The sequence below is a fragment of the Microcebus murinus genome, chromosome 1 (genome assembly GCF_040939455.1).
Source record: "Microcebus murinus isolate Inina chromosome 1, M.murinus_Inina_mat1.0, whole genome shotgun sequence".
Classification (NCBI taxonomy): Eukaryota; Metazoa; Chordata; class Mammalia; order Primates; family Cheirogaleidae; genus Microcebus; species Microcebus murinus.
Window position 1 is genome coordinate 149773130 of NC_134104.1, and position 117699 is coordinate 149890828.

At 47.9% G+C, this 117699-nt stretch overlaps 3 protein-coding genes and 1 long non-coding RNA gene across 6 annotated transcripts; 2 read left to right on the plus strand and 2 right to left on the minus strand.

Moving 5' to 3' along the window:
- The first annotated feature begins 9018 nt into the window (after nt 1–9018).
- On the plus strand, nt 9019–10005 carry XCR1 (X-C motif chemokine receptor 1). The gene has a single exon (XM_012770411.3). It carries the CDS (start codon nt 9025–9027, stop codon nt 10003–10005), a length of 981 nt encoding a protein of 326 aa, XP_012625865.2. The 5' UTR covers nt 9019–9024.
- Nucleotides 10006–26263: 16258 nt separating this feature from the next.
- On the plus strand, nt 26264–107322 carry FYCO1 (FYVE and coiled-coil domain autophagy adaptor 1). 3 transcript variants are annotated; one of them, XR_012921314.1, is made up of 19 exons: nt 26264–26367; nt 42290–42456; nt 45503–45609; nt 47059–47184; nt 51524–51630; nt 53504–53647; nt 57409–57499; nt 58455–60875; nt 61914–62006; nt 62586–62704; nt 64541–64708; nt 67435–67584; nt 68380–68591; nt 71041–71182; nt 89713–89808; nt 94944–95154; nt 101449–101558; nt 103373–103725; nt 105187–107322. XR_012921314.1 is itself a non-coding variant. In XM_012770309.3 (18 exons), exons 2-18 carry the CDS (start codon nt 42402–42404, stop codon nt 103446–103448), a joined length of 4428 nt encoding a protein of 1475 aa, XP_012625763.2. In that variant the 5' UTR covers nt 26264–26367; nt 42290–42401; the 3' UTR covers nt 103449–107322. The 3 variants fall into 3 exon arrangements, 2 of the variants coding, with proteins under 2 accessions (XP_012625763.2, XP_012625764.2); XM_012770309.3 differs by having other exon boundaries at nt 103373–107322; XM_012770310.3 differs by lacking the exon at nt 26264–26367 and adding an exon at nt 41336–41758 and having other exon boundaries at nt 103373–107322.
- On the minus strand, nt 78044–83860 carry CXCR6 (C-X-C motif chemokine receptor 6). Its single transcript, XM_012770315.3, has 2 exons — nt 83731–83860; nt 78044–79925 (listed from the first exon to the last, which is right to left on the minus strand). The coding sequence occupies exon 2, from the start codon at nt 79901–79903 to the stop codon at nt 78875–78877; it is 1029 nt and encodes a 342-aa protein (XP_012625769.1). The 5' UTR covers nt 79904–79925; nt 83731–83860; the 3' UTR covers nt 78044–78874.
- Nucleotides 90209–93013, minus strand: LOC142873274 (uncharacterized). Its single transcript, XR_012921323.1, has 2 exons — nt 92930–93013; nt 90209–90384 (listed from the first exon to the last, which is right to left on the minus strand). It is a non-coding gene; the product is annotated as an uncharacterized LOC142873274 (long non-coding RNA).
- Nucleotides 107323–117699: the final 10377 nt, after the last annotated feature.

A 117699-nucleotide genomic window follows, 5' to 3' on the forward strand; every position in this document is an offset into this window, starting at 1 on the left:
TTTCTTTTCCTTATGCTGAAGAAAGTGGAGGGGTTTATTTGGCTACACGTCTTTATGTAAGGCCTTGTTATTATTTGTGGTTGTATAATTTAGGGTTGTGTTTCTCAACGTACATTACACTGTGGGCCAGAAAGCTAAAAATTCACTCCCTTAGAGTTGAGGTGGGCTGCTGAGATGGGGAGGGGGTGAGACAAGGAGGAACCACAGGCAAAGGGGCCAAACCACTGGAATGTAAATTTATTTTAGTAGTAAATATCCCTTTATTTCTAATAAAGGGATGCCCAACATCCCTTTTATTTCTAATTTGCTAAGAATTTAATATCATGAAAGGGTGTTGAGTTTTGTCAAATGCTTTTCTGCATTTATCACAAAAAATCATACAGTTCTCGTCTTTATTCTATTTATATAGTGACTTAAGTTGATTGATATTCAAATATTAAAACTACCTCACATTTCTGGGATAAACTCTATCTGGTCATGTTGTGTTATCCTTTTAAAATATATTGCTGGATTTGATTTGCTAACATTTTGTTAAGGATTTTTGTGTCCACACTCATGAGGAATATTGGTCTGTAGTTTTTTCATATTGTAATTTTTTGGGTCTAATTTTGGCATCAGTGTTATGCTGGCCTCATAAAACAAGTTGTGAAGTATTCCATCCTCTATTTCAGATAGTTTGTGTAATATGGATGTTATTTCTTCCCCAAATGTTTGAAAAATTCACTAGAAAAAAATCATCTAGTTCTGAAGATTTCTTTGTGGCAAGTTTTTTTTTTTATAGTTAATTATATTTCTGTAATAAATGTAGGGCCATTGAGATTTGCCATATCATCTCATGTTAGTTTTTATACATTGAATTTTTAAGGAAATTTGTTCATTTGAGTTGTTGGATTTGTTAACAGAAGCGATCGTATGCCAGGCATGGTGGCTTATGCCTGTAATCCCAGCACTTTGGGAGGCTGAAGCAGGAGGCAGGAGCATTGCTTGGGGCCGGAAGTACAGTACTAGATTGAACAAAAGAGTGGGATCCCGTCTCAACAAAATATTAAAAAAAACAAAACAAAACAAAACAAAAAAAAAACACTACCCAAGCACAGTGTCACGGACCTATAATCCCAGCAATTAGGCAGGCTGTGTTGGAAGGATCGCTTGAGTTCAGGAGTTTGAGCTTGCAATGAGCTATGATGTCACTGCACTCCAGCCTGGGCAACAGAGCAAGACACTTTCTCAAAAAGAAAAAAAAATTCATAAATATTTATTTGTTATTCTTTAAAAGTCTTTAAGATCTGAGCAAATCTTTAAGATCCTTCTCTCATACTCTTTATTGACAATTTATATTCTCTCTGGTTCTTGATCAATCTAGTTATGGTTTTATCAGTTTACCAAAATTTTGTCAGACAACCTATTTTGGTTTTGTTCATTTTTTCCCTTTTTTATTTTTTATTTTCTTTATTTATGCTTTTATTTTTTATTATTACATTCTTCTTCTTCTTCCTTTTTTTCTTTTTTTTAGAGACAGAGTCTCCCTCTGTTGCCCAGGCTGGAGTGCAGTGGTATCATCATAGCTCACTGTACCCTCAAACTCCTGGGCTCAAGTGATCCTACTGCCTCAGCCTCCCAAAATGCTAGGATTACAAGTGTGAGCCACTATGTCTGGCCCAGTCTTCTTTTTCAAGCTTAAGTCATTGATTTTAGGACTGTGGTTTTAAACTTCTATTCTTTTAAAATATAATCATTTAAAGCTATAGATTTCTGTGTAAGTACTGCTTTAGTTGCATCTCATGAATTTTGATATGCAGTATTTTCATTATTATTCAGTTCAAAATATTTTATAATTTGCCTTTTGATTTCTTCTTTGACTTATAGATTCTTTTATATCCAAATTTTGGAGCTTTTCTAGATATCTTATTGCTATTAATTTCTAATTTCTTTTGGGTCTTTTATATAACTTGTCTTTTTCTGCTGAGATTGACTATCTTTCCATTCATTATGAATATATCTTCTTTTGTTCCTTTGATCACAGTTATAATAGTTGCATTTTAATCCTTATTTGCAAACACCAAAACATGGCTCATCTCAGAGTCAGTTTAGTTTTTTTGTTTTATTTCATTTTTGGGTGTTTTTTTTTTTTCCTATTCTTAGTAGAGATGGGGGTCTCTGTCTTGCTCAGGCTGGTCTCGAACTCTTGAGCTCAAGCAATCCTCCTGCCTCGGCCTCCCAGAGTGCTAGGATTACAGGCATGAGCCACTCACTGTGCCCAAACTCAGATTCAGTTTCTTTATTGTCTTATTGAGTATGTGCCATGTTTTCCTATTTCTTCTCAAGCCGAGTAATTTTAGATTGTATCCTGAACATTGTGAATGTTATGCTGTGGAGACTCTGGATTCTGTTTCATTCTTCTAAAAAGTGTTGATTCTTTATTTGTAGTTTGTTTGTCTCAGCAGGCATTTAACTTGACAGGTTCAAACTCTAAGCTCTGTCCTCCCTGAAGTGGGCGGTAGTTCATATCTCAAGTTAGTTCTTTTAGCTTTCACTGGTACATTTCTGGTTCAGAGGTCAGCCAAACATTTGGGCAGAATTTGTACACAGAATTTGGGACTCTTTCTCTCTAACCCTTTCCTTTCTATAATTCTAATTGCCCCTGCCCACTTTCCAGTGGCTGTAGTTGCCCCCAAACTAGGCCATCTTGTTCTTCAAGGCAGAAAAAGAGTTCTAAGTTTGTTACTAGAGTTTTAGCTTTCCCTTATCCATAGGTCCTGCCCTTAGGACAAAGTCATAAAAATGGGGATCTCATCCAATGCCATTCAACTGTTCTCTACTTTCAAATGCCTAACCCCTTCAGCATCCATCTGCTTTTAGTAGCTCATCAGTGCCCTCAGGAACTTGTGGGTATTTGTTTATTTTGGGTTCATAAATATATATAATATAAACTACATTTGGATTTATAGTTTTTATCTATGGAAGTACCGGTCACATAGGAGCTTACTCAGCCATTACCAGAAGTAGAACCCAGTTATGTTATCTTCGACACAATAAGTAATCCAGTACCTGGTAACTTGGCAGACATGTACTGAAAAGTCATCTTAGCAAGCCAATCAAGTTGCATTATTCAGGACCAAAGATCAAGAAAAGACTGGCTAATGCAGGGAGAGGTGAAAGTCAACTGGATTGGCCAGTGGTTCCCTGTTATCCCAGATCAGCCGGAGGACTTCTACTCCAGAGAGCTGAGAGAACAAACGTGAACTCCACTGAGAATAGAGGTGTGTGATGATTCAGCCTTTGCAGTATAGACAACACAAATCATCATCCAAGGAAGCCAACTCATCTCTCTGTTCTGTATTTGTAAAAGGTGTTAAAACAGTGAGAGTCTGTAAAACTACTTGTCTTGTAGTAAATTAAAATAAAGGAGGGCAGAGAGAGAAGGTATCTTCTTTCCCAGGAGAATCCATTTAATTTTGAGAAATTTCCAACCATGAAGCTGGAGTGTTGATGTTAAGAAGGTGGTCAGCCTATACTGTTCAATGGGTCAGGGAAGACAAGAGTTACTTAGTAGACTTGGGGGTCACCCTGTATGATATGAAGGGTGCTTTGAAGGCCTCTGTCTCAAAATATCTCCACTTTCAACCTGTCACACTATAGGAAATCTAGAAGGTTCATTCTATACTATACACTTTTTGTAGATAAAGAATTTATTACTCACATTTATACTCTAGAATCTAGCATCTATTAGAGTGCCTGGCATATGTCAGGGATCAGTAAGGACTGTTGCCTTGAGTCAGATATGCCCATTTTTAAAATGTAAATATCCAATATGTCAAAAAAAATTAAAATACCATGGACATAATTGAGAGGCTAAAAAGCACAATGGGTTGATGGTACTAAGTGAAGTGTTCTTAAAAATCCATAAGAAAAAATGTTATTTTTCCAAGTACAAAAATGGGCAAAATCCATAATTCCTTTAAAACTAAGAAACATATTCTATCCAAACAAGCTTGAATTTACATTCTTTTCAGCAGCCCATGGATCCTACTCCAAAATTGATCACATCCTAGGCCACAAATCAGATCTCAAAAAATTCAAGAAAATAGAAATTATACCTTGTATCTTCTCTGACCATAACGGTATAAAATTATAGTTCAATTCCTATAGAAACACTCCACCCCTCACAAAATCATGGAAATTAAACAATCTATTATTGAAAAATTATTGGGTAAAGGAATAAATTCAGAGGGAAATCAAGAATTTCTTCGAACAAAATGATAACGGTGATACCTCTTACCAAAACCTGTGGGATACAGCAAAAGCTTACCTGAGAGAAAAACTAATAGCAATTAATGCTCACATCCAAAAAACAGAAAGCTTAGCTACTGACAACCTAATGAATAAGCTCAAGGAATTGGAAAAAGAAGAGCAAACAATTTCCAATCCTAATAGAAGAAAAGAAACAACAAAGATCAAAGCAGAACTGAATGAAATGGAGAACAAGAGAACTATACTAAAAATCAACAAAACCAGAAGCTGTTTTTTTGAAAAGATAAACAAAATCAATGGCCCTCTTGCTAGATTGACAAGGACCCAAAGGGAAAGGACTCTAATAAACTCAATAAGAAATGAAAAAGGAGAGATCACAACAGATACCAAAGAAATACAAAACATTATGTTTGACTATTATAAAAAACTATATGCCCAAAAACTACAGAACGAAGACGAAATGGACAAATTCTTGGATCCATACAACCTCCCTAAGATCACGCAGGAGGCAACAGAATTCCTAAACAGACCAATCTCAAACTCAGAAATTGAAGCAGTAATTAAAAACCTCCCCAAACGGAAAAGTCCTGGGCCAGATGGCTACACTTCAGAGTTCTACCAAGCATACAAAGATGAACTCATACCTATACTACAGAAACTATTCCACACCATTGAGAAGGATGGTATCCTTCCTAACTCATTCTACGAAGCCAATATCTCCTTGATACCAAAGCCAGGAAAGGACACAACAAAAAAAGAAAATTACAGAGCAATATCCCTCATGAATACAGATGCAAAAATCCTAAATAAAATTTTAGCAAATAGAATTCAGCAGCACATCAAAAAAATAATTCACCATGACCAGGTGGGCTTTATTCCAGAGATGCAAGGGTGGTTCAACATACGCAAGTCTATAAATGCAATTCACTTCATAAATAAAATCAAGAACAAAGACCATATTATTCTGTCAATGGATGCATAAAAAGTATTTGACAAAGTCCAACACACCTTTATGATAAAAACTCTTAACAAAATAGGCATAGATGGCTCATACCTTAAACTTATTAAATCCATCTATGACAAACCCATTGCTAATATCATTCTAAATGGGGAAAAATTGAAATCTTTTCCCCTTTGATCCGGAACCAGACAAGGATGCCCACTATCTCCTCTCCTATTCAACATAGTACTTGAAGTCCCAGCGATAGCAATCAGGCAGGAGAGAGGTATTAAGGGCATTCAAGTGGGGACAGATGAAATTAAACTTTCACTCTTCGCCAATGATATGATATTATACCTAGAAAACCCCATGGACTCTTCCAAGAGACTCCTAGCCTTGATAACTGAATTTTGTAAAGTTTCAGGTTATAAAATCAATATACACAAATCAGAAGCATTCATATATGCCAAGAACCATCAGGCAGAAACTCAAATCAAAAACGCAATACCCTTTACTATAGCCCCAAAGAAAATTAAATATCTAGGAGCATACTTAATGAAAGATACAAAAGATTTATACAAAGAGAACTAGGAAATACTAAAAAAAGAAATTGCAGAAGATTTAAACAGATGGAAAAATCTACCTTGTTCATGGATTGGTAGAATCAATGTAGTTAAAATGTCAATATTACCTAAAGTGATCTACAGAATCAATGCAATCCCCATCAAAATACCATCAGCATTCTTTACATATCTAGAAAAAATAATTCTTCACTTTGTATGGAACCAGAGAAAACCTCGTATAGCCAAAGCAATCTTAAATAAAAAGAACAAACTGGGAGGAATCAGTCTTCCTGACTTCAAGCTGTACTATAAAGCAATAATAGTTAAATCAGCCTGGTACTGGTACAAGAACAGAAGCATAGATATCTGGAATAGATGTGAGATACCAGAGATGAAACCATCAGTATACGGTAATCTAATCTTTGACAAAGCTGACAAAAATATACATTGGGGAAAAGAATCTCTCTTCAATAAATGGTGCTGGGAAAACTGGTTAGCTACATGCAGAAGAGCAAATCAGGATCCCTACCTCTCACCTCTCACAAAAATTCACTCAAGATGGATAACAGACTTAAACTTAAGGCATGAAACCTTAAGAATCCTAGAAGAAGATGTTGGGAAAACCCTATCAGACATTGGCCTAGGCAAAGAATTTTTGAGGAAGACCCCCAAGGCAATCACTGCAGCATCAAAAATAAACAAATGGGATCTGATCAAATTAAAAAGTTTCTACACAGCCAAGGAAACCATCAGTAGAGCAAATAGACAACCCACAGAGTGGGAGAAAATATTTGCTCTCTACACCTCTGATAAAGGTCTAATAACAAGAATCTATCTAGAACTTAAAAGAATTAACAAGAAAAAATCAAACAATCCCATCAAGAAATGGGTGACAGAAATGAAAAGAAACTTCTCCAAAGAAGACAGAATAATGGCATGCAAACATATAAAAAAATGCTCAACTTATCTAATTATTAGAGAAATGCAAATCAAAACCACAATGAGATACCACCTAACCCCAGTGAGAATGGCCTATATCAAGAAACCCCAAAACAACAAATGCTGGCGAGGATGCAGAGAGACAGGAACACGCTTACACTGCTGGTGGGACTGCAAATTAGTGCAGTGGAAAAGAATTTGGAGATACCTCAAACAGCTAGAAACAGAAATACCACTGGACCCTGCAATAGCATTGTTGGGCATCTACCCAAAAGAGCATAAGACATTCTATTATAAAGACATCTGCACCCAAATGTTTATAGCAGCACAATTCACTATTGCATGGTCATGGAAACAACCCAAGTCCCTGTCAATTCATGAGTAGATAATTAAAATGTGGTGTATGCTCACAATGGAATATTACTCAATCCTAAGAAATGACTGTGAGCTAGCACCTCTTATACTATCCTGGATTAAGCTTAAGCCCATTATCCAAAGTGAGGCGACACAAGATATGGAAAATGGGCCCCGCATCTTCTCGCCATCAAATTGGTACTGACTGATTAAAACTATGGTTTTCAAATGGTGGCAGTGCTCACCAGGGATTCGGGGAGGGGGGGACCCAATCTTAGGGATGTGGCGAGCATTTTGGAGGGGAAGGGCATAACTCTAACCCTTCTTAGGGAGAGGCAAAGATATACAATGTAACCAAAAAGTCAAAAACAAACAAACAAACAAAAAAGAAAAAAAAAACTTTTTATTGGGTGGTAGGCAGGCGGGAGGGGGGAGGAGGAAAAGGGCGTATGCTTCCATAACATGTGTGGTGCACACCACCAGGGGATTGGACACATGGGGGGAGCAGGGGCAGTATTGGTAACCCTAACAATATCTGTACCTCCATAATATGATGAAATAAAAGGAAAAAAAAACAACTAAGAAACATAAGTAGACAGTAAACATATAAAAGCATGATTCTCTTTAGGAATCAAAGACTACAAAGTAAGACCACCATACATAATATTTTCAACTATCTTCATTTCAGTCTCTAGAGACACAAATTGACTTGACTGCCTAAAATAAAATAAATCCTAAGACCTCCTTATTATTCCCCGTATTCAAACCTAGACAGTGAGAAACTCAGGCTATTTCTCCAGTTGTCTCCTCAAACTAAAAGGCAAGAGAGCCTGGGTTCCACTCTAGACTCTCTGTGGCTTACTCGCTTTGTAATATTGAGAAGGTCATTTCAACAGACTGAGCCTCAGTCTCCTCTCCTGTAAAATGGAGGTGGTCATGCCTTACGGGGCGCTGCAGGATTAAATGAACAGGATGGTATAATGTATTCACACAGTGCCTGGCACACTGCAGGTGTTGGGACCTCTCTTGCCTAGCTCAGGCTACTGCTTCACCCAAGTCTCCCACCCTCCTTCTCTTAGGGCACAGCAGCTGCATTCACCTCTCTCAGGGAAAAGTCCAACTCTTCCAGTCCCTTTTGCTCCCTTTTCTCTCCTCAGCCTCAGCTTTTCTAACATCTCACCAACAGAGACAGTGCAATTTTCTTAGCTACTTCCCTCCTCCCCTTCTGTTGGACACTTAGGTTGTCGCCACTTGCCTGCAGCTATAAGACGTGCTGTAAACCAAACACCCAAATGGTGAAGCTCTCTGCTCTGAGAGTTACTCCTCTGTGTTCATGAGGCTTTGGTCCCCCGGAGTATCAGGGTTCATACTAGTCTTTAGATAATTTTGCTCTCTTTTCAGGGCTGTTCCTGGAGACTGCAAGTTCCCTGATGCAATCCTGCCATCAGGATTTCTGCACTTTGTGGGAACGGAGGGAAGGATAGTAAATGCTTGATAGATATTTGCCAAATACATGAAGGAATGACTCTGGGATCATTAGCACCATTTTGTAAATGAGGAACTAAGGTTATTGGCTTGCCCAAGACCACAGTACCTGGGCTCAAATTCGATCTCAAGTCTTTGAATCCATTCCCGTGGCTCTTTCCACTACAGTTACTGGGAGACTGGTTCGGCTTAGTGCTACTCAAGTGCCAGTCTGCAAAGGGAAAGGTTTGTGACAGAGTGTAAATCAATTCACTGCTGTCTTCATTAAGAAAGTCTTGATATGGGAAAAGAAATGTTAGCCACCCCAAACAATATGCGTTTTGACTTTATGTTCTGGCACAAGTTCCTAATCTCATTACAAACATAGACCATAGTTGTTTTTTTTTTTTAAATATAACATGGGTCCTAATGATCTCTGGCCCAGCTACAGGGCTCGACACTCCACGTCTCTGTCATTTCAGATGCTCTGGCGGGCCCTGCCGCCAGGTCGGGATGGAGTACTCAGGCATCTCGGAGTCCACCACCTCGATTGACTATGATCCTCGGAGCTTTCTGTGTGACAACACAGCCTTCGTCTTTGCCACCATCACCACCACCGTCCTGTACTGCCTGGTGTTCGTCCTCAGCCTGGTGGGCAACAGCCTGGTCCTGTGGGTCCTGGTGAAGTACGAGAGCCTGGAGTCCCTCACCAACGTCTTCATCCTCAACCTGTGCCTGTCGGACCTGGTGTTCTCCTGCTTGTTGCCGGTGTGGATCTCGGGGTACCACTGGGGCTGGGTGCTGGGGGACTTCCTCTGCAAGCTCCTCAGTATGATCTTCTGCGTCAGCCTCTACAGCAGCATCTTCTTCCTGACCGTCATGACCGTCCACCGCTACCTGTCGGTGGTGAGCCCCCTGTCCGCGCTGCGCGTGCACACGCTCCGCCGCCGCGTGCTGGCGACCGCGGCCGTGTGGTCGGCCAGCGTCCTGTTCTCCGTCCCCGACGCCATCTCCCACCGGGTGCACCCCTGGGGCTGCGATTATTCCGGCCCCGTGTGGTTCCTGGCCTCGGTCTACCAGCACAACGCCTTCTTCCTGCTGTCCGGGGCCGTCATCCTGTTCTGCTACGCCAGGATTCTCGGGACCCTGTTCCGCTCGCGCTGCAGGCGGCGCCACCGCACGGTCCGGCTCATCTTCGCCGTGGTGGCGGCCTACTTCCTGAGCTGGGCGCCCTACAACGCCGTCCTGTTCCTGAGGACGCTGCCGCACTTCGGGCTCCTGCAGACCTGCGAGGCCAGCCGGCAGCTGGAGTACGCGGTGCACGTGTGCCGCAACCTCGCCTTCTCGCACTGCTGCTTCAACCCGGTGCTCTACGTCTTCGTCGGGGTCAAGTTCCGCACGCACCTCAAAAGTCTCCTCCGGCAGTTCTGGGGCGCGGGGGGCCGCGGGCCGCCCCCGCTGTTCCCCCACTCCCCTGGCGCCTCCTTCTACTGACAGCCGTGGGGGGGGGACTGGGGGTGCGCAGGGGGACTCGCCCGCGGGGAGCAAGGAGCAACGGAGCAGGAAAGAGCCTTGCAGGGGGGACGCTACGCAACGGTGGGGACGCCACCTTCTGCTGCAGGCGTGGGGCGACAGAAATGCAGCACGCCAGCGCGCCCGCGGGAAAGTGGCTTTCCACCTGGGAGTTTTTGTTTGTTTTTTTAAGGTTGCATAAAAATACTTTTATGCCAAAGTTTGTACTTTGGAATAAAGAATTACTAAAAGGTGCACGGATTTACTTTATACGTAAATGTTTTGTGAGCACCAGTGTTGCTTAATGTCAGCATGTGTTTTAAGTTTTCATCCTTTTAATCAGCTGATTCAAATGGGTTGCTATCATGGCAGGTAGGATCCATAATTCGGTGTGACCCGAATCAATATAATCAGGAGAGATATTTTCTACAGATAGGCAACAAATCCACATTTTTCTGCTTGGTTGAAAGTTCCATTATCCTGCCTGAAACTAATGTCCAGAGTTCTGTGTGTTAATTCAGCAAATAATCACTGAGCACCTATTCTGTGCCGGGCACGACAAAGATACAGCAGCAATGAACAAGATACCCCTCCGCCCCAATCCTAGCCCCCAGAGAGGGTGTATTCTGTGTGAGCCTCATGGGCCACTTCCCTATCCTAGCAGCCACCACCCGGGAATTTTATATTGCCGTCCAGACAAACATTTCTTGGACTCTGAGTTCATCCTTTATTCATTTAGACATGGATTTAACAGTGCTTGGTTCAGAAGGTCCTAAAACATGAGAAGATTCTGGAAAAGGAGCATCCTTTGAGACTTCAGAAGGTCCTGAAGCTCAGTGTGTGTGATAATTGTTGGCAATGCAGGTTGCTGGCAAGACGGTATCTCCCTTCCCTGACTGTTGGGTTGTCCCAGCTGATTTGTTCCCTTTGAAGGGGGCAGGCTCTTTATTCCCCAGGGACTGCTAGATGAGACTGTCTGCAGGACAAGAGTAACCACACCCTCAAATAAGCACAGTCATGATGAAATCTGAATTCTAAAAACCCACAACTGGAATGGAGGTATGTTCTATCTCCTGTTCTAGTTCCTGGCCCATGGACTAGCCCTTAAATATTTAGCCTGTATTGATAAAGACTTTCTTCCTTAAAAACAACAACAAAAAAAAATATTTTATTGATAGAGTGAGTGTATTAAGTGCTATCTTTTGCACTACGTGTTTATTCCAAGGATACAAAGATAAAGGAGACACTGTTGCTATATGCCCCAGGTGCCAACAGTCCAGCCCTGAAGCCTACATACTTTGTTGAGCACTCACCTTGGCAAAGTCATCCAGGTTGAAGACTCTACCAACATCTCATCCTTTCCAGGTGGGTAGTGAAATGACTTCAGATTTCTCACTTTCCACCTAAAATGTCCTCCTCCGACTTGCTTGGTGGTGCCAGCTTTGCCCCAGTCACCCACACTCCAAACCTTGAGTCTTCTTGGAGCCCTGTGTTTTCTTTCCAACTCCCACAGCCAGGTCCTCCTGACTCTGCCTCCCCGGTGGCTCTCAGAGATGTTCTTGCCATTGCACGCCCATGGCGTCATCCCTGAAACAAGGTCTCACTTCCTCAGCATCTCCCTACGGGTCCTCTCTTTCCCCACCAGGCCAGCCTCTGCCCTGATTCCAGGGTGCTTTAAAACCCTCGTTACTGACAAATAAATTCCGAACACCTTAGCAAGGCCTTCTACAACCTGATGCCAACCCACTCTTCCATTGTTATTCCACTCTAACCTTCCTCCCCCAAGCAGCTTGGGATCCTACTCCAAAAGACCACTGGCCTTCTTCCAGATGCCCTTCTCCCCAGTGTCCTGCCCCTGGGCCTTTGTCATGCTGTCACCTGGGCCTAGAACACTCATCCTTCTCCTCCCCTGCCTAGAGCCCCAGCTGAAAGTCCTCTAGCAAGCCTTTCCCAATCTGCAAATCAGAAGGGCACTCTCCAGGTCACTGTGGCACTTGCCCCCTCTAAAATAGTATGTGTCACATTATGTGGCAAATACTCCCCATTGTGTTGTAGTTACACACATGCATGTCTTATCTCCCTGCTCCATCAGACTGCAAACCGATTGAGGGCAGGAACCCAGTCTTTTTTTTTTTTGAGACAAAATCCCACTCTGTTGCCCCAGCTAGAGTGCCGTGGCATCAGTCTAGCTCACAGCAACCTCAAACTCCTGGGCTCAAGTGATCCTCCTGCCTCAGCCTCTCGAGTAGCTGGGACTATTGGTGAGCACCACACCTGGCTAATTTTTTTTTTCTATATTTAGTTACCCAGCTAATTTTTTCTGTTTTTAGTAGAGATGTGGTCTCACTCTTGTTCAGGCTGGTCTTAAACTCCTGACCTCAAGCGATCCTCCCACCTTAGCCCCCAAGTGCTAGGATTACAGGCATGAGCCACTGCTTCTGGACCCAGGAATCTGATCTCGAGCCCCAGTGTTCTATCACTGTGGGCTGAGTGGGAGCGAAGAATGACAACTGTCATTAGCCTTCAGATTTATGCTTCTTGGGGAGCCATGCACACTTTACCCTCATTGCCCCAGGTTGCTCCTCTATGAATATTATTAACCTTTCTTTCCTAGTCTCCACTCCCAGAGCACATTGCTTATCCCCTTCTGTGGCAATAGCTATGCTTGCCTTTGCCTTCTAGTTAAGCATAGAGTCATCCCTGACTCTCAAACTATCTGGTAGCTTGACACCCAAGGGCATAGATAAAAGCCACTCTGTAAACTTTGCCATGCCACAAAGACCTGTGCCCAATCTGTGAACCTGATTGGGTTCTGGAGTGGGATCTGGAAAATCTCCCTATGTGACTCTGGCATGCACCCCTGTTTGAAATATTTGGCTGCAACTTTTTGAATATAGGGAGTTTAGAGTCTTGCATAGTCCCTTGAGCAGGACTTTGCACACAGAAGGCACTCAATGCTCATTGAATAAAGTAACTACCAATCCAGCCCTTAGCTAGAGCCTAGAGAGCTTGTCAGGCATTTTCCCCCTCAGTTCCAGCTGCAACATCCATGATCTATTTGTCACTGGGTGGCCAGCTCTGAAGGAATTCAGCCTTTCTTGGGAAGAGCCAGGGCCTTGTTTTAGTAATGAGGCCAGCAGCACCTGCGGGAGAGGGCTGGATAGTGCACCAATGCTTGGACAGGGCTCCCATGGACCTGCTAACCAGTAAGTGGGGCCATCACTCACCACGGATGGAAGGAAGAGATAGGAAGGAAGGAAGAGATAATGACATAGTTTGTGGGGTCAGAGCTGAGCCTGTGAGCCTCAAGTCAGGCTAATCTTTCAGCACCTTTTCAAACTAATTCTTAAAATTTTGTTCTGCTTTTATTCAGAGGGCAGACTGACCCAGGGAGCAAAAGAGTAGAGGACTCCCACTCACACACCCACGTGGCCAAACCAAAGCACCGTGGGCTTTGAACCCACCCTGCTTAGAAGGCAGGTTGGGGGCTGGTGCTCACGCCACCCTCTCCCCATCCCATCCCATTCCTACCCATCCCAGATGCCTACCTGGGCATTGCTCTCAGCACATGCAGCCATCTGCCTGGGAGCATTTCCTTAAATAAATTGTGTACGTCTCTACGTTTCTAGCAATCTTTTGGCATCCCTAATAGTCTGGTTCCCAGGGCAATTTTTAATCAGGCTCCAGCCTAGCAACTCAGAAGCCCAAGGAAGAGGCACACAGAAAAAGAGGTGTGAATGGGAAGAGGGAGGGGTCCCCAGTCAGAGAGGGAACGGCAGGTGAGACGGCTGCCAAGGAGCAGTCGGAGTGCTGCACACCAGGGACCACAGTGTCCATTCCTGACCCCAACCTTCCGCATTTTCCCGCCCTCCACCCACCAAAACCACTGCCTGACCTCAGCCGGACTCTTACAGGACTGCCCTTCCTCCCAGTCCAACAGCGTTGTCCTAGACACAGGGCTGCAGACCCTCTTGCCACTGCTGGAACATAAAAAATCCAGAGTGGTTCTTCTTCACATCACTTATACTTCACATCACACCCCCCCACAGAACCAGAAAGAGGGACCCAGCTGATCTCTGAAGCAGAGCGTGTCTCAAGCTCAGGGCAGCCCAGACCTCAAATGGCCTCCACTTGAGTGGAAGTTCCTCTAGGGCAAAAACCCGGGTTCTAGAACCTCCCTCAGTGCCTGGCAGCATTTATGATTGGTTCAGTGAGGGAACAGGAGACCATATTTTGGCTTTTTTCTACTTCCATTTCCTCTTACCGCACTTGCTTACGTTACATCGCCCGATGGGCTTCTCATGAGCCTCTTCTCTAGGGCCCTCCAGCCCAATCATCACCTGATTGTTTTTGGAATTAAGCTTCGTTGAGCTCTTGACAGCTTTCATTTGTGAAACCTGCCTGTGATGAGCAAAAGAGGCCCACAGATACGAAAAGCTTGGTAGAGAGATCCCCAAAATAAACTGTCTGGGGAGGCTCATGGCATTCGAGCTCTGGATCTAACCCCCAAATCCAAGCTCTTTGTCACTGTGACCTTGGGCCTCTGGAAGGCTGTCTCCTCATCTGTGAAACTGTCGCAAAGCCAATAACAGCCTGACCCATGCTATGGGGTGTGCATGAGGTCACATGTGTACTTGCTTTGTGAGCCATTTGGTCCCAGATAAATATGAATAACTATGCCATCATTTCATAAAAAACAGAAAGCCTCACTGTATTATGTGCATGGACATACCTCCGGCTGGCCGTCTCAGTCGGTTCAGGCTGCTATAACCACAGACCAGGTGGCAACACAGCCACAGCACTGGTTCTGGATCCTCACTTCCACCCAAGGGCATTATGGCCCTTCAGAGTTCTCTATTGATGGAGGACCTGGGTTAGGACCTGGGAACTGGAGAATAAAGTGTGGAACAAGGCCTGCGTGGGTCGGCGTGGTGGGGAAACGGGCCCATTTCAGGCCTAGGTGAAATTGTCCAGAAGAACAAGTCTGTCTTGAGTGCTCAGTTTTCTGTCCCCATCTCTCCCCAGGTTTGATTCCCAAGTCTTCTGTTTCCAAGTCCAAGGCTTTTTTTTTCTGTATCATAAACCACCTGGCTCTGAATAAAGACTTTTCAGAAATACAGTCCTATCATCAGAAGGAGCGGTGTCACTTCCTGCTGGGAATTTCAGGCATCCTGAAAACTTGGTGGTCATGTACTCGCTTGCTTTTTTCTCAATTCCTTTATTCTACTCAGGATTTAATTTTTTAAATACCCCATATTTTACAAAGCGCGGCAGTAGAATAAAAAACTGGAGTTTCTTTTCATACAAACTTATTTATTTGGATTTTTTTATATTTCCAATTATTGATACATTCAAAGAGTAATTTTATTATTTTTTTTATTTTTTTTTTACTTTAAGTCAATCAAAGAAATCAAAGAGTAATTTTAATCTCTATAATTTTTGCTAACCATGTCGAGTCACACTCGACATCTGAGTGCAAAGGGTTAAAACCCTTCTGGTGGTTCTAATGTAGAGCTAAGTTTGGGATTCTCTGATCCAGTATCTTTATTCATTCAACCTTTCACTGAATAAATATTTACTGAGCACCTACTATGTGCCCTGCACACATTATGCCACATTCTCACCACTTTGCAAAGTAAGCATTGTCTCTATCCAGATGAGAAGAGAGGGGCTTGGGGAGATAGATAACTTGCTCATGTTAGAGCCAGACTGAGGATTTTCAACTCAGGTTCATTTTGTCCCCAAACCTACTCTTTCCATCACAATCCTGCCAATTCCCCAAACAAGGGATGTGCCTATCAGGACTCTTAGCTATAAGCAACAGAAATTACCTCTAGTTGCTGTGGCAGAAGATAATATATAGAAGAGATATTGGGCATTATTGCATTGAAACTGTGTCAGAGATGTGTCAGGATATAGTGTCATGTCTGCTACTACATCAAAAATAATTCAGTAAAAAGAAAAAAAAAGAAAGAATTGTGTACAATTATACATAAGAAATTGGGGAGGGGAATAAAATACAGAGCAGTTTATAATCAAAGAAAAAGAAAAGATTTGGGGCAGGTCACAAAACTGATGAGAAAGCAGGAGGAACAGGGCAAAGGGAGAGGCCAGAGATGACAACAGTTCCAGAAAGCCTCCTCCAGCCCCACTGCCAAGAGCAGGTTCATGAGGCTCAAAGACTTTTAGCCAAAGCCACATGCCCACACTGTGGCCCCAAGGGAACTGGGAATGAGAGGTCGGGCTTCCTTAGCTCCTGTACAAGTGAGCTCTGCCCCCTACCAAGACTCTAGTGGTGAGGAATCTCCCCAAGCAAGGAAGGAGTCCAGCCACCAAATCAAAAATGGTCACCACATGTGTGAAAGAGGAGACTGAGGTTTTGCTGCTGCTAAGCCTTGTTGAGTATACGCCACCAAGATAGGAGGCCAGAGGGGTGACAGCACTGTGCCCACCCAAAAACATTTCAGAATAAGCCTTTGACAGGCAGTACAATCAGATCCCACCTCAAACTGCTGCCATCAGCAGTACTGCTCCCTGCCCAGGCCAACAGAACTATCCAATGACACAGTAACGTACTTGGAAAGCGGCAGGCTCAATTTGCTACAGTAGTATTGAGAATTTCCTTCCTACCAGCCATTTACTGAAAGTTTATCTCTTAGTAGCAAAGATAAGAGTTTTTCTAGAGAGTCATTTTCAGTTTCTTCCTGTGTCTCAGATGGAGTTGATATCCTTTATTCTGAGTGGCAAGAGCCAGTTTGGAAATAAGAGAACTCTTTTTTTCTACTCAAAAAAAAGAGAGAGAGAGACCTTTTTACACAAACAGTCTCAGGAAAGGAAACACTTACGTTTGCCTTGAGAAGTTAGAGGCTTCGACAGGGGAAAGATCACTGAATTAGGAGTCTGAAGACCAAGAGTCTATTCCCAGGTCTGCCACTAGCTGGCAGAGGGCACTTCTGGAAATAGTGATGATGATGAGGAGGAGGAGGATGGTGGTGGTGGTGATGGTGATGACAATGGTGGTGGAGGTGATAGTGGTGATGATAGTGACATGGTAGTGATGATGGCGGTGGTGGTGGTGATGATGATGGTGATGCTGATGGTGACAATATGATGACATAACCAGCAATTATTCAGCACTAACTTTATAGAAGTCACCATGGTAGAGTGTTTGGCTTATCTTAGCTCATTTAATGCTCACGAAATCATTTGAAATTGCTGTTATTGCCCCCTTTGTATCAATGAGGAAGGTGAAGCATGGAGGGGTTAAGCAAATCACCCAAAGTCACCCAGTCAGGGTCAACCCCAAGCCTCTGACCAGACCACGCCTCCTTCCATAGCCTACTAACATTTCTAGGCCTTAGTTTCTTCATCTACACTACAAGGATTAGATCAGAGGGATTTTACCAGGGATGCATGACAGGATCACCTGGACAAGGTACTTAAACATATAGATGCTTGGGCCCCATCCAGGCCTACTGAACCAGGGTAAGGGTTCAGCATATATATTTTTAAGTAGGTGTGGATGGGGCCTGGGCATCTATATGCGTAAGTGCCTTCCCAGGTGATTCTGATGCCCCCAGGTGAGAACCAATGAGCCAGCATGCCAATGTGATCTCTTCTAGCTCCTCTGGTTTTACATCTGCACATGCCAGTGTGTATCCTGGAACACTAATCCCTTAACATGGCTCGTGACCAAAGTTCCTGGGGTAGATCAGGTGGAGAAATGCTATCTGCCTTGTCTCCACTGTGGAGACTCCCACAGCTGCCCTGGCCTGAGGCTACTTCACAAGGTCACACCATGATGTGCTGACCAGAGAGTGGTGATGCCAGGGCTACCTGCTGCTGCCCTTGACTCAGCCTCTCACAGAGATACTGTCAGTGTGAGCCCAGGACCGTGGCTGCTGAGTGCTTCCACTCAGCCTTCCCTGTGAAATCGTCACTGCTGACCCTCTGCCAGGCCAAGGCAATGGGTCTTCTCCAGATTGCACCTGCAACTCCAGGTTATGCTGCGTGTCTCATCCCATTGCCTCTGCCATCAGTCTGGCTCAGAGGGACCAGGATAAGAATAAAGGAAGACGGACTCATTGCCACTCTCTCCCAAGCACAAACCTGCCTTCCTCTTCATTCTCACATTTTACTGAAGCACTTGGGGTTAGCTAAAGGGAAGAGGCATACAGAGAAGGCACCTGGTCGTAGCTAAGCTCAGAGCTCTAAGGCCCAGACTCCTTGCCAGAGACCCGTATAAGGCACCCCCCCTGCCCCACTCCAGCCTGCCTACCCATCGCAGGGCCCGGCCCACCGCTCCCACCTCAGCAAGCTGTCTAAACCTTAGACTGTAGGCCTGGGGGAAGAGAACGTTTCTCCATCTAAGGCCTGCCTCCACCATGGCCTCATTTCTCATCCCAGTGCACTTGGCAGTGGAAGTTCTCATTCCATTAAAGGTCTGTCTGTCAACACACACACACACACACACACACACACACACACATACACACAGCTCTTCTTCTGAAAACCCTTTCTCCACTTGGCTTCCGGGAAACCACCCTCCCTTGGGTTTCCCCCTACTTCAGTTTCCTTTGCTGGTTCGCCTACATCTCCCTGATCTCTTGATATCATTGTGCTCAGGCCTCAGTCCTTGGGTCTCCTCGCCTCTCTCTCTTTGCTCACTCCCTTAGAAATTGCATTCAGTTTTATGACTCTAAACCATTAATTTCCAAAATGTGGTCTAAAGGCCCCTGGGGGTCCCCAAGACCCTTTCGAGGGGTGTCTGAGGTCCAAGGTCCTCCCTTTTGCAAACACGAGTCTCTGTGAGGCTGGTTTTCCTTCATACACTTCAACAAAAGCAACATATTACAGCAGATTCAATGCAGAAGAAATGAAAACCCAGTTTTCTTCTTTAAGGAAGACATTACAAAGATTCCCAAGATGTAAACCAATGCTACTCTTCCCACTAAATTTGTTATTAGTGTTATTTTTATACAAATTAATAAAAAAATTGAAATGTATTTCAGTCTTAATTTGTAATGTATTTATTTATTTAAATATAGATATAACTCATACAAACAAAAGGTCATTGGGATCCTCAAAAACTTTTAAGAATATAAAAGGGATCTGAGATTTTTATGGAATCCTAAGGGACCCTAAAAAGTCAAAACAATCTTGAAAGAAAAGAACAGAATTGGAGCCCTCACACTCCTAATTTTAAAACATACTACAAAGCAATAGGAATTAAGACAATGTGGTACTGGCTAAAGATAAATATATAGACTAATGGAACAGAATAAAGATCCCAGAAATAAATCTCTTCATATATTGCCAAGTGATTTTCAACAAGGATGCCAAGACTACACAATGGGGGAAAGGTAGTTGCTTCAAAAAACAGTATTGGGAAAACTGTATATCCATATGCAAAAGAATAAAGTTGGACCCTTACCTTATCCCATACATAAAAATTAACTCAAAATGGATTAAAGGACTAAACATAAGACCTAAAACTATTAAACTCTTAGTAGAAGACATAGGGGAAAATCTTCAGGACATTGGATTTTACAATGATTTCTTGGATATGACACCAAATGCATAAGCAACAAAATAAAAAGTAGGTAAATGGAACTATACCAAACTCAAAATCTTATGCATGTCAAAAGAAACAATTAACAGAATGAAAAGGCAACCTACAGAATGGGAGAGAACAATTGCAAATTATATATCTGATAACTAGTTAATATTCAAAATATACAAGGAACTTATATATACAACTCAACAACTAAGAAGCAAATAACACAATTTAAAAATGGGCAAAGCACTTGAATAGATACTTCTTTAAAGAAGATAAACAAATGGCCGATAAGCACATGAAAAGATGCTCAAAGGCACTTTCATTAGGGAAATGCAAATCAAAACCACAATGAGATTAGTAAGGCAACTATTGTTTTTAGAAAAAGAAAATAACAAGTGTTGGCAAGGACATGGAAAAGTTGGAATCCTGTGGACTGCAGGTGGAAATGTAAACTGGTACAGCCAATACAGAAAATTATAGTATAGAATTTTCTCAAAAACTTAAAAATAGAATTACCATATGATCCAGCAATTCCACTTCTGCATATATAATCAAAAGAATTAAAAGCAGGATTTCAAAGAGTTGCTTGCACTTGTTCATCTTAGTATCATTCACAGTCCAGAGGTGAAAGCAACCTAGATGTCCATCAACAGATGAATGGGTAAAGAAAATATGGTATATATGTACAATGGAATATTATGCAGCCTTAAAAAGGAAGGAAATCCCGTCACATGCTACAATATGGATGAACCTCAAGATCATTATCCTAAGTAAAATAATCCACAGTCACAAGAGGTCAAATACTATATGATTCCACTCATATGAAGTATATAAAGTAGTCAAAATCTTAGAAACAGAAAAGTGGCTCCCAAGAGCTAGAGGGGAAAGGAAATTAGTGTCTAGTGAGTATAGAGTTTCAGTGTTGCAAGATGAAAAAGTTCTAGAGATCTGCTGCACAACAATATGAATATACTCAACACTACTGAACTGTACACTTAAAAATGGTTAAGGCAATAAATTTGATGTTGTTTTTTTTTTTTTTACCATAATTAAAAATAATTTTCAAAAGGGATCTGAGATCATACTGTGAGAGTCACTGCTTTAAACCAGCTATATATTGATAGCTCCCACATTCACATCTGCAGCGGCTCAAACCTCACCCTGAATGCCAGGCTCATGTAGCCCCTGCTTGCTGCACACCCCCACCTGGATGTCTAATTGGTATTCAATTTTAATTCTAATTTTTAATTATTTTTTAAAGATAGAGTCTCACTCTGTTGCCCAGGCTAGAGTGCTGTGGTTTCAGCCTAGCTCACAGCAACCTCAAACTCCTGGGCTCAAGCGATACTCCTGCCTCAGCCTCCCGAGTAGCTGGGACTACAGGCATGCTCCACCATGCCCAGCTAACAGCTATAGCTGTTTTCTATATATTTTCAGTTGGCCAATTAATTTCTTTCTATTTATAGTGGAGACGGGGCCTCGTTCTTGCTCAGGCTTGTTTTGAACTCCTGACCTTGAGCATTCCTCTCGCCTCGGCCTCCCAGAGTGCTAGGATTACAGGCAGGAGCCACCGCGTCCGGCCTAATTTGCATTCAAAACCTGACATATCTAAAACCCAACTCTTGATCTGCCTCCATATGTACAACCCACATCTGCTTCTCCTACAGTCTTCCACATTTCTCTTTTTGCTAACTCCATTCTTCCACTGGCTAAGGCCAAAGAGGCAGGAATCATTTTTGGTTCCTTTTTCTTAGAGTTCATGACCAACTCATGAGCAAACCCTCTCAGAAATGCCTTTGAATCCAACCAGTTCTCACCCTCATTTCTTCTATGACCACACTCGATCACCTACAGTCATAATTCGCTCCCTGCCTCTTCCCTTGCCCCTGTAGCCTATTCTCCTCCTGAGACACTGGCCTGTGGCTCTTCAATCTGGACTCAGAGCTGTTTTTTCTGCCTAAAATTCTTCTTCTATTTATCCACAAGGCTCACTCCACTTCCGCCTTACCCTGTGGCCTTCCTCATGGCATGACTGCCTCAGGGTAGTCAGACTTCTTACACGAAAGTCCAGAGCTCCAACTATATCACCTTTTATGACACAGCCTTGAGAGTCACACAGCGTCACTTCTGCCATTGTCCATTGGTGGAAGCAGTCACCGGCTACCCAGACCCAAGGCGAGGGGAATTAGATTCCACCTTTTGATGGGGGAATGGCAAGGTCACATTGCAGAAGAACACATGGGATGGGAAATATTACTGTGACGATCTTCGGAAGATACAACTTGACATAGTTCACTCTTTCCACCCCACTTCTGGTACAAGATTTCTATTTCAGGCACCATTTCTGCCTAACGAATTATCTTGAAACTTAGAAGCTTAAAACAATCATTTTATTTTGCTCATGAATTTTTTGTGTTGGAAAAACAGGAAAAGCTCAGCAGGGCAGTTCTCACCCAAGGTCACTCACACAGTTGCAGTCAGATGTCAGCTGAATCTGCCACCATCTGATGGCTTGACTGGACAGGACGTCCCCGATGGTGGAATCACATGGCTGGCAGCTGATGGTGGCACTGTCTGGGAGCTCCACTGGGCTGTAGATGTGTCCTCTCCAGTAGGGAGTTCTCAGAGAGTCAGACTTCTTACATGGCATCTGGCTCCCACGGAGAACAATCTCAAGAGAAGCAGGTGGAGACTGCACTGCCCATTCCAACCTAGCCTCAGAAGCTACACAGCATCACGTTTGCTGCATTCTATAGGTTACAAGCAGTTCATTAAGGTTGGTCAGGATCCTAGGGGAGAACACAGGACACTCTCCCCTGCAACCTCTGGATGAGAGTAGTGTCAAAGACTTTGTGGACATGTTTTAAAACTGTCATGCCTCCTTTAAGTTTGCTAAAATGTCTCCTTCTAAGTGAGACTTTCCCTTCCCACCTTCCCCCTTTGTCCATTGCCAAAGGCCAGGCATCTAGGCCAGGGGTCGACAAACTACATAATCTGGCATGCTGCTTGTTTTTGTAAACAAAGTTTTATCAGAACATGTCTATGTCTGCTCATTAATGTATTGTCTATGGCTGCATTTTCATCACAATGCAGAGTTAAGCAGTTGCAACTGAGACCATATGATCCGCAAAGTCTGAAATATTTACTATCTAGCCCTTTACAGAAAAAGTTTGTCAATCCCTGATCTAGAACAATGCCTGGAATAGTAAGTGCTTAATAACTATTTGTTGAATGAATGAATGAATAGCTGTGATTCAACCAAATACAACTTTCCCACTACCAAGCAGAACTCTGTTTTTTGTTTTTAAGTATAAAACAGAGTATGGGCATAAAAAGGTCCATTTCAGTGGTTTTTCCAAAATAAAGAAATATTTTTTTTCCCCAAAGGTGAATTGGAGTTCCCATCCCTTACAAGATATTTAATAGATTAATTGCTCACAGCTGCAAAATGTCAAATCAGCAGCTGCAGTTGTTTCCTGGACTTCTACTAGGGACCCATATTTAAACCCTAGGAGGTTCCCAAAAGTCCTGTGGTGTAAACCTTTTTTTTTTTTTTTATTTTTGTTCAATCCTGTTTTCAAAACTTATTTGGCCACAAAGCCCTTTGTTTTTCATGAAACACTCTATAACATCCCAAGGAACTACTTGTCTTATGGAAAGAGTGACCATATAATGTATTGACAAACTGAGACACCACTGAGAGTGAAAAGAGGTGCCATGAATATTCATGCTAAAATAACAGGGCTTTCCTGGATGATCCAGGAAGAATAGGCACTCTATTCTATGGGAAATACTATTTTATATAATTATAACTCAAAATGGAAAAAAAAAGTCTGAATTTGTATCATCAAGAACTTATCTTAAAATTTTGGCTGGGCACGGTGGCTCACACCTGTAATCCCAGCACTCTGGGAGGCCGAGGCCAGTGGATCGCTGGAGGTCAGGAGTTCGGAACCAGCCTGAGCAAGAGCGAGACCCCGTCTCTACTAAAAATGGAAATAAATTAGCTGGACAACTAAAAATATATACAAAAAATTAGCCGGGCATGGTGGCGCATGCCTGTAGTCCCAGCTACTCAAGGGGCTGAGGCAGGAGGATCGCTTGAGCCCAGGAGTTTGAGGTTGCTGTGAGCTAGGATGATGCCACGGCACTCTATAGCCTGGGCAACAGAGTGAGATTCTGTCTCAAAAGAAAAAAAAAAGAACTTATCTTAAAATTTCAAGTTTTCAGTTGGGGTGGTGGTGGGGCTTGAGGAGAAAAGTCAATAGTAGGATTATAGAGAAAAAATTCGGGAAAATACACGTTAGAATTCAAACCAAGTTCTGGAACACTGAGGTCCAGATCCTTCTGCGCTGTCCATGGACCATTCCTGAAAACCAGTGTTCTGTTGGGAATGATGGTTTAGCCAACTTAGAGCTATTGATTCTGCAAACAGCTGACTCTCTGTGAGTCTTAGACTCAAATTTTCCTGAAGAGAAGAGCGATTGACTAGTGACCATCAAGAAGAGGCTAACTCTTTCGAGCTGAGCTGCCAGCCCAGGCCACTGACGTTATCATCCACCTCTGGCCTGATCAATAGAGGCCAGGATGGCAGGTTGCCCAGCAGAGAACATGGCTGCCCCACATAAGGAGCTGCCAGCACAGTGGTTAAGGGCTTAAACTCTGATCAGACAGACCCGGGCTCAAAATCTGTCTCTACCACTACTATTAAATTTTGACCTTGGACAAATTACTTAACTTCTCTAAATCTGTTTGCTCATCTGCTTAATGGGGATAATTATGTATCCCCATTAAGCACTGATATAAGGAAAAAAACTAAACCATGTGTGGAACACATGTTGACATGGTGCCCAGCACTTACGAAGCCAAGCCCTTGAATGAGAACAACTATTCAGAGAGCCTCTTCCCTCATCAGGGCTGTGGGTAGGGTCAGCTTCCTATGAGGAATAGTCTCCTCTCCTGCTACTTGTTAAGGCTATAGGGAGAAAGAGGTGCAGGGTTTTCTGGTGATTTTGAACCTGATCTCTTTACCTAATGTGTATTCACATTAGAACGCAAGAATATGCTGGGTCTTCATGTTACTTGAAAGATTATAGTTTGAAATACTCTATCTATAAAGGAAATCCAAATTAAACCACCTGAAGAGTAGTTATTTTGTTATCCTCCAGTGTATTGGATGGATAGAAGACCCTTTAGGAGTCCCCATCTCTATGCTAGTCTCGACCACTCTCTTCCACTTACTGGGTGAACTTGGACAATTACTTAATCTCTCTGAGCTTTAGTTTCCTCATCTCTAAAGTAGGGATAATGAATAGTACCTACATTATAGAGTGGTTGTGGGTTTTATATTAATATACAATGTTGTATGGTTTTTTTTTGGCTAGGTCTTCAATAAATATTAGGGTTGTCTCCCTCTTCTATTCAAATTCCTTTTGGGTCTAAGTGTCAAACCAGGATATGGGACAGGATAACCAACATTAAAATCTCTCCCTTCCTAAATATTGCATAAATATGTTCAGACTGTAATTGGAGCAATGATTTTTCTTAGACCACTACATTGATGACTTTTCTTTTCCCTTTGTCATCTTAACCTCACTCTCCCCCTTTTCTTTCATAGTTTCCTTTCTCTTAACAAAAATGGAAATCACTTTTATTTATACACCTTCTCCCCAACCACAGCTCTAAACTGACTATTCCATCCATCCAACTCACTGTCTTATCTATATCTAATTTACAGAAGATGGGTAATGAGGTTTCATAGCCTAAAATTAACTAAGAAGTCTGTTTCCTTTCCTGTATTAGTCTACCCAGACAACTCCTCGCTTTCTCCATTTGTAATGTTGGCCAGTGGCTCCTGACTAAATGCTACTAGCTAAGTCCTGTGAGGCTTAAACAGAGGAACTAGGGCAAAGGATGCCAGCCAGAGATAAGGAGAGGAATCAGTCACAAGCTGAAGTTCCCCGTGCTTTCCTCTATTGTGCCCACAGTGGACACTGTTCATTGAACGCATTTTGTTCTATTGTGTCCCCTTCAGAGAGACTTGTAGTGCACCACTTATAAACAGAAGTTGGGCTGGGGATAGCGGGTAAGTTAGGGGTGGTAGTCCAGTAATTAACACATAATGCATGAGCACTGATTTTAAGTAAGTCCTTGAATCAAGAAGTGAAGGGGATCAAAGATGGGATATTAGGCCTAATGATATATGACTTTTTCTAAATTTAGCCCAGTATATAAAAAAATATTTCAGCACATAGTAAATATAAAAATATTAGTGACCTATTTTGCATTCTTTCTTCAGACTAAATCTTTGGAATCCAGGTGTATTTTACACTTAGAGCGCATGCACAACTCAACTCGAACTAACCTTATCATTGACAGTGCTGCTCTCAACATCTCAAACAGATCCTCCGGGTTGCAGGGTTAAATTAGGGCGAGCTTTGGCTGCGAAAGGGACGTGCGATGAGGGGGACAGGATTCGGGAGGGGTTAATCGCAGCTCCGCGGAGCATGCCGGGAGTCGTAGTCTGCGCTCACCTGTCCACGGGGTCCGATGGGAGTTGTAGGCCTGGGCCACGCGGAGCATGCCGGGAGTCGTAGTCTGCTCCCACCTTCCCGCGGGGGCCGATGGGAGTTGTAGGTCTGGGTCCCGCAGAGCATGCTGGGAGTCGTAGTCCGCGCCCGCCAGCAGCTGGGTGTGCGCGTCATGGCCGCCAGCAGCACGCTCCCGTACTTTTCCGCTTGGCCCCAGAAAGTTTCGATTCTGTCCGGCCGTGGACCCACAAGCGCGTAAGTGCCGCAGCAGACCGGCCAGACTCTGGGGGCAGCTGGGCTGCTCTCTATCCCGGAGACGAGGACTTCGCTCAGGGCGCGGCTTGTCCCCCGTTGCCCTTACCGTCCCCGCCCATCCTGGCTTTCCCGCAGACCCTGTCCGAACCCCCCACCTTGCCTAGCGGGCTTGGGAAGCACCTCGGCGGAAGCTGGCCCTGAAACCCTGGCTGCCTCTGTTGGTCGGCTGGAAAGACAGACCCCAACCACCAGTGCCAAGACCCCGCACTGCTGAAGGGCCGCAAAGGAGGCCACCGTGTAGGGTCTTAGAACAAGCCTGGATCCTTTAGCACAGGAGAGCACAGGACCCTGAGTTCCTGCTTGCCTTGTCCTTAGGAAGCCTGGTGTCTGGCTCAGCCGGCCGGGACAGCCCAATGGGTCACTGTGGGAGGCCAGGACTCTCCCCTCCTCCCAGGAGGGGACAGCTTGTTCTTTCAGGCCCATACTCGGGGCAGGGTTCTTTCACTACCCACCGACCCTTGTGCCCACGTGCAGAGTCTCCAGATAGCCCCTAGGTGATCTTGTCTGGAAACACCTGTTGGATGGCTTACGCATTGTCTCTGATGTGGCTGCACAGCACTGGTCTAAGTTCTTTCTGTTGAACCTAGGCTGGGAGCTGTACGGGGAAGGGCAGACTTTTATTTTTTTTATAAAACACCTGTGGTTGACACGTTACCCACATGGCTCACTGTTAATGCACATGTGTTTTCTGAAGCCGCGTTTCCATTGGCTGTCCCCTCCAGAAAAAAAACTAGCACTTGTTGAAACTGCCTGTGTTGGCCAGAGCCTCTCTGCCCCTCTACTTGTCTTACAACAGCAGTTTCCTTTCCTGACAGAGAAATGGGTCAGGGGCTTTTTGGGGGCAGAGGATCAGGGCTTAATCTGCTCACTACCCTCCTGGCGCTGCGGGCCTTGTGGTCTCCTGTAGCAAGCTTAATTCCCCTGCCATCTGCCTAATGCGGCTGGAGCTATCACGCTAAGCTTTTCTGCTTTCAGTGGCTCCCACCTTCTGAAGTGAGCTGGTGTTGACCCTCCCTCCCTTCTGTAGTTGTGCACCGTGGTTATTATAACCCTGGAAATCAGAGTTACTTGTCACAGTGATGGATCTCAGCCGCCTTTGATTAAAAGGATCTGAAAAGGCTCTTGCTTTAGGAAATAAGGTTCAAATAAGGTTAAAAGTATTTATCTTTGTGTATCACTTCATTTATTTGTTAAATTGTTTTTGCTATTTTATTAGGAAAATCCATATACTCAGTTCTTAATATTTCACTTCTATTATGTTTGCAGTTGCTTTAGAGTTTGGTAGCCATCTCAGGCAATGATCCTCTAGCTCTTTGGATGACCTTTGCCCCTTGGGGCTGGGTTTGGAGCACCAGCATGGATTCAGGAGCCAAGATTTTTAGCCTTTTCCTTTTTAGGGAGGATGGTCCCTACAGATGTTTGTGATGAGAGGAACCATCCATAACAGCAAATTCAGAATAGCTGGTGGCTTTGACCCATGCTGGTCACCAAGGCTGTGGGCTGCTGCCTTTAGTATAAAGAGTAGGTGCTTAAGAAATGGCAGTCCCCTTTACGTCCCCCCAACCCTCTTTCCTTTAGGGGAAAGATTTGGCTGATGGGTAACCTGTGTTTTCTGGAGATTTTAAACACAAGATTCGGTTGACTCAAGACCAGAATGTCTTTACACATGAGACAGAGGAAGTGTGTTGTCTAGCTGTTCTCTTATAGTGAAAACCACTGGTAGGAACGCAGAGTTAAGAGCCACATTCACCGCAAGCAGTTCCAGGCAGCAGGTAAGGGTTATTAACTGGCGCCTGTGACCACAGAGGCAACCTGTGAACAAAGATAAGTTGATTATGATCATGTCAACATCTGCTCACCTAGTGGCTGCTGTGTTCTTTCCTTGTTCAAAAGATAAATGGTGTTTTTATTTGTGATCTCAGTGCCAGTTTAAAAACAAATAACAAATCTTGATTGGTATAAGAGCCTCTTTTTGAACAATTAAATGAATCAGTTGGGTGGGGATTAGAATGTTTCTGGTGGTCTACCTGTGGAAACATGGTCTACCTTCTTGCTATATTTTGATAACGTCACTAAAAATAACTGAAGTATTTATTTGCACTATGCCCATAATAAGAGTCTCAGCCTCAGAGCAAATGGGCCCCATGGCTTTGAGTAAACAACAATGTCAGAAGCTTTGCTCACTTGGGCAAGGGGAGTTTTTCTCCTCTTCTCCCACATTGGAACCAGTCAGCCCGATGGTTTTAGTGACTGCCAGTGGTCCCTTCTGTTTGCACTGGTCTCTGTAGCATCTGAAAGGCGCCAGATCCTGTGTCTGGTTGGGCTAGATCCCATTTGCAGGGCTGAGAATGTGTGCACCAGTGTGGTTCAAGGACAGACTTAAGGAGAGTCTGTGGTTTGGTTATAGTAATGTGGCCCTGTGGCTGGTTCCGGGGCCCAAGGGCTGGTCTGGCCAATCACCTCGGGAGCCTGGGGTACAGCTCTTTTGGCCTGTGGCAGGAAACGGAGTTAGGGGAGCTCTGAGCATTGGGGGAGTTGAGGGGGGAACTTGGACCAAAAAGAACATTCCAAGGAAACCATTAGCATGCAGGGGGCTAGGCCAAGAGGAGAATCCCTGTATGAGGTCCAGGATGGGACTGGACAGTGGAACCAGAAGCAGTGGTTTAAAATGGAGCTGGAAAGAGTTTCCTGACGCTGAACCTGTAGCCCTACGTGCTTTTTCCAGGGCATCTGCAGACTTTGTCGGGAGCAAGAAGGGTGCACTTAGAAGCCTTAGCCAAAGTTCCCCATTGAGAATGTCTATGCTTCCCCTTTCCCACCTCCTCCAAGGGCAACAATCCTTAATCACTCCACATGAAGGAAGGTTACCTCCCTACAGTGTATCTGAAAAGAAGAAAAAAAAAAGAAGAACATGGTGGGAAGAGGTCAAATAATTTCCCCAGGACAGATAGATTGCCTGGAAATAGTTTGGTGAGCTAAATATACCTTGGTCTCACCTAACCATGGCATGATCTTCATTGCTTTATTTGTTGCATAATAAGTAATGAAAAGTTCACAAAATTAGTCTCATTCCAAAATCTGAATAGGGTCCAAATTGACAAAACTCAGCTACCACTGATCAAAGAGAAGAAAATATCTTGTCCATTGCCACAACTCCAGCTTCAGAGCCATACTGGGTCTTGCTTGCCCTTCCCATGTGCCAGCACAGCCCCGCCCCCACCCCCTGCACCCAGGTTCCCTGTGCGGCTCTTGTCACGCTCTTCCCCAAGGAGCATAGCAGAACACAGTCCCGGCTGCACCTCCCCTCCCTAGTTTGGTTGATGGTGCCAGATCCACACTTCCAGGAATGAAGAGAGAACGGCCTTGGGAGGTGTATTAGTTTGCTAGGGCTGCCATGACAAAATACCGCAGACCCAGTGGCCTAAGCAACAGAAATGTATTGCCTCATAGTTCTGGAGACTAGAAGTCCAAGATCAAGTCATTGGCAGGTTTGGCTTCTCCTGAGGGCTTTCTCCTTGGCTTGCAAACGGCCGCCTTCTTGCTGTGTGCTTACGTGGCCTTTCCTCTGAACCTACACATCCCTGCTGTCTCTTGTGTATGTCCAAAGTTCCTCTCACAAGTTCACCAGTCAGATTGGATTAGAGCCCACCCTCACGGCCTCATTTAATCTTAACTACCTCTTTAAAGGCCCTGTCTTCAAGTACAATCACAGTCTGAGGTATGGGGATCAGGACTTCACCCTGAGTTGGAGGGATGGCGTTAGCATAGCCCTTAGGTTAGTGTGGTCAGTGGTAGCGGTGGCATTGGTTATCATAGTCCAGCATGTGGTGAAGAAGGCTTGTGAGTAAGGCTTCCTCATGAACCGAACTGTGGTGCACACTTCCTCCTGTCCAAGCCCAAACCAGAAAGACAGGAGCAGTTGGCCAGAGGAAAGTGTGGGGAGCATGAGCGGACAGAGCACCGTCTTGGCAGAAGGAGCCATCCAAACCCCAGAAGCAGGGCCCCAGCCACTGCAGGGCAGGCCAGGGAGGCCAGAACACAGGTAGGAGGGAGGGTGGGAAGGAGGAGGGACAAGAAGATGGACCTGTCTCCGTGGAGGTCTGATAGCCCAACAATAAAGGCCCTCCCGAGCTGGGTTAAGAGATTTGTACACATGTGTGACAGTAATCACTTGAGCTCTCAGTACACCAGGGGTCTGTTTATAAAGAGAAGCTAGGTAAGGAAGGGTGAAGTAGACACCAGCCTTAATCCACCCCTGAATGATCCTTGAATTATATTATTCCATTCACTCTTGGAATAAAGTAGTTCATAATATTTTCATAATAATGATAATATAATGTCCACAATTACAACTTGACTTCTAAAATACATTATTTTAGTCAACATAATAATTTATGATAAACAAAGGAAAATTGAAAAATCAGAGAAATAGACTTTAAAAAAATTACCCATGTTTCTGCCATTTTAAAATTGTTACATTTTGGTACATTTTTATGTTTCAAGGTTTAGTTTTGTTTGTGGAGCAAGAATCTGTGTGTTTTGTTTTGTCTGATTCATTCATTCATTCAACAAGTAGTTTGTTAAGTGTTCTCCGTGTGCCAGAGCTATGCTAGGTGCTGGGGAAATAATGAACAGCAATGGAGTTTACAGACCGATGGGAAGAACAGAGATTAAACAAAAAATTACCATGGTGGTGCATGGCCCCCAAAGCCATCGAAGAATAACATGAGACTCTACAGTGGGGGCTTAAAATCATGAGCAAGCTACGGTTTGGTGCCTCCTGTGTTCATTTGTTTTCATCAAAGCACGTAGCAGGCCTCAGTGATCTTTCTTACTTGTTTGTAAGCTTACTGGGGTGTTTGCTGTCTATTTCTCCACTGAGCATGAGTTCCTTAAAGGCCAGGGCTCCACCCACCACCCTTTTTCACTGCTGTAGCCCCAGCTCCCGGATCAGGCCTGCCTTCTCATAGTGATGCCAAAAAATACCTCTTACCTGGCTGGCAGTTTGTTAGCACAAACAGGTTACGTGCTGCTTCCTCAAGGCCATGTTTTGTGACTGTGTCATATTCTATCAGGCAGTCAGTTCTTAATCCATAACTGGCTAGATTGTCCCCTTGACACCCTGGTTAGGAGAGTTCCCGGAGCATATGATTTGGGAGATTGGCAGTTTTTCCCCACCCAGGTGGGTTTTGTACTCCCTGGGGCAGGAGTAGAGAACCAGCTCAGTTCTCAGTTGTTTGTGCAGGTGTTCTAGAGACTGCCTAGAATTTCATGCCTGTCATCATCACCTCCTGGATGTTTTTTCTGGGCTTTCCAGTGGCAGGACCTTGTCCCCACAGCCCCGAGTACAGATGTGTGTCTCTTCCCTTGGAGCAACTGCCCACCTTCCTGAGGAAAAACAGTAACTGGCTTCCCCCAGATCCAGAAGCAACCTCTCAAATGCTCAGAGCCCTCTGGACCCTGCTCTCTGGCGTCCGTGGGCAGGAATACTGGCTGGTTTTGTATGTATTCTGGGGTAGTAACCAGGGACTCTGCTATTGGTGGTGGAAGGGAGGGGACCAAGAAAAGTTTCGAGAAGCAATAGCAAAATCCAAAGTCTTCATTCCTTTAAGAAAGAGAGAAGATTGCAAGCAGGAAGGAGTCTTTGGGAAAGATGACCCAGGCATGCAATTGGGGAACACTTTAATTATAGGTCCAAGGGGTGGGGTCACTTGATGAGCCTTTGCTCACATAAAGCCTGCCTCAGAGCTGGCCTCTGGCAAAGTCCTGAGCACTCTCCTAGCCACTCTCTTGAAGCTCTGGTGAGGGCACCAACTGCTTCAGCGCCTGAGCCAGCAGGACCTCCAGGCCTTCAAAGCTACAGGTACCAGCCCAGTACCCTTGCTATAGATGGTAACTAGGTAGATGCTCTTGGGTGTAGTGAACCAGGCCAAGGCGATGGACTCTTCTAGAAAGGCTTTTATAACCATCCTGGTCATTAACATTCTTTGTTGGTCAGGGCAGAATTTACACCTGGTGTGTTCCACCTTATTTGGACCTGGGGGAGGAATCCAACTGTGGGGTGCTCTCTCTGGATCAGTTCTTGGCTGTTGGGAGGAAAATTTTGAAGGCAAGGTTGACTTCCACACCCCCAACTTCCTCCTCTCCTTGTGATCCTTCTTATGTGGCTACTCAGCGCTGCTTTGCTCCTGCCTGAGCCAGTTTCTGGGCAACATTATGAATATTAGTCATTTGCACCATAGTGTAAATAAGTTTACATGAGTCAGCCAGTGTCTTTGCACTTAATTTGAGACTAAACTGCTGTCTCTATTGTTTAAGGCAGTTAGGGCATTTTGGGCAGGTATAGAAGAAACTTGGAGGTCACAGAAGGTCCTTTACCTCTAAAATGATATCTATGCCATGGCTGGGTATCAGATACTAATCCCAGGTGATAAATAAGAATTTTTTTAAAATGCATTTAGTCCCTTTTCCTCTTTTTCAGAAGATTGGTTGTTTTCAGACATTTTGGATAGTCTTAAACATACTTTTGAGTTGTTGACAAAAAAAAAAAAAATCGTGTGCTCCCAAGGATTTTATTAGGTCATTAAATATGAAATGTCCAATTTCTAATCAAAAGGGTAGTTTATATCTCAAACAAAAACCAGTACAATTAATCAAAGTATGAGCCTAAACTATCAACACAGCTTTGCCATCTAAACGGTAGCTTGTTTATGCCAGCAGCAAAGAAGCCTAGAGAATGAGTGGCAATGAAATTGCAAAAGGCATTTTCCACAGCTTGTTGAGAATTGAATTCATTTTTCCTTGCAAGAAGTGGTCCAAATCCTGGAAGAAATGATAGTCAGTTGGTGCAAGAAATAGTGAATATAGTGGATGCAGGGAGTTTCCCAGTCCAGCATCTGTAGTTTGAGCAGCATTGTTTGTGTGACATGTGTTTGTGCATTGTCTTGCAAGAGGATTAGCCTATCTCTGTTGACCGGTCTTGGCTGCTTAATTGCAAGTATCCTCATCCTTTTGTCCAATTGGTTGCAGCAGCCATCTATTATAATCGATTGACCAGGTTTCATGAAGCTGCAGTGGATAATACCAGCAACAGACCACCAAACAGACACCACTAGCTTTTTTCAATGAATATTCAGTTTTGGACTGTGTTTTGGCACTTCATATGTATCCAACCATTGTGCTGAACACTTGTGATTGTCAAAAAGAATCCATTTTTCATCACACATAGCAATATGGTGTAGAAATGGTTATTAGCCTTTATGTCGTGACAGCAAAGAAAAGCAAGCTTCCAGATAATTTCTCTTCTGATGCTTATTTAATTCACGTGGAACCCATCCATCCAGCTTCTTTACCTTGCCGATTTGCTTCAAATGGTCCAATGTTGTTGGAATAGTAACGTCAAGCCTTGCTGCTAATTCACACATAGGTTGAGATGGATTCGCTTCCACTACAGCTTTCAGCTCTTCATTATCCACCTCCGTCTCAGGTCGCACACACGGTTCATTTCAAGATTAAAATCACCAGAACAGAACTTCTCAAACCACTGACATATTGTGTGTTCATTAGCCACATCCTTCCCAAACACTTTGTTGATATTCTGAGCTGTCTGCGCTGCATTGGTTCCATGACAGAACTCATATTAGAATATAACACGAATCTTTGTCTTTATCCGTGGTTTCACAAAAATGGCTTTAAAAAATGTGAAAGATAATCACAAGCCACAGTGTGCTCTTGAAAGACTGAGGATGTACCTTCACAATAAACATGAAATAAGAAGTGTCAACGTGAAATGTGTAGGTTATCAACTGTCAAACTTAGTACTTAAGAAAATTGGACATTATGTACTTAATAACCTAATATAAAATGAATTTCTCTGATATTTGGAAGAGATTGCTAGAGATAGTGATGAAGGTTTTTATCCATCCTATAACAAGGGCCCTGGGTTAAAAGAGGTGATTGGCAGTTTGGGGGCCTTGCAAAGTGTGGGAGTCCTGCAGTGCTCGCTGTGCTGAAGCAGCCGTGGTAGTGTGTACAGAAGCTGCGTGTCTCCTGAGTTAGGAGGACAGTTTGCTAATGGGTTGTAGATGTCAGGATCAGGCTGGTGCATGCCAGAAGTCTCTGATCCCTCAACCAAAGGGCAAGCTTATCTAGAGACACAAGGAAGTTGACCGTGACGTGGAGAAAGATAGTGCCCCATTCTGTGCCTTTCGTTGGTTAGTAATGACCTCAAAATGAGGGCAAGATGCTAAGACTGTCCATGAAAATAGCAAAGAAACTCTGATTTCCTTCCTGAATTCCGGTGAGGTGACGACCCAGAGCCATGGTGGAGAAGCTCACCATGACCCACAGGCCTGACAGTCAGTTGCTTGGGGCTCTTTACCTTGGTGGTGACACAGGCTCCAGAAAATCAGCTTGTGTAATCAGTGGCTGGGGACAGCTCACCCATGACCTGGATACTTGACACCAGCTGAGCACACTCTGGGGTCAGAGAAGGCCTCCTGCCTCGGGCTGACACAAGGGCAAGGTCACCAAAGCACCAAGAAATCTTAAAGGAGCATGTGGCTGTGTTCAGGCTCATCATGCTAAGATACTGGTTCTGGTTCACAGACATTGTTTCCCTTGTGCCAGACTCCGAATAGGGCTGGTTTCCAGAAAATCCAGCTGGTTTCATAGTTCCTGCATTGTCCCGGCCACAGCCCGCATGAGTGACTCAGGATCTGTTGTTGCTATGGCTTCCTTCCCAAGCTCCACCCTCTCCCGCATGCTTGCGGCTCACCCTGGTCTTAAGTATGTACACGCCCAGTGGACTGCGTTTGAGCTGTCATGGGGTGTTAGTCCAGCCATCTTCTTCCACGATTATTTCTCCCAGAAACTGCAGCAGCCAAGTGAGGGGAATGCAGGTAGAGAAACAGCCTCTGCTTTTGCTGTGCCCTCCACCCTGGTGCCCTTTCCTCCTTGCTTCTCTTCAGTGACCTCCTGTTCGTTTTTCAGGCCTGACCATCACACAGTGCCAACCCCCCTCTCCCTTCCCCAAGCAGAGGTAAATTTTCCCTTCCTCAGATCCCATTGCATTTTTTAAGAAATTCATCACAATGCTGCTTTATTAAAAAAAGATATAATTTACAGTTGCGTGAATGGTGACAAATATGTTTGTCAAATATACATAGTCGTGTAACCACTACCATAATCAAGATGCTGAACAGAATTGCCCCCCAAAATTTCCCTGTGCCCCTTTGTGGTCAAACCCCCCTTCTTCCCCAGCCCCTGGCAGCCACTGTTGATTTCTCTCCCAATGTTTTATCTTTGCAAGAATGGCATATAAATGGGATAGCGAAGGATGCAGCCTTTTGAATGGCTTCTTTCACTCAGCGTAATGCATTTGAGGTTCATCCATGTTGTGCACATCCATGGTTCGTTCTTTCTCGTTGCTGAGTGCTCAGGGCTCTTTGTTCATGTCTCTGCATGGGTCTCTTCAGCTGTCTCTGAATATCTGATATTTTTCCTTCCGTCTCCTTGGTGGGTAGCCGAGCTCCTCCAGGGCTGGACCTTGTGTGCCTCATATCCCCAGCCTGTGTATAGAAGGCACTTGACAAAACATTGTGCTGGGGGAGCTGTGTAGATATCAGCCCCCAAAGGTATAATATAAGCTCCAGCTGTTATTAATATGCAGCAGTTTTGTTTCCCTGTGTAGTTGGATGCCTAGTGTGGTTACATGCTGAAGGGGGTAGCCATCCCATCAGCTGGGGTGAGTGGTGGAATTTGCAGTATGATTTTGCCCTTGTGTACATAGAAGGGCCTTTTGGTATAACATTCCATGTTCAGCTATCTGTGTTGTTAATCCATCCCAAATCGATGTGTGTTGACTCACCAATGTAAAGACGTGTCTTTTAGTTTTATCGACAGTTGGCAGGTGGGAAGTGTTCTGAGATACAGATAGCTGCCAATGATGAATGGTGGATTGATGTCACCCATGTGGGTAGAGTCACCATCCCCCAGAGACCTCCTCTAGTCACTCCAATTCTGTGATGTTAAGGGCAGCATATTCCATGGCACCTCACTCCCACTGGATAAAGGTAGATATCTGCAAACTCAGCAGTTGGACTGGCTGTTGACCACTGCCATTGTCGCAGCCCAATCTAAAAAGACATGGCCATTCGCCACGGATGGCAGGAACAATAGCCTGTGGGCACAGACACAGGTGTTTAGAAGGCATTCTCTAGGACAGATCTATTCCTTGTAACATTATTACTGATGTGTTTTCTCCCATAGACCCTATTAGGGAGGCTGCTGTAGGTTTCAAGGTTGGTTTACAACAACACACATGGCTTCCTTTCCCAGGAGCGGCCTAACAGCTAATTGATAAATTTCCGGCCTCGCCCATGTCATTCACACTATGATGGCTCCAGCGGATGCCGGTGTCTTCGCATGATGGTATCACAAGGCTTTCAGATCTCCGTCAAGGAGCACAGTTGGGGTCACTTCACCTTCAGCCACCTTCATGGCACCCTCTGGCACGACAAAGCCTATCTATTGGGGGGGCACCTTCCAGCTCAATTTTAGGGCCACATAGCCATCACCACTCATCAGGTCTATTGGTGTTTTCAGGAGCACAGTTTGGCCATCTGCTTTAGGGGTACAGCTCGGCACCTTAGATGTAACTCTGAGATTTTGTGGGGCCTGGTTTACAGGCCTTGCCAACCACTCACAAGGAGCAGTGTTGTGCTTGGGAGCAGGTGACCCACTCAACACCTGTATAGCCCTCCAGGAGATTCTTAGTCCAGGACCTTAAAAAGCTGTGCTAGGATGGTACACAGATGAGTTTTTTGGGTTTTTTTTTTGAGACAGAGTCTTGCTTTGTTGCCCAGGCTAGAGTGAGTGCCATGGCGTCAGCCTAGCTCACAGCAACCTCAAACTCCTGGGCTCAAGCAATCCTTCTGCCTCAGCCTCCCAAGTAGCTGGGACTACAGGCATGCACCACCATGTCCGGCTAATTTTTTGTATATATTTTTAGTTGGCCAATTAATTTCTTTCTGTTTATGGTAGAGACGGGGTCTCGCTCTTGCTCAGGCTGGTTTCGGACTCCTGACCTTGAGCAATCCGCCCACCTCAGCCTCCCAGAGTGCTAGGATTACAGGCCTGAGTAACCACAACCCACAGATGAGTTTTTAACAAACCATTTTTTTTTTTTAAATTAAACCTGCCCCTGTTGAATTATATGGCACATGAAATCTCCAATCTATGTTTTGTTCTATTGCCCATTGCTGAATGTCATGTCCTGTGAAATGGGAACCTTGGTCACTATCAATCCTTTAAAACCCTTTAGGAAAGGAGCAAAAATCAAAAACCAAAGGCAAGGTTACAAAATTAACTTATCTATAAGCATTGAGAATCTTGTTTTTAGTTGCAGACTTGTAGGAATTTTGTTATATAAAACTGTAACCATTTGAACCTAAGGATTTAGAGACTTTATCAGAATTTTTGTGTGTGTGGTCTCTTTTAAAGAATTAAGCATGTTTTAAACAAAAAGCTTGTAAATCATGTGTAGTTCTGATAATGACAGGAAAAGGAAGCTTACAGGCAGGTAAACATTGAAATTATTTAGTAACAAATTTACATTAATTTACATAGAAACAAAATTATTAAATGAGTCTTAATGTCTCTGAATATAGGCCTGGTCCTTTGTCTCATGTAAGTGGTTTATTTTGATGTCTTTTCCTGGGTCTGAAAATGAGGCTTGGGTTTGGTGTTAGATACCGCTGAGTCAAGGCCCCGTAACTTAACAGCACAAGGGTTAGTTAACAATATTCGATACAGTTTTGATTTGATTTGAGGATGTTTGTCCAAGATGTGAAAAGACTCAAAACACCTGTTCAAAACAGAAACACAGGTCACTGTAAAATAATAGAAATTCATTAAGAGCAAATCAATAATTTTAAGAAAACCTTGTTTTAACCTTGTTTTCCCTTTCAATTATAGTCAACTTGAATCATACAATTTTTTTTATAAATTGTTTTTCATGAAACTTATAACTTACACAGACCATCTATGTCTTACTTGTACTTTCTGTTTTGTCCTAAACTTCCCTTTCTTAAATAACCAGTCAGTTTATTTTAGGACAAAAACTTAACATACAAGACACTTTCTCATGCAAAATTATTCCCTTTTCTTTTTAACCTCCCTCATTTAAAACAAATACATCTTGGTATCCTTAACTTTCTTCACATCTCTCTTTTATTTACTAGTTTCTTTTTATCTTTTTTATATACAACATATGCATGTAAATGTATATGCATATATGCTAATACTTTTTATCTCTGAAATTTAGCCATGAGATAACAATATAAACTCATCAATTTGCAAAAGATGATTGGATCCAAATTGTTTTTGCCCAAATTAGAACTTGGTCACATGGCTAAACTTTAGTTGCCCTAATAGGTAATGTGATAAAAACTATAGACCAAAGTTTTAGCTCAGGTAGCTTCTATGTTTGAGTTTTTTGGGGTTTTTTTGAGACAGAGTCTCACTTCTGTTGCCTGGGTTAGAGTGCCGTGGCATCAGCCTAGTTCACAGCAACCTCAAACTCCTGGACTCAAGAGATCCTCCTGCCTCAGCCTCCCAAGTAGCTGGGACGACAGGCATATGACACCATGCTCAGCTAACTTTTTCTATTTATTTTCAGTTGGCCAATTAATTTCTTTCCATTTTTAGTAGAGACAGGGTCTCGCTCTTGCTCAGGCTGGTCTCGAGCTCATGAGCTCAAACGATCCTCCTGCCTCAGCCTCCCAGAGTGCTGGGATTATAGGCATGAGCCACTGCGCCTGGCCAGCAGTTTGAGTTTTTAAAAAAGCCTCTTTTACCCTTTTTTTCCCTTCAGTTTCAAATTAGTTTTCAATGTTCACATTATAGCTACAACTAGCTGCTCCAAAAAATATCTTGAATTAGTGATATCATAGACACTTTTTTCTCAACACCAATAACTTAGCAACTCCAGTTTCAAAGTAGGCAGAAAAGAAAATAGAGAACAGACTCTACATTTTAACTTTTTAGTGGCAGATTGATCATTTGAACTTTGAAGAGGTTGTAAAAAAAAAGTATTTTCTAAATCAGTTAATTTAGCAGTGTTGTATTCTCTGACTGTCATGGTTTCATTTACCAGATCCCCATTTAAGATATGTTGTTGTGCAGCATGTTGCATTTGCGGTTTAGCTTTTTCTTTGAACTAGATGTCTGACATGGGATATTTTCCTGGTTCTTCTATGACTTTTATGTTATTTCATTGTCTTCCTCCTCCCAAAGTTTCCACATCTTAGGTTCCTACCCTGCCTGGGCTAAAAATAGCTCACATTTGCCATGGGGATTCCTCCCTCCCACCAAGCCCCTGAAACGGACATGCCAGAAATTGACAAGATATTGACATATCTTTCTCTAGGTGTAATTCCTCCTTTAGCTTTTGTATCTCTTTATCCTGTTCCAGCTGTCTACCCTGGATAGCCTAATTGCCCAAAGCAACCCACTGTAGCTGTCACCAGTTTGCACATCTTTATCATTCTTAAGCACTTTCATTTCTTGCAGCAAGCATTCAATTCTGACCGGCATTTTCAGGGCATTCACTTACTTCCCCAGTGGCAAGCACTGATCAAGTAACCCAGCCAACTCCACTCCACATGGATTCCCCGGATGCCTATCCCAGGATTCTCTGCCCCCCAGAAACAGGGTTGGCCCCGCAGGCGCCCCTTCTTTACTCATTGTTTGAACACTCAGATCCTGCTGCTACGACAGTTGTTTTGTGAACGTCCCTGGATAGTATAGAAAAACTGCCTCCCAAACTGAGAGGTAACCGAGTTAGGTGAGTTTATTAGATGTTACTTGCTAGGATGCTTGCTCCGGGGTAGCACAAGAGTTTTTTCCACAGGAGCTTTCTAGATAGCAAAATCTGCAACAGCCCACCCTTTGGTGTTGCCTTAAATCCCTTCCCAATGAGTAATACAAAGTTTTTAACATTGTGTCTCTGTTCACAGTGAAACATATCACACAGGCGCAAGTGCCGTCATCATAGGCTGTCATGCAACCCATGTTATGTTAATGATATTACAATTGCCCACTAAGTGGGGATTTTAACATTGCAAGTAGCCAAGGGCACGCACTATAGGACAACCCGAGCAGCCCTAAAGCAGTCAGGGCCGGTTTGAACTGGCTGTTTCTGGAAGGCAAGAAAGTGCTGGGCACTTTTCTCAGACCGGGTAGTTATCCTGGTACCTGCTCAGTCTGCTTTGTAACAATTGTGCCCACTCAGGCTAGCACAGTGTTTCTGTTATGTGTTGGAGAACCTGCATTTTTTCTCTCAAGCCCTCTTGGGCCTTGTTTGCCCTGAGTCACAGCTGTGGTGGCTTATTAGTTAAAAATAGGCTGTAGGCATTTCCACCCTGTGACAGGCTCTTCTGCTCAGCTGAGGCTGGAATGTTTGTGTAAATATTTGGAGGAGCTTGTGCGTGGGCCCATTTCTGTCCCAGGATCTCTTTGCGTGGACTTCTGGGACGGTGAGTGGAAGACGGCATTTGGTCAGGGTGGCTGCGTGCTATCTGGGAAACGCTGGAGTTCACAGTGCTTCCTTGAGTGGTGGAAGTGGCTGGTCATTTGCTGTAGTGACAGTGGCTCAGGCTTAAAGCGTTAGCAGGACTTACTGGAAAAACCGCTGGGTTTGCAATCAGACTGACCAGGATTCAAATTGCAATTCCACGTACATGACTCCTCTGAGCGTCAGTTTCTCTCTGTAAACAGGTACAGTGGTGTCTGCTACCCTAGGCTGACTGAGAATTAAAAGTGATTGTGTATGTAAAGCATGTAACAGGGCCCCGCACACAGTGGGCTCTCATTTACTTATGGTGGCTGCTGCTACAGCCATCTCTAATCTGGCCATCTGCTTTGCCCAGCAACATTACAGCGTTGCATTGGACATCTCCGGGAAGAAGGAGAAATGCTGAAAGGACACAGGAATGTCCAAGTGCATGTCCAGACCTCTTTCCAGTGTGCTCACTTCTCTTAACCTTTGTTGGCCTTCAGCTACTACTGTATCCTTAAACCACTCCAACAGCTGCCTAAGTAGGGCTGGTAACTCAGGACTCACCAGCCCGGAGAGGACTGTAACCAAGCTTAAAATAGAGACTTGTCCCTTGGCTGGCATGAAGGCTGCGCAGGCCGCTGGACAGCCGACTCGGTGGTGTCTGCACTCCCAAGGCTGAGCTGGACTCTGGGCAGCTGGAGGCTGCAAACCTCCCTCCTGGGGGGACCCCGCCAGCCAAGCCAGGCTTTCCTTGGTCCGGAAGACCTGAGGGTAGGTGTCCTCAGCCTCTCACCCCCCAGCGCCACCTGGCCAGAGACTACTGACCATTCGTCGGAGAAGGAGAGCCTGGGGGAGATACGGGATGGGCTCAGGGAGACGCGGATCTGGTAGTAGCTGGCACCCAAGGCTTAGCGGAGCTGTCTGAATCTGGGCTAGACAAGTACTAGCTTTTGGTATACGTGGGTGGAGGGAGCACCGGGTGACGTTTTTAAGGAAGGAGAATGAGGCAGCCCTGCCCGAGAGGCGAATGGAAGGGGAGCTCAGAAAATGTACACCGCACTGTTCGGTTGATCTTGTTTCTTGTTAACTCCTAAACCAGGTCACTGTGTCTGAATATAAGTGTGTCAGAAGCAAACCAGAGAGTGCCCACAGGGCAAGGGCCCACACAGAAAGGTCGAGCCCTTCTGTTGAGGGAAGATACCCAGACAGGGTGACCTTTAGGCCCAGAGCAGAGTTTCTCCATTATTGTCTCTAAATGGTGTCTGTGCCTGCTTCCTCCATGCCTCCTCTTCCCCTGTGCAGGTGCCACCATGGGGTCTGACCACTGCTGACCAAACGGCCACGGAGGGCTGAAGTTCTAAGCCTCTCTCCGGACCCAGGCAGGAGGCACAGAGCCAGGAAAGGCGGACTCAGCATGGCTTCCACCAGCGCAGAGAGCCAGCTCCAGAGAATCATCCGAGATTTGCAAGGTATGTAGGTTGCTAGGCATACCGTGTTTGGTCCTAAGGGCTTCTGACTGTGCTTTTACTGTTGCCAGTGGAAATTCAGCCCTTTCCTCTTTCTTCACCCCGGGGGTAATTGTAGCCCTCAGGTCATATTGAAATATTTGGGGCTGACATATCCACGTTGTGTAATGCTGGGAGAGCTTGCCTGGCTCTTCTTTCAGAGCACTGTAAAGCCAGTTTGTAAACAAAATTATACACCCCTCTCCAAGACCGGGTCTGATTTCAGTCTGTGTGTGTGTATGTGTTTTCAAGCCATCACAAACCTCTGGGCTCCCATGAAGTTGGCTCCTATGGGGAGGAGCATTCTTCCCTCTGAGCAGGAAGGCCAGTTACCTGTCTGTCTTGTTTTGCTGCCCCACTGGGTCCTGGCTGGCAGATGGCCATACCCTGGGATACACTCCAGTTCTGGGCCTGCGGCCTCTCAGACTTCCCTAAGCAATGAGAGAGACTGGACTTGTAGCCCCTATCTCAGTGGAGAAGGGCAAGGCAGGGAAGATGCAGACAGCGCTGCGTAGACTCAGGAGAAACAGATTGTTTTCTTACTGGCTGCACATTGCAAGTTTTACCCTTTCAGATGATGTTCCAAGGGTCAGAAGTTTTCCATCCTCTACCAATCCCCAGGATTGGTCTCATAAGCCTGTTTGGAACTCCAGCACCCTGGATACAGCACAGGTGTGTCTGACCACTTCTCCGTGCCTGCAGAGTCCACAGCGGCACTTTCTTGACAGACTAAAGGCTCAGGTTCCTAAGTGCTCAGACACCAGATATTGGCCTCGTATGGCCACAACGCAGTCCTCATTCTGAGGGTCCAAAGTCAACAGGACAAAATCATTTTCTCAGGCTTTTTATTTTGTGTCTACAGTGGCTTGGGCCTCTGATAGCTAATAATTACATGGCATTCCATATGTAGTAGGCACTGCCCTGCGCATGTCTTATGGAGAGTAACTCATTGAGTCCTCACGTTTGGTCTTACGAACTATATGCTGTTGTTCCCGTTTCGCAGATGAGGAAACTGGCACAGACAGATTAAATAATTTACCAGAGGTCACGTAGCCAGTCAGTAGCAGAGCCTGGGTTTGCAGACCAACAGCCCGTGCTATTAACCACACTGATCTACTTCTAGATAAAACATCGAAAATGTTAGATGCTTTTGTAAAAAAAATCTACAGAGAGAGGCAGAGAAGGTAAAATGACAGCCCTGCACATCTGAGTTTGCCACTAGCCTTCAGAGGTTTCTCCGCAAAGTAGGCAATCTTTTCTGCATTTCAAAATCTGATTCTCAAGGATAACTTCAGGACCCAGTGGGAGGGAAGAGAATGAAAGAGAGTACCTCAGGTAGAGCTTCTGATCTAGACCATTGTCTACCCCAGGTATTGGCTGAGTCTGGTCATCCTGACATCCTGGGCAGGTCTCAATGTCCTATACATAGGCCAGAGAGCACTTTGCTGGGAGTTCTTAAAGGTGACATTTCTCAAGACCCTTCACTTTGATCTGTTGATAAATGTCTTAATAAGCATATAGATCCATGCATCTACCATGAGAGTGGTGTCCTTAACCGAGGCTCAGCCTAGCCCACTTGTCCTCTTGGTGACTACAGTTACAGGGACTTTGGAATCAGGCAGGCATGGGGTCAGCTTCTGCCTCTACCTTTTAACCCTGGAAAATGTTGGACAAGTCCCTTCACTTTTCCAGTGTATGATTGCTTCCTTCATGTGCCAGGTGGGTTTGATGATAACACCTACTTCTGAAGATTGTTGAGAGAATCAAATATGTAATCCCTATAAAGCTGTTATTGATAAGTAATACATATGGATTATCAGCAATTAGAGCTGACAATTTCGTATCTCATATCCAAACTCATCTTCTTTCAAAGTTTCAGGTATTAGGATTAGTGGTATTAGGATTACAGTTTTTTCTCTTTTTTTTTTGTATTGTTGTATATAGATTTCCTAAGAACATGTGCGTATCTTGCTTCTATGATATGAAAAAAAAAAGCTATAAAATGTTAGAGAAAGATATACTCATATCATTTTGAACACCATGATTTTACAAGATCCCACCAAAGCATGTAGTATGAGAGCCCACTGGAGGAAAGGCCCCAGTGTGTTGAAGGGCTTACCTTTCTTGTGCCTTTTTCAGCTGATTCTTTGTTTAACATCATAAAAATGTTTATGGACCTTTTTTTTTTTCCAGTTAAGCCCATTTTGGTTTTTGATTTGAAATGCCTCAGGGCTGACATTTATTTGAATTTATTGAATCAAATCAGGTTATGAGTGCTTACCTGGTCTGAGGAGGAAGTCTCCGTGTCTTTCCCAGGTCCCCGCACCCCTGGCTGTCAGTGCCAGCCATGGCAGACACTTCTAGAAGGGCACAACTGGACAACAGTCCCTTGGAAAAATTAGTCCCAAGAACCTTTGCATCTTAGATGTGTTGAAATAAAGCAATCCCTGCCTCACAGTTCCATATTAAATGAGAAATATGCATGAAGGCCCGGCCCCTTGTGGGCACTCAGTTAACAGAAGCAGGTATTGTCATCGTTGGGATTGTTACTGTCTTTACTATCATTTGCACACAATGAGTGTTCTCAAAGCCTGCACTTACCTGTACTGGGCAGTAGGGCTAGAATGAAGAACAAGAAACATGGCCAGAATAAAGGATAAAGTTTCATGGAAGTCAGTATTAGGAGACTAATGATTCATCCACATAGCAAGCGTTTGTTGACCAGCCACTGCATGTAAATTACTAGCCCTAGGTGGTGGACATACAGGGATGAACAGGAAATGTGCCCAGTCAGCAAGCTGCTGTAAAGTATCTGTGGGCTGTCAGGACATTTTAACACTCTCTGACTTGGATTTATATCCCATGGATATTTACACGCCATGCCCTTCTCCACTTCTGAGCTGCTGTGCGTCACTGACCACTCACTCCTCATGCTTCCTGAGGTTGTCATTGCTTCTCTCCCTGAGTTCAGGCTCTATCTGGCTATATGTTCCTGTTTGTTGTCTTAAAGATGCCGTGACAGAACTAAGCAAAGAATTTAAGGAAGCAGGGGAGCCCGTCACAGATGACAGCACCAGCTTGCATAAGTTTTCTTATAAACTTGAGTATCTCCTGCAAGTAAGTGACTCCCATAACGTGTTGATTTTTGCACTGTTGGCTCTTGTTTGCTTCTTGGGTGACTCATTGGCATTCAGGATGTAGTTCATAAAGTTCGGTGGAGCCATTAACCCTCGTGGTTAGAGTGAAGGGCGGGGCAGTCCCCAGCGAGAGCTTGATCTTCTAAGTGTGATTCTCTGGGAAATCGGAATATTGACCCTTAGGAGGGTTTTGGGAATGGAGAACATTCTTCAGACATTTTTTTTCATCTTAAGGCAGGTCACAAGGTCATAGTATAACAAGGACCTTAACTTTGGGGCAGTTACATACCATTTTGAGAGTTTGGTGAAAGCTATGGAGTCGCTCCTCCATTAAATATATGTATATATTATAGTTATTTTATAAATATATATATGCACACGTATGTGTATATATATATACACACATGTATGTATATATACACACCACAATTACACATTTTTACACCAGTTTTCAAGAGCATGTAGACCCTCTGAAGATTATCCATGGACCCCTGTTTGAGAGCCTTGCCACTCAAAGTGCAGGCCACAGACCAGCAGCGTCAACATCACCTGGGAGCTTGTTAGAAGTATATTCTTGGTTCCCAGCCCAGGAAATTTCCTTTTAACATATTCATGTTGTAACTCGTATGCCTGCTTAGTTCGAGAAGTACTGATGTAGAGAACTCTGCAGATATAGAAAAATAGATATAACTGGAATAGGCAGGAAGGAAATGTACCATAAGTTACTGTATTTTAGGGTAGTGGCATTAGGATTATAATTATTTTTTTTTGTATTGTTGTATATAGATTTCCTAAGAACATATGGGTATCTTGCTTCTACGATATGAAAAAAAAATGTTATAAAATGTTAGAAAAAGATATACCTATATCATTTTGAACACCATGATTTTACAAGATCCGACCAAAGCATGTAGTATGAGAGCCCACTGGAGGAAAGGCACCAGTGTGTTGAAGGGCTTACCTTTCTTGTGCCTTTTTCAGCTGATTCTTTGTTTAACATCATAAAAATGTTTATGGACTTTTTTTTTTTTTCCAGCTAAGCCCATTTTGGTTTTTGATTTGAAATGCCTCAGGGCTGACATTTATTTGAATTTATTGAATGTTTATTAAAACCCGTATTAAAACTATGCACAGAAGGCCCCTGAAGGGATAAATCTTTTGGGGCCATTGTTATTCCTCAGTCTCACTAATTGTATGACCTTGAGCCAGCTACTTAACCTCTCACAGCCTCAGTTTCCTCATCTGTAAATTGAGGATTAAAATGTCCTCATTTTGGGATTTAACATCTTGATTTCGCCAATAAATAAAAATAATGCCAATAAAGGGCCTCGCCCAGTGCCAGCACCTGTAAACCTGTTGTTATTATTTAAGTGGTAGGATGAACGGCAGTGGGTTTGAACTCCCTCTCTCTGTCCCTTTCCCTACCCAGTTCGATCAGAAAGAGAAAGCCACCCTCCTGGGCAACAAGAAGGACTACTGGGATTACTTCTGTGCCTGCCTGGCCAAGGTGAAAGGAGCCAACGATGGGATTCGGTTCGTCAAGTCTATCTCAGAGGTAAGCTGAGCGGATCGGCCGAGGACCTTGCGCCTTCCTCTTGCCTATCTTAAGTGTTTCCTGCAGAGACCTTGGCTGCAGAGAGCCAAGTGAGGAAGTCAGGGTTTACTGGTGGCAAAGAAGTAAAAGAAATCCAGTCCAGGTAGAGTCAGTGCCCACTGTGCTGTGGCTCGAGCTCAGGGAACGCACTTCAGTGAGTGTTTCCCAAGCAGAGGAATGCCGAGCCCTGAGTGTACATTAGCCCACACCTCACATATCACCCAATGGGGTGGGCCGCTCACATTGTAAGTCTCTGCTCATGGACCCCTTGGAAAGTATACAGCACAGGATACTGCCATGTTTTTGAAAAACTCATTTTCTTAGATAAAATTCTTAGAGTTTGCCAGGCTGCTTTCCCTACAATTTGCCCAGCAAATTTAGATTTGAAGTGAGAGTGATATGGGATCTCCAGAGACATTTCTTAAAATGCTGGTGTGCTAGGCCGGGCGCGGTGGCTCACGCCTGTAATCCTAGCTCTCTGGGAGGCCGAGACGGGCGGATTGCTCAAGGTCAGGAGTTCGAAACCAGCCTGAGCAAGAGCGAGACCCCGTCTCTACTATAAATAGAAAGAATTAATTGGCCAACTAACATATATATAGAAAAAATTAGCCGGGCATGGTGGCGCATGCCTGTAGTCCCAGCTACTCGGGAGGCTGAGGCAGGAGGATCGCTTGAGCCCAGGAGTTTGAGGTTGCTGTGAGCTGGGCTGACGCCACGGCACTCACTCTAGCCTGGTCAACAAGCGAGACTCTGTCTCAAAAAAAAAAAAATGCTGGTGTGCTAAGCAACTTCTCACATTCACTTCTGAGTCCCCAAAAGCAGAATGCCATGGCTTTGCCCTTTTACAAAAGTCCAGAATGACAAACACACACTCTCCTATCTGCCTCTCCTGCCCTTAACCCCCAAAGAATCTCTCTTCCTCCTTCTCATTAGCTTAGCCCATCCAGGAGGGAAGAACTTTGCATATTAGGGAGCAAATAAACCCCAGAGGACATTTGTACATTTCATCTTTCTTTTCAATATCTCTTCAATAAATGTGAAGTCACTTTAAAGCCAACATACGTGCTCCTTGGCTGGCCTCCCACACAGGCCACAGCCTTAGGTGTTCTGGGAAAAGCCCGACCACGCCAGCTGGAGCCGGATGTATTTCTTCTTATCAAGAATGATGGTGTTAGATACACCTACGTTGAGGGCTGAGCATTTCCCACCTTCTGCACCCTCTGACATCTGAAAAGATGAGGAAAGATCCTGGCTCTGAAGAGTTTGTTTTGCAAGTCTCTTTAACATCTGTGCAGTGTGGGCAGCTCTTGTGCGTTCTTGCCTGGTAGGGTACTCAGGTCCATGATGTGCGGCAGTGTTTTTATTTCAACACATCATAAAGCTGGAAGGGGTTCTCATTGTCACCTTCCTTTCTTCATTCCTCAGCCACTGTATCAGAGCAACTAAGGCCTTCAACTTTATGACTTCAGATGCTGAAGTCTGGAAATAAATTTAGTTTTCATTCCCATTCCCCAGGGTTATGAAATACTTGCTAAAGACACATCGACTTTTTTGGCTGGTTTCCTCTTCTTTTCTCATAATGCAGGCAGATCTTTAGATAGTTCAAAGCCATGGAAACTGAATTTCTAGAAAGAAAAAGCATTCCTTGCTCGCATGAATTTTGTCTTTTTGGTGGCTCTGCGTCCCATAGGATCTAGTCGTTTCACTGTGTTGAAGACTGCTCTCTGGGGCATCATTGGTCGGAATGGCTTAGGACATCTCTAGGCTAGGTGAGTAGCTGGGTACTTGGATGACTATTAATAATTGAGTGCCATTTGGGTCTTAAAGCGAGAGGGTGAGAGTTAATGGATAAGAAGCATTTGGATAAGGCCCCTTTGGGGTAGGAGGCAGCTATTTGGGCTAAAATGGGTGAAGGTTCTAATAAGCCATTTCCAGAGGTTCAGTTTGGACTGTGTTTGGGCACAGTTTGGACTGTGTTTAACCAGGATGAACAGTGTATAGCTTGGCATCAGGCTCACAACACGGTGGGCTGATTTAAAGCAGAATCAGCTCTCGTGCACCCTGCAGATTTCCTGTCCTTAGTTGTATTGCTTCTCAGCATAATGTTTATGGGTTCTGATTAGATGCTAAAAAATTAGGGAATTAGGTAGTGAAAGCGGACCCATGATCTCAAAAAATAAAGAGGCTGTGCAGTATTTGATTTGCAGTACAGCGGAACTATTGTTCTCTTCCTCAGAGGTGTTTAAAAATACCTTTTAAAATAAATATCTCCCTTTATTATAATCAGTTCAGTTAATAGGTTTGATTAAAAATACAGCCTCAAATGTTTACCATTAAGAAAGTTTTACATTCTAAAGGTGGTTATAATGGCCAGTTTGCCAGAAATAAGGATAAGTAACTACCTCTGGGAGCTTACAGACATGGGCTGTTATGTGAGGATCTTATAAATTCTGCAGGGCCTGTGTAGAGGGCTGTGTTTGTATGATTGGCATGCTTCATTTCACAATGCTTGCTCAGCTGTTGTCAGCTCCCTGAGTTTCCTGGTTATAACCACTGAACACTTTGTTCTCACCTCACTCATCAGAAGAAGAAGTATTTGGACGTGGAAATGTCATCAAGATTCTCCCCTGGGCCTCTGTCGAGATCAACTATCAGTAGACATGCCACGGTGCTTTATGTAAAGCTAGGAAGTCAGGCTGCTGCCTGCCTTCACTTCCAGGTGTCCTGGCTATACCCACAAAACACACATGGCGAGATGTCTTACAGCCTCTGTTATTTAAAAGGTTTAACACCTTTTTATTTTTTAAAACCACTTCATATTATGTTATTTTCTGAGTCAGCAATAAGAAGGTGCTAACAGGTACTATTAATATATAGCAGGATGTTTACACTATTGCTAATGTGCCAGTGCTTGAGGCTGTACTGCATGTTTCCTGACTCTATCTAGTGCCATGATGGATATCTTAATAGTGCGGGGTGTTGGGTCCCTCTTTGATCAAACCACTGCTACCCCTTTCCTCTGCCACATATACGCTCATTAAGCATTTCTGACCTTTGAAGGGGTGGGAAGGGTATTGGTCCGGCTTACCCCACTCAGAGCCAGAGCCTGATAGAGCAGGTGCGTGTGGTAGGCTGGGAGGTTTTGAATTCCTGTCAACTTCCTTGACCTTCTGGGGCTGACACATCAGGAGTGTGGATTCTAATTGCAGACTGGTCTCAGTGTATTCTTCGGCTGTTCCCTTTATTGTCTGTCTTGGCCACCACGTGCTCCCAGCTGGCAGAGCCCTGCTTTGGCAGCCTCGTGGCAGAGTCTCTGACCAGCATATCCCATCTTCACGACAGCAAGTTTCCAAAAACCTTTTATAAACCATGTTTTGAGTGGTGAGTTTAAACTTCAAAACAGTTCCAGTCACATCTCTTCTTCCTCTGAATTGGTTTTGTGGTTCTGGGCTCCGTGGGGAGTGGTTTTGAAGACAGGCCTGCACCTGGGCCCTCCTTTGCCCTCTACCCCGAAGCATCCATTTTATCCTTGCCCCATGTGACTGGGCTGCCTGGAGACACCTGTGCTGTCACCCCTGGGCACCTTCTGACTCAGTACAGTGATTTGGCATATCTGAGAAGGCACAAGTCCAACCGGGAAGGTGTTGACAGATTTGTGGAAGTCCTGATGATGTCCTAGGGACACAGGAGGGAGTGACGCATGCAGCCACACTCCTTACAAGTCCCTGTCACACACCTCGGCCCTTGTACCCCTTGTCCCCCTCAACACATGTGCTCCCACCAAGCCCCTAGGCCCCTTGTCCTGCACCTGTCCCCCCAGTGCCTTAGAAACAAACCACCGTTAGCTGAAACGAGATGGTCTCTTCCTCCTCAAGCTCACTTCCGGTGTGGAAAGCCTTTTATTTACCTCCAAGTTTTATTCTGAGTAGTCCAAGAGTTTCACGCCTAACTGCAAACCCAGAGACTGCTGGAGCAGAGGAGGGAGAGTGATATTCCAATAGAGAATCCACAGATGCTTGAGAGCCTCTCATTAATGCATCCACCTTGACATAGTTGCTGGAGTCTACGGATTATTTTCAGACAAAGGCCTGCAAGTTGTTCACTCACTTCAAGCCTCACTCTCGAGTGACGTTATCAAATATTTTGTGTCCTTGAGGGACATTAGTGAAGCCCTGTGTAGGGTAGAATTGGGTGACATTTTCTGCCCTGTGTCTCTTTTTTACAAGCCATCCATGAGACCAGGTCTGTGTTTGGAGTTAGGCTGACAGCCCTTCATCTCTGTGTAATCTGCTCTTTCCAGCTCCGAACCTCTCTGGGGAAAGGAAGAGCATTTATTCGCTACTCCTTGATGCACCAGAGGTTGGCAGACACCTTACAGCAGTGCTTCATGAACACCAAAGTGACCAGGTAAATACAGGACAATGCTGTATTTGTAAATGAACTAAAGGTCATTAATAATAGTAATGAAAACTGCAGCAGCAGTGCCTGTTTGTGCTGTGCTGTGGCACCTGCAGTCTTTCCACATCCAGCGTTCTCTTCTACCCCTCCTGCCACAGACCTTGACGCATGCGGGGCAGGTAGCACTGAGTTTTTTACAGGTGAGTAAATGATGCTCAGAGGGGCTACATGCCTTTCTCCAGGCCCCACCAATGCTGAGTCGTGAAGCTGGAGCTCAGAGCCACGTGATGGGCGGCCAGGATTGGGAGCTGCCTTGGAGCCCAGGTTTTCTGTGTGGTCAGCCTTCGTGCAACTGGTGCTGAAGCCTCCACAGGGAGGGAAGAAGGAACGAGAGAGGCAAGGGTTGAGCATATAAGAGGGAGAGTGAGTGTCAGCTCAGGAGCTGCAGATCAGCTCCTGATCAGCTGAACTTTGTGTTGTCCAGCACCCCTTTGCCAGCCTTGCCTCCCTTCTTTGGGAGTATTCTAGTTAATTAAAGAAATCGCTTTTGATTTTAAGAAAAAAAAAAAAACTGTAGGGGGAAAACATTTTATTTCATTTTGTCACCTTGAAGATTGATTTGCATAGAGATGTTTTTCTCATGTGACAGACCTTATGAATTGGTGTGAGTTGAGAACATTTGCATATTTGACTTGAAGGATATTTTGTTCTAGATCTTTGGGGAAGGCCATCATGAACAGCTGGACTTCATTACGGTTCATAAACATCAGCCAAGTAGCTCGTTAAACACATCATTATTATTATGTTTTTAAATTCTTGTTGCTTCACCTGAAATGAACAACCAGTACCTCGGAGTGCAGATAACATTTCTAAATATATATTAATAGTTTGTTCCTTGGCTTTTAAATTGGTGTCTGTAAAGAATTTAGCAATGAGTTCAGAATCCCATATTGAGTTCTAGAAATGGAATAGAAGGTGAGTTGTCTTTCAAAAAGGAAGTGTTCTTTCTGCTACAGTTGTCCTTTCTTGGCAGATAATTGATATGTAAGTTTTCTCACATCCTTTTTGATAGTTAAGATATAAATAATAGGCCAGGCGCGGTGGCTCACGCCTGTAATCCTAGCTCTCTGGGAGGCCGAGGCGGGTGGATCGTTGGAGCTCAGAAGTTCAAGACCAGCCTGAGCAAGAGCGAGACCCCGTCTCTACTAAAAATAAAAATAATAAAAAAAAAGTTAGGCCGGGCGTGGTGGCTCACGCCTGTAATCCTAGCACTTTGGGAGGCCGAGGCGGGCGGATTGCTCAAGGTCAGGAGTTCGAAACCAGCCTGAGCGAGACCCCGTCTCTACCAAAAATAGAAATAAATTAATTGACCAACTAAAAATATATATACAAAAAATTAGCCGGGCATGGTGGCGCATGCCTGTAGTCCCAGCTACTCGGGAGGCTGAGGCAGTAGGATTGCTGAGCCCCGGAGATTGAGGTTGCTGTGAGCCAGGCTGATGCCACGGCACTCACTCTAGCCTGGGCAACAAAGTGAGACTCTGTCTCAAAAAAAAAAAAAAAAAAAGTTAATTGGCCAACTGAAAATGGAAAAAAAATAAAAAATAAAGGAATAAAAAAAAATTTAAAAAAAAAGATATAAATAATAAATGGTAAGCATCCAGATCACTGCGGTAATTTCTTTGAAGAATGGCAAGCTTATTTGAGAGTTATGTGTTCCTACAGCGAAAATGAAATTGCTTTATGTGTGTGTGTCTTTAAGTAATTCAATAACCCAAATTGGAATTTGAAGAGACAGAGCCAAACTGGGGGGACTGATTAAATTCACTGTTTCCTTATCTTTATTGCTTTCGTAATTGCTGCATTTTATGTTTTTCTGCAGTGACTGGTACTATGCAAGAAGCCCCTTTCTGCAGCCAAAGCTGAGCTCTGACATTGTGGGTCAGCTGTACGAGCTGACCGAGGTGCAGTTTGACCTGGCATCGAGGGGCTACGACTTAGATGCTGCCTGGCCGACATTCGCCAGGTACTTTGAGGAATTGCATGGCTTAAAGGACAGGGAAAGAGATGTTTGAAATTTTGAAGTTTGCCACCAGTATATTCAAAGCAATTTTACTTGCTCAGTAAATTACGAAAAGCTTTGTAGCTCTTATGCCTGCTAATTTTACAGGCATTGTTGAATCAATGACTAATGATAGGCGGGCATGGTGGCTCACGCCTGTAATCCTAGCACTCTGGGAGGCCGAGGCGGGCGGATTGCTCAAGGTCTGGAGTTCAAAACCAGCCTGAGCAAGAGCGAGACCCCATCTCTACTATAAATAGAAAGAAATTAATTGGCCAACTAATATATATAGAAAAAATTAGCCGGGCATGGTGGCGTATGCCTGTAGTCCCAGCTACTTGGGAGGCTGAGACAGAAGGATTACTTGAGCCCAGGAGTCTGAGGTTGATGTGAGCTGGGCTGATGCCACAGCACTCACTCTAGCCTGGGCAACAAAGTGAGACTCTGTCTCAAAAAAAAAAAAAAAAATGACTAATGATAACATCTGATGGCCCCAACCTTACACCAACCTAATTGGCCAGGGGGTATGAGTCAGTGGAGACACAATGGTGCAAAACCAAAGGCTTTTAAAATGAGCATTGGGGGAGGAGCAAGTGGGCTTTCCCCCCTGTGTGTTTAAGAGTTATTCTAGAAGCCCTCCAGGCAGTAAGAGAGGGAGTGAAAGGCACAGCTCTTCCATGTGAGGTTGCTAGAAAGGTTGGTGTGTTTTCGTTCCTTCTTTTATTCTTTTCAAGCCAGCCATACCTTTCACCTGCGGCATGCACGCACTCACACCATTGAACAGAGTCTTCGCCACAACTCCAGGAAGGAAGTGCTGAGGAAACAGGCTCAGAGAGTGGAGGGACTTGCCCAGAGTCACACGGCGGGTGGGCAGCAGGGCTGGGGCACCAGACTTGGGTTAAACTCAAGTCCAGCGTTCTTTGTTTTGTTTTGCTTTGTGTTAATAAGGTTTTTAAATTTTAATTTTCATATTTTTTTAATCAGGAAATACTTTTTATGCATAGAAAAATACTGAATATAATATGATAAGTCATGTATGAACTACCAGGATTTAATAGTTTACATTTTCCCATCTGCAGATGTCCTTTTCAAAACTTTAATTTTGAAATCATTTGAGAATTACAGAAAAGTTGCAAAAATAGTACAGTGTATTAATCTATCCTTCATCCTGATTCCCCAGTTGTGTCAGTATTTTACTATAATTATTTTATCATTTTTTTCTCTTTATATATGTTGGTTTATTTTGTAAGGCATTTGAGAGTAAATTGCAGGCTTGATTCCCCCTTTTCTCTTAAGTACTTCATTGTGTATTTCCTAAAATCAAGGATGTCTTATATAACTACAACCTCAGTACAATCATTAAAATCAGGCAATTAACATGGATACAATATGTTACTAATCTACAGACTTTATCCAAATTTTACAAATTATCTCAACATCTCGCATAATCTCAGATCTGATCCAGGATCACATGTTCGTTGATTGTTAATTAGTTAATTGCCATCCCTGTCTAGGCCCCTTTAATTTGGAACACTTTCTCAGTCTTTTGTCTTTCATGACACTGGCATTTTTGAAAAGTACAGGCCAGCTATTTTGTAAAATGTTCCTTAATTTGAGTTTGTCTGTTGTTTCCTCACTATCAGATTCAGGTTAAGCATTTTTGACAGGAACACCTCAGATGTGTCCTTGTCAGCACATTACATCTGGAGGCACACGGAGTGGATTTGTGTCATTACTAGTGAGGTTAACCATGGTCATTTGGTTAAGGTGGTATTTGACAGTTTTCTCCTGAAGTTACTGTTTCTTCCTTTGTAATGAGTATGTATCTCATGGGAAGATACTTTGAGATTATGTTATGATCCTTTTTGACACAAATCTCTCACCCATTAGTTTTATCAATTATCCATTGATAATTCTTGCCTGAAGCAGTTATTACCATCATGGTTATCAGAGTGATTTTCTAACTCGTGATTCCTTTTACGCTATTAGTTGGCATTCTACTGTAAGATCTTTGCCTTCTTCCCATTTATGAATTCATTTATTTATGTATTCATAAATCGTATTGACTCATGGATTCTTATTTTATTCAATCAGTTACATCTGTCACTGCCATTATTTATTTTGAAGCTTAAATTATCCCGTATTTGGCCAATGGGAGCCCCTTCAGGCTGGTTCTTGTGGGTGGAGGGTGTTTATATCTGATATTTTTGTGTGTGTGAGACAGAGTCTTACTCTGTTGCCCGCGCTAGGTGTCAGCCTAGCTCACAGCAACCTCAAACTCCTGGACTAAAGCGATCTTCCTGCCTCAGCCTCCTGAGTAGCTGGGACTACAAGCATGCTCCACCATGCCCGGCTAAGTTTATCTGTATATTTTTAGTTGGCCAATTAATTTCTTTCTATTTTTAGTAGAGACGAGGTCTCGCTGACATTTTTTTTAAAGAGATAAAGTATTATGGAACCAGCTAAAGCCCTACCCTACTGCTATCCTTTCCCCCATTTTCCCCTTCCAAAAGTAATCACAGCCCTAGAGTTGATGCATGTCATTCCAAAATGTTACATTTTTACTATGTGTATATCCATAAATATTTTCTATAGGGTAGTTGTGTATATATGTATGTATAGTTTTATTTTATATGTATTTTTATATACATTGGATCATGAGACAGCTATCCTTTCCCAACTTGTTTTTTCTGTGCTACTCTTGACATTTTGTGTCTGTTTGCACATCGAGTTCTATACCTGCAGAGTGGGGTGGAACACAGCTCCGCCTGTTTATTTACGTACTATCTATGCCTACCTTTATACTGCAGGGGCAGTTGAATTGTGACAGAGACCATGTAGCCCACAAGCCCAAAATGTTTGCTGTCTGGCCCTTTACCAAAAAAAAAGGAATGCTAACCCATGGGGCAGTGAATTCTGTTGCGTGAATGAACCACAGTTTGTCTGTTTGCCTCGCGATACAATTAGTGTGGTGCCACTTTTCCAGTTACGGTGGCTGCCAAGAGCACCCCCATCGTCTCCTCATGCGCAGATGCAACCGTCTTTAGGGAAAATCCTAAGAAGAGCAATTGCTGGGTTGTGGAGACTAAGAAGTTTGAAAATGCTATGATTTTAGATTTAGGAGATGATTCCGGTGAAGTAAAAATGTGTTTGGTTTTTGGTATTCTTGCTAAACAAAGGTTATCACCAAAGCCTTTGTATTTCTAAACTAATGCTGTCCGATAGAACTTTCTGCGACGAGGGAAATGTCCTACATCTGCACCGTCCAATGTGGTTACGTGAGCTAGAAGCAGGTCTTCCAGCCTCATTATATATGTGTAGTATAAAGTGGGGACTGTGAGCCCCTAAGCACAGTGTGACTTCTGTTTACCAAACTGACTGCTACTTGTTCCTCACGGACAGACAGAGTAAGGCAGACACCAAAAGCTCAAGGAAAATTTAAACCAAAAATTGAGAAATATATGTTGGCTTAATTTTTTTTTCTTGGCAGCGGGAGGAAAGTCATGATGTTTGAACTGTAGCCAGGGAGCCCACCTGTCACAGACCAATGTAGATGTGCTCTATGGTGGAAACTGTTGGGTTTTACCTCTTTGTACTCTATCAGGGAAGGTAGTGCCCTCTACCACCACCTGCTTGCCTAGTGACCACCAAGGCCTCCGTGTATGTGTGCCCTTGTGTATGTTTCCTGCTCTGAATGTAGATATGTCTGTTCTGTGGCCCCACAGGAGGACACTGGCCACTGGCTCTTCTGCTTACCTGTGGAGACCCCCCAGCCGAAGTTCCAGCATAAGCAGTTTGGTGAGCAGCTACCTGCAGGTAATGCCGGGAAGGCAGGAGTATCCTTGCGTTAGTCTTGGCTAGGGTGTGTCCTTGCCCCTCGTAGCTGAGGGTGGTGTTCTCAGATCCCGTGTTGTTCCAATCAAAGCAGTATACCCCTCAATTAGGTCCACTATTTTCTAGAGGCTAGCTTTTCCCAACACAATGGAATTTAGGCCCTTTTAAAATTAAATCCTTTTAAAAGATTTTAAGGTATTTTAAAAGAAGCAGTCTATTAGCACCGAGGTTAAAAACAACAAGGTCAAATCCTGACAGTGTCACCTACCAGCTGTGACCAAGGGGAAATTACTTAACCTCTGGAAGCTTCAGCTCTCTCATCCATAGATGTGGATAATAAAAACCATTCTAGTGCATAAATGAGGGAGAGCATGGACAGTGCTTAAGGGCTTATCATATGCAAGGGTTCAATAAATGTTAGTAGGTAAGAGCAGTTTGTTAATATTTTTAGAAACGTGGATGTGTCACAGCTATGTATAGTTTTGTGGAAATTGATCAGCAATAAAAAAATTAAAATGATCAATATAAGCATTAGGAGTAGAAAATAGGCTAACCTTTTGTCCCATTTTGTGGTTTAATCATACTAGGAGTTGTGGATGTGGTACAATGGGTGAACAACAGTTTAAACATGACTGAATTTATCTAAGAGCCAACATCCGTGAAGTTAATAAAGCTCAAGGAGGCCGGATGGGAAATGCAAGTCTGCATCTCATGGAGCTCACACCTGTGGCTTTGTGGCTTTGGAATGTGCTGCTGACCTCCCTGTGGCAGATGCTTTGAGCAAAGGGGTTCTGGTCTTTTGAATAGCTCCTCAGAATAGCCTTAGGAAAGGCAATGCCTGTATATTTTCTTTTACTCTCATTAAACTCTAAGCTTTTCTGAATGGCCATGTAGCTTCATCCTAGAGTCACTTGACTTTTGTGTTTTTCCTCCCCAGACTCAGGAGATGGCCTCCAACTTTGACCTGAACAGCACCCTGAACAACGAGGCACTGGAGGGCTTTGACGAGATGCGGGTGGAGCTGGACCAGCTGGAGGTACGGGAGAAGCAGCTGCAGGAGCGCATGCAGCAGCTGGACAGAGAGAACCAGGAGCTGAGGGCAGTTGTCAGCCTGCAGAGGGAGCAGCTGCAGGTGGAGAGAGAGAGAGGATGCGCCCCAGCAGAAGACAGCATCCGCCTCACTTGCATGGCGGCCGAGCTGCAGAAGCAGTGGGAGGTCACCCAGGCCACCCAGAACACGGTGAAGGAGCTGCAGACATGCCTGCAGGCCCTGGCGCAGGGTGCAGCAGAGAAGGAGGAGGACTACCACGCAGCCCTACAGCGGCTGGAGTCTATGCTGCAGCCCCTGGCGCAGGAGCTCGAGGCCACACGGGACTCACTGGGCAGGAAGAACCAGCATTTAGCCAGTGTCCCAGACTGGCTGGCCATGGCTGAGCAGAAGGCAGATACAGACACAAAGGGGCAGCAAGAGCCCATTCCCAGTGGCGCGGCCCTGGAGATCCAAGAGCTGGGGGAGAAGCTTCGAGCCCTGGAAAGGGAGAACACCAAGGTCCAGGAGCTCAACAGACAGCAGAGTGCGCAGCTGGAGCAGCTGGCCAAGGAGCTGCAGCTAAAGGCGGAGGCCCAGGCCAGCCTGGAGTGCCTGGTGAAGGAGATGGCCCCACTCCGGGAAGAGCTGTCTGGGAAAGGGCAGGAGGCAGCCCAGCTCCGGCAACAGCTGCAGGAGTCGCTGGCCCGCTTGAGCTCCCTGGAGAAGGAACTAGCGGAGCTGAGGCGGGAGGAGCAGCGGCAGCAGGAGGAAAAAGAGCTGCTGGAGCAGGAGGCCAGGTCTCTGACCCGGCAGCTGCAGTTCCTGGAGACCCAGCTGGCACAGGTGAGCCAGCATGTGAGTGACCTGGAGGAGCAGAAGAAGCAGCTTATCCAGGACAAAGACCACCTGAGCCAGAAGGTGGGGATGCTGGAGCAGCTTGCTGGGCAGCCAGGCCCAGAGCTGCCCGTGGTGGATGAGAAGAATGAGGCTCTGGTCCCTCTGAACTCCACGCTGCAACAGGCCTGCGAGAAGCCAGAGGAGGAGCAGAGGGACCTGCAGGAGGGACAGATGGACAATACTGAGGCGCAAGGGTGCAACCAGGAGGAGGAGCTCCGGCAGGCCAACAAGGAGCTGGAGAAGGAGCTGCAGGAGGTGCTTGGGCGCAACCAGCTCCTGGAGGGCAAGCTGCAGGCCCTGCAGGCTGATTACCAGGCACTGCAACAGCGGGAGGCAGCCATCCAGGGCTCCCTGGCCTCCCTAGAAGCTGAGCAGGCCAGCATCCGGAACTTGGGCGAACACATGGAGGCAAGCCTGCTGGCTATAAAGAAGGCCAAGGAAACCATGAGAGCCCAGGTGGCAGAGAAGGAGGCTGCCCTGCAGAGCAAGGAGGACGAGTGCCGGCAGCTGCGGGAGGAGGTGCAGCAGTGCCGGCAGCTGGCAGAGGCCCGGCACAGGGAGCTCAAGACTCTTGAGAACCCATGCCACCAGCAGACCCAGCCGATTGAGGCCCTCACAGCAGAACAAGGCCAGCAGGGGCTTGGCCCCCCACAAGATGATGCAGCCCATGAGCTGGCATCCCAACAGGCCCTGTCTCAGGCACAGCTGGAAATCCATCAAGGGGAGGCCCAGCGGCTGCAGGCTAAGGTGGCGGACCTCCAGGCCAAGCTCTGGGCAGCCCTGGATGACAGGGACAAGGTACAGAGCCAGCTGAGTGTGGCAGAGGAAGTCCTGAGGGAGCATAAGACCCTCGTGCAGCAGCTGAAGGAGCAGAATGAAGCCCTCAACAGGGCCCATGTCCAGGAGCTGCTGCAGTGCTCAGAGCGTGAAGGGGCGCTGCAGGAGGAGAGGGCCGATGAGGCCCAGCAAAGGGAGGAGGAGCTGTGGGCCCTGCGGGAGGAGCTGTCCCAGGCAAAGTGCAGCTCCAAGGAAGCCCAGCTGGAGCACGCCGAGCTGCAGGAGCAGCTGCACCGGGCCAACACGGACACAGCCGAGCTCGGCATCCAGGTCTGCGCACTGACTGCAGAGAAGGAGCGGGTGGAGGGGGCATTGGCCTGTGCAGCCCAGGAGCTCCGGGACTCCAAAGAGGTGGCCTCAAGGGAGCGGGAGGGCCTGGAACGGCAAGTGGCAGGGCTGCAGCGAGAGAAGGAGAGCTTGCAGGGGAAGCTGGAGGCAGCCGAGAAGGCAGCCAGTTTGCTGCCTGGCCTGCAAGCCCAGCTGGCCCAGGCCGAGCAGCGGGCTCAGAGCCTCCAGGAGACTGCACACCAGGAGCTCGACACCCTCAAGTTCCAGCTGAGTGCTGAGATCATGGACTACCAGAGCAGACTTAAGGTAATCCTAGCTTCAGCTACCCAGGCTCTGTTCGTCTCTGTGGGGCCCCGTGGGTTCATGGGAGGATACCCCTTTAGCCAAGAGGCAGCTGAGGGCCAGAGAACATACTCAGGGGCGAGGCAGACTCCCCATGGTCCCATCCTGCTGCCACAGCTCACAGTAGCATCTTTCTCTCTGTGGGAACATGGTAGGGGCAGCATTGGGGAGTGATGCCTTAGCCCAGAAGTCAAGGCTGTTACACACAGAAGTTGTTAAAATTAGTAACCAGCATTGCAAGAGCAGGATGTTTACAAGTTCAGTTCAGGTGCTTCTTTTGAACTCAGAAGATCTGAAATCCTGAGTGCCCATCCCCACGTGGCAGCAGTCAGCAGGAGCTCGGTGGCGGCTGCCCACTTTAAAGGAGGCAGGTATCCTCTGGGTTTTTCCTTATGCTCATTTATGCACTCGCCAAGCCCCTTTGGGCGTGTGAGTTTGAGAGCCCTGCCTTAGCCTCCAGCGCCACTGCAGAGTGCCTGATCAGCGAGTGCATAGCCAACCCCGGCAGGTGCTGTCCTGATAGCAGTGTAGGAAACTGACTCAATTTGTTTTTGCAACGTCCTAGGGACAGATGAGCTTGTGAGATTAGCAGTTGCCACATGCCTTTGATAGTGCACGAAGGTGAGGGATTAAGAATAGTTGAGAGTGAGGTTTCCAGCAGGATGGCTTGGGGCTTGATTTCCAGCGCTTGTCACTGTTGTGTCTGCTTCAAGGTCTCTGAGGCAGCTCCACTGTGCTGCCACCGACATACCTCCCACCCAGTGCCACCCCGCCCCGTGAAACTCCATGGGCTCGGGGCCACTTTCTCTTTCATAGAAATTGAATTCCAAGTTTAGGGACCAAGCTAAGTCACTTAGTAAGCTTGAAAGTATTTTGTTACTAGTAGAGCCCAGACCTTGTTGAAGAGAGAGAGAGCTTGTTTTTTTTCCATTTGGGTGATGGGGCTGAGGGGGTTTCAGAGCAAGGACCCACTTTTACGATCCTCTTCTTTGTCCTCTCCAGACTTCCAGCGAAGAGAGCACGAGCCTCAGGGGCCGGCTTGAGGAGCAGAGCCGGCAGCTGCAGGCCGCCGAGGGGACAGTGGGGAAGCTGAAGGTAGGCGCCCTCCCGTGTGTGCACCTGTCAGGGAGAGGGCCTCTGGTGTGGCTTTTACAGGAGCATTTAAGAGTCCTTCCTGCAAGGCTCCCGGTTGCCAAGCTGGAGCTGTCGTCAGTTCACCTTTGCAGATGTCCTGAGTTTGTACCCTGACCCTCTCCATTCCCTGGACAACTGGCTGGAGCTGCCAAATACAGAAAGGAAATAAGTTGTCCTCCTTGGCCCTTTCTATAAATGTCCTCTAGCCAGTGATTCTAAACTGAGCAGGAGCAGGGCAAGCACTGGTCCCACAGTCTTCACAGTAGTGACTTGCTCACGTGAACCCTGTCCCCTGCCTCTGTACCTCCAGCGTCACCATGGGGATTCCTATACTTGCCACCTGCCAACCATCAGAATCAGTTGCAGCTGAGGCCCCATAAGTATAAAGCAGAGGGTCCTTGACCTCTCAAACTTGAAAGAAAATAACCCTCCATTTAGAAGTGACCCAGCCAGATGGGGCTTTTGGCACGCCGGCCACATTATGGTGTCTTTCACGGGCTTCTGCAAGCTGAGTGTCTTCTCCCTGATGTCCTGTGCCAGGCTGCCCAGGCTGACATGGAAGAGAAGCTGAGCTGCACCAGCAGCCACCTTGCAGAGTGCCAGGCCGCCATGCTGAGGAAGGACACGGAGGGGGCCGCCCTGCGGGAGGACCTGGAAAGGTTAGTCACACGTTCCACCCACGCGGCCATCGGTCGTCATCAGGGAAGGGGTGCTCGGTGCAGTCATTTAGAAAGTCAGTCAGTCATATTAGCTTTAGGAAGTCCTGTTGCAAGAAAAACCGCAAACCCAGAAAGTGCTTACGCCGGAAACATACCATAGACAACCTGGCCGTCTGCCGATCACAGGCTATAGATGACTGAAGCACCCTTCTCTTAATTCAGTTTTCTTACCTTTGGCAGGGCACACTTCAGCTGAGTAACTGCATGCTTTGGAAAACCTAAATTAAAAATTAGGTCATAATAGTGATGGCAACAGTAACAGCATACATTTAAATAATGCTTAAAATGTAACAGGCACTGTTTTAAATACTCTGCATAAATTTACCCATTTCATCCTCCCAACAGTCCTATGAGGAAGGGATCATTTATCCCCATTTCATAGATGAGGAGAATGAGTGTGCCGAGGACCAGGATCAGCCCGTCTTTGTGCAGACTCTCTGGGGCTGTGTCTGCAGAGAGCAGATGATGCTGTCACCCCTTTCATCAGGTCTAGAAGTACGGCCCCTACAGTGCTGTCCTGTGGCTTGGGGACACCATGTGATGATGGGGCCTAGCTAGTCCAGCCGGGACCTGATTAAAACAGGTTTAGCAGGGAGGAGCGGTTACTGGAATCAAACTGTACATGTGCCACCAGCAAAGACAGGCATCCCACATCTTTAACCTTTCTACTCACCCCTTCCTTCTTCCTACCATCTGCCTTCTAGGCCAGGGCCCAGGCTCAGCGGGAGATCTCAGAGTATGCTTGGCACTCCATAATCTGGACTCGTATATTTCTTCTCACTTGACCCTTCCAATGTTCAGATTCTGTAGGGCCCTGGCTGCCAGGTCGTGTTCACTTCTGGGTTGGTGGCATTAAATAAATGCTATAACAGTGGCTATTTGTAACATCTCAGAGCATTTGTTTGAGCTGCTCAAAGTTGCACAATCCATTTGACCACGATTGGATTTTATTTTATTCGATGTTTGTGTGTATGTGCATGCATGCCCATGAGATCGTTTCGGTGGACAGGGTCTAGTCAACAGCCTTCTGGCAACTTTATATGGTACACAGAAGGGCTACATTAGGCATAAATTAATCAGTCTCTCTGCAAGGCCTCTATGTAAGGGAGCTTTTCCTATGTCCTGCTGGGCCATCCTTGGAAAACCACTGTTTTAGGGGGCAGCTGAGAGTGGAGTGGGCAAGGTTGAGGAGGTGGTGAGGTTCAGCCAGCCCCCTTGCAGTAGACTGAGACATCCCACAGTGCCCAAAACAGAATTCCTTGGACCTCGGGTGTCTATCAGGTAGAACAGCTGTCAGTGCAGATGCAGGTTGTGTGCCTGCTGTGGGCCCAGCATTGTGCCCTACGTGTAGAGTCTCAAAGTCACATGGAAGACAGGTCCTCCTCTCTGTGGCCACCCCCAGAAAGCTGTGCCTCTATCCTTCCTGTCTTGACTCCTTTCTTCTCCCGTTCCCCCACTCCTCCTTCCCATCGCCAACCCGTAGACTTGCCCATCGACTTCCTCTCACAGCCTCAGTCCCTGTCCAAGAACCAAGGGGTGCAGAGTTTGACTCCCCCAGGATGCCTCTAGCAATGTGGGGTCAACCTTCCCCCTAAGGAGGCCCCTTTGTGTGTGGGGCCATGTGAGGGGAGTCTCAAAGCCTAGGGGACTGCACACCCTGTGAGCAGATATGCCGAGGGGCTCCCCGACTATGAAGACAGCAGGTCCCCTGCTTAGAGGCCCACCAGGGAAGCTGGAGGTCATGGCTAATCAAGAAAACTTCCCGCTCCTCCCCAGGGCCCAGAAGGAGCTTGAAAAAGCCACTGCAAAAATCCAAGAGTATTACAACAAGCTCTGCCAGGAGGTGGCAGACCGGGAGAAGAATGACCAGAAGATGCTTGCTGACCTGGATGACCTGAACAGAACCAAGAAGTACCTGGAGGAGCGGCTGATAGAGCTGCTCAGGTGAGTGCTGGGCCAAACCAGCAGCTGGGGCTTCTCCCCACGGCTTGGTTTTTCATTAAAGAAACGCAACTGCTCTTGAAAGGATGCTTGGGGAATTTCCCGTTCTCTTGCCCCTCTCCCGGAGCCCTTTCCTCCTTCTCCTCCACCCCACTTTCCCCAGTACCCGAGGTCCCAAACTCCACTGCCTTCAGGGACCAGGCAGCAGATGTAAATGGGTAGTGGGCCAGGAGGGGACCGTGGGGGACTGGGGGACACAGCTGGGCTCTGCCCCTGCTGCTCGTTGCCACGTCAGCTCTGGGCCCAGAGCTGCCAGGCCACCTTACTTCTCAAGGGAAGGTGGAATCCTAGACTTTTACGTGAAATGTCCTGATTTCTAAATGTTCTCCAGTCATTCAAAGCTTTTTTAAAAAACCTTTCCTTACGGAAATTTTCAGATATACAAAAACAGACTCATGTCATGCGCCCGCAGGCGCACATCGGCCAGCTTCAGCAGTGTTCAGCTCAGGGCCAATCTTGTTTCATCTGTAATCTCGTCTGTTCACCCGCCTCCCTGCATTAGTTTGAAGTAAATTCCAGACATAATATCATTTTATCCATAAATATTTCTGTATGTTCCTCTCCAAGACAAGGACTCTTCATGTTAAACAACCACAGTATCATTGCCACACTCCAATAAACGAACTAAAATTCCTTAATACCATGAAGTATGTAGTCAGTTTCAAATTTTCCAGTTGCCTTGTCATTTCTTCATGGTTTGTTCTAATCGGGATCTAAATTAGGTCCGTACATCGCAATTAGTGGTATGTCTCCTACAGTCTCAGGTGTTCCCGCCATCTCCCTAACTCATTTTATTTTCTTTGTAATTTACTTCTGAAGAAGCCAGGTCATTCATCTGGTTGAGTTTCCTACCATGTGGGTTTTGCTGGTTACATCGTCATGGTGTCATTTAACATGTTTGTCCATCCCGTGCATTTCCTGTGAGTTGATAGAACAGTGGTTCTCAACCCCAGGTGCACATTATAACCACTAGGGGAGCTATTAAAAAATGCCCATGTCTAGGCCCTACCCAGACCAACTGAATCAGAACGGCTGGGAGTGAGACCCAGGCACCAGAGAGCCGTAGTTGAGAACCATTGCTCTGCTAGCAGCTTGCTCTGACCCAAGCTCAAACTTCTAGCAAGAACACTTCATAGAATTGGTTTATAGTTTGGGGTCTTCCCTTCAAGAGGCACATAAGATCTGATTAGCCCTCCCTTTGTGATGTTAGCGGCTATGGATCAGGAATGCTAAGATGTACTAATTCATGAGGGGTTGCAAAATGGTGATGTTAAAATTATAATTGGCCGGACGCAATGGCTCACGCCTGTAATCCTAGCACTCTGGGAGGCCGAGGTGGGCGGATTGCTCGAGGTCAGGAGTTCGAAACCAGCCTGAGCAAGAATGAGACCCCGTCTCTACTATAAATAGGAATTAATTGGCCAACTAATATATACAGAAAAAATTAACCGGGCATGGTGGCACATGCCTGTAGTCCCAGCTACTCGGGAAGCTGAGGCAGCAGGATTGCTTGAGCCCAGGAGTTTGAGGTTGCTGTGAGCTAGGCTGACGCCACGGCACTCACTCTAGCCTGGGCAACAAAGCAAGACTCTCTCTCAAAAAAGAAGATTATAATTAATTTGAAAGTTTAAAAACTGCCCGCATGTCATCAACATACAGACTTAGAACTCGGGGTTCTGAGCTCTGAGCTTAGACGTCTTTCTGAGGGGTGTGATGGAAAAGCCCAACTACTGACAATATTTCCACATTCTCAGGGCGCGAGCACCTGGCCTCATGGGAACAGAAAGGTCAGGTGCTGTGGATCAGCTGGGAGAACGAGGCTGGTCCAGAGAGTGAGTCTTCCTGCCTCCTGACAATTTTAAGTGTCCTTGAAAAAGCCAATCGATTCCATGTTCAATCTTTTTTATTTAGGAAAAGGGTCTGTGGTTTATTAGGAGTTCCTGGCTGGTGATGGAGCCAGTCTCGTTCAGGCCCGTAGTGGCTCTGGTGTCACGTTACCAGTGGCTGAGGTGCAGCTGAGGGCCACATTAACCCTCTGCACGATGGCTGGGGTTCCATACAGGAAAGGATGAACGTTCTGTGTCAGAAAACATCAGCCCTGGGAATGCTCCTTAGCAGCCGGGAGGAAGCCACCACACACGCCCGTCCCCCTGGTGCATCAGGCACATTTGGCCACTGCCAGACCTCTCTGAAAAGCCTCACACTTCTTGCAGCCTGGCTTCCTGGAGTGACTTTACCATCTCTCGGAGGAGCAGAAGAGGTTAACATCTGATCAGATTTGGGGGTTGGGAAATCTTTGATCTTCTGCAGTGATTAGTTGTTACTTGAACAAACCATCAAAATACAAAGGGCCCGAGCACATTAAGATTTAGGCAGAGAGCACGTCCGTGGTCCCTGGCTTACCGCACGGACCGGCAACATGGCAGACGCTTTAGCTCAGACTCCCAGTGGTCGTCGGCACCGTCGCGCAGATGCCTGAGTGGTGCGTGGCCTTGTCAGCGCTGGCAGCTCGTTGCAGTTGACAGAGACCTCCCTGGGCACATTTCTGGGGTAAAAGTGAATTGTCCTTTGGTTCAGGAGATTCGATAGCAGTTTTTTAAAAAATGAAACAGGGATAATTCTGTTGTTTTCACAGATTCTTTCTTTTTTCCAATCTGGTTTTGTCCCAGGGACAAGGATGCTCTCTGGCAGAAGTCAGACGCTCTGGAATTCCAGCAGAAGCTTAGTGCCGAGGAGAGGTGGGCTGGGGACACCGAAGCCAGCCACTGCCTGGACTGCAAGCGGGAGTTCAGCTGGATGGTGCGACGGCACCACTGCAGGTCAGCAGGCAGCGTGCCGGCCAGCACTGAAGCCTCGGCAGGGCCGGGAACCGTAGCAAGTGGCCGGGAACGAGCACTCCGTGATAGGTGTTGGTACCGTGGCCGACTGGCTAGGAATAGCATGTTGCCTTTTGGCCTTAAGGGAGCCAGATGGGGACAGTGTATTAGCTAGGGTCTTAGCAGGACACTCAGGGCTCCCTGAAAGGAAAGAGAGTTAAATACGGAGGTGTGGGCAGAGTTAAGGGGACCCACAGGGATATGGTGTACCCAGAGACCAGCAGCCCTTCAGCCATTCCTTGGCCTATGGAGACTGGAAGCGAATGGCGTTGCTGGAACCCAGTAGGAAGTGGACCGAAGCTTCACTAGAAGAACACAGGCAGTGCTAGGGGTGCAAAGACCTCGGGGGGCACAGAGAAGGATGGGTAAATGTGGATCCCAGACTGGGCAGGGGCAGCTGGGAATGATCAGCACAACCTGTGAGGGTGTGTGTCTCTCAGAGCCCCTGAAGTGTGGGGTGCACACCTACAGCTTGGTGTCAGGGAACGGGGGCTTAGCCGCATACTTTCTCTCCCTGCCTCCCAGGACCCTAAATAAAACTCTCCCACCGAGCTCACCCAGGTGTTATTGGAATCTTATGACATGGACTATGGCCACTCTGTGAAGTGGGGGCAGAGCCAGGTCTAATGAGAGCCACGTGGCTTCCAGAGCCCCACGCCGAGCCCAGTTCCGGTGCTGAGCAGATCACACGAGGTCACAGTGCATCATCCTCACAGCCTGGGCTTGTTTCGTTCCCAGGATATGTGGCCGCATCTTCTGTTACTACTGCTGCAACAACTATGTCCTGACCAAGCACAGTAACAAGAAGGAGCGCTGCTGCCGAGCCTGTTTCCGGAAGCTCAGTGAAGGCCGAGGCTCCCCTGATAGCTCTGGCTCAGGCACTAGCCAGGGAGAGCCCAGCCCCACAGTGTCACCAGCTCACACTGGACCCCAGTCCGCAGGAGGCCAAGGTCAGGCTTCTGCTACTGCCTACTGTGTTCTCTAGGTGCCACCCTCCCTGTCGTGGCCAGTCAGCTCTCACAAGCTTAACTCGATGTTTGCTAAGCCGAGATACTAAACAGGCACTAAAAATATATTGCCACCAATTCGAGGCTTTCTTTTTGATGTAATTAGGATTGAAAGAGAATTGAAAAGGGAATAACTTTCTTCCGCTGTGATTCAGTGTGATTTAACGTGAGGCGTGTGTACCTCTTAACACGCGTATCACCAGTGAAATACATGCCTTGGAGTATGCTGTCCTCCAGAGCTTCAGCCCCGGTATCTGCTGTCTCTCCCAGTGTCGCCCAAGGCCAGCAGTTGTCTCTGGAACCCTTCACATCCTTCCCCCTCTCTCTCTTCTTGGCCAAGGAGGATGTGTGCTCCTTTGTGTCCTCCCACTCAGCCCAGTTAAAGGAAGCAGAGTTTGGATCCTGCTGCTCTGCTTCGAGCACACCCTAACAGACCAGCCCAGGCTACCCTCTGCGGCACTGGGCTTCGGATGTGGAGCACAGGGCGGCAAAGCCGAGGTGGCACGGGCAGAAGTGGGTCTCATCTCTGCCATCTGCACTTGGACCTGTGAACACCTCCTTGGCCTCTGCCTAGATGCCAGCCAGCCAGCCTTTAGAATTACTAATAGTTCGTCTTTGGTTTAAGTGGATCACCAAGGAGGTTGGCAGGGCCCATGATTTCACTGGGTACAAGGAACTGCTTAGGATGGGGGGTGTACTTTGCACAGCATTGGTATACCTTCTTTAAATCTTCTGTCCATTTTTCAATTTTGTTTTTAATTTTTGAATTTTGAGAGTCCCCTATATATTCTCTCTAGATGCAAGTTCTTTATCAGATATGTGTTTACAAGCATTTCTCCCAATCTATAGGTTGTCTTTTTATTTCCTTTCAAAGAGCAAAAGTATCTTTCAAAGAGCAGAAGTTTAAAATTTTGATGAAGTCCAATTTATCCATTTTTTCTTTTATGGATGAGGGTTTTTTTCTTTTTTTCTTTTCTTTTTTTTTTTTGTGTGTGTGTGTCATATCTTAACCCAAAGACTCAAAGACTTTCTCTTATTTTCTCCTAGAGGTTTCATAGCTTTAGGTTCTACATTTTAGGTCTGTGATCCATTTGAGTTAATCTTTGTGTATGGTGCAAAGGATGAGGAGACATGCATTTTTTTTTGTATGGTGTCTAGTTGTTTCAACACCAGTGATTGAAAGTCTATTCTTATTTCCATAGAATTGCCTTTGCACCTTTGTCAAAAATCAATTGAACTTATATGTGTGAGTCTATATCTGGACTTCCTATTCTGTTCCATTTATCTATATGTCTGTTCTTTTACCAATACTGCACTGCTATGGTTACCATAGTTTTATAAAACATCTTAAAATCAGGTAGAGTGAGTCTTCCAGTTTTGTACTTTATCGAGGTATTGGGTATTCTAGGTCCTTTGCTTTTCCATATAAATTTTAGAGTCAATTTGTCAATTTCTATTAAAAAATTCCGGTGATATTTTAATTGGGATTGCATTGAATCTCTAGATCAGTTTGGAGAGAGTTTCCATGTTAATATTAATAAAATTGACTCCTTCAATCCACAGCATGGTATAACTTTCCATTTATGTATGTCTGATCTCAGTGGACATCATTTCGGATCCCTGTTGCCTGCTTTCCCTTCCCCCTGCCAGCCTCAGAAAGCAGGTTCAGGAGTGTGGCTGGGTCTGTGGAAAGAAACCAATCCTTGGGGTCCCTTTTTTCAGCCTATGCCTCAACCTCTCCATTTTGCAGACTTGAGATAAGAGGTGGAACGTTCCTTCTAAGGCAGAGCCTGTCCCAGTAGTCATGTGGCAGGGCCAGCTGGTAACTTGTAGCTCACATTAACTATTCTCGATAGCCCAGGGCTTTTCTTGCCCTGTCTGACTGGTGGGTATCCTAGCAACAACAGGGAATGGCACCACGCCAGAGTGCTAAGGTCACTTGTTTTGATTTTTGACATTTCCTGTCTGCTTATGTTTTTTTCTTTTTCTTCTTTTTCTTTCCCCCCCTCAGAACTGCTCTTATGTTTTTCATGCCATAAGCGGGAGAGTGCTTGTGGGTGGGTGGGCGTTCCTACAGTGACCTTCCTACTAAGTGTCTTGGAAAGCCGGGCACGAGGTCCCTGGTGCAACTCCTTGAGCAGAGGGAGGTTCTCTCCCAGGCACCAATGGACTGGAGGGAAATGCAGGTCAGAGGGACTCCCGCTTTCAAAGAGTCATAAATAAGTCCTGTCTCACGTCTGGACAGAGTAGCTGTCGGTGAGTGCCCATTCGAAGTGTGTCCCAGAGGCTTGTTCTGCATGGCTGCACCCCCCTCCTTCCCCGAGGGCCTTCCCTGTGCGGTGCATGACGGCGTGTATGTTTTCTCTCCTGATCTGCCCCTGCTGCCCAGCAGCAAGCACAGACTGCAGGCCACCGGACGATGCTGTGTTCGATATCATCACAGATGAGGAGTTGTGCCAGATACAGGAGTCCGGCTCCTCCTTGCCTGAAACACCCACCGAAACCGATTCTCTTGACCCCAGTGTGGCCGAACAGTGAGTAGATGTCACCCCCATTTCCTGAGTGTTCATTGTGTGCTTGGCCCTTGTGCTTTCTTATAAAAGACAAGGAAAGGCCGGGCGCCGTGGCTCACGCCTGTAACCCTAGCACTCTGGGAGGCTGAGGCGGGCGGATTGCCCAAGGTCAGGAGTTCGAAACCAACCTGAGCAAGAGCGAGACCCCATCTCTACTGTAAATGGAAAGAAATTAATTGGCCAACTAATATATATAGAAAAAATTAGCCGGGCATGGTGGCACATGCCTGTAGTCCCAGCTACTCGGGAGGCTGAGGCAGAAGGATTGCTTGAGCCCAGGAGTTTGAGGTTACTGTGAGCTCAGCTGATGCCACAGCACTCTAGCCTGGGCAGCAGAGCGAGACTCTGTCTCAAAAAAATAAAAAAATAAAGGACCAGGAAAGTGAGACATTGGAAGCAGGACCGGCTGTCTTCGCCTAAGGGAAGGAGCCTCAGAACAGTGCTCGGGACAGGAAGAGCACCAGCCTGTCTTTCTTGGCTCGAGCAACTGTATTAGTTTGCTTAGGCGCCGTGAGAAAATGCCACAGAATGGGTGGCTCAGTAACAGGGCAACAGAAATGTTTGTCCTCACAGTTCTGGAGGCTGGAAGTCCAAGATCAAAGTGGCAGCAGGGCTGGTTTCTTCAGAGGCCTCTCCCCTTGGCTTGCAGATGTCCACCCTCTCGCTGCCTCTTCACGTGGCCGTCCTGTGTGTGTGTGAGCTTCTGTGCCTCCTAATCTCCTCTTACAAAGACACCAGTAAGCTTGGATTAGGGCCCAGCCTGACGGCCAAAGCATTCTAACGTAATCGCCTCTTTAAAGGCCTTATCTCCAAACGTAGTCACAGTCTGGGGCACTGGGGGTCAGGCCTCCAGCATGTGGATTTGGGGGCTGGAGGGACAATTCAGCAAAGAGATGCTCTTTGAAAACCTTGCTCACCAGCCCCCAGGCTCCGGGTCCTGCTCACCTTACTGGGGATGAAGGCAGAGTGTGGCTTAGTGCTAATGGAACCAAACATGCCCTGGGGACCCCTGGGCCATGGGGTTGGGGAGAACACTGCAGGCTTACACAGTAAGGGAAGGCTTCAGAGGGGGGAGGGGGGCATTCCAGGAAGGAAAGGAAAGAAACCCAAATCCCAGAGGCAGCAATGAGTAGGGGCTGTCTTGGGGGTCAGTGATCCGATTGGCTGGCTTTGTCCACAAGGCTACAACATGGCAAGTTCAGTTCATCTTTTGCAAACACTAGTCAGGCTTGGTAACAGTGCCACGAGAAAGGAAGCTTGGATTTAACTGCAATTGTGTCGGGTAGATGTGTTCTCACAGAAGTCCCTTTAGCTGCAGATAAGCCCACCCAAAGTCCTAAAGTTCTAAATAAAAATATAGGCAGGTCTGTTACCCTCGCCCTGTGTCACCCAAGGGACTTTCCACACTCCTACCCTGCACTTTGCCCTATCACCAGTATCTGACGCTGCTCCTAATCAGCGACCTGCATCCACGGAACCTTCCTGACTGCTGTGAGGACACCACAGCTGACCCGCTCGGGGCAGGCTTCAGAGGGACAGAAACATCGGCCACAAGGGTATCCTTTAGTACCTATTCCCCCTTGTCCTCTCATTTTTCTAGTGTAGCCATTTTCCAACAAAGTTTACAAGGAGAGTTTTACAAAGGGCTGGTTTTTTAAAATGTGAAATAAATCGCACAAAGTGCCGTCATATTAAAATGTCAAGAGTTTGTGCCATGAGACCCAGGGGAAAAGGTCATGGCTTGGTGGTTTCTCAGCCCCTGGTGTCTGGCCTTCATGCAGTTTCTACGGCAAAGCGCTGGCTGTTTAGAAGCTCGAGAAAGAATGTATGAGGCTCCCAGGTCCCAGATGTTTCTTGACCCACTTTCCCTCTAGTTTGGACTTTTTCTGATGCTCTTGCTAACTCACACTGAGATCTCCAGCCATCTCTTCCTGCCCAGAATTCAGGGGAGGGCTAGGATTGGTCTGTCAGATTGATCATTCAGGATTTCTGCTGAATTGGGGGTAGGGTGGGGGTGTGTTCAATCTTCATAAGACTGTAAGTGCAAGAAGTTTTAGGCGTAAGCGTGTCCCACAACCTGTGCCCCTTGACTAGAGGGTGACTGAACTCACCATGTTGTAGCCTTGTGGACAGAGCCAACCCGACCACTGAACCCAAGACAGCCCCTCTCTACTCACTGCTGCTTCTGGGACTTTGGTTCCTTTCCTCTCCTTCCTGGAATGCCCCCCTCTGAAGCCTTCCCTAACTGTGTCAGCCTGCAGTGTTCTCCCCGACCCCATGGCCCAGTGGTCCTCAGGGCATGTTCGGTTCCATTAGCAGTAAGCCACACTCTGCCTTCATCCCCTGGCAAGCCAGGTGGCCGGGTGAGCAGGACTGGGGGCCTGAAGGGATGCCTTTGGTTTGAAAGTGTCTCTCCGCCTCCTGTAGCCTGCATGAGAAAGTGACCATCCTGCAGCTCCCTCCCTCCTCACCCCCACCTTCCGCTTTCCCAGTAGGAACAAAAGCAGAAGGCATTCTGACTGCTGACAAATATGTGTGTTTCTGGTCTTGGGAAATCAGGAACTGTTCCAGGGAAAGGAAACTGCTGGCGTGCTGGCCCGAGGGCTCTAAGGCGGGTGTGGGACCCACTGATGGGAGCCTGTGACCCCCGCATTTCATCTGTCTGGGTGAAGAGCCGCCTTCCCAAGTCAGTCAAGAGCTGCATCGTCAGGCGCTTTGTTGTGCATTAGCTAGAGATTACCCTAAGCATTGTCTGGCAGCTTTTTTTATATTCTTTTTCTTCCTAAGTTTAAGATCAATCAAAAACACCAAGAGTCTGAGAAAGTGTAGGAGTTCTAGATCCCTGGATCTGGGTAAACACCCCCACCAAGAAACTTAGAGAAAAAAATAAGTGAATCCATGGTAAGAAGTGATCCAGGAGGAATTAAGCACTGTTTAAGTCCAGATCCGTGGGGAAAGTAAGGCTGCTTGGTGCTGCTGAAAGTGACTGTGTTGAGCACCTTCCCTGTACCAGCCGCTCTTACACACGGCCTCACTTAGTCCCTGCACCCGCCCTTCAAGGAGGAGAAGTTATTATCCCATTTTACAGGTAAAGAAGCTGAGCCTCAGGAGGACAGATAACTTGTCATGTCGTTACAAGTGTCAGAACTAGGCTTTGGACCCAGAACTCACCCTCTAGTCCACCAGCTTGAGATTCATCCGGAAGAGTTCTGCTCTCCCCTCCCTGTGTCCCATTTGCCCATCAAAAATCTGCCCCTCTCTCCTGCCACCGTGTTCACTCTCCACACACACACACATTCCCGGGGCTCAGGAACTTGTTTCCTCGTCCTCCTGGTAGAGATGGGACAGGAAGAGGTCCCAGAGTCCAGCCTGGCAGGGAGACTTGACAGGATGCTATGGACCCCCCCCCCCCCCAGGTGACCACCAGTGGTCCCCTGTGCGTGGCTCAAAGCTGGAGTGATGGTGCGAAGCAGGACACAGCCCCTCACCTCTGGCGAAAGATGCTATTCCTCAGAGCCCTCCAGACATGTGCACGTCTCCCTCACTCAGCCATCTCCACTGCCCAGGCATCCAGCTGTCCCCAGGACTGCGGTGACAGGCAGAGCTGGTGGGGCAGGCTGGGAGGGGGGGCAGGGCACTGGGCTTTGGCTGCCTTGGCACAGCCTCCCCCGAATCATGGCCTCCTCGAGGCCCGGCCTCCCCCACTGGCTACCAGACGAACAGACTGTTTGGCAGTGAAGAGCTCGAGCTCCAGAATCAGCTACGCCTGGTCAGATCCCTGGCCTGCCACCTCCCAGCTCCACGGCTCAGGGCAGGGCACCCCCTGATCTCAGCTTCCCACCCCCAGGGTTGTCAGGGAGATTCGATGAGAACCATGTGTGCTAAGCACTGAACCCGGTGCCTGACACCTGGGCAGCCTTTCGCGGAGTTGTATTATTTTCGTGGTGTTCCACCCCGAGTTGCAGTGTTGGGGCTGAGCCTTGCTTGTCCCCTCCCTCGTGCCTCAGTACCTCGCACCGCACAGCCCAGTCGTCTTCTCCAAGCAAAATTGCTTCAGACACCTGGATGACACCAAGTGAGCTTATGCTTGCCTACAGAGACTGCCCCTGGGCCCACAGAGCATCTTTCTAGTCATTGCCTCAGGCCCTGTGCCCCGTGGCCAGAGTGCTCCAGGGGCTGCGGTGGGTCTGTCCCCACCTACCCACCTACCGGGAAGTTTGATGCCTGTTATCTCAGAAACAAAGTGAGAACAGGATATGGTGATAATGGTTGAGGGTAGGAAGCCAACCAAGCTTGGGTTAGCCCAGAATCTCTGCCTGCAGATGAGTACAGACTTGGCAGCTACTCTGCGGCTTGTCGCCTGCGTTAACCCCCTCAGTTGACAGTGTTTGGGGCAGAGAAAGAGGCTGTTTACTGGGCCTGTAGCCCTAGCTCTGTCGTGTGAGCTTTGTCAGGTATGGATCTCTCGGAACTAGCTTTCTCATTGGAAAAATGGGGATGACAGTGCCAGTCCTCCCAAAAAATAGCATTAGTTACTGTGGACCAAGAAGGACTGGGCAGCTGGAAGGGGGTGCTGTCTTGAGAGCCCCTTGGAGGAGAAGGCCAGAGTGACCGCCCTGACCACTCCTGGGCCCCATGCTCGTGGCTCTGCTCCACCCCCCCTTAGGGGCAGCTTCGGGCTTTTCTCTCCTATGGCGCCATCTCCTCATTCCAGAGTGATCATGGAGAACACCTGGCCTTCTAGCCCCCAGACGGCCCCTGGAACCAGTGTCACCCTGCAGTCACCACGTCTCAGGTGACATGGCCATCTGTGGTCTCTGCCATGCCTCTAAATGGGTCTGGGGCACATTCTTTACCCTCCGACCCTGAGGCCACACCAGGGCACTCTGAACTCAAGCAGCATCTGTTCCCAGCCTCACCTCCCTTCCCCAAGTCCTCCCACGTGCCCCAGCCTCTGACGCCGGGTGCTGGGGGGGCCGGGTGAGCAGAGGGGAGAGCTGAGCAGGGGTGAGAAGAGTGGGCCTGGGGTCGGGAGCTGGCCCTGCCCCACACCTGCGCCCAGTCTCCTCCTTTGTGGAGTGGAGCCTGTGCCAGTAGTCCCTTCTGCTGCCTGGGCTGTGGGTGGCATGAGGTCAAGATGTGAAGGCCCCTGCCTGTCACCTGCACATGCCCGCACTAGTGCTCATTGCCAAGCACGACGTAGACCCCGGGGAGGGGTTGGGAAAATGATGTCTACGTCAAAGAGTCGAGGTAAGGGCCCAGAGAATGTGGGGCCGGTGCGTGGCTGAGGAAGCAGGGAAGGGGAAGGGAGATCCCACTGCTGTGCTGTTCCTGGGGACAGGCAGGCGGAGTCCCTAAGCTGTGAAGGGCCAGCGCAGAACCTATTCTCGGGGGTGTGGTAGGGGCAGGCATGCAGTCAGGGGACGCCTGGTGGTCTGAACAGCTCCGCTCTGTTGCCGTGGCCAGGCGGGCCCTGGCGCAGCCCTTGGAGCGCACGGCCTGTGCCTCACGGGCCCCCCCTGGAGCGAGGGCCACCGTGAGCCACTGGCATAGGTGGTGAACCAGGGCCCGGGGAGGCTGCGTCACTCGCCCAGGGGCGTCCAGTGGTGGAGCCGTCGCTGAGCACTGTCGGAGTGAGCCCGGAACCCTGCGTTCCCATCACTCCACCCTTCCTATCCTCCCTTCCCTCCGTGGGGACTTGTGGAGATGCCACAGGGCCCCTGTCTCCTGACTCTTTCCGTCTTCCTTCCCACTTAGGGCCTCTGCCTCTTGGCCCGGGACGCGGTCGGGAAGCCAGGGACTGGTGGCCTTTGTGTCAGAAGTGCTCCGCACTGAGATGACTGTACAAAGGGGTGGTGGCAGAAACTCCCCTTTAGAAGCCAATCAAAAGAAGATAAATATCATCCTCGTCACCCTGAGAAGGGCAGATTTTGTTGTTTGAGGAAAGCACTCGAGGTCTGTTGGCCTGATTACAGTAGAGAGACTCTCCTCATGGGTGCATGTAGGCGTGTTTATGAAACAGCAGGTAGGATCCTGTGGGGGCACCCCGCAAGGCCTGGCCTGTGCGTAGCTCACCAGGGTGCATGTGGCATGCCACACACCTCCAGAAGGCACGACGCAGACCCTCCCTGCCTCGCCAACCCACAGGGCTGACACAGAGGGCTTCCATTTTGTGTCACTAGTCTTGTAAAAAATAACAACTTATGCTATTTTTAGACCTTTTCTACCCCAACATGCAAACTGTGCCAAGTGTTTTGCGTACAATATCACGCCAACCCTGAGAGGTGGGTACTGTTATGATCCATGTTTCCCCAAAAAGGAAGGAAACAGGTGCTCAGAGGCTAAGAGATTTGCCCAAGGTCTTACTAACTGGTGAGTGGCAGGGATCTGACTCTAGTCTATCCAGCCCCCAGAGCCACACTGTAAAGCCAGCTCTGGTCTGCCTCTCTGCATTCTGCTTAGCTGTTGTCAGTTGGTTCTCCATATTTTGGTGGGCGATTTTGAGATGCATAAACCCAAAAAGTATCTTTAAGCCTTTTGCACAGATTGCCAGGACCTAATTAATATGCATAAAAGCATGACATTTAAAGCTGCCTCATCCTGTGACCATATTATAGAAGCTGAACACACTTTGGGCAGAAGGTTAGAAGCCACAGTGGAAGAACAGGGTTATTACTGGTATATTCCATTTCCTTTATAGACCACTGTCCTAAAAGTTTACAATTTTAACGTATTTCCTGTGCTCTGAGCCCAGAAGTAACCATTTTTGGTATATTCCAGGCATACCACATTAAAGTAAAATTTGCCTCAGGGTGAAAGTAGTTTGGAGACTTTTAAAAAATTTTATTTCATAGTTATAAAATTTATATGCTATATAATATATAGGTATGTGTGAATCTGTGTGTATACACATGTATATACGTGTGTGTGGCAGGCATTGAATAATTCCATTTTTAAATGAGCAAAGCCAACAAGAGTCCACTTCAAAAATGCTGCTTAGATTTACTATGGTCTTGAACTCTTATTTTGCACATTTTTTGAGCATTCCATGGACCACTGGGATTCTCAGCCTACTCTAATTGGCTCTGGCCCATTTGTAGTCCCCAGTACTAGTCCTTCCAGGATGAATCAAAGAGAACCTGAGCATCGGCCTGCACAACAGTCAAACGCCAAGGTGAAGCAGGGCCTGCTCTCATTCCTGTTGGGTGCCTGGTGGTTGACTCCGAGCCGTGTAGGCCGGCACCTGTGCTCGTGGCTGCCCTCGTCTCCACTGCTTGCCCAGTAGTCAGATGAGTCCTCTGAACCTGGGAGCCCCGCAACCATCAATAGCTTTGTTTGCTCACCTCCTCCACCTTCCGCTCCATTTCCAGTAAAGGAGAACCCAAAATCTTAAGAGCCATACATCAGCCCCTTGGTGTCAGCAAGCCCTTAAAAATTTTAGACCCCCCCCCCCTTTGAGCTTTAGGCATGGAGGTTCTAGAAAAGAACAGATTATGTTCGTGTCTGAGAAGCAGCGTTCCAAACCAGGCAGAGCATTTGGTGACTTCTCCATGAGAATGCACAAGCTATAAACAAAGCCTTCCTCGTCCCATCCAGAGGACACAGCCGTGCCCCCGTAAGTTCCAGAACAGCTTCTCCAAGCCCCGGCAAGGCCTACAGCTGGAACATGCTGGTGGCCTCCACGTTGTTGGAGGCAGAGAAAGTCTTGGAATTGTCCTCAGAATACTTCCATTGACCTGAGATCCCAAGGTAAGGGAGGCAGCCAATGTCCTTCACAAGTTTCCAGAAGTTCTTCCGAAACTTCAGGCCGACAAAGGCATAGAGCACAGGGTTAAGGCAGGCCCGCAGGTATGCGATGGCCTCCGTCACTGTGATGGCATAATGAAAGCTGGTCATGGCGTAGTACTCCCAGCTTGTGCTGCGGATGAGCTTCACGAGGTTGAAGGGCGTCTGGGTCAGCAGGAACACAGCCACCACCAGGAAGATGATCTTTAGAGATCTGTGCTTCTGGAAACCTCGAGCATGAAGCAGGGTCTTGATGATAACTGAGTAGCAGACAATCATGGCAAGCAGTGGCAGGAAGAACCCCAGAGTCATCTGGGTGGTGAGAACCACAGTGGAAATCTCCTCATCGTGGTAATCGCAGATGAGCTTGTCGAGATGGAGGACACTACCATAAATGACCTGGGGCAAGGAAACCAGCAGGGAGATCAGCCAGATGAGCAAGCAGATGACCTTGCCCTTGATCATCCTCTTGGCCTGCTGGTTGTAGGTCTTGGTGGCCTGAACCACTGCAATGAAACGGTCCACAGTAATGCAGGTGAGGATGAGCATGGATGTGTAGAAGTTTATAGTGTAGATGCCTATTAGGGTCTTGCACATGATGTTGCCAAACACCCACTCGCGGATGCTTGCATAGGCCCAAAAGGGCAGAGTGCAGACGAACACCAGGTCAGCCAGGGGCAGGTTCACCAGGAACACATCTGTCAGGCTCTTCAGCTTCTGGTAGAAGATGGATATGACCAGCACTAGGGAGTTCCCCACCAGGCCACAGACGAACACCACCACGTACGTGCAGGGCAGAAAGATCTTGCTGAACTGCAGGTAGTGTTGATGCTCCTGCCTGCTGTTACTGGAACTGTTGAAGAACTCGAGGTCTTCATAGTCCTCATACTCCTCCATGGTGTCTGTTCTGATGAAACACCTGCAGTCAAAACCCAAGAATTATATGTGGGGCTGAGGGTGACACCCCCTGTCTTTTCCACTGTCCCATTTGACCACATGTAGGGGGAAAATACCCATCTCCTAAACCCACCCACTGGATTTAGGTCCACTGTATACTGAAGCTGGCCACTTCTGAGGGGAAATTGCTCAGACGGGATAAGGGACTCTTTTGTTAGCCCTAAGATTTTGAGGATCTCACCTGTCTGGGAAACAACTCCTAACACAGATTCCATAAAACCCTGTGCTCAGCTCTTTTGAAAGCAGAAGTCACCCTGTGGTCAAATGGGGAAGTGCCTTTTGGAAGAGCAGCAGTGCTCCTTGGTGGGGAGGGGGCCTGTCTTCCTCCCGTCACACCTGACTGCAGTTGCCCGCCCATCCTCAGCCTTGTCTGCTAAGTTGCGTAAGCTAAAGCAGACCAAGGAGACTCCTGGAGACCACGGGTGTTTGGGGGGTGACAAGGATTTCTCTGCCTGGGCGGGCAGCCCTTCCTGCCTTGTCTTCCCCTCAACTGCGTAGATTTCAAAAGGCAGCTGACCGGGAAGCAAGGCACAGACAAGCCCCCGCTGCCCAGCGCTTCGGCCGAGCGAGCTTCACGGATAGGGAACTGGGCAGTTCTCCCGTCCCATCCACCCTTTCCCCTTTGTCATCTGGCACAGTTTATGACATTCCACCAGCAGTGCCTCGTTTCCTGAAGACCCCTTGATCTTCAGCAGTCTCTTAAAAGGTAGATTTCCCCCGAAGGAGACACTGCCTTAGCTTCTGTGATTAGCAGTTTAGCGATTAGGGGCTTCCTTTAATAAATGGAAGACCCGATTAAAATGGGGGTGCCAGGTGCAGTGAGGCTTGTAGCAAAGACCAGATGGCTGCCGTTTTTGCTCAGCACTTTGGCCCTTCAAGATGTCACTTTTCTCTGACTTTCCCTCTGCCCTGTGACCCTGCAGAGGACCACCGAGAGGACATGGGGTGATGTAACCTGCAGCAACATTAGCCCAAGAATGCCAGGCCTGTCCTTGCCACTGACCTGCGTATTCAACACGTAGCAGCTCATTTCAGTGGCCTGGGGCCATATCCCAACAGACCTCAAGATGTTTTAAGAAGAACAGGTGTTTGGACAGAATCTCTACAAGGTTTAGCAAAGTCAGAATATTGCCTGGCCAGACAAGGGCATGCAAAAGGTGAGGTCATCTCCCCTGTTCCATACAGAAACACTTCTTCCCTTGGTGTTGAGTCCTAACTAGACTCAGCCCTGATGCCACTGCCTGCCTCGGTCTTTCCTGGGCCCAAAGCCCCCTGCTCTCCAGAAAGGAAGGGTCTTGCCTTTGGGGTGAGACTACTCAATAAATAGTCCCTACCCTCAAACACAAATATTAGATCTCTAAGGGTGATAGGTGGCTTCCTGCCCCACAGGCTTTCTGGGGTATTAGATTAAGTAGGTCAGATGATGATGTGTATGTTATTGCCTCACATGGGGACAAAAACATTTTTTTCATCATTTAAAATATGAAACAGGTGGCTCGGCTTTGCCCAAGAATAACATTCAGCTCTCTGTTATTGCTTGGCTTACTCTTGCCTTTTTTGTTATCCTTTTAGTCCAGCTTCTGCAGGACCCTTACGCTGCCATTGCATGTTTCCTCAGAGGATGTGTGCTCGTTCATTTGTAATAATTGGTAAACTTTCGTATTATGTTAGCAGATTGGGCCTGGGCAATTTTGTGCAGGTAGAGTATCAAGAATTACTTTCCCTTCTAGAAAAGGTTAAAAACATTCATTTCTTTATCTTGTATAATCAAAATTCTAGGCCGGGCGCGGTGGCTCACGCCTGTAATCCTAGCTCTCTGGGAGGCCGAGGCGGGCGGATTGCTCAAGGTCAGGAGTTCGAAACCAGCCTGAGCAAGAGCGAGACCCCGTCTCTACTATAAATAGAAAGAAATTAATTGGCCAACTAATATATACAAAAAATTAGCCGGGCATGTGGCGAATGCCTGTAGTCCCAGCTACTCGGGAGGCTGAGGCAGGAGGATTGCTTGAGCCAGGAGTTTAAAGTTGCTGTGAGCTAGGCTGACGCCACGGCACTCACTCTAGCCTGGGCAACAAAGCGAGACTCTGTCTCAAAAAAAAAAAAAAAATTCTATGTTGGTTTCTGATAATTAAAAATAATTATGTGTAACTTTTGAAATATTATAAAAGTCTGATGATAAATAATGAAGCAAATTATAATTCAGACATAAAATGAAATATGGCTGAAATGTTTAGGAAGCACTTTTAATGATTTTAGAAAATGCAATACATTTAAATTGCCCAGAACAGTATAAACACAAAGTAAATCAGCAAAATAAGTATTAGCTATTACTATTACAATAAATGGATATAAAATTAAGGATATAAAATTAACCATGATTCTTAACCTTTTCAAGTTATAAACTCCTTTGAGAATCTCATAAAAGCTTCAGATCTTTTCTCAGAAATAATGTACACATACACACAGAGGCCTGCAATTCTGGGGGTTCATGAACCCCTTGAAGCCCTGTGCCACAGACTCTGTGAACCCTTGTTTAAGCATCCATGATAAACTGTAAGATTTTGACTTTATTTTTAAGAATATAGAAAAACGACCAAATTATATCAGCACTTGGCCTCTGGTTGGTAGAGTTATGGGTGACTTATTTCCTCTCTTCCTTTATGTTTTTCTATAGTTTACAAAGTTTCTATAGTAGCATATTGATTTATATCGAAAAAAAGGTAGATGATAATCAGCAATAACAGTTTGCCTTATAAAATGCAAAAGAAATGAAAACAGAGATTGTTCAGGGAATAAATACAATGACTAGACTCTCCCTATCTGCCTGGGTATGATTGATTACGCCACTACCAGCAGGACCGTCAGCTTATAAGCACTTACTGTGTGCCCCAAATTTATGTTCAGTAGTTTTCACATTTCTCTAATTTAACTCTTTTTTTTTTTTTTTTGAGTCAGAGTCTCACTCTGTTGCCCAAGCTAGAGTGCTGTGGCATCAGCCTAGCTCACAGCAACCTCAGACTCCTGGGCTCAAGAAGCAATCCTTCTGCCTCAGCCTCCCAAGTAGCTGGGACTACAGGCATGTGCCACCATGCCCGGCTAATTTTTTCTATATATATTTTTTAGTTGGCCAATTAATTCTTTCTATTTATAGTAGAGATGGGGTCTCACTCTTGCTCAGGCTGGTTTTGAACTCCTGACCTTAGGCGATCCATCTGGCCTGGCCTCCCAGAGTGCTAGGATTACAGGAGTGAGCCACCGTGCCCGGCCACTCTAACTCTCACAGCAGCAAATGTCAGTGATAGATTTGAGTCAAGAGGAGTTGAGGCTGGGTGCGGTGGCTCACACCTGTAATCTAGCACTCTGAAGGCTGAGGCGGGAGGAGTGCTTGAGGTAAGGAGTTTAAGACCAGCCTGAGCAAGAGCGAGACCCTGTCTCTACTAAAAAATAGAAAAAATTAGTTGGGCATCATGATGCACACCTGTAGTCCCAGCTACTTGGGAGACTGAGGCAGGAGGATCACTTGAGTGCAGGAGTTTGAGGTTGCTGTGAGCTAGGCTGATGCCACGGCACTCTAGCCAGGCAATAGAGTGAGACTCTGTCTCAAAAAAAAAAAAAAAGGAAGAAAGAAAAAGAAGAGCAGTTAGGACCTCTAGCTTGGGTATTTTGCACCGTGCCCTGCTGCAGGCAGGAACCTGACAACCCCAACAGTACCTGGGGTTAGACTCCCTGTCGTCTTTCAAATATTAAAGAGGAGACAAGTGACTCACCCGCAGAGAAGCTTCGTCGGTTTGTTCCAGAGATGAGCTAGCTCTCGAAGCCAGGTCTGCCTCTGCTTCTCTGATGTGGTCCATGCTTCCGCTGCGTGTTTTTTAAGAGGCCTCGGTTGTTTACTACGAGAGACCCACCTCCACGCCCATCCTTCAGATCAGAACCCACATGACCAAGCTGCACCGTGTAATTTGGAGATCAGAGATACGTTTCAGTGATTCTGGTGCCCTTTACTCCTCTCATTCCGGCTGCGGGCTTATTCTCTTGGGACCTGCGAGGGTTTTACTTGTAAACTGAAAGGAAGTAGGTTTGGCTCTGGTAGTCCACTGACGATGGTGGCATTTGCACCTTAAAATTATTTCTTTTGCTGGTCAGACATCCCTTTGGCACGATTTGGGCACGGGCAATGCAAAGTCCATGCTATGGGCTGAGTTCTGTGTGTGTATACACCCCAACATGCACTACAGCCACGGGCCTCATAGCAGCTCTACGAAAGTGGATATCATCCCCATTTTATAGACAAGAACGCTGAGGACCATAATCAGAGTATTAGCCTCATGCGTACACAGCTAGTAACTGGCAATTTGAAGATATAAAGTCAGGTCTCTGTCACTACCAGACCAATGGCCTGGATGGCTTCTAAGCGATGGGTCTGCCCGAGAGCCCGGTGCAGCCCTGCCTCCAAAATCCACACCACTCAGGCCCCTTGGCAGGCAATGCCCACCTCCTCTGTTTGTCCTGGCTGGAATCACCTGGTTTCTTGGGGCTGTCCTCTCTATACCTGGAACTCCCCAGATGGTGAACACCTTGATCCCAGCATAGTTCTCGTTGTCAATCTTTATGGTCCAACATTGCTGACCCTTCTGGGAAATAACACTGGAAGGCAGGAACCGGAGGAATGTCTGCCTGGGTCACCTTCCCCAGTACCTCCGAGTGGAGAGGTGGAGGTGTGGACTCTGTTTCTGCTTTCCCTCTTGCTGAGGCACCGGGCCTCCCTTCTTGACTCTGCACTCCCATTTAGCCTGCTCGCCCCCAAGGCTGTGCTCTCTCTCACCTGAGGGACAAACCCTCTTATGTGGCTCTTCCTGAGGGCAGGTGTCAGGCACTGGGAGCAGGGACCAGGAGCAGCCCCGGGACCCAGAGACTAACACTCAGGTCTGTTATAAGCGTGGCCCTGCACTGGGTGCTTCCCATGGACAGCCGTCTAATCCTAGTCACGCACAGATGAGTCAACGGAAGATTAGAGAGATTAGCTCATTCGCCCAAGAACACTCATGCGCCATGGTCACGCAGGGTCCGACTACAAAGCCAGTGTTCCCTGCCATGCTCTTCTGAGTATGGAGCTGTCCCAGGGGCCCCTGGTAAAAGATCTAAAGACCTCTAGTGGGTTTTCAGGCCTTTTTTGAATGAACTTGTTCGAACTGTCCTTTCTACCAAACTGGTACAAATGAGCGAAGTGTTCTTATGGACATGGAACCATGAGGCCGCATGGACTATAAACCGATGGACAGATGGATGCAGGGAACGCTGGATGAATGAGGAAAGGCACAGGCTGAATTGAATACCGAGGGGGAGATGAGCCAAAGCTCTCATCCCGAAAGAGACTTTTCAGGGCAAGACAGCCATTTAGAGTAAGCCTACTTGACACTTAGGAATCTGTAAGCTTTGAGAGGTGGGTTTTTCCCAGGGACAAGACGGTGTTAGAATGGGCTGAGCCTTACCCAGCATGCTTGGCCATGCTCTTCTCTCAGCAATCCTGCTACTCCAGTGGGGGTCGGAGGAGGGGGGAGTGGGGGCCTGCACCTGGCGCCTTCTGTGACTGGGTGTGCCTGCCAGTGCAGGAATATGTGTATTTGAGAAAGTATGGTGCATTTAACACAGCCATTCTCTGCCAGAAACTTCTGCATAGTACAGAAGACTTGCAGCTAAATTTGAGGAACTGAGCCACTCACAGTTTTGGTGTCAAAATTTTATTTCAAGCACTTTACAAAATGTCATCTATTATTATATCTGATACACACACACACACACATACACACACACATATGGTTGGTAGTGTTAATTGTTTCAAGGACATTTATTGTCTTTAAAACAAAACTCTAAACTTCTTAAGGGTGAGTCCCAATCTTATGTGTCTTAGATTTTCCCAGAAACAGTTTCCAAATGGAATTGTGGGAAGAGCAAAAGCGAAGTTGCAGGCATCCCTGCTGCAGGTTAATGTTGGAAGTCAGACCATTGCCCTGCTCTGCTTTCCCAGAGACCTGGCCTTCTGGAGCCAGAGCTATTAGGATTTCAGTTCCAGGACCCAGGGGTGAGCATTTGCTGCTGCTGGGAGAAGAGTCTAGCTGCAAGACTTTGGTGGATGACGGGGCTGTGGCGGATGGGTTAATGACTCAGTACTCCCCAGAAAAGTACCCTCACCAGACGGCAGCAGCTGAGTTGGGCATGGCGTGCTCAGCAGCGCCCCAGGTGATGGCTGTGGTCAGACCATAGTCACCAAGTAATCAGAAAGCAAAGTACCAGATGTGTGCTGTCCTTCACTCGGTTTTTAGGCAAAAAGGAAGCCAGTGACTCAAAGGAAAACTACTAGCAACTTACTAGCAAAGTAAATAAACTTAATAAAATGAATATAATAAGATAATTTAATAACAATATTAAAAAATGCCCCCAGCTCTTAGAGCGGAGATGATACATGGTGTAGTTCGGCCCAGCCCTCCAAACCCGCACTGGCCGATGGAGCCTTCTTCCGTGACAGATGTGCTCTGTCCCTGTGCTGTCCACCACGGTGGCCGCCATCCCATGTGACGATTGAGCACTTGACGTGTGGCTAGTGCTACCAAGGAGCCTCTCAAATCCTTAGTGTAATTTCTCTGATGAATTGAAGTTTCAGTAGTCATTTGTGCAGTTCTAAACTGAAGGTCTGCCCACTTCTCAGGAGACCGTTCACGGGCGGAGGCCGAGCAGAGAGGCTGTCGGAGCGAGGCAGGCTAGGTGGGGCCCACAGAAGAAGACTGGCAGCAAGGCGCCTCGGGCCTGGCGACCTTCTAGGTGTCCGTCCCCTCCTCAGCGAGGCAGTCTTACACCAGCAGAGGGTCTGCTCCCCCGGCAGGCTGCACGGTTCAAGCTGTACAGGAATGAAATGAAAAACAAGCTTAGGCAATCTGATTTGTGACAGGGAAGTACTATAGGTTCTGTTTGTAGAAACCAAGCTAGAGGGACCTCCCTGCAACCCCAGGAGGTGTGGTCGCCTGGCCTGCATTGCTTGGGGCTGCCTCGCTCAGCGTCTACCGTCTACCTCGTTTGTGCTCATCGCTTTCTTCTGACTCGGTTCTGAAGTGGAGTCTTGCTTATGTCCTCCTTTGGCAGCATTTGGGACAAAAGAGAACCTTACCCTGAGGCACCTCTGTGCCTCAACATTCATTTATGGAGCACAGACTATGCACAGCTGGGTGCCCGGGAATGCCAGGATGGCCACCCGCAAAGGGACGGGCACGTTGGCGGGCTGACGTGCGTGCTCGGCTGGCCACAGGCTCAGGGACACAAGCCCAGCAGGAAGGGTAGTGGCATGGCACCGTAGCCAGCAGTAGGCTCCCCTGCCGGGCCAGAGGAGGAGGAGGAAGGTCCTGTCCTGTCCCGCGTCCTTTCTGAGGAAACTGCCTCAGCAGCAGGGAAAGGAAATGGCTATTGGAGGAGGGAGGTGCCCTCTAGTGGCCTTGTTTTTGTCGCCTGTTATTCTCAAACTTTTTTAAATCCCCAAGTTGCTTGAATATTTTCTACCACATCCCCCGTAAGAAATACATTTTCCGTGGTTACTCAGCGTGTCTGTGTACGTACATGAGGTCAGAACGGGAGCCTTGTAGATACTTACCCTCACACCATGCCGTATACGCTTGCATTTGCTATTTTCTATCTCATTCCATTTCTCTCAATGTTGGTCAGAACCTACTAAATTGATCCACAGCCCAACTAAATGGGTCGTCACCCACAGCTTGAAAATCCGCTGGAAGGGAAGCCCTCTGCCCCAGTCATCACCTTTGTGACCACGTCACCCGCCCATCCACACTCCTGCCTCCGCCACGCAGGGCCCCGCCAGGGCCGGCGGAGCCGGGAAGCCCACTCCATGACACCTGCTCACGGTCAGGTGTGTCTGTCTTCATGGTGGCCGGAGAGGAGGGTGGTAGAGGAAGAGAGGGAATGATAAATTAGGACATCTTTTATCCTAAATGCAGGAAAATTGGGAGAACTAACTTCTGTTTTTAGAGTTTCTCATCCTCCGTTCTTTGTTTATCTCATGTATGGTGTTTGCACTTTGGACAAGGATGAAAGCAAATGGAACGAGGCAGCCTGGGCCTCTGCTTCCCGCTGTCCGGGGGGGTTGACGAGTTGTTCTCCAGCTGCTTCGCGCACTGACATTCTGTGATTCTGCTTGTCCCGGCGGGGAAGGGCTGGAGGTCTGGAATCGGTGGGTGGAAGAGCTGCAGGAAAGAGGTGTTAGGCAGGGAGGAGGTCAGCCCCGCTGGGGCCGGGGCCAGGGGGACAAGGAAGCACCAAAGTGGCGAGGCCCGCCCTCGGCAGCAGCAGGTGCCGCAGGAGGTGCTCTTGCTGCACCTTCCCTGGGAGGAGCAGAGGAGGCCAGGGGCGGGGAGCTGCTGACCCGAATGAGCCCACCTCTTTCCCAGCCAGTGGGCTCCGTAAACTGCCTCCTCCGAGTCCTTCAAAGCTTACAGCCTTCTCAAGCCGGCAGAACCTAGAGCCCATCTGGTTCCATCTCCATCTCCCATTTATTTATTTACTTTTTTATTCCTTCTCCAATCTAGAAAAAAGTGAGGTGTCAGAGGAGAAGGGGGTCACCGGGAGTTACACAGTCACAAAGCTGAGGCTGGAACCACGATGGAGGGACCCCCCCTGCCATCATACCACCTCCCCTGCCCTGGGGACCCACAGTGACCCCCAGCTAGAGGGAGCCCCACTGCTCAGATCTGGTGGCACTCAGTCCCCAGAAGGGCAGGCTGTTTCTGAAGCTCTCACTTGTCCCAGGCTGACTTGAACTGAGCAGGCACGTGGGCGCTGGTGGGTTTCTGATGATCCGAACTGCCCTGGGGGTGTGGGGGGTGGGTGGGGGTGGGGTACTCCAGATGCTGGCCCTGCCCCCACCCCTCAGGGCATCTGGCTCTGGCTCCAGCCCTGTCTCTGAGGAGCTGCCTGGGCCTCTGTGTCCCCATCAGTGAAATGCAGTGACTGTAATCTGCCTGCATGTTGTGAGGATCAGTAATTCAGTAGGTATTAAAAATATTCCTTGGCTAAATGAACATAGGGACACTAGAGTTAAAATTTAATAGACATCCTTACTGCAGGGCTTCACAGAGCGTTTAATCTGTCACTGAAATACACGGTGACTTTCTAAGACAGGCAGACGGTATGTGGTGCTCGCCTGCCCTGCCACTGCCCTGCCGGCTCCCGCTGCTGGCGCCCTGCATGGGTGATCACAGTTCTGAGGGGAGAAGGAGATGTGTCAGGCCCACCCCTTTATGTGTGACGCTGTCCCATCACCTCCGCCTTGGCCGAGCTGCTGCCTGCCCTGTTCTTGTGCCCCAGAGATGGGCCAGCGTGAGCTCTAGTGCTGGCACCGGGAAGGCGGGAATCAGTGGTGCTAATACTTGGGCCCCATGGCATGAGCTCTGCAGGCACGGGACAGGAGGGCCAGTCTGTGTTTATGCTCGCCCCTCCCCACACCCAGCAGGGGGACATCGGGAACATCACTGCGGCCCTGTCGTCTTTCCCCCTCCCACCTGCTCGGCCCTGGCCCCTGTGGCCCTCCCTCTACCCACAGAGTCTCTTGGGGCCTCTGTCGCGGCCTCTGTGGTTTAAGGTTCCCCATGCATTCTGGGTCTGACTGCATGACTCCTAGACTGTGGAGCCCGGGTTGTGGGACCTTGCGCGCTGACAGCTAAACAGCTGTGTCCTCGTTTGTGATGTTTCAGGGACACCACGTCAAACTCGGTAACTCCTGAGGACACTGAAGACATGCCTGTGGGGCAGGACGCAGAAATCTGCCTGCTGAAGTCTGCAGAACTGATGTGAGTGGCAGCTGCCGCCTAGGCCTTTCTCAGGCTGGGATGGGAGGTGCCGGAGCTGGGGACCACCTGGAGGCTTTAACTTGGCACCAATGAGGGCTTCCATTTGGGCTTTTTTCTTTTAGGTATAATTTATATGCATTAAGATTCAAGCAAGTAGACAGTATTTGAATTTTGACAAATAATACAGTGTAATCCCCACCACAATTGAGATATAGAACAGTTGGATCATTCTGAAAAGTTCCCTGTGCCCCTTTAGAGTCATCCCTTCACCACCCCATGTTCTTCTTTTTTGAAAATAACTTTAGTTTTCTCATTGTATGAGCAATACCTTTTCCTTTTAGAAATTAGGAAAATAGAGATAAGCAGACCATTTTGGTATATAGCATATGGCCTTCCAACCTTTTCCCTTTTTTTTTTTTTTTAATTTTTTAATAGAGGCAGGGTCTAACGGTCTCACCCAGCCTAGTGTCCAATGGCACAGTCATAGCTCACTGCAGCCTCAAACTCCTGGCCTCAAGTGATCCTCCTGCCTCAGCCTCCCAAAAGTGCTGGGATTACAGGCATGAGACACTGCACCTGGCTTAGCCATCCACTCTTTTTTGTACACACATATATACATACAATTTTTTGATATAAACAAATACTCTAAATCTTATTTTTGTAGTCTTTTAAAACTTACTGTCACATGAGTATTTTCTCATGTCATCAGTTTTTCCAGTTTTGTGCCCAATGGCTGCATAAATGTCACTGAATAGGTTCAGTTATTCATTCACAGATATTTATGCATTATCTGCTGTGTGCCAGGTACTGTTTTATGTTCTTAGAGCATGTCAGTGAACAAAATAAACAAAGATCCCTGCCCTTGTGGAATATTCCAGCAAGGGTTGACAGACAATAAAACAATAAACATAGGTAAGTAAGTAACTATTAGATAGTGTGTTACAAGGTGGTGTTTGCTACGAAAAAAGTAAACAAAGAGTAAGATAAGAGAGGAGGGGAATTTGCAGGTTTAAATACAGTAACTCTAAGAAGATCAGACTTGAAGGAGGTGGTGGAGTTGCCAGGCATGTATCTGTGAGAATAGCATTTCCAGCCAAGGGCACAGTCAGGGCAAAGGCCCTGAGACAGGCTGGTGCCTGGCTTGTTCAAGGACTGAGAAAGGGACTGGCATGCCTGAAGCAGAGAGATCCAGGGAGACAAGAGTCAGAGAGGGAATGAGGGTCTGCATCACATAGAGCCTTCTTGGCCATTGTAAGGACTTCGACTTCTAATCTGAGGGAAGCAGGACCCCAAAATTGGGGTTTAGAGCAGAAGAGTGACTTAATCTGACTTATGTTTGGAAAAGGATCGCTCAGGTTGCCATGAGGAGAATAGATGATGGAGGGTCAAAGGAAGGAGTGGGGAGACCAATTGGGAGGGTATTGTAGGAATCCTGGTTCCTTGGACCAAGGACTGGCAGAGAGGGCAGATTCTGGATCTATTTTGGAAGCGATACCAAGAGAATTCCTTAAGGGTCAGATGTGGTTGTGGGAGAATAGGTAATTTATTCAACCAGTTCTTGGGTATCCTTGGATCACACTTGGACAAACACTGTATCGAATTATGGGGCAGACCAAACAGGAAGACGTAAAGAGCTAGCTCTCTCACTTGTTGGGGGTGTGAAGTGTCTGGGCCACGCTCTCTGGAGAGCAGCTTGGCTGCAGGATGTACCCAAAACTCAAGTATTCTCTTTTCCCTTTGACCCAATAAGCCTATATCTGGGAATCAATTTTAAGGAAATAGTGATTGGATATGCAAAGAGAAAGCTACTAGAATGCTCCTTGCATGCTACTCACAGCAGTGACAATTAGAAACAATAAAAGAGAACTTGGGTAATGACGAATGGGTGCTGAATTTTTGTCAAATGTTGTTTTTGCATCAAATCGTTAAGGTCATAGGGTTTTTCTTCTATAGCCTGTTCGTGTAGTGATTTCACCGATTGCTTTTCAAACATTGAACCAGCCTTGCACACCTGGGACAGATCCAACTGGCTGCGGTGTGAATTCTTTTCATGCACTGCTGGATTTGACAAAATATCTGAAGGATATTTTGCCAGCTGTTGAATTCACCACTGACAGTTTTCTTTCAGCATTTGATGTGTGATGCCACTTCCTCCTGGCCTTCATGGATTTAGATGAGAAATCCCCTGTCATTCAAATCGGTGTGCCCTATAGATAACACATCATTTCTCTCTGCTTTCAAGATTTTCTTTGTCTTTTGTTTTTAGAAGTTTAATTATAATAGATCTTGGCATGAATTGCTTTGGATTTTTTTTTTTTTTTTTTTTTTTGCTATTTGGGGTATGCTTGGTTCTGGAATCTGTAGGCTTATGTCTTTCACCAAATTTGAAAAATTTTTAGCCATTATTTCTTTGAAATTTTTTCAGATCCACTCTCTTTTTCCTTTGCATTTGAGACTCCAGTGATACAAATATTAGATCTTTTTTTTGTTGTCTTGCAGGTCCCTGAAGCTGAAACTCTGTTCTGCCCCTCCCCTCAATCTCTTTTCCCTGTGTTATTCAGAGTGAGGAATTTCCATTTTTCTCTCTTCAGGTTTAACTGTCATATTCATTTATTCTGTGGTTTAGACCATCTAGTGAAGTTTTTTTGCATTTTTATGATGGCTGCTTTAAAAGCCTTGACATGTAATTCCCATATCTGATGGATGTCCATGTCGGCTTCTGTGGGTTGTCTTTCCTCATTCAAGTTGTGGTTTTCTTGGTTCTTAGTAGGACAAGTGGTTTTTGACTATATGTAGGTGGGACTCAGAGATACCAAGCTATTGTGACTTTCCTCAAGTCCCAAGGTCCCTACCTAGCCTGCCTTCCTTTTCCCACCCTTCAGTCAGGCTACAGTTGTCTGCTGAGTTCTTTTCAAGTTCTTTCATTGCACTTAGTGGTGGTGGTGGGGGGAAAGCAGGGAGATGTTTGAAATTGTTCATAATAGGACTTTTACAAAACTTATCTTCAAGTTAAGGGATGAGAAACACCATGAGATTAAGAAATAATTAAAACACACAGAATCCGAGGCAGATGCTTAAGGAGAACAGTATAAAATGAATACAGAGAATAGGTTGGCTGCACATGCGAGTAAAATGCAAGGAGAATAACAGTACCTTGAAATGTATTTTTTTATGCCTCTTTGAAAGAGAGTGACAGCAAGCTAAGGTTTGGCGACCACACTGCAAGAGAATCTGAAAACATGGAGAAGGTTGGGATCATCTCAGAATATGGAGAATTTGTTAGTCCTCTTTGGCTCATGTAAACGAGAATTTCTGGGGTCACCTGATAAAATTTACACTTGTGACATGAATCTTATAGACAATAGGCTTCTTTTATTTAAGATTATATTTGAGCATAAATGAAAACCCTTGATTTGTTTTTCTCCTTTGGAGAGACTGAGAATTGTCCTTCTCACTGAGTAGATGATGTCTAGAGTGCTGAGAGACTTAGGCACACTCCAGGTAACTGGATGCCAGGGGAGAATCATAAAATGACCTGGCATCGGCCAGGATCTCTGTCAGAGTAAGTGGCTTTACGTGGTAATGCAGTCAGATTTCCACATTGTAAGAAAGACTTCTTTTCTAAAAATGGACCCCCACACCAGCCCTCAGATTCTTGAAAATTATAAATATTAGGCAAGGATGCTTAATTAGAAATATAGCTAAAATTAACACAAGGAGAAGTACTGCACTGAAATTAATTCTCCCAAAGGTGAGTATCAGAGCTGTTCTTAGAACATTTGGGTTTTTTAAATCATTGGTTACTCTTCTCATTAGCATAGCTTTGGGGACTGCTTCCATTCATCTCCACAGCTTTGGGGGCAGATAAAACTCTCAGCGCCACCACTTACTTGCTGTGCAGTCTTGGGGCAAGTTACCTAACCTCTCTGAACTTTAGTTTCTTCCCCTGTGTTAAACAGGGGCGGTCATATATAATATTTTCTCCACAGAAAGGTAGTTTGATGAAAGAGAAAGATAATGGCTGTGTTTTAGACCTGCGTGGACCTGAATTGAGTTTTTTAATCTTTTTGAGTTTAGTTTCCTCTTTTGTAGAATGGGAACCAGCCACTGTGCTAACACATGAAGTTCTTGAGCGGAGGGCCTGGCCCATAGTGGCTGCCACCTTCCCATTTCACGGTTGGGAAACTGAGGCTGATAGAGAGAGAGTGACTCGCCATGGTCACACCACTCCCAACTTGCAGTTCTGCCCTGTCCCCAGGATCCCGAGCTAGCCTTGCCGCTGCCGGACTTGCACGGTGCAAGAGGGGCGCCGCTCAGCCTGGGAGGGGCCTCGAGATCTCCACGTTCACGTCAAGTTCATCTTTGACTCTAATCCTCGCCCCAGTCGTGAGGCAGGCATGGCCGTCCCTGTTTTGCAGACGGGGAGACTGAGGCTTATGAGCGGGTGAGCCCCGCAGCAGACACGAAAGAGGCAGGTCTCTTGACTCCTCACCTCACATCCTTCACGTCACATTCTGGGCCCCGCAGAGGAGCTCACTGAAACCTGGAAACTTCTGGAAGAGACTCTTGTCCACCTAGTGAGAGTTAGGACAAGGGACAGCCCCAGAAGCTTCTCTCCCTACGCCATCATAACACCCCCATCGCTCCTGCATTGTGAAGAGTCTGGGAAGTTGGCATTAAGAAAAGGTCAGGGTGCCCATGTAGAACTAGTTAGACGAAAGGGAGACACAGGGAACCGGAAGGAGAAAGGGCAGAGAGGACGTGGACAGCTGAGCGGCAAGGCAGCTTCAGGAAAGTGACAGGGGGCTGAGCCGTGGCATGGGCTTCCTGTCCGTGGAGCAGGTCAGGCCATGGGCCTTCAGCTCCACACAGACAAGGATTAGTATCTGTATTTTTTACTGCTGTGTCTCCGGTACCTAGAACTAAGCCAGGAAACACGTGAGGCCTCAGGAACATTTGTTGGAGTGAGTTGTGCATCCCAAAATTAAGCGTGTTGGTCAAGGTTGCCCAGGGCTTGCCCTTCCAAGAGCCTCCGAGGTCTCCAGTCACCTCTGAGCCACAGATGACCTGGCCAGTGGGTGCAGACACTTTGCCCAGTCAATGCACTTTGCCCTCTCTGCATTTTTTTTTTTCAGGATCAAATTACCGCTCACAGTGGAAGAGATCGCCAACTTTGGGGAGGGCAACAGGGAGCTGTTTGTGAGGTCCAGTACCTACAGCCTGATCCCCATCACCGTGGCCGAGGCAGGCCTCACCATCAGCTGGGTCTTCTCCTCCGACCCCAAGAGCATCTCCTTCAGTGTGGTCTTCCAGGAGGCTGAGGACACACCCCTGGATCAGTGTAAGGTAAGGCCACGTCCCTGCCTGTGGCTCTTCACACACATCAGGATGCTTACGTAGGCCTCTCTCAGAGCAGGGAGGTGGCCATCCTGCCCTCTGCTGGCCAGGTCTTATCTGGAATCTTCTGAGCTGTGTCATGCAGGGCAGGAGAAGCACCTGAGGCTTGTCCAGCTTAGGGAAGGAAAGACCCAGAGGGGTCAGGAGCACTGTCCTCAAATGTCTGAAGGTCACTCCTGTGTCAGACAGGTGCAGTCTGACCGTGGGATAGATTGGTAGGTGAAACTTAGAGGAATACAGACATATGACTCATTTTCTAGCAGAGCTGTGCGAAGTAGGAATGGTCACCTTGAGCAGTGGTGACCTCTCTGGCTCCGGTTATTGGCTTATATCTCTAGCATCTCACATGCAAGGGCATCAGTAGAGACAACCCTGGTGTCATTTGGGTGATCAAGCTTGAAATCCTGGTGGGAGATACCGTTCTCCTAAGACCTTCTGGGCGTGGAATGTTGACAGCACGTGGACCGTAGTTCTCAACCTTGAGACACATTAGAAACACCTGGAGAGATTTTTAAAACCCCATTCCTGAGGCCACACCCCGACCACCAAATCTGAGTCTCTAGGGCTGGGACCCAGGCATCCCTGAGTGATTCCAATGAGCAGCGAAGCTTGAGAACCACTGAGCCAGAGTGGAAAGGAGGGACTAGAATCCAGAGCTTAAGGACAGAGTTGAGGGGCTCCGTGTGTGGCTGATTCAGTACGGGGTGCGGAGGAGGGAGCCCCTTCCTGGGGTCTGAGTTCCATCCCTCCATCTCTGGGGGGGGAGGGTGCAGAGGGAGACCATGGAGCGGGGAAGGGTTGGTTTGGGTGAAAACACAAGTTCCACTTGAATCGTTCTGCATGGAAGGAGTGGTGAGGGCAGTCGGACATGCTAGACTAGAGCAGAAAGTGGATCTGAGGCTGAAAATACAGCTATAGAAATCTCCATTTTGCAAGAATGGCAGGGATCAAGACAGAGAAGAGCAATTTGAAGTCTTGGCAGTAATATCCATTAGTCCCCTCATTCATTTGGTCCACTGGGTGCCCCCAAGGGGTGAGGAGGGCCCAGAGGAGCAGGAGGGCCAGGCTAGGAGGCACAGTGGGCCCCCGGCAGGTCCCTGCTCTGGCTCTGGCATCCCCGTAGTGGAACGGGTACCGTCTGGGTTTGCTTTCCTGCCATCCTGCCCTGTTGGAATCCTCTCATTACAGAGATTGCTCTGTCATTTCTCTTCTTTCCAAACTCACTCTTAAAATGTAATTCTTCCCATGGGTTGGCCTTGGTTCTTGGGGTCTCATGTTCATTCTTATTTAAAACCACACTACTCTGCCCTCTTTTCTTTGGGGGCTTGCAGCCAGCGCCCCATACCTAAGTCAGGAGCCCTTCCTTCCTGAGCAGTTTGGAACCTCCACCCAGGAGGTCCTGGCCTGAGGTCCGAGCTCATCCACGTGACCCATGTGAGAGGGGATTTGGATCCAGCCCCTGCTGTCTGTGCACACTCTTTCTCCTTGAAGCAAGTGTTGGCTCCAGTTTACAAATGAGAAAACTGAGGTGCAGAGTGACTTGCCCGGGGCCACAGTAGCCATGGCACAGTTTGGCCAACGCCAGGAACTTGCCGCAGCGCCTTTGCTGTGTCCCCCAGGCCTACCAAGTGCCCAGCACAGAGTCCACCAGGTTAGACACTGGTGAATGTTTGTGGCAGGGAGGGGGGGGGAGGTGACAAAACCAAGGGCCCAAGCTTTGCTGTTCCAGCTGCCCACACATGGCTGCGCTCGGCTTCTCTCCTTGCTTGGTCACTCAACCTCCAAGTCCCCTTGAGCCTGGGCTTCCCGTGCGGTTCTTCCAGGAATCAGGAGCCTGGGACCTGGTGAAGACTTCCTCCTGTTATCCTTCCAGAGGGCCTTCCCTGGGTTGTAACTACTACTGTATTTCCCCACTGTGGACGCCAGGGGGCAGAAGGGGCCCATGCCAGGGGTGCTCAGGTGCTCCCCTGCCCTTCACGGGCCCATTGTCACCAGCCAGAAATGGGACAGTTGTCTGTGCCTGAGGTCCCCTGAACACATGTAAGCCTGGGCAGCCTGTCCCCAGACACTTGTCCTCAGCATCTATCCCGAGGACTCCCCAGTGGTCTCCTGACCAGCCAGGGCCTTACAGGAAATGACAGGTGCAGCACACGCTGCCACACTCGGGTTTTGTGATTGTGGAGGCGTAGACACAAGGAGCCGTGCTGTGTACTGCAGGCTGCATGCTGTGTATTGCCCGCTATTTACCGCGCTTCTGCTGTGCGTGGGCTCTTTAGGGGCCACGGGGCAGTGAATGAAGGGACAATGTGGGATCCACCCCTGAGGAGCTCATGGTGTTATCGGAGAAAGACCCTAGTAGATGGGCATCTGTGACTCCAGTTGGTGCATGTCATGACGGGTGGGCAAGCACTGTGTGTGCTCCTGGGAAGGGGCCCAGCCCAGCCTGGGGACAGCAGCCAGGGAAGAAAGACCCTGGGCCCGTCCTGCAGGCCGCATTGGAAGGAACTTGGAGCAGCAGTCGTGAGGCTCGTGGGGGGCGTGGTCAGCAGAGAAGCATCCGGGCCGGCGGACAGCACGGCACGAGGCCAGCTCCATCGCCAGTGCACCTGTCGGACACCCCCACTCTGCCACCCTCTGTCCAGAGCTGCTTCCTCCAAGGGTCACGGACTCATCTGGGGGCGGTACTTGATGAAAGAAACAGTAAACCAAGGACTTGAGGCCACCCGTGTGCAGACTGCTGGCCTGAAGCCTGGGGACGAGTCGGGGAATTGGAGCCAGACCCTGCCCTCTCTGCACAGGACCCATCTTCGGTCAGAGAAGCTCAACAAGCCTGCCTCGGGCAGGAAAGGAGTCAGAGGAGGGAGTCAGAGCAGGAACCAGGACCGAGAGCGAGGTGCGCAGGGCAGGCGCACGGGTGTCACTGCAGACACAGCAAGCCTTCCTCTCGAGCAGCTCTTCCCGTACAGCCTTGCTGGAGGGGCCAAGGCCGGGCTCAGAATTGCTAGGTCAGGGACCACAGACACAGGCCCAACTCTTCCGTCTCCCAGGCTTCCCTGCTGTAATTGGAATGTTATAGAACGTTAGTGGAACTAAATGAGAAACTGTGTGCACAAGAGGCTGCCACCGAGCCCACACGCAGCTGGTCCTCAGCACGGGTTCTGCACGCGTGTGTCCCTCCAGGCTCGTCTGGGCCGTCCTGCTCCCCGCCACACGCCCCCGCTTCCAGCATGACGGGGCACAGTGCGCGCTCCCCCTCCCGTGCCTTCGAGATTTCTCTCGCTTTCTCTTTGATCCGTGTGTTTAAGTTGGCTATTTACTTTCCAAATGTTTTGGAATTTTCCAGAGATCTGCAATTCATTTCTAATTTAATTCCATTGTAGTCAGAGAACATTCTTTGTCTAACTTGAATCCTTTTAAGTTTGAGGGTTTGGGGCTTTTTTTTTAATGGCCTAGAATGTGGCCTACCTGGGTGAATGTTTCCATGGGTACTTGGAAAGGATGTGTGTTCTGCTGTTGCTGGGGGAGAGGGGGGTGTCCTGGAGATGCCAGTTAGGCCGGGTTAGTGGAGAGTGTTGTTCCAGTCCCCGGTGTCCTTGTCGAGCTCCGGTCTACTGACTCCATCAGTTACTGGAGGGGATATTGAAACCTCCAACTATAAATCGTGAGGTTGTCCATTTCTTCTTGTAATTCTCCCACCTTTTGCTTCCTATGTTTTGAAGCTCTGTCATGAGGAGCATAAACGTTTATGATTATTACGTCCTTTTGATGAATGGACATCTTTGTCATCATGAAATGATCCTGGTAATATTCTTTGATGTAAAATCTACTTTGATATTAATACAGTCAGTCCAGCTTTCCTTTGGCTGGTGGGCTAGCATGGTAATCTGTTTGCATCCTTTTACTTTTAACCTATGTGTGTCTTTATATTTAAAGTTTATTTCTTGTAGGCCTGATAAGGTTGGGTATTGCTTTCATCCAATCTGATAATCTCTGCTTTTTCACTGAGATGTTGAGACTATTAATTCCTTTTTTTTTTTTTTTTTTTTGAGACACAGTGTCACTCTGTTGCCTGGGCTAGAGTGCTGTGGCTTTAGCCCAGCTCACAGCAACCTAAAACTCCTGGGCTCAAGCGATCCTTCTGCTTCAGACTCCCAAGTAGCTGGGACTACAGGCATGCGCCACCATGCCCGGCTAATTTTTTCTATATATTTTTAGTTGTCCAATTTCTTTCTTTCTATTTTTAGTAGAGACGGGGTCTCGCTCTTGCTCAGGCTGGTTTCAAACTCCAGATGTTGAGCAATCCGCCCACCTCGGCCTCCCAGAGTGCTAGGATTACAGGCATGAGCCACTGCACCCAGCGGAGACTGTTAATTCTTAATGTGATTATTGATAAGGTCAGGTTTGAGTCTGTCATCTTGCTATTTGTTTTTTATTAACATTTGTCCTGTCTGGTGTTTGTTCCCTTTTCCTCTGAGTAGCAGTCAGCTAGGGCACCTGTTGGGCCCACCTTGTTCCTGTCTCTCAGGGATCAGTGTCCTTCATTGCTTGATGTCCAGTGTTTTGAAAACTGTCTTTTCATATGTTTATCTGTTTTTCGGTTGTTTCTTTGGAAGGTAAATCCTAGCTGTTCTCCTGTGCCTTTGAATATGTTACCCTTACTGCCTGGAACAGCCAGACCTCCCTCTCACTAGCTAAATTGTCCAAGCTCAGTGTCACCTTCTCCAGGAAGTCTTCCCTGATACTCTGCCTCCTCTCCCTCCCACCTAGGGGGCTGCCTTAGGTACCCCTTGCTGGTCTCCCCTCATGGCACACTCACCCCAGCATAACCTAGTGTTTTCTTGCCTGCCGTCTACATTAAACCACAAGATTCCTGAAGACAGAGCCCTTTGTGAGAATTTATGTCACTTTGGGAACTTTGTGGCCAGTATGTAGGGTTCTAAGAAATATGCAGCTATATTCAAATTCAAGTTGAAAAGTAATTGCATCTTCCACATGCAGAACTGTCCCAAAAAAAAAAAAAAAAAAAAAAAAAAAAAAAAAAAAAAAGAAAAGTAATTGCATCTGTATAACTGCTTTGATTGATTCAGGCATTTTGTACAAGCTAAAAAACATTCAGTAGGAAAAAATAAAAACCAAATTTAACAAAAATTGTCTTTCTGGAAAAGAAGCTAACATTGAATTTTGTCAAGAATAAAAATGGTCACTTCTGGTGCAGTTCACCACATCAGCAACTCAAAGTTGCTGAAATGTCACCATTGTGCGTGGAGCTCTCTGGCCTGTTAACCATGTGTAGTCAGGCCTAAATGCAAGGCTTGGGGACACCTTATGCCACAGCACCCTCTAGGTGCTTGTTACTTCTAAAAGAAAAAAAGTTAAAATTTTGGTTGACTTTGTCTTTTTTCCTTTCATATCTTCAGTTTTAAAATAAGGCCAATGTCTTAGCTGGTGAGCAGGCTGAAGCTCCTGTCCCTATGGGGAAGAAGTTGGCCATCCAGAGACCCCCCCCCCCAGTCCCAGCCCTGGCCCTGTCCAGCACATACCATTGTACAGATTTGGCCTTTGATGGTGAAGGCATTTGGGAAACAGCCTGAGAAAATTCAGTGTCTCCTGGGACTAATTCTCATTCTCAAAGAAGGCAGAGAGTAGACAGGAGGCTGAGGCTCAGGCGTGGAAAGAGGAAAGGGTCCTGGGCACATGGACCAGCCAGCGCACAGCCAGGAGGGTGGCCTGTGGCGGGGCTGAGGGAGAAGCCGCAGGTGGAGCTGGGACGTTCATCCTGGAGCAGAGGGGGCCCGGCAGCTCCGTGTCGTCTGGAAGGAGGACTCGGCCTGTCCTGGGAGACCCAAGCGCAGTTCTGGGACCAACAGGAGACAGCTGGACAGGTGGATCACACCTAGAATGGTCCCCACTTCCTGACGCCAAAGAGAGGCTGCTTCTAGGTGGTGTGGCACGTTCTAGCCCTGGCTGTGGTCAGGGGAGGTGGGGACTGCCCCCTAAGGTGCTGACCAGGTCCTGATTCTGGATGAAGCTCAGATCCACGAGTTATCAACCCACTAATGGTGTGTGGATGGCACCCTGCCCCTCCTGGGGGTGGTCCCAGCCCCAGCCCTGCTCAGCGGTGACCTCCGACAGAGCACTCGGCTTCCCTGGCCTCCGTCTCCTCCCCAGAAGTAAAGGGTCCCCCCAGAGAATCCATGGTGCTGTCTCAGCCTCTGTGACACTTTTATTGTCTTTGCCTCCCAGGTGCTCATTCCCACGACCCGATGCAATTCCCACAAGGAGAACATTCAGGGCCAGCTCAAGGTGCACACGCCGGGCATCTACATGCTCATCTTCGACAACACCTTCTCAAGGTAGGGGCCGCCTTGTTCGCCAGCTTCCAGGCGGAGCTGCCTCGTCCCCCGTGCCTGTGTGCCACCCGTCCTCAAGAGCAGAGGGGGACACTCAAGACCAGTCACTGCATCATCAGTCATTTGTATTAACATTCTTTGCTTGTAGACCCTCTGCCACGGCGTTCCGATGTTTGCGATTTGGCGCCACACGGGCTGCGGCTGGCACGGTTCCACCGCGGGCTGGGCGTGTCGGGCACTCCACCCTGTCGGCTCACGAGGGCCCCACAGCATCCCCACGGGGGAGGGACCACCTCCTTCTCACATCACCAATGGGGGGACCGAGGGCCAGAGGGCCAGAGTGACACCCCCAAGGGACACAGCTAATGGGGGAGCCAGATTTGTGGCTCCCAGCCATAAAAGGTGGCCGTAGCATCCAGACTCTTAACCAGTGCACCCTCTGCCTTCTCGGATGGCGAGTCCCTCTGCCCCGTTCTGGACTGAACGAGTGACTGAGAAAGGGGGCGTGGAAGGAGGAGGGACAAAGCTTGAGATAAGCAGGACTGGGCTGAGGGGAAGCCCCAGGCCGTGTGGGGGAGCAGCGTGCAGATGGGGAGCGGGGAGGAGCCTGGAGCGGAGAGTAGGAAGCAGGAGGAAGGGCCGTGGGGGCAGGCGGGGAGGCAGGGGGAGAGAGGCTCAACACTGAGCATGCATTTGCCATGAGCATGACGCCAGGGTGGTGAGGGCTGCCGGACACCTGTCCCTTTCCATGGCTCCGGGCTTCAACGTAAGCCCGTTCACTGGGGCTGCCTCTTTAAAGAGACCTGCCGCGTCTGGTTAGCCACGTCTTCCCTGAGCAGAGCTAGTGGTCACATCCCCCCACGTGGGCGCTTGGCTTTTAGCAGAGTCACTGGACAGGACACTCTAAGGCAAAGCTGTGCCACCCCTCACCACCTCCAGGCTTAAACTCCCGAGGCACGTGGCCAAGAGCATCCACCCCAGGCAAGGCTGGGGGATGAACCTCCCCCCCTCCTTGCCCCTCTCTGCCCTCCCTATACTCACCGATGGAAAGGAACACCATGACCCCCCACCTTGAGTTAGCAGGACCTCATGACACAGTCCTGGCGTGTCCAGAGAGCTGTCAGCAAGAGCGGGCGCGAGGCCCTGCCCCTCCTGGGAGGCAGGGTGGGCGGTGGTTGGGAGAGTGGGTTGGGACAGCCAGGCAGGAGCTCCGCTCCTCCCACCGTGGGAGGATGGAGGCCCAGGAGAGGCACGGCGAGGGCGGAGCAAGACCTGAACAGGCTCCCAGGTATCGCTAGAGGTGGCCATGGCACTGTGACATACTCTGGCCTCGGCCCATTGAGGCCACCTCAGGGGTCTAACGTGAGATTTTCAAGCCATGGGTGGCAAAACTGATTGAGCTGCCCATGAGAATGAAATCATGCACCTGCTCCCGTCGCCGGCTCCGGCTGCTGCACGCCCCACACACGCACCGTGCAGTCTGACAGCCAGCAGCTCCGGAGCAGCCAGGTAGGGGGTAGGAGGGTCACAGCCTGTGACTGAGGGGCGTTCCTGCACCCAAGCCCAGGAAAGTCCATGGTGATTTCCGGAGACTCGGACCCTTGCGGGGAGACACCCCACTAGACAGGAAATGGGTGAGGGCCCTGGAAGAGCCCACACAGCCTGAGAGGTGCCCAGTCCTTCGAGGTCTCCCCAGGGGCTCCGGCACCCACACCCACCCAGGGCAGCACAGTGACCGCAGGGCCCACCAGCAGCCACCACCCTGGGGCTTCGGGCTCTCAGAGTGACGCCCTCCCTTTCTGTTTCTCTTTCCTCAGGTTTGTCTCCAAAAAAGTGTTTTATCACTTGGCGGTTGACCGGCCTGTGATCTACGATGGGAGCGACTTCCTGTAGCCCCAAGCACCGGATTTCAGCAGCTTCGCCTCACCCATAGGAAACACTACTCTTCCTCACCTGCCACGTAAAGGAAAAAAAAAAACAGAAACAAAGGGGCAGCTGCCCCAGAGCTCGTGCACGCCGCGGCTCTGGAAGAGGGGCCCGGCTGCTGCATCGTGCACGTGCCACTCGTAGCCCCGTCTGCACTGACGGGACGCCCGGCTGTCCTCACACCCAGGGCTGCGTTGCCGCCCATCTCTCCTGGGATCACAGTTGGTACCAGGCCTGCAGAGAGGTGAGCCCACCTGCAGAGAAGGTGGCTGGAGGTGAGCCCACCTTCTGCCCCGGGAGACAGATGCCCTGCTCTGCCCCGCTCAGGGCCCGGCACCCTGGTGACCATGAGCCAAGTGCCCTGGCCACACCCGATGAGTCCCCGGGCTGTGAGGCCCTCGGGTACTCCCAGGGAAAAGGAAGAGGCCCAGGGCCACCGTTCGAGTCAGGGTGCCCTCCTGAGATCTCAGCAAGCCTCCTGCTGTCACAGTCCTGTCCCTCACTGGCTGCCCCAGTAAGTTGGGGGCTGCTCCGAACTCAGCAATTTTGGTGGAACCTCTCAGCTGCACCTTCCTCTTGACCCTTCTGTCTGTGGGGTTCCATCCTCAAACAAAACCCTTCCCAGGCCAGGCCTCCCCACAAGCTCAAAGCACTGCCCAAAGAGTCAGAACTGAAGAAAATTGAGAAACAAAGTTCACCCTGCTGAGGGCCTGCAGTGGCTGTGTGTACACTACGACTAAAGCCCAAATACTGGCCAACGTTGGCACGGTGACCAGAGAGCACAATTGCGCAGTGGCCGTAGGGCTCGCTCCCCAGCTGGTGGCCTGTCTTCATTTGTATAAATAAGCGCTTCTGCCTCACCTGCAGACATGTGTTTACTAATGATCATAACCAGGGTAAGAACCACTTTCAGAAACCTGGGGCCTTCTTAACAAGAGTCTTTGATAACGTAAGTACCACAGCAACTGAGCAAACAGTGGCACACACAGTTAACAGAGGCGTGACTGAGTCTTGGTCCCCAGCAGCCCACCTGCCACCTTCCCCGACAGCCCACTTCCTGCTGCTCAGCCTGCACCTGACGGCCGGGAGATATCGCCCCTCGGAGCAGAGGGATCCTGTTTCCCCTTCCTGGACAAGAATTAGATAATCTTCCTGTTCTCTGTGGTCCTTTTCTTCTCCTACCACAGAGCGCTTACCTTTGATGGCCTCTTTGTCCCTTGTTCTCAGAGCCACCTGCCTACACTCAGGCCCCAGACACTTCCACAGGTGTGCAGAGCATCTGACAAAAGGGCCCGCTTTGGCCAGGCATGAGGGCGAGAGCACTGTCAGGTGGTCTGAGGATCCGAGGCCTGGGCCCAGCCGCTCCTCCAGCTAGCCTTGGGACCCAGAACCAGTCACGCCACCTCTCAGAGCTTCACTTTGTCATTCATAGCCCTAGTCTGACCAGGGACTCCCGTGCAAGTGCAGCCCAGGCCCCAAACCCCCTGCAAACCAGCAGCCACAGCCTCACCACCAGCAAAAAGGACTCTCATGGGGCCACAAGTAAGAGGAGATAATTTCTGAAATGGATGCAGACCTTTCATTCAAACAGGAGAGTTGGGCACTTCCAGTCAGTTTAAGGAGGGCATGGAGGGTGGTGTGAACAGAACCTCCAAAGAGGCCCAGAGCGAAGCTGGACCTCTTGCATTCTCTTTCTGTCGAGCAGCCTCCTCTGGCAGAAAGACATCAGATCCTCTATCATCTCCTCCTGGCCAAGACCCTACTGCACTGAGCACTGGAACAGAAAGCGACCGGGCCCCCAGAGACTCTCCCTAGCCTCATGTTCATCCTCTCAGCCTGGTGATTTAAGAGCAGATCATCCCGCCTTTGAATCTACCATCTTGCAAAGGATAATCAGAAGTCGGTTTGTTCACTATAAGAAGGAAACTAACGAAAGAGAACCCAGAGCAGTCTAGAATCTTATTTTAAGTGCTTAGTTTTCCCAGGATACCTTGGAGACTCCGGCCAAGCCGTTGGCCTTCACCGCCACCATGTGCAACAACAAGAACTCCATTTGTGGAGTAGCTGATGTGTTCGGGGCCCCCGGAAGGGCTTGAGATTCCATCTGAGATCCGTTCTGAAACATCTGTCACTCCTCACAGCAGGGGACCACTTCCAGCTTCAAAACAACCTGGCTCTTGGAAACCAGCCCAGAACCAACCACCCTTCCAGGAGAGCAGGGCCCCTTGGCGCACCACCTCCAACACGGACTGCCGTTGCACGAAAAAGGCCTTTGCTGCGCCCAGAGGGCTGCCTAGTAGCCCGGTGGTCACTTCCTAACTCTGGTTTCATTCACATATTTAACTTTTGTGCTGGATGGACATTTGTACTTACTAGTTTACTGTTCAAGCGCAAGATTGCTGTGCACTATTCAGCTAGAGAACCTCTTGGCCTATTTAAGTATGGCTTTTATAAGTAGTTTTATTATTATTTCAAACAGCTTCCCAACCTTAGTGAGGATTGAGGACTGGGGTACGTTGAAAAAAATGCAAATAACTGCAAATAATAGTTGAAGAACCACTGCTGAAGGCGGTAGCCTGGCTAGACTGAATCACACTAGAAATCGGCAAGATTGGGATCCCAGATCACTATTTTCTTAAATTAAAAAAAAAAAAAAAAAAAAAAAAGCAGCCCCTCGATGGCCCAGCTCTCTGAATAACAGCCACATTTTAGTATTGACACTAGCTGCCTTGCTCTCCGCTGCCACCGAAGCCACTCATCACGTCACCCGAGAACACACAGCCTCTGTCTTACCCACAGACAGGCGTGTTTGGGGTAAAGCGGTGTGTCCAGGTCCGAGTGGGCCAGCTCCCACTCGAGCACACTGGACTCCACGAGCAGGCAGAGACCCTCGCATGCAGGAATCTGGAACCCGAAATCAGGAATCTGAAAAACTCCACAGGGTTTGCAGAGTAGAAAGGAGAAGCCACAAGATATAACTCAGAGATCAGTGAGATGGTGTTTCTGAAATTTGTTAATCGTCCCCTAAGGCAGTAAAGCCATTCCAGGCCCAAATGAAAGGAAATCCCATTTGGGGATAAATATGCAGTCTGCATTTTATACATGTTACATGTCCACTGATATAATTTTAGAGGAGTTTTTTTTTTTGTTTTTGTTTTTTTTAAAGTATACCTTTTCAGTTCTACATGAGAAAATTCTTTAAGCCAAGAAACCATCCTTGGCTCCAAGATGTTGGGAATCAAAGCAGAGAGAAGCCATTTGTGACGCATAGAAGCAAGGATCACTCAAATACACAAAGACCATTGAGACAGCCATTAACATTTATAAAACACTTAACCAAAAAAAGCACTTCTTAGAGGAACCTTGGTAAATTCTCATTTCATTGCGGTTCTTCCAAGGAAACAGGGAAGTCTGAATTAATAATTCCTTTTGTCCTCTTAAGCACTTTAAAAATAATAAAGTATGTCTTTAAATGCAGGAGGCATCTCTGATAAAAAGGCTGACTTAGAACCTTAGGACGTGTGTTATCCAGAGACGTTCTGCCTCTGGTGGCTGCAGGGCAACACGCAAGCCCAGTTGGAAGGCTTGACATTGGAATTGCACTTTAATGAGTTAATCCTCAATTCACGAGGCCTTATGGGATGGCAGGTCTGGGAACCCAATTCATTCTTATCTGCCAAAGAATTACCCAGAAGCACATCAAATACCACACCCTACCTGCACATTGGGGGTGAGAAACTTTTGTATCCCAAAACATACTTTTATAGTGTCTGCTATGCCATTTGGAAATATATTTTTTAACCTCAGAATTTAAATAAAGTGAACACTATGACATTTAGAATAGCTTTGTCTTTCATTCCTTTGGGACGTGAGGTGAGTGACGGAAGCTGCCAAGACCCGAGTCAGTCGGAGTTGAGCTACCCTGCTGGGAAATAAAGGCTTTTTTATGGTGGCTTTTCAGCGACCGTCAGCCAGCAGATGTCCTGAGAAGTGGCCAGGTGGCCTGGCATCTGGGTACTTACTGGTCTGCTATGAGAGAGGTGTTCAGACCCGCCTGAGCCAGTGCGTCCTTCCATCCCATCCCCCCGTCCCCGCCAGGTGAGCTGCCCCCAGCTCAGATGTCCCCAGCTCCCCGACAGCACCCGCAGAGCACTCTGAGCAAAGAGCAAACTTCTGATTTCCCACAATGATGGGGTACGGGAGAAAGATCAATGGGTGGCCTAAAACTACCGTTAGTCAACATGCGGTGCAAAGCTGGGCATAACTGCCAGGCCAAGAAGTAGGACAAGAAGTCAACACCCTCACCCCTGTCCCCCACAACGTGCGCTGCTCATGCTGGGTCAGCAAAGAGCCTGGACACAGGCGGGGAGGGACATGGCCCAGTCACTCCTGGACTGGTCAAACTGAGCTCAGGATATGCAGCCCATCTGCACTCACCTGGAATGGCGAGAGCTTTGTCCCTTGACTGCCCCATGCCTCACAGAGCACCTCCAACATCCCTCCACTGCCGTCCTCCCCCTGCCCATAGATTGTCCTCTGGCCTCTTCTGTAATCAGTTTTTCAGGTGAGGAAGTCACATTTTCTGTAACTATGTCTGGTTCTCTCTGGAGAGCAAGGGATGGCGCTTCATTCGTCTTGCTGTCCATACTCTTTTCTCCTCCACCCAGCATTGTGCTACATGCCAGACAGAAAAGAGCTCAGAAAAATAACTGAATTGATGAATACACTGGTCAGTCCCAATGCCTTTGGGTCAGCTAGAAAGTCATCCACGATCCCATTGGCCAACCGACTCTGCCAGGGACAGAAGCTCCTGCAACATTCCCATGGCAGAGAAGGGAAGGGGCAGGCTTGTTGGAGGAGATTTGGGGATGAGGGACATGAGCTGGTCACTTAGTCCCAGCCCTGCACCCCCTCTCATGTGAGAGACACCCTCAAATCAAGTCTCTGTCTAGTGACTGGCTTGAAGTAATGGAAGATCGTTTTATCCAAGTGCCCCAAACAACACAGCCAAAGGATTTCCTTGTTAATACAATAGTCCTTCCTGTGGCTTGGTGGCCATGTGGGCTGGGGGCTGGAACAAGAGCGACCGAGACACGCATGGTTGGGATGTGGGGTCAGAATCCTCCATCCCGCCTCTCCCGGCGGATTACTAACCGCCGAGTAATCCACGACGGCCAAGGCCTCTGCCCCAGGCTGCCCAAGCCCCACATTTGATTCCAGGTGACCCTGGCCCAGGCCAGCGTCCGCAGTCTCCGCTGCACACACAGGTGCCACGCCGGCCAGGTGGGTGCTGAGGGTGTAGGGACGCCCGGGTGACTCAGAGGGCTCCTCACAGCGAGGTCAGCCCTTTCGGTTTGAAGATGCGTGGGAAAACTCTCTCGCCGCCCACACACGTCTGAAAAGCAAATAGATGGTGAAAACTGCTGCCCAAAATGAGCAAATGGACTTTTTTTTGAGGCAGTGGTTAGAGCTGAAGCCGTCAAAACCCAGGGGGAGAGCAGAGCTGTTATGAAAGACGTTCAAAGTGGGTTAGGGTTGAGAGAAAGGTCAGCCTTTTATTTTTCCCACACCCGCGGGTTTCTGAAAAAGGACAGTAAAGCCGAGCAGAAGCGCGACAGCCAACCTCTGGCCTCTGATGTGTGTGCCCTCCTCCCCCCGCCCGTCCTCCGCGCTCCGTGGGAGGACAGAGCCTGGTGTCTCTTCCTCGCACCTCTAACCTCGCACGCACTGAGGCAGCTCAGAGCCGGCAGCCCCGTCTGAAGCCTGGAACAAATGAAGTCTTTTTAGCTAAAAAAGTGAACAAAAGGAGATAGGCCTCGCCAAAGCCAAGATGCCGAGTGGCCTCACCAAGAGGAAGGCACTTCCAGGCCGGCGGGGCAGGTGCTGTCTCCTCCTTGGCGTGAGGAAGAAGCGCTGGTGAGGGAGGAGGGAGGCAGAGCCGAAAAGGCAGAGAGCAAAGGAGCTTCCCGGAGGTTGTGTGAGGGGCTGGGCGCGGGCCGGCTTAGCGGAAGCCATCTTTCTCATCGGAAGAAAGGGACACTGGGAAATGGCAGTGTCGCTGTGGCCGAGGCAACCAGTGCATCCGATACAGGCAGGACTTTAATATAAGCAAGGCCTGGACCGCCAATGGGACAGACACGAAAGGCAGACACTACTGCAGACATGGAAAGATAAGCCAGTTTGTTCCCCGGTCTTGGGGGGCCTCAAGGCCCTGTGTGCTTTCACAGAAAGGCCAGGGAGGGGCAGCAGTCGCAGTCACCAAGAGGCCTTTGCACGACAGACCAGGTCCATGTGCGGAACCAAAGGTCTTCGAAAAGACAGCACTTCTCCACCTGCAGGGAACTCACACAGCTACTGGGTGCTCTCAGAAAGAGGACCCCAGGTTCATGCTCTGGGGGTGCCCGTGTGGAGGAAGGGCAGGGAAACCAGAGTCAGGCCCAGATCAGGCCTCCAGCCTCTTTGGCCACCAAAGGTTCAGGTATTGAGCCATCAGGAAGAGCCCAAGACTCATCCAGGGCTCAGTTTTGTTCCAGAGTCAACTTGTCATTTATTAAGTTGCAGTAAATATAAAGCAAGTCACAGAGAGACTCTCGGAGAAGACTTCCCTCACTTTGACTGCCTGGTGGCCTATTACAATGCAGACGGTGGCATGCGCCTGTAATCCTAGCGCTCTGGGAGGCTGAGGCAAGAGGATCGCTTGAGCCCAGGAGTTTGAGGTTGCTGGGAGCTGGGCTGACACTACAGCACTCTACCCGGGCAACAGAGCAAGACTCTATCTCAAAATAAATAAATAAATGCAGACTTAGGGGCACCATCCATGTCGACTCTGGCTCCCCAGGTCTGGTCGTTCACAGGTCTTCCAGGCGACGCTGGTAGAGGTGGTCCGTGGAGAGCTGCGTTGCCACTGAGTTGGCTAGAGCTTGAGGAAAGGGGTAAAATGAACTAAGGGATCTGTCTCCTGATTAAACTCTACCAGTGGCCTATGGATCTTGGAGCCAGACCTTCCTCCTCAGCCCATGGGCCTAAGCACTGAGGCACGACTATGGAAATTCCATGCTTGGACAGGATTATTCTAAACGAATCCCTGGTATGAAACTATTCTACAAGTAAAATCTTGTTACAACCACAGTTGTTTTGTGGTTTACATGGACCCTGTCTCTCTGTTGCTAACTGGCAGATAATTTGTGAATGGAAAAGCATTACCTTCCCCAAATCCAAAGTAGTCCCACACGTATATGTTAAGAATTCGAGAAAAATGCATGAGTTTGGTACCAATAGGTATGGGTTGGGGAGATCAGGTTAAACAGGAGTTCCTGAGCTGGTCCATATTCCAAATTTAGTTCAAAAGGTCTATAAACGTGGAAGAAGAAAACATGGTGTCTTTCCCTAAACTGCTAACTAAAATATAGGTCTTCCTTCAAATACGCCACACTGGTATTAGCAAGACCTGTGATTTTGTCACCAGTGGAAATGGCAGATATTTTCATGTTACATGACGGTTGTTGCAGACTCTCAAAATGTCATTTATGCTCATCTCCACTCTGAAATGAAGGTGGTTGTTCTAGATCTGCTGATAGATTTTGTGTAAAGCATTAATAGAGAGGCACATGTGTTACTAGTTCATACACTTGCTGAGGGTCTAGACATAGGAATCAGCGGTTCAATAAACCCAGTACTATCAAATTACAAGTGAGGTGAGTGCTGTGAAGGAAAGCGACAAGCAGTGTGCTTGCTACATGGGAAAATAGCAGGGCACTAATTTGGAGCCTGGCCCCTGCCACACCCCTGCCACGCCATGCAGGGAGCCATGTCGGCAATTGCCACAGGACCTTCTTACAGGGAGAAGTGACATCTAAGACCGCTCTTGACTGAGGGCTGGTTCACACTGTCCAGGAATTCCCAGATGGCATAATTCAGATGTGCTTAGAAGTTCTATATTTGGGGTCTAGAAAGTGAAGAGTCGGCCGGGCGCTGTGGCTCACGCCTGTAATCCTAGCTGTTGGGAGGCCGAGGCGGGCGGATTGCTCAAGGTTAGGAGTTCAAAACCAGCCTGAGCAAGAGCGAGACGCCGTCTCTACTATAAATAGAAAGAAATTAATTGGCCAACTGATATATATATAAAAAAATTAGCCGGGCATGGTGGCACATGCCTGTAGTCCCAGCTACTCGGGAGGCTGAGGCAGAAGGATCACTCAAGCCCAGGAGTTTGAGGTTGCTGTGAGCTAAGCTGACGCCACGGCACTCACTCTAGCCTGGACAACAAAGTGAGACTCTGTCGCAAAAAAAAAAAAAAAAGAAAAAAAGAAAGTGAAGAGTCTGCGGAAAAGCGCTGCTGCAGAGCTAGGCAGAGACAGGCTCCCTAGAGCGGCCACCTGCCGCAGAGCCTGGCCTGGGCGAGGGCTGGGGGTGAGCAGGCACAGGCCCGTGTGCGTGGTCAGCACGCGGGGCGACCGTCAGGCCAGGAAACCCGGGCAGCAGCCACAGCTTTTCAGGAAAGCCTAGAAGGTGACGGTACCAGAAGGAGTTGCCAGCCCCGGGAGTGGAAGAGGCTGGCGAGAGCTCCTCGGATCCGAGTCCAGGCTCCAGTGAAAGCCCCAGCCCAGGCAGGCCAAGGTGGGGCCCGAGCCTGGCCACCGGGACCCAAGAGGAAGAGCCATGGTGGAAGTCAGCCCTGCAGACCAGGCGGCTATGGGAGGGCCGGGCCAGGGCCCACCTGAGGGGCCTGGAGTGGGCGGACATGCCTCTGCAGACCCGGCCAGCCACAGAGGAGATCCAGGGCCACACGGGACAGCAGTGGGCAGGGCCTGGTCCCACACCGGGGAGACTAGGGAGTGTGGCCTAAAGCCGCATCCTGTGCGAGCTAAGAAAAGGTATTGGTGGGTCTTGCGTTTGTGAGAGGGGAGCGAGGGAGGAGAGGGGCAGGGGTCGGGTGGGGCGAGGAGATCAGGCAAAGCCGGGAATGCTACAGGCCAGGAGCCAGTGTAGACGAGGCACAGTGTCCTCAGACTGGACACACACACACACACACACACACACACACACACACACACACACACTGGAATCTGTGGCTCCTCCACGAAGGAACTGGGCCTCCACAGCTGAGTGCGTCTGAAAAGACACCTGGGAGAGGCAGCAGAAGGAAACTCCCGATTCCGCGAGGGTGAAGACGCTGTCCTCTGCCACACACCCTCATGGTGTGCTTTTGAAGGAGGGAGTCACCAGGGCATTGGCTGTCACATGCCACCGTCCTGAGGCTGCGTGGAGCGATGGGTGAGGATGGCTTGGCAAATGTTGGCCCACCCTCCAAAGCCAGGGCTGGGGGTCTGGCCGTGCAGGCAAGGCAGTCAGCATGGTGGTCCACACCACGGTTTGAGGCCAGACACTCCCAGGCCTATGACCCAGTCTTTGTCGATTGCTAACTGCTACTTGGCATCTCTGAGGCTCAGCTCCTGCGTCTGTCAATCAGAGCTAGGAGCAGTGCGACCTGGCACCTGGCACGGAGTGAGTGTGCAGCAGACAGATGGTGCTGGAAGTTCATGAGGGGGACCCTGTCTGCCCGGACACCCCAGGGCCCCTGGCATGCAGCTGGTGCCCGAGCACATCTGCCGAGTGGCAGGACGATGACGGGACGGGGACCGAGCTCTCGGCTTTCCCAGAGGAGTCCTGCGACCGCCGCCCGCTCACCCATGCCCAGGTCTCCTGCAAACCCGGTGTTCTCCCCACGGGGCCACAGGCGGGCTCTTGGAATTGGCTGCCCTTGATGAGAAGATTGCTGCCCACTGACTCCTCCAGAGGCAGGTGCTGAGACGGAAGTGGGGTGCAAGGTGCTTGTTGGGAATCCACACCCGGGAAGGGAGCAGGAGGAAGCGTCACTGAGCAGAGGGAGAACTGGAACTGCGAGGAATGCCCGACGGAGACCCGCCCGCCGGCAGGCAGCCGGAGACCTTGCCCTTCAGAGTGCCCCGTTGGCCCCGATGGCACCGGGCAGGTGGCCCCAGGAAGACCCGGCTTTGGGTGGAGCGGCCCTATGGTGGGGTCAGGCCCCGCGGAGCTGGCAGCTGACCACGCTGCCTCCGGGCTCATTCGTGATGCATCTCCATTTGGCCGCAGAGGCTGTCTGCTGAGCCCGCGGTGCCCAAATTGAGTGTGTGCGAAATACGAGTATGTCTGCAGGGAAGAGGAGCTCAAAAAGTCACCCGCCGGAGATGCACGTTTGCGTGTCTTTTTTAGGCTTTGATGATGTAAAGGTAAAGGAAAGACACTGATTGCGCCGTGAGCTGTCGGGGTTGTCTGTGCTGCCGTGTAGACAGGATTAGAGAGCCACTGCGCTGTCCCACGCCGACGCCAGACAGGGCCCCCAGTGGTAAGGCAGGACACGCGAGATGGGGAGAGGCACCAGACCGTCTGGCCTGCGAGGAGGAGTCTAAGGCCACAGCATCGCACTCACGAACCACACGTGGTGAGCGGTCAGCGACTGCTCACTGCACAGAGAGTTCTTTTGAGCGTCCTTGTAGGATGTGTCATGTGCAGTGCTGGGGACCATGATCATTTCTCTTCTTTCCAAGCCACAGAGAGCCTTGAGCAGACCTCACCTGGGATGGGCTGGGCAGAGTACAGGAGAGGAGGCCCCAGTGAGGTGCGAGTGGCCAACGTCAGTGCGGGACGGGGGCCCGGGGCTTCAGCGCCAGGCGGGGTGCCGGTGGCTGCGCTTTTGGTCTGGAACCAGGGGACGCTCCGATTCTTGTGAGGCTACCCCAGAGCTGGAGAGCCGGCCACACCAGTGGAGGACTGCCAACACCAAGGAACCTTCTGTGCATGCGGGATGGCTGTCACCACCGAAGCAGAAAGCCTGCGGAGGGGTCCAGAGGTGGCATCCCATCAATGCTTCGTGACAGCCTTGGTTTTGTATGTAAGTCAACACCGCCATGGAAACGCCACCCACAACGGGCACACCAGAGTGGATGGTCCAGGAGACCAGACGAAGGGCTCTCTGTGGCTGGTTCTCTCCTTGCTCGGGACTATTTGTGACAACTGCCAAGAGGAGCAAGTGGACGCAGTTATAACCACAACCTCCCTCAACGGAGCCGTGGCAGGAAGCAATCTGACTGCTCCGAAGGCCGCAGGAAAGGCCAGGCACGGTGGCTCACGCCTGTAATCCTAGCACTCTGGGAGGCCGAGGTGGGAGGATCACTCAAGGTCAGGAGTTCAAAACCAGCCTGAGTGAGACCCCATCTCTACTAAAAGAAAAAAGAAAATTAATTGGCCAACTAAAATATATAGAGAAAAAAATTAGACAGGCATGGTGGCACATGCCTGTAGTCCCAGCTAGTTGGGAGGCTGAGGCAGGAGGATTGCCTGGACCCAGGAGTTTGAGGTTGCTGTGAGCTAGGCTGACACCACGGCACTCTAGCCGGGCAACAGAGTGAGACTCTGTCTCAAAAAAAAAAAAAAAAAAAAATGGCCACAGGAAGGCTGGGAAGGCACTGGTGTCGGTGCTGGTCTGGCCAGCCCTGCCTTGACCACGCCCCACTCAGGCTGGCCGTGGACAGCAGGGCAACACCACTGCCCAGAGGGTGCAATGCCCCATTGCTCAAGGTTGCCAGTCTCTATTTCTCAGAAGCCTTCTAGCAGCTGAACTCTGACACATGAAACACGTATCTGGTAAATGGTTAATTTCACATGTTAATAATGTATTCATTGAATATGATTGTGCCTACTACACACAAGGCATTTGTGTGTGGAGGGGAGGGTGGCTGTTTAATGTAGGCACCAGAACAGGTACATACACAAAGCTACTTGTCCAAGATCTCACCTGGGAAGTCTGTGTTGTTCTCATGATGCTGCTGTGTGTGTGACTTGTCTTGGGAACAGTCTACAAACCCGTCTATAAGCCATTCGAGGATACCAGCCTCGTGATTCTCATCTAAGGGGCATCACCTGGCAGAGCCTTCCAGACTATCCCCTAAAGTCCGGCTTTTCCATATTGCTGGAATGTAAACGTCTCGCGGGAAAGACTGTCATGTTCCCCATTATAACCTTGGCGGTACAACAGGGCCCGGCTTAGAGCACATGCACAGGTTGGTTGAGTGAACGAGTGAGTGTGTATTCTGCAGGTCTGACAGTCCAAAAAGATCAAATCTCTAATCATCCAAGCTGATAGCTTCAAAATAACATTCCCTATTTGTATATGTATGTTGTAATTTATTGGCTTAAAATTAATTTTTTTAAAAAAAATTTTATTAAAAAAGCCAATTCTTTTTAATAATGAAAACATGTCACATTCCATTCAGTTTCCTGATTCGTTCTAATTTATAGAGTTCCAATGAAATGTAAGTACATATTAAATTCCCCCTTTATCTTTATTGCAAAAATACAAAGCATATTTCCTCGAAGTGCTGCGTGAACCCCAATATCCCCATGGATTTCTCCGTGCTGACTCTTCCAACGTTTTTATTTTAGCATTCACCTGTTAACTTAAATCTAGTTTAATTAGAATGCAAAATTCAAATTTGTGCTGTCATTTTTTACCAGTCCTATTTATGTAATCATTTAAAAAGACACTTCATCAACAAAGATACTTAACAACTTTAAAATATCATACAGGTACAGCATATCTTTGCTCCTACGCTGAAGCTGTGTTAGGACTGGGAGAGTCTGATAGCAACTGAGGGTCCTGGGAGAAGTTCTTGGAGCCGGACATGGTCATTGCGCAATAGGGTACAATGTGGCGTTCATAGTTCGTGCGTCGTCCCCGCAGCTCTGTTCTTACAGATCGGAGGGGGGGAAGTGGAGTCCCTGGCATTGTTTTTCCCCATTTTTCCATCCCTCTCCCACGTTCCGCACCACTGCTACTTTGAGTATGAGAACCACGGTGTCAAAGGGCTACAGAACGGAGAAGCCAAACTCAACTGCGCTGTCTCCGCCTAGCTGCGCGATGTCATTCAGGTGTGACTTGTGCTTCTTGATAATTCTTCCAAGGTGCTCGGAAGAGCAGACATCTGAGTCTTCTCCTGGAAATGACAGTCCTAGGGATGGCTCTGTCCATAGCTGACCTTGGAAAGGTCATGCTCCCCCTGACCGTGGGCGCGGTGCGTGCTGTGCGGGGCCCGTGATGACGGGTTGCTGTGTGGTCCCAGGCCGACGCTTTCTCACCGCCAGCTGCCCAGGCACGGGCGGCATGCCGATGCGGGGTGGCGAGGTCTTTGCTTCACCCCTTGCCTCCCTTGTTGAGCTGCCCATATTCCGCTCGCTTTATTTCTCACCGCCACGTGCCGTAGAAGAAGCGGGCAGGGAGGAGGAGAGTGGTGTGGCAGAACGGAGTCCGGCACTTTCGGGTTCCCTTTGGCGAGGCTGCTGTTGGAACTGAAACCACCGCAGCCCACAGTGCACCGGGGAAATCAGACGCTTCGTCCAGGGCAAGCGGCAAAGCCGGGGGCCATTTTTGGTGCCACCCCCATAGTCTTCCTTGGAAATTCCATTTGACTACCTGGAAAAACTTGGGAGATAAGTTAGCCAAGATGGTTTTAAGATATTGGGAGATCTTATTTCCTTATCTCAATCTCTTACTCTTCACACTTAATGCATCTATCTGATCTTTAATTGCACACACTTAAGATATTGAGGCAGGGTAAAGAAAGTGACAAGTAATGCTATTTTAAGTACACAGTAAAAAGCACTTTTCCAATATGCAAAATGTTTTCAAATAGGATAAATTTGCCAAATAATTAAAAGAAAGACACAAAGCAAAAGGGAGTTCTATTACTTATTTTTTTTCAGCCTAATCTCTAAATTAGAAGCTTTTAAAATGTTGGTGCTACCAAATAAGAAAAGAAGCAGAGAAGGAAATAGCCTTCCAGCAGCCTCAGAAAGCAGAGGACTGACAGAACCAACTCGCTTTATAAGGAGCAGCTGGGGTGACCAGCAACAAGCGACCCTCAACAGAGCCAGCCCATGACAGAGCCAGGGCTGGCTCCCACTAATGCAGCTTATCAACGTCCTTGCTCAGGCTCTGAGGGCCACTCTCACGGCTGCAGTGGACAAGCTGAATCCTTGCCTAGACCAAAGCCTCCAGCAGGGCACAAGAGTGGGTTGGAAGCCAACAGACTCTAGATGACTTGTTGGTGTGGCCAGTTGTCCAGGGACTCACTGACCTGACCTGCAGATATTTCAAAACAGGAACAAGGACCCTCGCTGGCCCCGAACAGACCAAGGAGACAAG

Bases quoted from the DNA above. Each gene is read 5' to 3' on its own strand.
- XCR1 (XM_012770411.3), top strand. From the start codon at position 9,025: ATGGAGTACTCAGGCATCTCGGAGTCCACCACCTCGATTGACTATGAT.
- FYCO1 (XM_012770309.3), top strand. From the start codon at position 42,402: ATGGCTTCCACCAGCGCAGAGAGCCAGCTCCAGAGAATCATCCGAGAT. The intron at 68,592-71,040 runs GTCAGGCTTCTG...GCTGCCCAGCAG, and splicing joins CCAGTCCGCAGGAGGCCAAG to CAAGCACAGACTGCAGGCCA. The intron at 71,183-89,712 runs GTGAGTAGATGT...GTGATGTTTCAG, and splicing joins GACCCCAGTGTGGCCGAACA to GGACACCACGTCAAACTCGG.
- CXCR6 (XM_012770315.3), bottom strand. From the start codon at position 79,903: ATGGAGGAGTATGAGGACTATGAAGACCTCGAGTTCTTCAACAGTTCC.